At 48.7% G+C, this 142,144-nt stretch overlaps 5 protein-coding genes across 7 annotated transcripts in view; 3 read left to right on the forward strand and 2 right to left on the reverse strand.

The window, feature by feature from the left end:
• The window catches only part of KCNG1 (potassium voltage-gated channel modifier subfamily G member 1), a 15,668-nt gene extending 894 nt beyond the window's left edge, over positions 1–14,774 (forward strand). For both annotated transcript variants that reach the window (XM_045194923.3, XM_024559858.4), the window contains 2 exons: positions 8,433–9,232; positions 13,695–14,774. In XM_045194923.3, coding sequence (XP_045050858.1) covers positions 8,459–9,232; positions 13,695–14,465 — 1,545 coding nt within the window. In that variant the 5' untranslated portion in view covers positions 8,433–8,458 and the 3' untranslated portion in view covers positions 14,466–14,774. The remainder of the gene's footprint in view (positions 1–8,432; positions 9,233–13,694) is intronic.
• A 16,032-nt stretch (positions 14,775–30,806) lies between these two features.
• On the reverse strand, positions 30,807–34,901 carry MOCS3 (molybdenum cofactor synthesis 3). The gene has a single exon (XM_024559503.4). It carries the CDS (start codon positions 34,815–34,817, stop codon positions 33,450–33,452), a length of 1,368 nt encoding a protein of 455 aa, XP_024415271.1. The 5' UTR covers positions 34,818–34,901; the 3' UTR covers positions 30,807–33,449.
• Positions 34,902–35,122: 221 nt separating this feature from the next.
• Positions 35,123–55,363, forward strand: DPM1 (dolichyl-phosphate mannosyltransferase subunit 1, catalytic). The gene is made up of 9 exons (XM_024559579.4): positions 35,123–35,283; positions 37,840–37,939; positions 43,599–43,632; positions 45,095–45,171; positions 45,256–45,281; positions 47,711–47,806; positions 50,503–50,571; positions 53,602–53,716; positions 54,797–55,363. Exons 1-9 carry the CDS (start codon positions 35,123–35,125, stop codon positions 54,899–54,901), a joined length of 783 nt encoding a protein of 260 aa, XP_024415347.1. The 3' UTR covers positions 54,902–55,363.
• Positions 55,364–58,531: 3,168 nt separating this feature from the next.
• ADNP (activity dependent neuroprotector homeobox) lies at positions 58,532–90,651 on the forward strand. 2 transcript variants are annotated; one of them, XM_053926307.2, is made up of 4 exons: positions 58,532–59,113; positions 79,714–79,826; positions 81,565–81,657; positions 86,499–90,651. In XM_053926307.2, exons 2-4 carry the CDS (start codon positions 79,719–79,721, stop codon positions 89,607–89,609), a joined length of 3,312 nt encoding a protein of 1,103 aa, XP_053782282.1. In that variant the 5' UTR covers positions 58,532–59,113; positions 79,714–79,718; the 3' UTR covers positions 89,610–90,651. The 2 variants fall into 2 exon arrangements, with proteins under 2 accessions (XP_053782282.1, XP_071077836.1); XM_071221735.1 differs by lacking the exon at positions 58,532–59,113 and adding an exon at positions 61,227–61,312.
• A 9,879-nt stretch (positions 90,652–100,530) lies between these two features.
• BCAS4 (breast carcinoma amplified sequence 4) overlaps positions 100,531–142,144 on the reverse strand; it is a 47,730-nt gene continuing 6,116 nt past the window's right edge. The window contains exons 2-6 of the mRNA XM_045195014.2: positions 135,032–135,103; positions 125,627–125,728; positions 121,908–122,048; positions 100,917–101,035; positions 100,531–100,790 (exon numbers count right to left, since the gene is read on the reverse strand). Of these exons, the coding sequence (XP_045050949.2) occupies positions 100,712–100,790; positions 100,917–101,035; positions 121,908–122,048; positions 125,627–125,728; positions 135,032–135,103 (513 nt within the window). The 3' untranslated portion in view covers positions 100,531–100,711. The remainder of the gene's footprint in view (positions 100,791–100,916; positions 101,036–121,907; positions 122,049–125,626; positions 125,729–135,031; positions 135,104–142,144) is intronic.

Below are 142,144 nucleotides of genomic sequence, written 5' to 3' on the forward strand. Positions count from 1 at the left end.
AGCTCACCATGCCAAGAGCCTAATAGTCATTATTTCATTCATTTAACAAACAGTTATTGAGGCCTGTACTGGGGAGAGAACCTGGAAGGAGAGGGATGGGGTGGGGACTGGATAAGATGGAAGGCGGCCTGCAGCTTAAAGAGAAGTAAGAATTAAGACCCAGCCCCTCCCTGGGGGAGGCCTCAGCCTGTGGGGGTGGCTGCTCTAGCAGGCCCCACCCCGCTGTCTAATGCCTTCATTCTCTAGGGGAGAAGGGAGTCTGGGACATGTTGCTGGCTAGAAGGAAAGGGTCTTGAAAAGGCTGGGATGGCGGGGGGTAGCAAGGAGGGTTGAAAACACTGATCTAGCATTACAGATGAAGGCAGGCGCCCACCCATGGGGTCTATGAGTTAGTTGTCCATTTGGGAGGCATTTCCTTAAGCACTTGCTCTTCTTAAGCACTTACAGGGTGCCAGGCAGCAAAGTCCGCCAGGTGGATGAGACAGGCACAGATCCCCCTTCGCTGACACCTTGAGATAAGTGCAGGGGGAGGTGAGAGGAGGGAGCAGGAGCTGCTCTGATTCACTGGGGGAGGGGACACGGGGGAGGCTCCCGCCTCTGTGAATCTGAGCAAGGGCTGTCACTGGGGCATGTTTGGTACTGCGCGCATGACTGCATTCGGAGTCACTCTGGGGTATGGCTCATCGGAGCCTGTCTCCAAGGAAAGTTTGGCACTGCGGGAGACCAGCCCCGATGCCCGCCCGGGGATGGGCACGGGGCCAGGGCACGGACTTCTTAGGCTCTGCTGGGCCTGAGCTCCACCCCGCACCCTGGAGCTCTGCAGAGGCACCTGCTGAGTGGGGACAGTGTCTGCAAGATGGGCCGGGGTGGCCCCTGGGGACTGCCCTCAGCAGTTGTTCCACTCCCCGTCACAGCCCATTCCAGCAGAGAGATGTCTGCTGTGGGACACACTCCAAACCCATGGGGAGCCATGAATGTGCCGGAAACAAGAGAGCCTTCACTCCCGCGCTGAGGCTTGAGAACTCCGGCTGCCCTCCCCCGCCACCCCCGAGCTGCTTGGGGCAGTTCTGGGAGCCAGGCTCTGGTCCCACTGCCCCCTTAAATTCTCTGCACCAGACACACAGCCGGGCTCTGGCAAGAGGTGAGGCAGATGCCCCAGGGAACAGAAGAACGGAGAGAGGGAGAGACAGAGATGTGTCGTGAATGCAGGGCTGAGAGACCAGGAATTACCCCCCCCCCAAGCCCTGAAGGGCTGTCCTTTCTCCACATCCCTTTTCTTATAAGTGATGAAGAGTCAACATTTCCGGTTGCCAAACATATAGGGGGCTGGAAGCCACTCTTGGTTGACTCATTAAACCCAGAAATGGAGCCCCTGAGTGGGAAATGGCAGCTGGAAGAGCCACTCCAAATAGTATTAACAAAAAAGGAGAGGTGAGAAAGTCTAGCTGCAAGCACTCAATCACTGTGGGCCATTTTTATTACAGAGCAGGCTGGGCAGGGTGCTACCCATAGGATGTGAATTGTGCCTCCAAGATTCTCCCCTGCTCTGCAGGGGCCTCACCCCTGCACCTCCCCGGACAGGACACGCAGGCAGGCCCCATGCTGTCCCTGCTCCCTTCCTCACCTCCCTCCACCAGCTCACCCCAGAGACTGCAGCCCTAACTCTTCCTCAGGGGGAGGAATGGAGGGATTGTTTAAGCAGGTGTCTCTTTCCTATGTCCCGAGGTCCCCACTTCTCCCCCAAGCCTGCTCCTCCTTTGCTTATGTCTGTGTTCCCAAATTTTACCCTGCAAGGAGGCAAATTGAAAAGGGCTGTCTGGCTCCCACCCCAAAACACCTCCTGGTGGAAGGCAAATATGCATTTGGTGTTATTTTGCAGCAGCTGAGTAGGGAGGCCCCAGAGGCTGCCTCTGTCTTTTTTGGGGTGGAGGGAATGACTCTGACATGTTTACTCTTGTGACAGCAGGTGGGGGATGGAGGGAAGAGCCCAGCTCCCAGAAAATATACTACCCCCTGCCCAGAACTTGGGCCCCAGCTCCAAAGAAGCTGGACTGAGGTCCAGCCTGGTTGGATTATGATGAGGATGGATGATGGAAGGCAGGCAGCTAAGAAAGACTCTCCACATGGGTACAGCATCTCTCAGAGAGATTCAACATGCCAGGACCTGGGCCAGGCTAATGGCTGAATCCATTCTGATTAACATTTTAATTGGAGATTAATGCAGCATCACCCAAGTCTGAGTCATCCCAGTCAGGAGCCCTAACCGGGGACTGAACCGAGGAAGCCGCTCTGGCAGGGGCATGTCTCCAGTTTTTGGAGATCAGAAGTTCAAAATGGGTCTCATTGGGCTAAAATCAAAGGGTCAGCAGGGCTGTGGTCCTTCTGGAGGGAATCCATTTCTTTGCCTTTTGCAGCTCCTAGAAGCTGCCTGCATCCTTGGTTCCTGGCCCTGCATCACACTAACCTCTGCTTCCATCACCCCATCTCCTCTGACTCTGACCCTCCTCCCTCCCTCCCTCCCTCTTATGAAGACCCTTGTGATGACACAGGGCCGCCCACATAATCCCAAATCTCCTGGCTCTTCTCTCCATCGCAAGATCCTGCATTCAGTCACACCGGCAAAGTCACTTTGCCACGTAAGATAACGTATCCTCAGGGTCTGGGGATTAGGATGTGGACATCTTTGGGGGACCATTCCTCTGCCTACCATAGGGGTGTGGCTCATCAGTTTATGTTACAGATGGGGAAACTGAGGCTTGGCCACGGAAGGGACTTGACTTCAGGGCCAGGTGAGAGGGAGAGCCAGCCCTGAAGTCCAGTCCCTGGAAGGTGTCTTGTCCTTCTCATTCCTTTCGAAAACAGGAAATGCAAGGGGAGGATGGGGGAGCAGACTTGCTGCACAAAAGTCATTCAAGCAAACACATGTGTGGGGCACAGCTCCAAGCGCCTGCAAGGCTGGGACTATGATCGCCCCAGCTTACAGCTGAGATGCCCCGGCACGGAGAGGTGCTTAAGGGGGGACAGCTAGTAAATGGTGAGCCAGGGGCCCCACCCTCGCCCCTGGCTGGTGCCACAGGGGAGCTGTTCTGCCCAGAGGCCAAAAGGGCAACTCGGAATTTGACCAAGCCAAGCGTTTTGTTCACTTCTCACTCTGCGGCTGTGCAGATGCACACTAGGAATCAAGATGTTTCCCTGCCACGAGCAATTGTCTGCCTCTCCTCATTCCTCAAGCCCATCCCAAAGCTTGCCTGTAGAAAACAGAGACGAGAGACCCAGGGGGTGGAGATGCGCACCCCATAGAAAGGGACCGTCTGGCTCACACCCCCAGAAGACCTCCGGGGAGGCAGGGAAATGCAGAGTCAAATGCATGTGGTTTGGAGTCCCACAGACTTAGATTTTGGCTTCATCACTCATCACCAGAGCTATGAGTTTTCACTTCCCGAAGCCTCAATTTCCTCATCCGCAAAATGGGGGAGTTAACGGTAACGCTTGCCTCTTTGGGAAGGGCGTGGCTCACACACTTAAGGCTCTTCCGCAGCGCCTGGCACTCGGCAGGCAATTCCGGGAGGCTGTGATTGCCGCTCTTACAGTACTAGGACCATTCAGATCTCTGCAGCCTCCCTCCCACTTAGAAAAGGGACAGAGAGTTCCGCGTCCTAAGGATGGGCATAGGGTGCAGAGTCCCCTCCTCCTCCCCACTCCTACCCTCACTGAAGTCACACCCTGACCACAGAGCAGCCTCATGGTGAGGCTGCCACTCGGAACTCCTTACGGTTTAAATGATCATTTGTCTTTGGAAATGGATACTCAGCCCTCAGCCATTGCTTGTGGACATCGCCTTTCTCCCAAGAGGAAGGACAGGAGATTGCATGGGAGTGTCAGCAGATCTGCCGGCTCACAAAGGGGAACTTGATCGAGGTGTTCCCATGGCCGAAGGCTTCCACTTCTCCAGTGAAGCTCCCCAAACAGGGGACCCACAGAGCCTTCCAGAACCCCAAGGACATCGAGAGGTTGGGCAAGGGGCTCCCCTCCAAAGCCCAGAGCAGCTCTCGTGCACCCAGCTCCTGCGGGATCTCTGGATGTTCATGGCACCTTTTCTCTCTTAAGCATATGGGAGACTTTCTAAGGGAACCCGTCGAAATGCCCATTCCTGGGCCCCCTTCAAGCACTCTGGGTGAGAAGGTCTGGGGAGAGCCCGGAAATCTGTATCCGCAGAGCACTGGAGCAATTGGGAACCTGGCGGCTTGGTTGTTCTTGTGTTCATTTGTCTTTTGTTTACTTGGATTAAAGCCCAGACAGAGTTGTGTTAACCATGCTCCTTACTTCACTCTTCATCCTTGGCCTGTGCTGGGCCATATCATTCATTGGCCCCTTCATTCCAGTCCCCACTCCCCGTGCTTGTTCCCCTTTCCCTTCGCTCCCCAGCACCCTCCCTGTGGTTGATACAGATCCTAACGTGAACACGAGTCTCTGTAAAATATATAATGCTGTGTGTGGTCACCTACATCAAGAGCGCAGTGCTACAAACTTCTGCTTCTTCTTCCACTTGGCACCGTGGTTTTGAGACCGTAATGCATCGCTAAAGCTACATCTAGCGCGTGGCTTCTGATTCCTGCGCCATCGACAGGACTCTCTTGGCCGTCCCCCCACCCCACCCCAGTAGACCCTAGGGGACCTAGTATGACATGCAATTTGGGGTGCATGTCCTTGTACCTTGTTTCTCTCGTACATCTGTCTCCCCAGAAGCAGGTCCTGCATCGAGGGTTTGAGTGCAAAAGTTCACGGTCGACAGTGTCTGCCAAGACTTCTGTGAGTCCAGACCTGGGAGATGTACCCCGCAGTGGGGTTCCCAGGTCACAAGACACCAGCGCCCTCCATCTCCCTCAGCACCCTGGGGGCTGTCCCAGAGGCTGCACCAGGCCACACTCCCTCCAGCAGCGGGTCCCAGGGGCCAGACAAGGCTGGGTTCAAATCCCGCTGGACCAGGTCAAGAAAGGAGTCATCCTTGGCTGGTGGAGGAGGGATGACAGGCACCCCACCCCATAGCAAATAAGAATATAGCAGGTGTCTGTGGCGTGTCAGGCATTGGGCAATCACGTCACCGTGTCATTTGCTTTAGTCTTTACCACAACTCAAGAAGGTGGGAGCTATTCGTATTCCCACTTTACAGATGAGTCTCAGAGATAGGAATGACTTGCCCAGTCACAGTAACTGGCCTTGATCCCAGGTCTCCTGATTTCAGAGCCAGCGGGCTCCTCTGCTTCCCCAGCTTGGGACGCAAGTTGTCCCTCGCGCTGGCTTCTTCCCAACCATCCATAGACGCTCAGAGGTCGTTCACTCCGATCTACCACGCTCTCGAAGTGACAGACCTGACCCTGAAGAGAAACTTTAAAAGACAGATTTTTCATGAGGGTATCAGACTGGGTGAAAAGGGGCATTACTTTGCAGAAGCTGGACTTTGGGACATGTTTGATTTATGACCTTCGCTCGAGACTCTGGAGTCTAGAGCACGTGGAGCCGTACCCCTTCCCCGCCCCGCCGCCCGACCTACACACCAATCAGATTGGATGCCAGGAGAATCGTGCCCATTCTGTGTTTGGCAAATTCCGGTGTCTGGCCCTCCAGGTACACGCAGACTGAACAAAGTGTCCTTTTTCCCTCTCCATACTAAACCATCTGCTGAGAAGGAGGAATCCATCGCTCATTGCAGAAGCTTCCTGCTGGAGGGAAAGCGGGCAGGCTGGAAGAGATTCCTCAAGAGGAGAGGGGAGTAGGCTGTGGGGCTGTTACAAGAGCTGTCCATGGCTTGCAGGATGAGAGGAATGTCCCTTGGCTCCATCACTATTCTTGCCAAATAGGTGGCTGTTTTTTCCGCTTGTCTTTGGTGGCAAAGATAGAGCAGCAGAGCTGAAAACGATATCACTGACGTGAAGCTGCCTGAAAGGGACCCCTCTCGCTCCCGCAGGGGATCGTGGCGGCTTCACCTGAGGAGATGGGTTCCAATTTTAGGGCAAGTGAAAGACATTCCCAACACTCAAATCATTTCTCATTTCAAACACAGGTATACCCTAGTTCTCCAAAACCCAACCTGTGACACTAGTTTCCCCCAAAGATGAACGAGTGACAGTTTGCTTTTGTAGCAGGATCGCAGTTAGTTAGGAGAGATCCCCTTTCCAATGTGGAGCCCCCCTGGCTCCTCTTGTACACTTTCTCATCCAGACAGGTGTGTGTGTGTGTGTGTGTGTGTGTGTGTTTTCCCTGAACTCGTCCTGAGCACAGATGGACACTCAGGTACTGGAAATGGGTTTCCATGAGGAATTGACGGATTTTGCTGGTACCCCGTGATTCCACAGCGGGGACTGGGCTTGGGGGAAGGATGGTGCTTTTAAAAAGCAAGGTATCAGACTCTTACTGCTTTCCTATAGAGTGACTTGATTCTGGACAGCTCTGTGGCTATATAACAGGAGGGTCTCAAACTCAAATGCCTTCAGTGGCCGGGAAAGAAACACACATGAGTGAAGTGGAGTGGGTGTTAGGAAGAGGAGAGGTGGGGACTCTGGTGGGTGGCACATAGGCATGCCCTGCCTCAAGGGGACAGCCATTTCTCAGCTGGAATTTGAGCCAAATATTGCCAGATAGCCTGGTTTTCCAGAGAAACCAAGAATATGAATGCTTACATGAAAGTTCTCCTTTTTCAAAATCTTCTCCAAACCAGGCAAAATATTTGTGAACCAAATCTGGCCCATAGGCTACGAGTGAGTAAGCACGCTCCTTCTAGCCCTGAGGGCTGGGAAGGAAGGGGCCTACAAAAGCCGATATTTTGACCTCAGTTTCTCACAAGTGCCCTCCCCACGTCGGCCTCACCAGTAGGAAATGTACTTATTTAGCAGACACTTCTTTGAGCTCCCATGCAGCTGGGCACAGGGATTCAGAGAGGACTAAAGTATAGCTCTTCCTCTCAAGGAGCAAGCAGTCCAATAAAGGGGCCAGGCTTGCATACAGATAATGCTAAAACTGGGTGAGAAGTGCATTGAAGATAAATGCTCCATGAAGAGGGATGGAGGGAACTCGATTTAGCTGGAAAAGCCCAGGAAGGCTTCCTGGAGGAGCATGCATGCCTGTCCTTGTTCACTCCTGTACCCTCAAGATGATGTGTCCTGATCTGTGAACAAATATGGCGCTGTTGCCATAATTACACTTTTCTTTGGACACTCTTATGTATGGCAAATGATATGGGTATTCTGGCTATGGAAACAATACAAGGCATTCCTTTAAGATAAATGCAAATAGTAATCATAATTATTTCTGAGTACCTACTGGGTGCCAGGCACTGTATTAAGTGCTCTTATGTACATAATTCATTGAATTGTCTTGATAATTCTACGAAGTAGGTCATGTGGTTATACCCATTTCACAGATGAGGCAACTAAAACACATCAACGTTGAGTAGCCTGCCCAGGCTGGGGCTCCAAATTCTATGCTCTTACAACACCAGGGCTTTTCCTCCTGGGCACCGTGGACCTTGGGGACCAGATAATTCTCTGCTGTGGGGTCTGGCCTGTGCATTGCAGGAATTTTAGAAGCATTGTTGGCATCCACCAGACATGACCATCAAAAATGCCTCCCGAATTGCCACACGGCGCCTGGGGGACAAAATTGGCCCTGGTTGAGAACGGGTCATGATCTACTCTAAACTACCTTTCTCAGCTACATAAATACCGAAGAAAAAGTGGGGCCAACGCACAATAAAGTATGCGGTTAACGGCAGGACATCGGCTGCCCGGCGGCCCCGCCGGCTGCCATCTCTGCGGGGTCGGGGCCCATGTCTGGTTCTGGGCTCGGCTGTGAATCACTAGTGCCTAAAGCGTTCCTGGCACCCGGTAGCTCTCAGTATATTTATATAAATGAGGTGGATATGGAAGAACTGTAACATTTAGGGGATGCTGCAGGATGGTGTTGCTATTTTCACTCTCAAGTGAATGTTTTAGTCAGCTTGGGCTGCTATAACAAAACACTGAACGGGGGGGCTCACAAAGAGACTTTCATTGCCCACAGTTCTGGAGGGGGGACTTCTGCCATCAGGGCGCCAGCCTGGTGGGGCTCTGGGGAGGACCCTCTTCCCGGCCTGTAGATGGTGCCTCCTGACTATGCCCTCACAGGGTCTGGGGAGAGGGCTCCGGTCTCCCTTCCTGTCCCTACAGGGACACTAAGGCCATCATGGGGATCCCACCCCATATAAACCCAATCACCTCCCAAAGGCCCCACCACCCAATGGGGTCCAATGCGGGGGGCGGGGGGTGGAACAGTTAGGGCTTTTCCCTGTGAATGTGGCCGACACCCTCCGGTCCCTAACAGCAAATATCTGCCCAATTAGCATGGTCAGCTGAGACTCAGGACTCACTGAGCGTCTTTCCTCTCTTCTCCCCCTCCAGGCCCGAGAGGCATGTGAAGGCCCAAAATGACCCTCCTACCGGGAGACAACTCTGATTACGACTACAGCGCCCTGAGCTGCACATCGGACGCCTCCTCCCACCCGGCCTTCTTCCCGCAGAGCCAGTCGCTCAAGGGCGTCTTCTACCGCAGGGCCCAGCGGCTTCGGCCCCAGGACGATCCCCGCCAGGGGGGCCCTCCCGACGACCGCCGGCGGCGCATCATTATCAATGTGGGCGGCATCAAGTACTCGCTGCCCTGGACCACACTGGAGGAGTTCCCGATGACACGGCTGGGCCAGCTGAAGGCCTGCACCAACTTCGACGACATCCTCAATGTGTGCGATGACTACGATGTCACCTGCAACGAGTTCTTCTTCGACCGCAACCCAGGGGCCTTCGGCACCATCCTCACCTTCCTGCGGGCGGGCAAGCTGCGGCTGCTGCGTGAGATGTGCGCCCTGTCCTTCCAGGAGGAGCTGCTGTACTGGGGCATCGCTGAGGACAACCTGGACGGCTGCTGCAAGCGCCGCTACCTGCAGAAGATGGAGGAATTCGCCGAGATGGTGGAGCGGGAGGACGAGGAAGACCCGCTGGACAGCGACAGCCGCGACAGCGAGGGCCCCGTGGAGGGCGAGGGCCGCTTGGGCCGCTGCATGCGGAGGCTGCGTGACATGGTGGAGAGGCCGCACTCGGGGCTGCCCGGCAAGGTGTTCGCCTGCCTGTCAGTGCTCTTTGTCACTGTCACCGCCGTCAACCTCTCCATCAGCACCTTGCCCAGCTTGAGGGAGGAGGAGGAGCAGGTAAGAGCCCCTAACTGTGCAAGGAGGTGCGCTGCGGTGAGGGAAGGTCTCTCCGGACAGGAGACAAAGCTGCCTGCTAGACCACCTCCTCCCAGAAGTCTACATCCTTCCCAGGATGCACACTGTCACCTCCTCCAGGAGGCCTTCCCTGACTGCGCCGGCCGGGTAGCATCCCCAGTCCCTCTTGACATCACGTTTACATGTGGTTGTTCACCTCCACATTCAAATACAAGCTCCATGCCTGTCCTGGTCTAGACACTGGGCACAGTGTCTAGACAGTGCCCAGCACCACCAGGCACACCGCCACTCTTGAACAAATGAAGGAATGAGTGACTGAACGGATGACATGATTTATGATGTGCCTGGCCCTGAGCTAAGCGCATGACATAGATCAACATTTATCTCACTGACTTAAGTCCTTTCTCAGCCTTCCTAATTCCCTTGTATAAAAATACCCCAGAAGCACTTTCTGGGTTCTGAATGTAACTTTTTTGATAGGTGTGTGTGTGTGCACATGTCTTCAAACTGAGCGTTTCTTTGTGTTAAATAAGAGAAGGCATGGGACGTGTCTACTGAGGAGCCTGACACGGGGAGTGTGCTCAACTCTCAGGGCTGCCACTTGGCAGGCGGTTCACAGGAACCGGGGGCGGGGCTGCAGCCCCGCACACCTGCAGTCTTTTCGGCAAGTCTTCCAGCAACCCTGCATGGGAGGTGTTCTCTCACCCCCTTGACAGATGAGGACACTGAGGCAGAGCAGCTGGCCCCGACCCAGGTCTGACTGAGTCCAAACTCCTGACTGAGTCCAAACTCCGTGTTCTTCAACGTGGAACAATGGGTTCCACATGGCAGCCTGAGTGCTAATATATAGCCCCACAAAAGCAGGCTACTGGCTCCTACTGTACTCCCCAAAACTTTAATTTGGTCGCCAACATTTAAAAGTAAGGTATTTTTCATTTAAAAATTCAAACATCGCCCTGGCTGGTGTAGCTCAGTGGATTGAGTGCAGGCCTGTGAACCAAAGGGTTGCCAGTTCAGTTCCCAGTCAGGGCACGTGCCTGGGTTTCAGGCCAGGTCCCCAGTAGGGGGCGCATGAGAGGCAACCACACATTGATGTGTCTCTCCCTCTCTTCTCCTTCCCTTCCCCTCTCTACAAATAAATAAATAAATAAATAAATAATCTTTAAAAAAATCAAACTCCCAGCTTCTCCTAAAAATCTGTATGGCTGGGCCTCCTGGCCTGCCCCTCTACACGGCAACTCTCCGTGGGAGCTGAATCCACAGGACATTCACTCCCGGGCCAGCCTCCTTCTGTGTGAGACCCCTCCCCCACAGGGGGTTTCTGGGAGCAAGTTTGGAGACAGACTGAAAGGTTTAGACAGGTACACGTTGTATCGGCATTGGAGAAGTAGGTATGGCGGTACAAACTGAACCTGAATATCATGCCAGCCAGCACTTATTGAGCACTGACTGTGTACCCTGCATGGAACCTTAGAGCTACTGACCACATGGGAGGTTTTCCACACACAAACAGTATGGAAGAAGGAGCAATACTCTTGCATCTATAACCCACAGAGGCTTTCTGGCACTTTTTTATGTGCTGAATTTTAGAAACAAGTGTTAAGACAACAGCACTCAGCAGTAAAGTTAACTATCGGTAATCATAAAGGGTAGTGAGGCAGAGGGCTGGACTAGAGCCAGATGGCCTGAACGTAAATCTTATTTCCTCTACTCTGGCTGTGTGTCTGTAGGCAAGTTACTTTACCTCTCTGTGCCTCAGTTTCCTCACCTCCTCCCCAAAAAAGACTAAGAAAATGCTCATCATTTGAGACCTGTCTGTTAGTAACCAGACTTTGATTAGTATAGATTTCATTTCAGTTCCAGCCTACGCAATGCTGATGTCACCAGGAAAATACAAGTAAAGCCACTGTTTCATTCAACTTCTGATCCTTGCTTTTTAAAAATAACACTTGGCCTTTTTCAGGAGTCAGTGGCAATACTATTCTTTGACTCCATTTGGGGGACCAGTGGGGGTCCCTGTTTCCCCTCCTTCTTGAGCACACATTTGAGTGTCTACTATATTCAGGCACCACAGGGGAGGCAGGGTGACCAGGACAAGTTGTCGAGCCTCAAGGAGCTTCAAGTCCAGTGGGGGGAGGACAGTGACACCCCCTCCCCCATGACCATAAGCATGAGACACAAGCTGAGAAAGCTCTTGGGAGTTCCCGTCCCAGAGGTCTGAGACCTCAGGGCCCCACCAAGTAGTCATCCGTCCCTCCAGCCCCCAACACTTTTCTAGAGAGAGAGAGAGAGCTATCAGAGCAGGACTCAGGGAGGCCAGCTGTGCCCCGGAATCACAGGACGTCCCCGGCTGGCACCGTCAATGCCTTCCTCCCTGCTGAAGGCCCCTTCGAACTTGAGGCCCACAGCCATCCAGGTACGTTCCTCAGAGACCAGCCGGCGGTGCACCTGCCAAACACAGCGCACAGCTGTGTCTGAGAGGCCCATCCAGCGTTCACTCTGTACTGAATTATCACGGCGGTTAAAACCCAGGAGCTTTTACAGAAAACTCCAGATTTCCAGCCTCTCTCGAAAGCTTCACAGGGGCCATCTCAAGCCTGAATTAGTGATTCAGAGGCGGCAATCAAGGGGGTGTGAGTGATGGCCATGCCCTCCGGGGCCTCCACCCCCAGCAGTCCCCCTCCCCCATTCCCATTGCCCACCTGGCCCTGAGTGGCCAGCCCTGTCTGAACACCAGCCCAGTGCTCTTCCATCCATCCAGGTAGCAAATGTGAACCGATCACTCACAGCTCGCTGGACCTTTTCAGGTGAACAAACTGCCCCAACCTGTGGGGGCACAGTCTGCTGGGACAGGGAGCACGGGGGTGCGGGTGAGGGGCAGAGACAGACAATAAACATGTGCGATGCCCTGGCCGGTGGGCTCAGTTGGTTGGAGTGTCGCCCCATAACCCAAAAGTTGCGGGTTCGATGTCCAGTCAGGGCACATGCTTAGGTTAGGGGTTTGATCCCCAGTCTTGACACGTAGGGGAGGCAACCAGTCAATACTTCTCTCTCCCACATCAATGCTTCCTCTCTCCCTTCCTCTCTCTCTCAAAGCAATAAGAGAAAATGTCCTTGGGTGAGGGTAAAAAAAAAATTAAAGATGGTAAGCCCTATGAATCAGAGCAGGGTAAGGGGAACCAGGGTGCAGGACAAAAGGAGGGGTGATTTGACGCATGGGGGGGTCAGAAAGGCCCCCCTGGGGTGATATTGAAGCAAAGAGCAGTAGGCACAAGGGCAGAGCTGTGTGAGTGTGCGGGGAAGAGGGATCCAGGCAGGGGAGAGAAAGTCAAGGCCAGCTGAGGGGGGGTGAGCCTGGGCTGTAGGAGGGGCAGTGAGCAGGCACGCAAGGCTGGAACAGACAAGCAAGGTGGGCGAGGAAGGGGGACAGGTGGCAGCCAGCCACGTGTGGCATGGGAGACTTGTGCTGTCCCTTCGCGTTGTGGAGGTGCTGAGCAAGGGTGACCAGGACCTGACTCAGGTGCTCAGGGTCCCTCCGGCTTTGTGTGCAAAATGGATTGGATGGACAAAGGAGCCCAGGGAGGAGGTGCCCACACCCGTCCAGCTGAGAGAGGGTGGCGGCCAGACCAGGGTCGGGGCAGTGGACATAGTGAGAAGCGGCTTGCTTCTGGAATAGCTTTAAATAAAGAGCTAACAGGACTTCTGGAGGATTGCACGGGAGGTGTTGGGAGGAGGCCAAGTCTTCTGCCCTGAGCAGGAGGTGGGGTCGCTGCTTGCTAAGAAGGGGAGCCACAGGTGAGAGGGTAAAATCAGGAGCCTGAAGAAACTGGATCTTCTTGAATTTTTATTGAATTTATTGGGGTAACATTGGCTCATTAAAATTATACAGGTTTCAAGTGTACAACTCCATAGGGAAATTAGATCTTAATTGTTCCCACCACAAAAAAAGAGATGATAAGTATGTGGGGTGATGGAGGTGTCAGCTCCACGTCAGTGACCTTGCCACAATGTGTAGGTGTATCCAATCAGCATGCTGACCCCTTAAGCTTACACAATGTTATCTGCTAATTATACCTCAATAAAAATAATAAGTTTTAAAACAAATCAGGAGCTGGTTTGGTACATGAGGAGTTTGTGACTCCCATCAGATACCCGAGGGGTGACATCAAGAAGGCAGCCCAGCCTGTCTGGGGTGTGAAGTTCCGGGGCAAGGCCTGGGCTGGAGAGAGACGGTCAGCCTCAAGATGGCACTTTAAGCCCTAGCGATTGCCCAGAGCATGAGGGTAGCTAGAGTGAGGCCCCAGGGCCATACAGCACAGACAGGCAGGTTGGCCATGCCCAGGCCACCTCTCCTCCGGGTAGCACAGCACCCAGCCCCGGGGGGTGCTGGCCTCCTCGCTGGTAGGACCGCTGACCTCTCCGGTGACTCTCCCCTCTGCCCCAGGGCCAGTGCTCCCAGATGTGCCACAACGTCTTCATCGTGGAGTCGGTGTGTGTGGGCTGGTTCTCCCTTGAATTCCTCCTGCGGCTCATCCAGGCGCCCAGCAAGTTCGCCTTCCTGCGGAGCCCGCTGACCCTGATCGACCTGGTGGCCATCCTGCCCTACTACATCACCCTGCTGGTGGATGGCGCCGCCTCCGGCCGCCGCAAGTCAGGCGCGGGCAACAGCTACCTGGACAAGGTGGGGCTGGTGCTGCGGGTCCTGCGTGCGCTGCGCATCCTGTACGTCATGCGCCTGGCCCGCCACTCCCTGGGGCTGCAGACGCTGGGGCTCACGGCCCGCCGCTGCACCCGCGAGTTTGGGCTCCTGCTGCTCTTCCTGTGCGTGGCCATCGCCCTCTTTGCCCCCCTCCTGTATGTCATCGAGAATGAGATGGCCGACAGCCCTGAGTTCACCAGCATCCCCGCCTGCTACTGGTGGGCCGTCATCACCATGACAACTGTGGGCTATGGAGACATGGTACCCAGGAGCACGCCCGGCCAGGTGGTGGCCCTCAGCAGCATCCTTAGCGGCATCCTCCTCATGGCCTTCCCGGTGACCTCCATCTTCCACACCTTCTCCCGCTCCTACCTGGAGCTCAAGCAGGAGCAGGAGAGGGTGATGTTCCGAAGGGCCCAGTTCCTCATTAAAACCAAGTCGCAGCTGAGCGGCATGTCTCAGGACAGTGACATCTTGTTTGGAAGTGCCTCCTCAGACACCAGAGACAAGAACTGAGCCCTGAGGACACACCGCGCCGCCGCCACCGCCACCAGGACACCCCCAGCCCTGCCTGCCCTCTGTGGCTTGAAGCCATCACTGCAGAAGCCTTCAAAGGCGCGTGCTGATTCTGAATGTGTCCCTGGCAGAGGACCGACCCAATCCACACCCCAGGGTGTTCACGCCACCCACAGAGGCCATAAGCCCAGCACACAGCCGTGACGGTGCCCCCGCCCGCCCCAGCCCGCCAGCCTGTTTCCCTGTATAAGGAGAGGACTTATTCTCTCCACCATGTAAATACGCCCAGCAAAGACTTGCTTTATGGCTCTGCCTAGAGAAAAAAACGCAAGCGGCCTCAACAACGTGTGTCTTTACTGTGCATCGTATGCAGTTAAAGAAAACCAGTGACAAGGAGAGAAAAGCCTTTCGTGGGCTCTCTGAAGACAGGCAGCTGCATCTCCCAGCAGAGCCGGCCAATGTGGGAACCAGAAGTCAAAGAGCCTGTCCCCATGGGTCCCTCAGGCCTGGTGGGGCCCAGCAGGGTTGGCGGGGAAGGGAGGGAACAGACACCTTTGGGAAAATTGTCAGTAAATACCAAATTCCCGCTCTCTTGTTCCTCTTTGGCTCGTCCCACCTCCGTGCCACCCGCTCTCCCTTTGTCCTTCTCCCAATCCTCTCCTCCCCCATGTTGCACCCTCAGGCCTTATTCTCAACCTTTCCCCTCAAGGAACCCCTCACAGCCGAGTGCACACCAAGGGGCCCATCGGGACTGCTGACTGCAAAGGTGAAATTGCTTCATGATCTCTTTAAAACATACTGTGTGTTTTTAATTCTATTCCACATTTATTTGAATATTTTTTAAAAACTTTGAGTTATTACCCATATCTAAATCTAAACCTAGAGTGGGTTGAAGCTTCAGGAAGGTGGGTCGTGGTTCCCCGGGCAGCCTGAAAAGCCTAGTCTGAAGCCCCCAAAGGATTCCCCATGTCCCCCCAAAGACCTACAGGGTACCCACCACCAGGAATACCTCCTGACCTCACGGACTGTGGGTGACCCATGGCAGAGGGAACCCTAGGCCAGCCCACCAGATTAACTCAGCTCTCAGGGGTCTGAGCCCCTCGGTGCCAGATACAGCAAGAGAGCTTCACCCCCGGGTCACGGTCACAAGCCTATCTTATCTTCATTCTCACAGACACGGCAGCGCCCCTTCTTCACCCTTGGCCACAGCCCCTCCCCTCGCCCAGCAGGACAAAGCATGTTGCAAACCAAACCTGACCACCAGCTGTCCTGCCTAAATCTCCCAGGAGCTGTCCATCACAATGAGAACAAAACCCAAAGGCCCTGCGTGACCTGGGCCTGCCCTCCTCTCCAGCCCCAGCCCCAGCTCCCATCTCTATTTCGGTCACTCCACCCAGCCACACTGGCCTTTGTTCTGCTCTGTCCACGAACCTAGCCCATTCCCATTTCAGGGCCTTCACACTTGCGATCCCTCCACAGGGGCTGCCCTCCCTATAGAACACGGCATGGCTGGCTCCTTCCCACCGCCTCCCTGACCACCTCGTAGAGTCCACTCCAGCACCCCGGCCGCCACACTCTCTCCTTGATCTTCTTCATCCATTTATCAGCCTCTAATGTCACCTCATTCATTTCTCTGCCACTCAGTTATGGCCAGTGCTATGCTGGAAGGGACTCAGCCACATGGCTCACTGCTGACCTCCAGCACCCAGCACAGGACCTGGCACCTGGTAGGTACTCAGTAAACATTTATTGAAAAACGAATGAAAAATGAAGGGAAACTGGAAAGAGGCCCAGGAACTAGAAAGGCATCTGCTTTAACTTTGGGTGCTGGGCCTCTGAGCACCTGTCTTCTCTCTCTGCGGGGGCCGGGTGGGCGCCTCTCAGCACGATATCACAACACACATGTGCTGATGCAGAGTGGAAATATCACTCGAGTCACAAGGGCCTCGTTAAAAGCTCCCCTGACACCTGCTTCCGTGAGTCACGTCTGAAAAGTAAGTTTCCCGACTAATTAGCTCTACCTTCCCAGCCAGCGGCGGGCCGTCATAGCGACCTGCACTGCCGTCACAGTAACAATACCTTAGATTTATGGAACGACCTTTCTGTCCCCTGCAACGTGGCTATGAAAGGCAGGAGACCATTGAAAATGCTAAATAGAAAGAAATGTAATACAGAAAAAGGCATAAAATGGAGCCCTTTAAAATTCAAGCAAGTGGAAAGCAAATACTGTTTGGGGAGAAGGCGGAGCTCCAAATGGGGCAAATGGAGCAGCGCTAGGAGGGGACCCCTCACACACACTGAGGACAGAGGTCGTGGCTGTGCAGGGAGAAGCTGGGGTCACGGAAGGTCAAGATTTCCAGCATCTTGCAAAGATTCTGATCGGAGCTGGTGGCTGAGGCAGAGGTCCTGGACTTAGGCACTTCTCAAGGCCTCCCTTGAGGGACAAGGGGCTCTGGGGACTGACTTGCACAGCCAGAGGGGGGCTGAAGGGCCCTTGGCCCTGATGAAGGATCAGGGGGGCCTCAGGACACCTAACTGGCCACTTTCTAGGACTGTGGCCAGCTGGATGGTGATGGCTTTTCCACGTTTTTTCAACAATGTGAAGTCAGAGGCAGAAGGCCCAGCTATAAATCAGATCCAATGAGGGCTGCTCTGCTCGAAGTGTGGGCCGCAGTCCCTTGCCCTGCCTGTCTTCACGCCCTGGTACAGGTGGCTAACTCCACATAGCTGAGACTGTGTGAAAACCACTGCTCTGAGGAAAACAGCAATCTCCAGTTCGTTTTCTATTGGGCTGGCCAAAAAGTCCATTACATTTTCTCTGTACAACGGCTCCTGTAGCGCTGAGTCGTCTTAAACTTCATTCGAAGCAGTTTTGTTAGATTATATTGCGACAGCTGCCCTATCAGCATGCATTTAAAAAACACTTACCAAATCTGGTGAATTTTTGTGCAGCCATTTTAATTTACTTCCACTGAAGGTGGAAGTAAACACACAACATTTTTGGTGTATTGTGTTTTATATTTCAAGACAGGTAAAAACACAACTGGAACTCAAAGAAAAGATTCGTGCAGGGTGTGGAGAAGGTGCTGTGGCCGATCAAATGTGTCAAAAGTGGTTTGCGAAGTTTCTGGGTACTATTGACATTTTGGCCAAATAATTCTCTGCTGTGGGGCTGTCTTCTACATTGAAAGATGTTCAGCAGCACCCCTGGCCTCTCCCCACTAGAAGCCAATAGTGAGAGATAGCTGACATATTCAAAATATCCAAGTCAATAAAATTATTGGTGAAATGAAAAATTTGTCTTTTACTTTACGGAAAAAAACATAACGGCCTCTTTGGCCAACCCAATATTTTAGGTTACAGGGTTATCCTCCATCCCTGGTTTAGCCCATCACCTCTGTAAGACTCACAGAGGGGGCCTGGGCATACAGATTCCTGGACCCCACCTCTGAGCCAGGCTGAGACTTCTTGCCTTGGGCTCAGAATTTCAGGTGGAGGAAAAATAAATCCTCAGTGATCAAGATAAATCATATTTTAATGCAGTAATTTTTTAAAACATCAAAATTAGTGCCCAAAATCCATAATGAAAAAAATATCAAAATTTTATGTAAAGACAGGATCTGCCTTTGTCTTGCCACTTCCTAGCTCTGGTCCTGTCCCGACACCCCTGGCATATCTGCTGAGACAGGGCATCTGCCAGGAAGCACAGGTGGGGTTTGGCACCTGCCACCCACAGCTGCTGGGCAGGGGCACTCCCTCCTTCCACGGCAGGGGATCAGGACGGGTGCCAAAAGCACCTCCTCCTCCAGTGAGCGTTTCAGAACCAGGTCCCTGTTCTCATGGACCCACATCATGATGGGGAGAGAAACTAGTGAATTAAAGAAAGTAATTTCTGACAGTGAGCACAGGGTGACCTGGCAGAGACTGGTAGGCCAGGGGGAGGTGGAGAGCAGCCACTTAAGAGGGTCAGGGAAAGACTTCCTAAGAAGACGGCATCGAAAGGGGACCTGGAGGAGGGGGAGGGACAGTGACCCAAGCAGAGAGAACAGCCACGGCGAAGGCCCAGAGATGGGGGAAGACCCAGACATTTCCCCAGCTGCCAAGGGAGCGCATGTGCGCAGAAACACAACCCCCCAGGGAGAAAATCCAGATGCACCAAGTAGACATGCTTTCAATAAACATTTCCAGAGACCTTCCCCTGAAACTGGTGCTATCAACGCAGCTGGGGACAAAACAGACACAACGGAACTGGACTCAGTCCCTGCCCCAGAGGTGCTGGTAATTTGATGGAGAAGACACAGAATAAAATAGTTCTGCACATGTGAAACCACAGGGGGCGCACTTGCCTCCTCCACAGGTCCAGCCCCGTCCATTCCAACCTGCATTGTGGTCTGAGCCTACTCCCTGGTTTCCCTGCGCTCCTGCCTCCGTCTCCATCCATTCTTGCACAGCAACAGAGGGACCCTGTTAGAACCCAAGTCAGTTCATGCTCATCCTCTGCTCATAGCAGACGTCCCCCTCCAAAACTGGTGACATCCCATCCCATTTACAGTCACAGCCAGAGTCTTTCTCGGTCCCACCTCCCTGACATCCCCCTCCTCTCCCCTTTCAGCTATAGCAACCTCCTCTATTCGGGGAACAGACCAAGTACAGTACCACCACAGGGGGCCAAAATCACTGCTAAGTGGGTAGAAGGCTTATCTGACCTCCTCCCCGAAGCCCTGCATAAAAGATCATACCCCCAGCATCACTCCAATGTATCGATCAGCTCTCTTATTTTCTGTATTCTGATTCTTTGACATCTGGGGCCTTGCAGACCCCAAAGAGACTGCCCCTCCCAGGGTTGAAAAACACTCAGCAGTGACAGTCAACCAAGGTACCTAGGAATGGCTATGGGGAAGCGGGGGGAGCCTGTGGAGAAGAAGCAACCCCTTTCTTCTGCTGCGCTCTGCTAGCGGATCTTATTCCACCTGGGGCTGCTTGGCTGGCTCTGAATGAGAGGTCTGGGAGTGGCCCTGTGAACTTCAGCATCTGTCAGGACCCCTTCAACAGTAACAGTACAAGTGTCCGCAAGCTGTACTTAGCACTCTGGCCAACCAGCCACAGCTGGTCTTAAAAAGAGTCAGCCCACATCGTTTTCTTAATTGGAACCTCCCCAAATAGGCACATACTATTCTGTGAAAGTGACAACCTGGAGCAGCAGAAAGTGCTGCAAGTCTTGAACAAACAGAATGATCTTGGGCTGTGGGGCCAAAACATCTCAAGTTCAAGCCCCTGACAAGCCACTGCCTTGGTGGGCATCCCTGGGCAAGTTACCGAATCCATCCTCCATAAAAAAACAAAACAAAACACTAACACCCACCATACTGGGGGGACATGGAGATGAAATGAAATGAAGACTATAAAGCACCAAGAATTGGCCCATAGTAAGTGCTCGATAAATAGTGGCTATGGCTATTGGTGTTCATGACTCCCCCCACTCAAGGGTGCGACAAAAAGGGTTTGATAAATCGCATATGCGGGATGAGGGGGCAGGTCTCAGCCTGGGTTTTGTATAGCATTTCAAGGGCCAGTCACGCATTTCTCGTTGCCTGCACTTCGGCAGCTGCTGATAAGGTGTTTTCGCACGTCCTTACAACAGGCGTGGCAGAACCACGATTTGGAGATCTTTTTTATTAGCAGTCGGATAATGAGCGTGGGGGACCCACACCCTTGTGCAGGTACTCGGCGGCCGGGATTTCGCCCCTGCCCTCCCCTGCGGCCAGTACGTGCTCCTCTGCTGTGAGGCACAGCTCGGGCTACTTAAGAAGGCGGACCACTGCCTTCCACTCTGCTGAACAGAGTTTTCCTCCACGCGGGAGGTTGGGGGCGGGGGAGGGAGTGATGATAACGCCTTCTTCCACTGGCCGCGTGAGGACGGGAAGAGGATTAAAGGAGATAAGGCGGTAAAGTGCCTGGCAAAGAGGAAGATATTTAGTAATAGTTTCCTCCTAAAACCACTTTGTAAAAACCAAAATGGATATTGTGTCGGGCAGGATTATTATGTCTCCAAATAGCAGAAAACCCAACTCCAACTGTCTTGGGGTGGGGGTTGGGGGGAATGTGGCGGTGGAGCAAAGAGTGTGAAGAGAGGACGTTCATAGGCTCACATAACGGAAAAGCTCCAAGGCCAGGTGCAGCTCAGTGTCATGAGGAGTTAGCTTCCCTCCATCTTACATTCTCCACTTTGGTGGCTTCACTCTTGCGTTCCACCTGGCAGCTCAGGACTCTCCCTTCACGGTGACAACATGGCTCCAGCAGCCCAGCTTCTCACGGTCTCAAGTTCAAGTCCAACAGGAAAGCGCAAGATAGCTTTTGGTTAGCTCCCGCCAAAAGTTCTGAGATTCATTCTAACTGGAGTAACATAGACCATGTGCCCATCATTGAGTCTTAAGTGAGGCTATGAAGAGGCAATGGTCTGATTGGCCGGGCCTGGGACATGCTCTACCACGTGGTCTGAGAGATAAGGAAAACAAGCAGAGCCAGCAGTGTCACTCTAGCGCCCTCTACTGAGGAAGCTTAACATTGCACTCATGGCAAAGAAGACATGCTTAAAAAGGAACTCTGTCCACTATAAAAGGGCAGGCAGGTATCGGAGGGTGAACTGGGAGCTGAGCGGCAGTTAATTGGCAATCGGCATACATCCCCAGGCCTGGAGCCACAGAGGCATCTTCCTGGCAAGAGCTGTGGTCAGAGAGAAATGCACAGAGACAGCCCGGCGCAGGAAGGAAACAGGTTAATACATTTCCCAACCCCGTCGTGTGCCGGTGCCCCCTTTGCAAACCCAACCGGAAGCCAGGAGGCAGGACGCCCAGGTGATGCGGTCCCTAACAGTCAGCCTCCCTGGGCAGAGGTGGGTCCGGGGAACAAACGGGATGCTCAGCTCAGTAGGCACGGTTGCTACCCACACTATACAGACATGATAAGAGGTCACGCGTGACCCAGATCCACTGTGCTGAACCACCCGGCCCTGGAGCTATCCTACATAGGCAGCTGTGAGAGGGAGCAGAGGCAAAGGGGGCGCCGGGGGGGGGGGAGCGGTTAGCTAGAACAGAGACTCCTTTAAAAAAAAAATTATTCCTAGAAGCTCTAATGTCAATGTTGTCCCTTCTAGCAATTTCAAAAACCTGCTTCTACTTGCTCAGGAGGAGGAGAGAGAGAAAAATAACCATTTCAATCTCTCACCAACAGGAAGACCAGCAAGAGCCCTCATCTTTCTCAGCACTGTCTGTCATTTGCACGTTGACACAGGGTGCTGTGGGGTGGAAAGTGGGGGGAAAAGGAGGAAAGAGGAGAGAATAATGCAAAATGCAGTTACACTGCACCCAAGCAGGAGAGACTGAAAAGCTGGAAAATAAACCTAATAAACGGCGCCTGTGTTGGGTGCTATCTGCCAGTGGCGTGCATGGTTTTAGACAAATACATACTCAGCAGCTGATTTACACCGCAAACCTGGGCCCCAAACCACCCAGCAGAGAGGGGCCTGGGTTGTTTGCCACAGGAAATACAGATGTGCTTTTTGGGTGACAGTAGCCTCTCTCTCCTAGTCCTGGTAGATGGTTTAGAGTAGCTGGTTCAGTCTCCAGAGTGCGCACTCTAACCCTTGCTGCTCAGACCGTGGTCCGTGGACCAGCGGCACCCACGCCCCGTGGAAGCCCATTAGAAATGCAGACTCTGTGCAGAGAATTGCCATAGAAACGTATTATACTGAAATACAGTTATCAAAATATTTTTTAAAACAAATAACTGGTTCAATAATAAACAAGCTTCTTTATTAACCCAATTAATTAACAAGATATAGTAGTGGTTCTAATAATGACTGTAGTTTGGAGATATTGAACATAAACAATATTTTAAGGTATCTTTATGCGTAGCCCTGGTGGAGTGGCTCTGTTGGTTGGAGCATCATCCCTCACACCAAAAGGCTGTGGGTTCGATTCCCAGTCAGGGCATGTACCTAGGATGCAGGTTCAGTCCACAGTCGGGGCACATACAAGAGGCAACTGATCAATGCTTCTCTCTCTCTCTCTCTCTCTCTCTCTCTCTCTTCTCTCTCTAAAAATCAATTAAAAAACATATTCTTGGGTGAGGATTTTAAAAATCTTCATATATATTCAATAAGAGTAATGAAACATGAAAATATCTGGGATTATTTTGGTGATAAATGATAGTGTAGGGGAGAGAAATAATTTTTTCCTTCTACCCTCCTCACTTCTCAGCTGGAGTCTAACAAAAAATAGAGTAACAAGAGCACAACATAAAACTTATTTAGTAAAAATGGTATGTGACATAGGAGCCCTCCCAGGGAGAAGACCCAGAGCAGTGACTCTACCCAAGTGCTTATATTCTAGGTTGAACAAAGAATAGCGATTCTGGAAAAATAACTAAAATATATGGGAAAACTAAAAGAAGATGAATTATTTTCACAAGTCTGCTGGGACAGATTTTTCTTCGCCTCAAATCCATGTCTCTGGTTTATACAGAAGCAGGAAAGGGGTGGAGGAAGACGTTTGCATGCAAATAAGCTTTGAGGTTCCTTGGCCCCTAACAGGGGCTACATCAATGTTCACTGACCTCCCTCCTTTGGAGCTCACATGTACTCAGACCGACTAACGCACCAGAAGCTGGCGTTGGTAAACTTAAGGGTACTTCTGAGTTGCTAGTCGAGGCTGCCAAGAACTGCTCTGTCCTTGTCCTCCAGCCCCACCTACTGGTGTTTTCAAGAAGTACAACCTGGAGTCCAGTCAGCTCTCCCCACTGCCCTGCGAAGTAAACATCCAGGTTTGGAAAGTTCTGTAAGGGAGGTAAGAACACTAACATATCCATGTACCTGGAAGAAGCTCTCGCGAAGGGTCCCTTCTATTCCCCATGTTCTTCTGGACCTTTCCATGATCCACTGTCTCTAACATCTGTTCTATCTCATGGGTACGGGTTCGGTGGGCTCTCTTCACAATTGTCATATGGCTTCAATTTCAGGTTAGAGGTCAGTCCCAAATTTGGATAACGTACGCATGAGAAGAATACAAATCATTCCCACATCTTCACATGTCTAGCTACCTGTCGTTCTTCAGTCCTCAAATTTAAATATCGCAACCCCCCACCCTCCCCACCTCCACACTTGGTCCTTCTTATCACATTACCAGACCAATTTCCTTCACAGCTAATAATTATTATTTATCATTTCAGTATTTTCTACCTGTTCACCACATGCTGACTCTAATAGAAGGTAAGAGTCCTTCTATTTTGGTAGAATTTGCCCCTCACTACTACCCTTTGGGACTAATAGTATGGTTATAAGTACCCTTTTCTATGTTAAAACAGTGCTTTGTCATGGTATAAAACTAAGATCTTTGCCCCAGCAATTCCATGTCTACAAAGTTACCCTACATTAGTAAGTAGGGATATGTACCAGGACATTCATTACAGCATATACAAATTCACGTTTGTACAGTGGAAGCTCGGTTCTCCAACTTCATTCATTCCGGAAGGCTGTTTGAGAAGCAATTTGTTTGAAAACCGAATTTCCTTTGTTTGTCGCCTGGGAGATACATGACTGATCAGACAGGTATCATCACAAAAGGATTGTAGCGTTGAAAACTGAAGTTCTGCTCGACGACTGGGACATTTTTTCCATGAACAACTTGATGCAGAACTGAATTGTTCGAGATAGGAGACATTCAGGAACTGAGGTTTGACTGTAGCAGAAAACAGACTAGAAGCTAGATAGGGGTCCTTATCCCAGCAGCCACCAGAGTGTCTGTGGGTAGAACTGTATCTCCATATAATTGGTTTCCCTGTATGCCTATGTATTTTGCTTTATGCACATAAAAACCTATTCTTTTTTTTTCCTCAGAAGTCCATAGATTCCTCCAGACTGCCAAATGGGACTATGGGACCAAAAGGAAGAACTCTTTCATCAAAAGCGCCTTGTTAATTGGATCCTGGTATGTGTAAACAGTGGAATTGTAACTGAGCTGTGAGAAGGGGTTAGGTTTGTGTCCGTGTGCTGATCCAGAACAATCTCAGAAGTGTCCTGCTGAGGGAAAAACGCCGGGTAGGGGATGGTGTGGAGAGCCTGCGTGTGGTGTACGTAAGAGAAGGAGGTGCTGTCGCATCTCCGTGTGCCGCTCAGCCATTCTCAGGAAGGAGACACGGGACGCTGATAACCAGGGCAGCTCTGGGGCAGGGAGCCAGGGGGCTCAGGTTGGGGTGGGGAAGATCCTTACTTTTTACTCTTCTTGGATTATTTAGACACTTTAAAAGTATGTGTAAACATCTTGGTTCTAAGTTCAAGTGGGAAAGTTTAAATAAATCTGAAGCAGAATCCTCAAAGCCACAGCATTTAATAGGGTCTCATTACATTTGTTGCGGGAAAGATAGATAAATACATGATAAAGTGACTGTGTACTTACTTAAAAAAAATGAAAGATACACAAGATCAAGGTCCACCCTGCTCAGAATCCCCTCCCAGACCAGGGCCCTGGGCCACACCCGGACAACAGGGCGGTCCCTAGGCAGCCAGAGGCCCCCAGCCGCTGAGCTCTCCCTCGGACACCAGCCCGTGGAGCCCACCGCACATGCCTTTCCTCCTACCGTCCTTGAACCTTTATTTTGCCTTGGAGAATATGGAAATAGCAGAACCTCAAAAAAATAAAGAAGTTTACCTTTTAAAAAAATGAATTCTAGTAAAAAAAACATAACATTAAATTTGCTGTATGAACCACTTTTACGTGTATGGTTAATGTTAAGTACATTCACGTCACTGTGCCACAGGTTCCCAGAACTTCCTCACCTGGCAGAACTGGCAGGTTCCACCCATTTCCCCACCCCCACCGGTCCCTGGCAGCTTCCATTCGACCTTCTGTTTCTGTGGTTTTGACCACTCCAGACACCTCGTATCAACACGTTGGACACTTGCCACAGGGCGAGGCAGCCCACTTCTGCCTCCGGTTCGTTATCTTTAAAGGACTCATAATAATCATGCTCCCCTCATAATGTGTGAGAGTTAAATGAGGCCGTATTTGTAAAGCTGTTAGAACAATGCCTGGCTCACAGGAAGTGCTATATAAAAAATTATTATTGTGGTGGTGGTTGAGATGTATTTATTTCATGTATATTCAGGGAAAAATTGAACCAGTACAGAAAAAAATCTATGGTTTAATGGGGAGTATTGCTAAAAATAAGACTAAAGTGTGTTTTTAATTTTAAAAAGTTGATTTAAAGAATGTTACTTTTTTATTTCATAGGCCAGCAGTCAGTCCACTAAGCCACATCAGCCACCGCAGAATGTTACTTTTTTTAAAATGCAAGTTTGCATAACGACAAGCTTTTTAAAGGGATCTGGCGCCCCCTTCTGGTAGCAGAATGCAGCTGTCGGGCTGACCCTGTATTTCTGAAGCAGAAAATGAGAAAAGCTGATGAGGTCAGCTTTCTTCAGAGACTCAAGACAGGATGTTCCAAGGACCAGAGAAATGTGGCCTCACAGTGTTGAAGTGGCTTACCATGAGCCCACCCACCATGCCACTGTTGTTCAATGAGAACTCACGGCTCAAATGTGGCCCAGGTTGAAAGGTGACCGAGACTCAGCCAGCTGCCCTGCACCTTCTCCAGGATCCCCCTCTGGCCTCTCAGTATGGCACTGCCCTGGGCAGCCTGGTTTCCTCCTGGGAATGTCTGTAGGCTTGAGGAAGCCCATGGGAAAGCCCACCAGAAGGTCTTGGGGGGGGTGGTGAGGGGACATCTAGCCCCACCCCACCTCCAACCAAGACACACCAGAAGGAAGAATTCACCTTACTACAGTCACGCTCTCTATACACCATGATGTTTTGTCCATAATGGATCCATAGGACACATTACTCGCCATGCCCTGCCTCTGGCCACCGGCCCTACATCCTCTGACTCAGACCTTATTCGGTCCTGTCACCTCCACCCCTCCAACTCCAGCCACCCTGACCTCTGTCCTCAGATGTACTGAGCTTATCTCACACACACACACCTGCCTCAGAGCCTTTGCCCGTGCTGGCCCCTCCACCCAGATTTTCACACAGCTGGTCTGCCTGGTGCCATCTCCTCCCGATGGCCCTGCTAACATTGGTCCCCAGCCAACTGGCCCTTAACCTTCCATGCCACTGTTCTGTTTTATTCCCTTCCTGACATTCTCAATAGTACCATTAATGTCTCTCTTTTCTTACCTGCTTATCATCTATTTTTGCACCAGCTGTGAGCTCCAAGGAAACAGGTGCCTGTCTGCTTGGCTCACTCAACATTTCCAGCCCCTCTTCAGTGTTCAATAAATACTGATTGAATGAATGAATGAACATGAACACGAACATCATTCCCACTTTACACACAAGGAAACTCAGAGAAGTGGAGTGACTTGCCAGGCACTTAGAGGTCTCCCTGAAGGTCATACCTTTGCCCTACGCCACACTGCCCAGGTCTGGTGTGGCCACAGTCCGGGATGGTACAGGCATCTCCAGTGAAACTTTTTCCTCGTGTGTGTGTGGGGGGGGGGGGGGGACTCGGTCATCTCTGACTCTGGTGACATTACATGGGGGAGATTTAGTCATCGAGTTGGCTCATGGGCCAGCTCCATGGTGCAATCCCTTGGCCCATGACTCATCCCCACTGACATTTTCAAAGAATGTGTAGACACAGTATCAATGGAACTTCTCACTCACAAGGAAGAGTAATAGGTTACTCATTCCCTCGGCCACCAAATTAGCAAGTGAACTGCCTCCGAGAGATCTGGACAAAAGGGGACCCTTATGCATCTTCACAACTCAGACACATCACACAGATTTTTTTTAAATGGTCATCAACAGTTCCAAACCCTTATTCAGACCATAAGATGGTTGCCAGAGTGATTCGGTCCATCATTTGACAAATATTTATTGAGCATCTACTGTGTTCTAGGCACTAGGATACAACAGGGAGCCAAACAGACGCAAGTCCCCGCCCTCCTAGAGTGGATGTTCTAGTGACAGAGACAGACAGTAAACAAATAAACAAGGAAAAACGGTCTGCCAGACAGTGACGCCCCTTGGAGAAAAACAGAGCACGGAAACGTGGCAGGAGATGCAATTTTAGGACTTCTCTCAGTCCTGAAATTGCATTTAAAATTTTTTAATTGTTTAAATTAAGTACTTAGGAAAGGCCTTCCTGAGAAAGTGGCATTTGGGCAGAGCAGAAGGCATAGCCTATGCAAAGGCCCTGGGGCACATGTCTGGTGTGTGGGAGGATCAGCAATGAGGCCACATAGCTGGGGCGCAGTGAGCAGGAGGGAGCGTAGGAGACCAGGTGTAGAAGTTGGAGGACAGAAAGCAGTTCCCTGGTCAATTTGGTTGTTATTCTGAATGAGATGTGGGAGCCAGGGGAGGAGTTTGAGATGGGTGCGATAGAACACCCTGGATGCTGTGCGATAACAGATTGAGGTGGGCCAGGGAGGAGCAGGGAGAGCAGGATGTGAAGATGCATTCTAGAAGCAGGGTGCTTGGCCCAGAGGAGGGGGTGAGAAATGGGTAGATTCAGGTATATTTTGAAGGCAGGGCCCACAGCGTTTGGTGCCAGATGGGATGTGGAAACAGGAGGCAGGGAGGAGGCAAGGATGATTCCAAGGTTGTGGCCTCAGCACCAGGAAGGATGGTGGCGCTACTTCAGAGCCAAGGACTACTGGAGGAAGGGCAGGTTTGGGAAGGAGGGTTTGGGAGCAGATCGGTGTCACAAAGCAAACTTCTTTGGGTTCATATAGGTCAAGATGATCCCCAAACGATCCCTGCCAAAACCTGAACCTGATCGAGAGCTGCAAGCAGCAGTGAAAACAGCTGCATGGATGTGCAAAACTCCCCCCAGAATAAGATGGCAGGAAAAAACAGGCTGCTGAAGAAAAGAGAAGGCTGAGAGCTGAGCACAGAAGCCTCCAGCTCGAGGAAGAGGGCCCCAGCCCTCTCTCCCCTCACAGAATCCAGGACCCATGCTCAAGTTCACGGTCCATTCATCAGTCCCCTCTTCTGGGATTCAATCACAAAACCACAAAGGAGGCGCCTTCTAATCCACGGCTTCTAATGAACGTCCTGCTCCCTGGGGAGGGATCTCAGTGAATACGGAGGGGAGGACGAAAAGGGCAAAGCCCCTAAGCAGCCCAAAGTGTCTCGAAACCTGACAGTCTTCTCTCAGCCCTGATGGCAGCTGTCCTGATGGCGTCTCTCACTTTGCCCAGCGCTGTGCCCTGGAGGTGACTACCAAGCCTCTGAGCAGTGCCTGAGGGCAAACATACCCAATCGCTCCGATTGTGCCCTGTGCCTGGCGACAGCAGGCACAGTTTCTGGGCAGTTTTTAATAAAACAAGTGGGCCTGGTGCCAGGGGAAGTGAGAACCACAGCCATTGTCAACTGTCAGCTTTTCCCGGCAGTGATCAGAATGAATGGCAGTGGCAGATGCGCCCTGTGGACCCGGTGACATGGGACCGAGATGTCTGGAGAAGTCTGGACATACAGTCAGAGACCCCGGGATGGGACTGACCAGGAGGCCTGTGGGTGCAGTAAATGCCAGCGACAAAGAAAGATGGTCCACCTGGGAGAGGGAGGGTGACAACTGACCGAGCAAGAGCCCAAATTTGGGGCCCCAAGCGGCTGGACTTATGTTCGGGTAGCAGGTAACTTTCGTTTCTGGCTGCCCAGCATCTGTCTCCACTCCTGGCCACAGAAAGTGGATTTGCATTTGGAGAACTGTATTCATCATGTCATTTTATTATGTTTTCAATGCTTTGACATCTGGGGGCCCTGCTGACCCTGGAGGGACTGCCCCTCCCCGAATGAGCCAATTCCTAGAGATGGTAAACAAACCCTGGCAGGCACTTTTCATCTGCAAACCAACCAATCCAGAGCCCATGGCCCAGCCTCCTCCTTTTCTGGCTCTCATAAGTCGGGCCCCTATCCACCTGCCCTAATCACCCTGGGCCAGGTACTAGGCAACTAGAGTCAGCCCCAGGCCCCTGAGCCTCCTGGGTCATTTATCCAGCCGGTCCTAGGCCCGCTTTCCCTGCTTTCCCGGCGTAAAACCATCTTTTCGATAGCAGTGATCTCCTGTCCCTTGGCCTCACCATTCCTGAGTTATAATAAAACCTGCCTTTTAAAACCAGAACAACCGATCCCTCACTTATAGTCCGTGGGATCCCGCAGAGTCGTACCCGGCCCAGGTCCAGGGGTGGCCATGTGACCAGACCTGGCCAATCAGAGAGTCCCATCCCTGCTCGCCACAGTTAACTGCACGGTGACTCCACTTTTGAATAATAAAGCCTTTATTATATTCTCTGGGACAAATAAATGTCCAGAGTTCTCGTAAAGTCCAAAAGAATTCAAGGCTGAGCTCACACCCATTCGCCCTTATGAGTTGTGAGATCAAAGCAGTTGGGGTCCCTTTTATCCCGGGAGTGGATGGAATCTCACGACCTAACCCCTGCTGTGCCATACAGGGTAACAAGGCTGGCCCTAGTCGGAGATGCGAGAAGAAACAGGGAATTTACTTTCAGTGAGGAGTACTGGGTGGGCTTTCCGTTGATTTTGAGTGAGTGTTTCCCAGCCCTGATGAGCCAGTCAGTCTAGAAAGATCCACAAGGAGTCCTGGCTGATACTGGGGTTCAAGAAGGCAGACCCAGGACTGGCCTGAAGGATGGCTGTTCCCTGTGGGGACAACCCACTCCTGTTGTCCACAGGCTTAAGGGTTCTGCTTTAGGGGCAAGGGGACCAAAGGTGGGAGGACGTGGGAGGAAGACACCTATTTCCCACTTTTCCTGTTTCGTTGGCTCAGTGCTTCTCAACCTTGGCCGCAGGTGGGAGTCACCTGGGATCCCAGGGCTGCTAGATTTAGCAACTAAAAATACAAGACTCCCTTTAGTTTGGCATTTCAAATACATAACGAATATAAGCATGCCCCATGCAATTGTTCATACTTGGACTAAAAACGTTATTTGTTTTTCTGAAATACAAAGTTAACGGGACGTCTTTGTAGTTTATCTGAAAACCCTGGGAGGGAGGAGCTTTAAAAAATAACAAACAAAACAATGCATGGCCCCTGAAATTCTGCCTTCGTTGGGGCTGCAGTGCTGCCTGGGGACAGGGCTTTTCCAAGTCCCCCAAGGTGGCTTCCCCAGCAGCCAGTGGAGACCACTGCACTGGGGTGGGTGTTTGTCCTCTGACCCCCGCTCGCCCTCTCACCCTCTCCAGGGAGGATGACCGAGTTGGGGAGAAGGAACTGGGATATAAACTATGACCCCTTCCTGTCTCCTCTTTTTGAGATTGGTGGGGGGTACTCTGATGAGTAGCAGGCTAGAGCCTGCAGGCTGGGGTGCTAAGTTCATGGGGGTAGAGACAGCATATTAGCAAATTGGCTGTACCTAAGCACAGTCCCAAGTAGCTTCCTTAGTTACAAAGGTGGAATTTTCACTTGTCTACCTAAGTCCTGTGTCTCTTTCTCACTTGGTTTTGAACCTCCTCAGAGAACAAAGGGGTGTTAAGAAATGACCCCCTAAGGCCCCAACATCTGGCACCTCCTCTCCTCCTCCTGGGCTTGGCTCATTCATACTCACTCTTCATGTCTCAGCTCAAAGGGCCTTTCCTCCAGGAAGCCTTCCCCAGACCAAGGCAGGTCCCCTGGCTGTGTGTTTTCATAAAACTCTGATACGTTTTTCTTTCTGGCCCATATAAAAATTGTCATTGACTGAAACAGGATTTTGCAACCTCGACACAACTGAAACTCAGGGTCGGATAAATCTTTGTTGTGGGTCTGTCCTGCGCATTGCAGGATGTTCAGCATGACCCTGGTCTCTACCCAAGAGATGCCAGTACCGCACTCCCCCGCCCATCCCAGCTGTGGCAACCACGAGGTCTCAGACATCATCAACTATCCCACACACTGCCAGTGTTCAGGGCCCCACGCGGTACAAGGGGGTGGTACAAATTACCTGGCTGATTCTGGTTGATATCGACATGAAAAAGAAAACATCAACATATGCGCCCTAATCAGGGGTCCAACCTGCAAGCTAGGTATGTGCCCTGACTGGGGACTGAACCCGCCACTTTTGGTACACAGGATGCTCCAACGAACAGAGCCACTCAGCCAGGGCGTGTATTTCCTTCTCTTAATGATTCTTTCCCACTACGTACATAGGCTTTGGGAGCAAAGGGAGTACTTACCCTACTCACTGCTGCACCCCCCAGTGATGACAAAGTACTAAAAAAATATTTGAAGACAACAGGAAGCAAGGGGGAGGCCGGAGCCCTGCAGCTCCCCAAGCTGAGAACAGAAAGGAAGTATAACCTCTGCTGACCTGTGTGAGCCGCTCTATTCAATAGCCTTCCTTTCAGAGGCTGAACATTCTTCCCCGTGCCTCAAGTGCACGGAGGGGCAAGTGCACCCTGTGTGGTCTGCGTGTCTTCTTTCACATGGCCCTCCATATGCAGTGTCAGCTGGACTGAGCCTTAATCCCCAGATGTAAGAGGATAAGGCCCCAGGGGAGAGTTTTATCGCTTAATTTCTGAGCTGTGTCCGTTCAGGGCAGGCCTTCACTTTGCATTAATTCTGGCCAGTTTAGCTCACGCTCCCATCCAAAAACCTGAGTCCACTAGGCTGCAATTCTTAAGAGCCAAATGAGCTGAGGACCACGGGCCCTAGCTAGGCAAATACAACCAGCACTAGGAAAAGGCTGTTCATGGTGAATCTACTTAAAATGGCCAGGGTGGCTCAGCTAGTTGGGTGTCCTCCCGCAAAGAACTGGCAAAGGTCTCTAGTTCAATTCCCAGGCCAGGCACACGGCTAAGTTGGGGGCACATACAAGAAGGTACAAAAAGAAACCGATTGATGTTTCCCTCCCTTTCTCCATCCCGTCTCTCTCTAAAGATAAATAAACTCTTTTTTAAAAAAATAATAAAAAATAAAATGGAGACCCAAACTTCAGAGTGAATAGTGGAGAGGAAAAATGTTTGCAAACTGGTAAGTAAATCTGACATGCAGAGGGTTTTGTCTGGCCCACAATGCTTTTTAACTTTCTTTAAACATGTGTAGCCACAGATACAAAGATTTCCCATTTACGTCTGCGGTTTCTGGCTGTCGGTAAGCCTGCATACAAGTCAGCTGCAGAGTGGAGGTGCCCTCTGACAAGGCATTTCCTCTTCAATTAACCACTGCTACATACATACTAAATTTCTACTTTTGATTTTGTTGTAGATACTGGAAATTGGGCAGAGTACCTGCCATTTCATGGAAATGCTGATTATAACAGATTGGATAGGGGAGGGCAGAGGAGGGCAGAAGGTAGCCAAACCATAATACACAGTTTAGAAAATGTTATGAATACAACATAAGGTGGACCCTGAAGCCAACTTTAAGAAAAAAAATCAGAAATTTATAGGAGAAACTGACATACTATGCAAGTGGCTTCCTTTATCTTGCTAACCTGTAAATACTTCACTTTGGATATGAATTCACAATATTTAATATATAGAATAACCACCTTCCAGATCATTAAAACAATGTACCTCTTAACACTTACTTCTCTAGTATATATTCTATCACTAAAATCCAAAGAATATCTTTAGTAAACAATAAATTGATCTCAAGTATATCATCTGTGATCAATTCAGTAAGACTAAGTTTACAACAACTTAATTCCAGGCATAAAATACACCATTTAGGGAGCTTTTGGATGGGGGAAGAGGGGGAAAAAAAAGCAGGACCGGTAAATGATCGGCAGATTAAAACACAAAATCCCGACCCTTACAATATAGCTCACAAGTTCAAGGCACCCTCCTAGTGCTGAAAACACAAGGCAATTCGCAGAGACAGAGTTATAATCCATTAACAACTCTATCATCCAATAAATTGCCACGATCTTTACGGTAATGTGACAACCCACAACCTTCTCAGGTCAGACTACGTCTACCAGCCACCTCAGTACTGCGGGAATGTCGCGTCGATTTTGGCGGCCCAGGCCATGAGCCCCCCCACCACATCCTGAACTGTTAGGGAGCCTAACTCTTGGACTGCCTGCAGGATCTTCACCGCTTTCTGGGATTCGTTGCCCAGCTTGCAAATCACGTAAATGGGGAGCGCTGCTCCTTCCTGCGTGCCTTGCTTCCCTTTCTGGATTGCTTCCCCTAAGAGCCTCAGGCTCTCCGCATCCCTCCGTTCCAAATGTTTCAAAGGGATGTGAAGAGCATGAGGCAAACGACAGATGTCCACTTCTACTTGAGGCCTGACGTCCAGTAACACGTGGGGTGACCCAGAATCCAGAAGCCGCTTATAGTCAGTGACAGAAACTCGCTCCCTTGGGCTCAGCAACTGCAGGGAGCGGCACTTATCGGTGGCCGAGGAGCCACAGAAGGCTTCATAGTCCTGCAGGTCAGTCACAGTGGGGTGGTCCCCGCAGGCTGCACAGTCGGGCCTGCGGCCTCGCAGCTGAATACAACGGAAACGTCCTCTGAGAGCATCGAAGAGCATCAATCGACCACTGTACGAGGGACCCAGGCCTGCGGCGATCTTCAACACTTCCAGCGCCTGCAGGCAGCCCAGGACCCCAGTGACGACACCCAGCACCCCGCCATCCGCGCAGTTGGTCACCGTGTCCGCTGGAGGTGGCTGGGGGAACACGCAGCGATAGCAAGGCCCGCCGTCGTAGTGGTAGACTGTGATTTGGCCCTCGAAGCGCAGGGCGCTGGCGGATACGAGAGGCCGGCCGGCCAGCACGCAGGCATCGTTAACGAGGTACCGAGTGGGCGCGTTGTCGGAGCAGTCAGCCACTACGTCATAACGGCGGACCAGGTCTAGAGCCGTGGCTGGCGTCAGAGCCTGAGCGTACGGCACGCACTCCACGGCCGAATTGAGACTGCGCAGCGAGGCGGCAGCCGAAAAGACCTTGGCCTGGCCGGCCAGTGCCTCCCCATGCAGCACCTGGCGGGGTAGGTTGCTCATTTCCACCACGTCGTAGTCCACAAGGCCAAGGCGGCCCACGCCGGCCGCTGCCAGGTACTGCGCCAACGGGCAGCCGAGCCCGCCGCAGCCGACGACTAGTACGGACGCGGTGGTCAGGCGCAGCTGCCCCTGCACGCCGAGCTCGGGCAGCACGAGCTGCCGGCTGTAGCGCAGAATCTCATCCCGGGTCAGGGCGGCCTTGGGCGGCAGGGGCGACACCGGAGCCGGCCGCTCTGGCTCTTCCTCCGCCAGAAGAGCCGCTGCCAGTCTCTGCTTCAGAGAACTCAGTTCCTTCTCCCGTCGGGCAACTTCAGCCTGCAAGGCCAGGACCTCCGCTTTCGCAGCCATGGCGTCCCCCTTCCTGAGAGATCTTGAAAGGCACTTCCGTTTCCGGTTTACCGTCTCCTAGCGACTGCAGTAAACTAAAAATTTTCACGCCGCTTTGGAAAAGGTGATGAAATAGCTACCTATTTCCAGAAACATCCTGTAGGTTCAACTTTAAAGATTCATAAGCTCCGAAGACCTCCGATGGAACTATACAGGGGGCCTTAGGAGAGCGAGCACTCAACCCTACTGGCCCGCCCGCGACCCCCGATTTGGCACAGTGCGACTCGTCGCGTCATTCCGCTTCCGACGTCTGGCGCAGTTCCGCCATGGCCTCCAAGGAAGCCCGGCGCACCCCGCCGAAGTCTCGGCGGCGGCCGGAGGGGCGCGACCCGCGACAGGACAAGTACTCGGTGCTACTGCCCACCTACAACGAGCGCGAGAACCTGCCGCTCATCGTGTGGCTGCTGGTGAAAAGCTTCTCGGAGAGGTAGCACGCCCGGCCGCCCTGCCCGAGGAAGGAGATGAGCTGGCTTCCCGGCCTGGTGGCCTGTCACCGGCTGACTGCGCCAGGCGGCCCCGCCGGGCCGGTCTGCGGCTGCCGGGGGGAGTCTTGTGGAGGGGGCCACCCTGCGGGGAACGCCGAGGCGGATACTTCAGGGGTTCAATCCCTGTCTCGGTCCTCCTTCCTGCCCTTGGGTTTTGGGAGACAGTCCTTTATCTTTACCGTACACCGCCCGCCCCCATCCGTCACCGCCTTTTTTTCTCTTCAAAAGGGCTGGTCCCTATCACTGGGGGCGAGGCTGTAAGCCTGACCTCACTCCGCTGTTTAGGTGGGCGGGAGCCGGGAGTCTAAGCGAGCACACGCACTCCCAACCCGGTGCCAGTGCTTATGTAAGCGTGAGGTTTGGTGTCTGCTGCTGGCAGAAGGGCAGCTTCGTTGATCACTGGGGATGTTCGTTGTGGTCGTTAGAATCTGGGGCTTGGAGTTTGAATTTGAAAGTGTTTGTACAATTAAAAAAAAAAGAACTGGTAAATTTGGTGTCAGTGCAAAGTAACTTGTTTTTATGATTACAATGGTGGGACTGTGTTGTAGAAATCTTGAAAATCTTTCCATGTCATCAGCACCTACAAACTTAGCAAATTATTTTGAAAACTAAGTAATAATTCCATACAGCTGTGTTATATTTTATCTAACTGGGTCATGTCAACGAACACATTATTCAAAGACTTTTTTTTTTTTTTTACTTTTGCTTCACTAACGAGAATGGGGACTTTGTTCACACCACAGTTTCCAGCATTTTGAAAAGTGCTTGACACATAGCGAGTGCCCCTCTATTAGGTGAATGTTGCAACAAGCACTCATACTGATGCTGGTACCTCGGGATAAAGCCTTCGCGGTGGTATTGCTGGATCCACAGAGGTGTGCTGGAAGCTGATAATTATTGCCAAATTGTTCTCAAAAACGATTGTACCGGCTTACGACTCCCCAGCATTCTTCACAGAGTGCCTGTTCCCCCACAGCCAGTCAACTTGAGTATCCGTAAACTTACATGGTTGGAAATAAAAAATGCTTGTTGGTGAAAAATATTGCTGGGTGGTTCTTTTTTTTTTTTTCCAGCTGCACCACTTTATTATTTTACTTTATTTTTCATTTATAGTTTATACTCATTATTTTTTGTATTAGTTTCAGGTTTATATCATAGTGGTTAAGCAATCATAAACATTGCTGTTTTGGGTGGTTTTTTTAATAACTTTACATACAAAGCTCTTCAAATTTTTTATTCATCTCTTTTTACATTATCTTTTTATTTTGATTTCTACCAGTTCTTTCCAACTTAGAGAAATTGTCACGTAGCTGGTCTTGTTCCTGTTTGTCTTCTGATTCTACAATATTTTTGCTTCATTTTAATATTTTTTATGTAGTACAATTTATCTTTTAATAGTCGGGTGGATTTTTGAAATCAAAATGAGGTTTAATGCAACTATTTTCTTGTGAGATGCAATCAGATTAACTTATTGATGTCTGATCACCTTGATTCCTTTAAGCTACCTCACGCTCAGGTGGTATGGGTGTTTTAAAGTGGGGGAGAGAAGTGATTTTGCTTAGAAGTATAGCTCTTTCAGCACATCAGCTAGAATCAGCATCTTGCATGTTTTGGCATGTAAAGCACATGCCCAAATTTAACGCACAGCTGGGAAGCGGAAGTCATCATATCTTCTGGTAGAGAACAGATAAGCTGTGTTCCTTTCTGACAAGTTTGCTGGGGCTGACTCTCTTAAACCTTTAGCAGAGTGTGTTTTCTGGTTGCAACTTCCTTGCATGTTTCCTGAACTAGGACCAAGAAGAAGCAGAATGTTGTGTGTGAGAGTTTGGCTGTGCCTCACTGTCTTCCTGCTGAAGTTTCCCAATAAAGTTAACAAAAAGAATGTTTTTTTAGGGGAGCAGGGGCAGACATGCTAGTGCTCTCATGGACATCCAAGTATTGGCTTGTTTGTAGGATAGACACTGTCTGGTAAAGACAAAGGAGAACAGCAGAGAGACGCTAATTTGGAAGCACATTTGAAATCTTTTGTGATTCTGTGCTGCTACTTTTTATTTGATAGTGTTGATAATGGGTACAACTATTTGAAATAGTGGTGTCAAAGGTTATGGTACTCTTCTAACATGGGGTTTTTCAAAGGTGAAATTAAGTTGGATTTATTCCTGATGATGTTCTTTAAATCATTTGGGAATTAAAAAGAATAATCACTCAGAGCTGCTCAGTCATTTTGAGTTGTCTTTTAAATATACTTTTGAAATAGTTAATATAACTAAGGTTAATATTAAGGTTTCACAGTTCTATTTCCAAAGTAAGTAAAACTTCATATGATGTCCTATCACATATATTACATATATAAATCACTGGATTTTTTTTTTTAATTTTCCTTAGTGATTAATACGGAAATACATTTCCACTACTGGTTAAGAATTAGTAGTTTTAACATTAATGTTTTGACAGTACTGTATTCAAACAATACAAATTCCATTTGTTTTTTATTTTAGTGAAATCAACTATGAAATTATAATCATAGATGATGGAAGCCCAGATGGAACAAGGGACGTTGCTGAACAGTTGGAGAAGATCTATGGTTCAGACAAAATTGTAAGTCATGTGAATCTTTATCGTCTTGCCAGTTGCATTTTTGTAGGGGAAAGATGAGAGATGGACAGTGCTTAAGTTCAGTCTGTCTGCCCAGAAACTGCAGAGACAAAGAGCAACTTGGACACTTGGGATTTAGATGCATTTCCGTTGTGCTTGAGGTTTTACATCTTTCTGATATGTTGGGTCAGTAGTTTTATAGCAAAATAGTCTTGGGATGAACTGCTTTTATGACGGATTCTGCAGATAAATCTTCTGGAGGGACCAAACGGAAGCATGATACTGAGTTGACCAGGGATGTGGTAGAACGCGGCTGCGGTTGGTGGTGTGTGTCTTGGCCTCTCTTCCTCCCTTTCCCGAGGTGGCCTCGTATTTCGGGAGCGAAGACTGCCCACGTGTGAAAGCTTGTACCTGAGGGTGGCAGCTGTTTCCATGGGGAATAGGAATGGCTTTTTGGAGGACTTGGAATTTTTATGTTTATTTTTACTTGTAGAATAGTCTTGTGGGCGTAGGTTGACTTTCTGAGTCTTAAACTTTAGATTTTTCCACTGTACCTTGAAGCCTGTTCTCCTTTGGGAGTAAGTTATGCAGATGTAGTGTTCATTTTATAATGGTTTTATATATATATATATATGAAACTATATATATGAAACTAGAGAGAGAGAGAGAGAGAGAGAGAGAGAGAGAGCGCCATTATACCATATATATCTATATATATGGTTTCATATATGCATGGCTTCTTATATATATGAATACCTATATATATATATGTATTTTTAATCCCTGGTTTGGATTTCAGTATGTTTGAGAACACTAGTGAGCTTCACTTTGGATAGTTCTTGGGCCAAAGCATACAATCAAGTCCATGTTTAATTAGAAAACACATTCGAGGCTTTGGGCGTTGTAACTTATGTAGAGCAGAGTTTCTCAGCCTGGGCACCATTGACAGTTGGGCCCGGTGTTCCTTGCTCTGAGAGGCTGTTCTGTGTGTTGTAGGATGTTTGGCATCGGCCCTGGTCTCTAGCCACTAGATGCCAGAACTACCCTCCTTCCCGGTGCGGCAATCAAAAATGTCTCAGGACTTTGTCAGATGTCCCCTTATGGGCAAAATTGTCCCCTCCTCCCAACAAAGAACCATGGGTGTAGACATAAAGAAGTCTCTTGGAGAAACTTTACTGATATTTGCATTTCAAGAAATGCACTTAGCATCATAAAACATAGTCACTGGGCCCCAATATTCTTGATTAGTCTAAATTAATTTGTTTCACGGGAGGAGATCTCCGTTGGTGGGAAGAGTTAAGGGAGATGTGTTACTCTTACGCACGTGGGAAACCTGTCCTGCAGTAGAGATTCTTTCGGTCTCTCACACGGAGCAGCGACCCACTCACAGATCGGTTACTCCCCCATCCTCTCCGGTACCCCCTGCTGAATGGGAGTACAAAGCGGGGTGGGGAGCTGGCAGGTTTTCAGCCTTCTAGCGGTGACTTCCAGCGGTGGTTCATGGTTTTGGCAACAGTTCCCCGGTTTCTCCTTTAGAGCATGTGGGCCATGGCCGGTGGTGCACGTTAGTTACCCGTGGAATGCTCTGAAGCCACGTGCTGGCATTTAATCTGGGAGTGTCAGCCTGACGACATTTTGAATATTTGTGTCATAGAAGCTTAGCCTTGAGGTATAATTGATTGATGGATTAGTAGGGACTGCCCACTAAATTGACCTTCACAAATTCCTAAACAACGTTGTTCCTTAAAGGGTTTCATTTTCCCCATCAACCCAATAAAATTCAAATGAGTAAGAAAAAAAGTAGCATTTACTATGGTGATTTCCCTATAGTACCCAGGAAATTCCCTATTAATTCATTATTTTATGACCTTTGGATCATTTTCTAAAGATTTTTATTTATTTATTTTTAGAAAGGGGAAGGGAGGGAGAAAGCGAGAGAAACATCTATGTGTGGTTGCCTCTTGTGTGCCCCCTACTGGGGACCTGGCCCACAACCCAGGCATGTGCCCTGAGTGAGCATTGAACTGGCAACTCAATCCCCTGAGCCACATCAACCGGGGCTGAGCTTTAAATCATTTAAACTAGAAACAGTTTTTTCAGTGTGAGGCCTTGCCAGAGCTGGCACTTACTTGCTTTTAAGTGACATATGTATGTTTATTGAGGGGAAAGGTAGATAAAAATGATTATTTTTCTCAGATAAAGTGGTTCAGCCCAGATGCTTTGTCAGCTCACCTGTCAAACTAATTGAAGTGAATGTTTCAGGAAAAAGCCAAGGAAGATTTTTTAAAAATTAAACAAACAAAACTCTGCAGTGAGGAAACAGACAAGAGGGTTAATTCACTTCCGAAGCTCTCAGGGCTACCTCTCAAAGGGCGGAGGTGGCACTATAGAAAAATCGGGAATACGTGGTCTGAACTGTTAACAACATGCAGTTACAAGGTGGGGAGACCGTGGAGGGCTTCAACCTTTCCGTGTCGAAGGCCTCTCGTGTGGGGTTCACTTCGTCCCCCGACCTGAAGCCAGATTCGGCCATCAGTTCTGTGCAGATTATTCTCTGCTGGTGCAGCTCAGGCACTAGTGACTGAAAAGACAAAGGGACGAGGAATGCAGTAGCACCAGGGGCCGGAACCTTCTGGTGGTCAGTACGGTCGCGGTTTGAAGCTCTTGTTGGTTGTCATCCTGGCCGTCACCACCAAAAGTAAGGAACAGAGGTGTCACTGGCTAGAAGGCTGTGCTGTGCTTAAGGGCTGTGAGGTTAGTTACAGGCCATAGCAAGAAGGAGCAGAGAGATGGACGTGGTTTTTGCTCACATCTCCATCGGTACAGTAAGATGTGTTCATTACTTTTGAAACATAGCTATAGGATTGAGAGGTCTAATCTATTATAATAAAATGTTTTGGTCATCCCCAGGTACCAAATTTTCTCTAACAAAAATATCAAGTGTACAAAAACAGATAATTCATGAAACAAGAAGTACACATAGCCAAAAAATCGGTGGGGGGCGGAGGGGTCAGTGATACGTAAAGAATTGCAAAGGAGGAGGAGTGTACAGTTGGGCTTATGGAAGGGCCCAGTGCCTGGCAGGGGAGAAAACTGGGAAACCAAGGACCTCCCCTCCAGGGTAGCCTCTCCTCCCCTGGCCTTTCCTCTCGGGAGTTAACATCTAGGCCTCAGTTTTTTCAGCTCTAGGCCCAGAAAAGCAGCAAAACCAGGTGGGCCATGCCAGGACCAGCTGCAGGGACTAAAGACCTCTGCCCTGTGACTGACCAATCAGTGGAGACCATGACCCTGAAAAGGCACACCTGGAGAACTGATGCATATGCTGCCGAGACCCTCCTGAGACCTCCCCTAAGATTCCCACCTGCATGAGAGAGATAAAAGCCTCGAGACAAAGGACCCAGTGCCCAGTGCGAGCCTTCTCCCTCAGGGGAGCAGCCCGCGCCATTTTCTTTCCTCCTCCTTCCCCCACAGGCAGGCAGCCCCTAAACTCTAATGCACAGAGAGCAAACACAAGGCCTGTGGGCCAAATCCAGCCCTCCACCTTTGTTTTATCCCGCCCAGCACCTTGTTTCTTTCTATCCAGCAGCAGCGCTGAGCTCCTTGGCCCTAGTTCAGGACTAGTTACATTTATACAGTCCTAAAATTACATTTGGCCCTTTGAAGGCAACCGTGAGGCTGATGTGGCCCCCAGTGAAAAAGAGTTTGACACCCCTGCTCTAAGGCAATGGGCAACTGGCAGCTTGTCCCAGGCTAGTCCCCTGAACCCGTCCCCAAAGCCCCCTTTTCTCTGACTTCCAAGTGCGCTAAGGCAGCCCAGCCTTATGCTGCTCCCTTTATGTGAAGCCCCTCTGTTTCACTGTCCCCAGCTTTAATGAACGCATCCTCGGATTCACCCAGACTCGCGTTGTGAAATCTTTCCTACACGGAGTTGAGGGCCCACACACGACAGCTGGCCCGAGGCAGACCACCTCAGGGCCAGGCCCTGTCCTGTAACAATCGCTGCTTGTTCTCACGACAGCCGGGCCAGGCGAGGCCAGACGAGCTGTGTGTGTCCTTCACTGCCCAGACCACACGGCACATTAGCAGGGTGGCTGCAGGGGGCGGCGCCCCAGAAGGGGGAGAGGAATCAAGGGGCTGAAGGTGAAGCACACTAAATGAAGCAATTTGAACTTGTCTCTATGTGAGAAATAAACAGTGCATTCTTGGTGTAAAATGTAAATGTCACCGATAAAAGTGAAGTTGACTTTGAGCAGCTCCCCTGAGCTGCGTCCCAGTGCCTTCCCCAGGGTGAAACCCGGGCAGTGTTCGTTGTGTGGCACCTTTCTGCGTAGATGTGTTTGTGTCCACATCTTAGAACTAGGTATTGTGCTCGTGGTTATGTTTTATGTATAAACGTAGCCTTTCTGTACCATTGTTACTGTCTGATATCTTGGAGATTTTTGTCACCAAACGGCCTCATTCCTTTAGCTGCTCCATACTACTCTGTCGTATGCGACCTACTTTATAGTTTGTAAACTTTTGAACACTCTAAACCTTATAAATAATAAAATTATTTGTTATTGAAGCACAAATTTTCCCAGCTGAAACATAGGGTTATAGGAAACCTAAGGTGAACTTTAAAAGATTGGCTTTTTCAGGGCAGAGATCAGATGGGCTCAGTATTTTGTCAGTAACTGTCACAAAATCAAATAAAATCTGACATAGCTTGTTTGATTTTGTTCAGTGAATTGTAATGACAGGTGATTGACTGTCTTGTTCTCCGGCAGGAATATATTTTATCTATATTTGTTCCTTCCCTCCCCCAAGACCTAGAGCAGCATACATGTAGTAAAAAAAATTATCCTGGGTGACTGGAACTGAGAAGACTCTGTTTAGACATCTGCAGGCTGAGGCACCCTGCTTAGACGCTAGCAAGTACGGGGGGCAGGGGTGGGGGCGGCGCACAAGATACACTTGGGTAGGGAGTCTGCTTGAGCCCTGTGTCTCAGAAACTTACAACAGAGTCCAAAACTTGGCATTCTACTTTTTCAAAAGTTTTCAGATAAAAAGAAAAGTCAACTAATTTAGGGTTTATGTATAAAGTAAAAAGTGTAGGAAGACTAAGTAATTGACAGAACTGTAAGAAAAGAGAATCTATAACCTCGCCATTGGGCCAGTAGAGAATGAGATGGGGTCACCCAAGCATAAAGTCAAGATAAGTTGTTGGAGGAAGAACGATAGCAACGTTTAAAATCACAAAGGGAATTGAAAAAACAAATCTGGCCACCAAATACTCCAAAAACGGGTAGAAGACGGGAGACCCGCAGTTTTCCCCGGAGGGCGTTAATAAACGTTCAAAAGGATCGATCAAGCGGCATGTAAAAACATTGTGTCCAGAGTTTCCTGGATCGTGCCAAAAACATTTCTGTGTGTAAATTTGGCTTTTATTATGAGGTTGGGGTGAAAAAAAATGTTGCTTTCCCTTAAAAGCTGTTCAGCTGTTTGATTTATTACTAAATGCTTTTTTTTAGTTCGGCAAAAAAAGGTTATACGTACTCTGCTCTAAGGTCTAGGAAATGCAGCTATACTTCTGTTAAAATGAACAGCACTTACATGAATAAAAATATAATTTTTAATAGACTTTTTATTATTTGTATCAAAGTGTTGTTTCTTATTCTTACAGCTTCTGAGGCCACGGGAGAAAAAGTTGGGACTAGGTGAGTAGAACCTCTCACCCCTTACACCTGCTTTTTGCCTAGGTAAAATTGTTCAGTGTTTTCCTAGTTTGGAGCAGGACGGAAATAATAGTAACCTCCTGTGGTGGTTCTTAATAATCTTAATGACATTTTAGTGTCTTGAGTTGCCCGTGTCAGTCAAGGCCCACTCGGGAAAACAGCAGCCACTGTGACCCTTGCAGTTATAGAGAACTTAACGCAGAGAATCTGGGTATACAGGTGAAGGGATTGCAAGAAGCCAGACAGAGCAGTGAGGCTACTCAGAGATTACCCCAAGGTGGAACAACAGTAGGAGATGTTGGTTTTAGAGTCCAGGAATAACCCAGGCTGCCCAGAGGGAGCTAGAATTGATGGTGTTGGACTACCTGGCAGGAGTTGGAACCTTTGAAGAGATGCAGTCAGCACTGGGAGGCAGAATAAGAGAGGGAGGCCACCCAGACGTTCCCCTCCTCCCTCCCCTGCCTCCCATAGCTATTGGGAGGCCAGCTGACTAGAGAGCCTGGGAAGGAAATTCCCTGCAGTGCTGGGGAATGCCCGAGAAGGGATCTCAGGGCAACCATCTTGGACCAGCACACCGCCTTGGAGCATTTCTTTAAGTTATAAGTCTTAAAAGGGTATTCTTTATTTTTTTTTAAAAAAAGCTTTCCCAACTTTTAAACATAAAGAAAATCTCAAATGAGCTCAGCCATTTAGATTTGAGCATAGATCTGAGATGATCTAAATGCCCTTATTTCTGGGGTTAGTCACAGTTGCTTATGTTGAGAATTTATATAATTTTACTGAAAAACGGGGATCATGGGAGAAGCACAGTTCTGAAAATGTGAATATCTGGTATGCCAACGTCTGTTAGTTAGCTGGCATCATCAAGTGCTCTGAATACCTGAGTCCAGAAGGTTGTTGGGGATTGAAGGAATCTGGACACAGCCATGGAAGTGACCAAGGATTACTGCTAACCCCGTGGTATACCCAGAAAGCGGCTTCAGTCACTTCTGAACGCAACAAGGCAGAAGATGTCAGTCTTGCTAATGAGACACTGCGAGGTTGGGGTCAGAGAGTGCAGAAATAAATAATTGGTAGCTGTGCCTTTGGCCCCCGGCACCGGAGCAGGGCTCTAGTGCTCCAGGCTGCCCACCGTGTAGAAGACACTGATGGGGTGGGTAGCTTCTATGGACATGGGCAGGGAGATGGGGAGAGCGGAAGTAGGGACACTTCGTAGGGAGAGGTCATCAGGAGACAGTGCCTGGGACTAAGGGAGAGGTGGAGACCGAGAATGGAATTGAGAGATGTGTTTGATCGAGAATAAAAAATACTGAATTATAGTTCAGGATCACCTTTAGAGGACTAACTATACTTCTCAGTGCTTAACAATTTCTTCTCTGTTCAAATGTGTATGTAAGCATTTCCGGTGATTTTCTTTAATGTAGATGAATATTTTCATTTTTAGGAACTGCATATATTCATGGAATGAAGCATGCCACCGGAAATTACATAATTATTATGGATGCTGATCTCTCACACCATGTAAGTGGTACATTTCTTTATTAGTGATTTATGGTTGTCTTAGTCTATTTTACTGACTTACTGTTTATTCTTTCTAAATTTCAGCCAAAATTTATTCCTGAATTCATTAGGTAGGTAATTTTAATATTTGGAAAAAATATCTGATTCAAATCATTTATCTTATATTGATTTTGGACTTATTTTCATTCTTTATTCTTCACTAATTAAAAACAAACATGCTATTTTATTTGCTATCAGAAATAAAACATATAGACTTTGAATCTCAAACTCATGAGTATTTAAGATGTGGGACTAAGTGATGTGTTTTCGGAGCCCCGGGGGACAGGTGATTCCTTTGTTATCTAGATTATTCCAGACATAAAAAGAAGGTGACTTCCTGTTAAACGGAATTAAGTCCTGCATCATAAGGGCAAAGCCCCTCGACCAAACAGGGTTTATTCCAGGAATGCCAGAGTTGTTCATCTTCAGGAACTCATCTACATAATTTATCACATTAACAAAGAAAGCAGTGTGATCAAGTCCGTAGATGCCAAAAGGTATTTGATCAAATTCACTAGCCATTTCCAACAAAAACTTTAAAGTAGAAATAGAGGAAACCATTTCAACATGATAAGATAACCCGGTCCTAATGCAAACATTTTGGTAAATGGTGAACATGGAATCATTTCTAATAAAGTCATCAAGATAGGCACACCAGCTACCATAAAACATGGCGATTTTAAGTAGTGTCGTAAGACAATCTAGTACAAATATTGATAAGGGTACAAAATTATATTTACTTGCAGATGCTATAATCATACTCTTAGGAAACCAAGAGACCACAAAACCTCTCAGAATAAGAATTTGGGAACTGATCTGAGTATAAGCTAAATATACAAAAACAAAGTCAAATTATGTCACTCTGCTGTTTAGAGTAGTTCATTAACACGTGGAGGAAGAAATCTACACTGCTTTTCTTTGCCCCTGAAACTGCTGTGTGATCTGGCCCCTGCCTCCCTTTCTGAACTTGCCTGTGCCTCTCCCCTTGGGTCTCTCCGCTGCAGGCCCACTCCTCCCATTTCTGGTTCACACAGAGCGCTGTGTTCCCTTTGCCTGCTCCCTAGTGGCCAAGAATTTCTCATCTTTTGATCTGTGCATAAAGTTACTTCAAAGATATCACCTCTGCTTATATTTCCAGTACACAAAGCCTCTCTGACCTGATAAGGAAAGAGCACCAGTAGAGTAGAAAATGGGAAAGATACGAACAGGCTATCTGTAGAAGAAATCCAAATGGCTAATAAATCTAAGAGAAGATAGTCACCATGGGATGTAGTCAGGGCGATGCAAATTAAATATAATTGCACGTTATTACGACCCATTAGTTTATCAAAATTAAAAGCATCCAGCACCCTGGCCGGGTGTCCCAGTGGTTGGAACATCACCCTGTATACCAAAAGGTTGTGGGCTTGATTCTTTTTCAGGGCACTTACCTAGGTTGCGGGTTCAGTCCCCTGTAAGGGTGTATACTAGAGGCAACTGAGGGATGTTTCTCATATTGATGTCTCTCTCCCCCCCTACCCCCTCTAAAAATCAACAAACGTATCCTCAGGTGAGGAATTAAAAAAAAAAAAAAAATCCAGCAGCACATCCAGCACCAGTAAGTTTGTAGAAAATGAGCACACTCAAATATCGGGAGGGAGGGAGTTGCTAAAACCTTCTTAGAAGGTAATTTCTGATGAGACCTGTTAGAACTATTTTATGTCCCTCTATGTTCTTCTACGGATAGTCTGAGCACCCGGATGCACATTTTTGAGAGTTGCAGCGCGATTCACTGTGGTGGTGTTCCCGGAAGTGGGGGTCCCCGTGGAAACAACCATAGGAGAACGCGGGTCCAATATTCTACAGAGTATCTTCGCAGCTTTTGAGAAAAGAATAGGGGAATTCTCTGTTGTCCTGTAGGGCAGGCGTGTCAAACTCATCTTCACGGGGGGCCACATCAGCCTCGCGGTTGCCTTCGAAGGGCTGAATGTAATTTCAACTCCTTAACAGTTAAGGAGTAGTTACATTTACACAGTCCTAAAATTATTTCGGCCCTTTGAAGGCAACCAGGAGGCTGGTGTGGCCCCCGGTGAAAATGCGTTTGACAGCCCTGCTAGGGATATCCATGATCCCATGAGGTGTATTGTTTACTGACAGAAAGCAAGTTAAAAGTGTACTATTTTTGGGTTCCAATTTTGTAAAAGCAACCTAAAACCCGTTTTAGCATTGTTTACTTCAAGGGGCCAGAACGGAATGCATGGGGATTGGGAAATTGAATTTCAGTACTACGTTTTAGGACGGTTTCACGTGGTGCAGTTAGCAAATGTACTGTTCTAAATACTAATAAAGGAAAACAATCAGGTCTGAGCTTTACTCTGAAAGATCTTCCAGTACACCTGTTTTCTTGGCATTTTTATTTTCTAGATGTAAGTCTTTCTGTCCTGTTTGTGTGGCTCTTGAAAATAACTGTTGAAAGCTCAATAGCTTTCTCTGATTAACAGCTCATTTATTTGTTCTACAGGAAGCAAAAGGAAGGTAATTTTGACATTGTCTCTGGAACTCGCTACAAGGGAAATGGTGGTGTTTATGGCTGGGATTTGAAAAGAAAATTAATCAGGTATACCATGTGCTATGATTTCTCTCTTTTTTAGTGTAACTACTATAGTTAAATGTGTTTAAAACTGGTATTTAGTTAAATTACCATGCTGCCTTGGGATCTGTGGGGTCAGAGTATAACATCCAATAAATATTTCCGCATAGCTTCTTACCTACAATTTTTCCTATGATTACACTATTTTATTTTGGATATTTTTCATTAAGGAAAAATCAGCATAAACCTTTGAACCTGTGGTAAAATGGTATGACTCAGCACAAATTTATTCCCTTGGACCTTCAGCTTTGATTTTAAGTGAGCTATTCATCTATATTTTGGCACTATATACGTAGTTTTTTCCATATATATTTTTTATTATTTTTAAGTAATAAGACACTTTATGATTTCAACTTTTTTCTAAGCACCATAAAGTAGTGAGGCTTTGGAGTCAGAAGGTTAAAAACCTGATTGTTTCATTTAATTACCTGTGTCACCTCGCATGTTTTACCTTTTCTAAGCTTTACTTTCCTTGTCATAAAATAGAAATGAAATCTGCTGTTTCAGTTTTCTGCTGCTGTATAACACACCACCCCAAGACTTAGTGACTTAAATAAAACAACTACTCACTACCGCTCCTGGCTCTGGGGAGTAGCTGGTGGTTTTGCTGGCCCCCCGGGCTCATTCATGCAGCCCCTCGCCTGGAAAGCCGGCTGTGCTGGAAGGCCCAGGATGTCCTTGTTCATCCCGGAGTCGGTGCTGCTTGGCGGCTGGGGCCTCTCAGTTCTGCATGTGGCTCCTCACCTGGAAAGCGAGGCCAGCTTCTTTAGGTGGCGTCCCAAGGGTGCAGCCCCGGGCTCCTTGAGTCCCGGATTCTGGGTCTAACGGTGTTCTTTCCGAGTCAGAGCAACCGCCCGCCAGGGGGCGGAGAAACAGAGTGGAAGACCTGCAGTGAATTCTTGGCCATTCGTGTTTTTTATCACACTCCATTCCTGTTGAAGATTCTGTTAATCTCAGTTTTTCCTCTTAACTGCGAACCTTGGGCAAGTCATTGAAAACATCCAAGTGCCTCAGCCTTTAGAGAAATGAAGGCGTTGGGCACAACAGTGGCTTTCAGTCCTGCTGAACATCGGGATCACGTGGGGAGAACATTACACACAACTGCTCCCCCCTCACCTCCCTTTCTCACGCACACTCACAGTGCGGACGGTTTGAGCGGCTCTGTGGAGGCGGGCCGAAGCATTGCCGTTTTCCACAGGCTTCCCGGGCGATCCTGTCCAAGGCTGAGAGGACAGTGGTCTCTCGGGCCTCTCTGCATTTGGTCATTACCACTGTTACTGAAAATTAGGGAGTTCCAGTCACAGACAGTTTACAACCTTTAGGTGGGTCATTTAGTTGGAGCTGTCATTCGTCATTAGTGTCTGAGCTGACTCAATGTATAAACTCCTGAGAAAGATTATGTTACCACTTGCGCAAGTTCTCATTTATTTGTCCCAGAATCAGAATTTGAACCCAAGTCTGCCTGACTCTTCCTGCATTTTATTTAAGAGACCCTGGTTTAAAAATACATTAAATAGCCCTGGCTGGTGTGGCTTAGTGGGTTGAGTGCTGGCCTGTGAACCAAGGGGTCATGGGTTTGATTCCCAGGCAGGGCCCATGCCTGGGTTGTGGGCTGGGCCCCCATTTGGGGGCCTGCGGGAGGCAGCCACACATTGATACTTCTCTCCCTCTCTCCCATCCTTCCCCTCTCTCTAAAAATAAATATTAAAAAAAATAAAAGTGCATGAAATAGATGTACAAATACATACATTGTGTATTCACACATACACATATACTCATCATATACACATGCACTCACATTCCTTTGATTACACACATTTTAGGGGTTAACCAATGCCCTGGCTTTTGTTGTTGTTTTTAGTGGCTTTTAGGAACAAATTGAAGGGGAAAAAGTTTTTTTAGCCATTATCCCAGCTATATCCCTAACGATGTTGTTTATATAAACATATTCCAAGAAGGCCTTGGCGGTTACCTTGGCTTTGGAAACTTTCTCCCCATATTGAGGGAACTTTTCTGAATCTGAGCACAATGAAATGGCTGCAATGCGAAAGTCACTTTTCCAAGAGCAGGTCACATCTTTTTGAAATGTTAATAATAGCTATTAGTCAGTAGTAGCTTGTAATTGGTTGATACTTAGTTGGGGTTACAAGCCCTAAGCCAGTGTTAGGGACCGGATGCCTCTGCTAAAAGTTCCTGTTAGAGCGCCTTACCCTACCCTAAGAGTGGTGGTGTCCAGAGGCGGGGCCTCTGGGGGCAATTTGCTGTGGATGAGGTCCTGAGAGTAGGGCCCTGCTGGCAGCGTTAGTGCCCTTTGAAGAAGAGGCGAGAGCTGAGTCTCTTCTTCACCCCTTCCCCTCCCCCCCAGGAGCACACGGCTAGAAGGCAGCCATCAGTGAGCAAGAAGACTTTCAGTTCCTTGGCCTTCCCAGCCTCCAGAAATGTGAGAAATAAGTATTCTGTTGTCGCAGCCCAAGCAGACTAAGACAGATCTCTTTTCACTGACTAAAGATTTCTTTGTTCTATAAAATTAATGTTTCTGTAAACTAATGTTGCATTTATTTATTTTTGAAACTGGTGTAGCATTTTTAGTACTTTGCTCTTGGATGCGTTTCTCTTGCTTAGAAACCATTTTATAAAGAAAATCTGATTGTTTTATTTGACAGCCGTGGGGCCAATTTTATCACTCAGATTTTGCTGAGACCCGGAGCGTCTGATTTAACAGGAAGTTTCAGGTACAGTAGCTTTATATTTCTACTATTTATAACTGCTTGCCTAAATTTCTTGCTTTACAATGGCTTATTTTAAAATGCTTTTCGTTTTTACCCTGTTTTTTTTTCTGGAACACTAAAAAGGCTGAAGTTCCTTAGAAGCTGCTAATAAAGTCTAAGCATCTTAACAAAAATATCGTGCTTTTTTATTTTAAAGAGTAGCGGAGGCGGGGCTCAGGTTAGTGTGCTTGTTCATGTCAGTATGAATGTTCAGCCCCTAAGGGGCCCGCAGTGCCTACTCACTGCTCACTCTGAACACTTTGGTCGCTCTGCTGTGCTCCAGAGACCTCTGCCTCTTCCAGAGGTTTCTGCCGGTCAGGTGGATGTTTACGGCACGGGTCCCAGAAAAGTTGACCACCTGTGCTGTTTGTGCAGGGCCTTTTGGTCGCCTTGTTCTCCTTATGTGTTTTATAAAGAGTCTTGTGTGACGGGTGCAAAGCCGCCTGCTAGGTCCCTCGCGTGTTTTGTTTTTGTTTATTCTTGGGGGGCGGGGTGCACCAGGGTGTGTGTGTGTTTGATTTTAGACGTGCTGCGGTAGAGGGACCGTTTTATATGACCAAGCCAAAAGATTAAAGCCTGCCGGATTTTCTTTAAATCTCTGAAACTATAAGATGCCTGTTTATTTTCTTTAAGGCCCAAACCCCATGCATTAGTTATTAATTTGTATTACTTGAGATTTATTTTTTCCATTAAATAATGTTGATTTTCGATCCTGCGTTAGAATTCACACACACAAGCTGGGAGCTGGCTGTTGAAGGTAACTGGTACCCGTAGCATAACTGCAGCTCTAGAGTATCAGTTCGGAGATAGTCAGACCGAGAGGGTCGAAAGTGAACCTTTCTTTGTGTCCTTACTTGGTAAAATAAAAGTGGTTATGAGCCAAGGACAACTGGCCCCTCTTCCCCACCCCCCCAAAAAATGAAGAGAGGAGCCATTGCAAATTAGAGGTCAAATAATGAAAATGAAGCCTCTCTAGAATTAAAATGTAAATTGGTTAGAAAGCAGAATTTGGTTTATAAAAGGCAGATGGGGCCCAAAAATGTATCCCTTTTGTTCCACACTTCAAGGCAGAGGAGTAATGTGTTGTCTGACTAAGGTCACCGATTGCTGTGCAGCCACAGTGCACGGAGTAGCGGCACTTACAGAGTCTCTGTGCGGACAGAACGGCCCACGTGCACTCCACAGGCGTGATGGCTGTGAAGGAAGACCCAGGGTGGCTCCACGGGTTGTGGTGATAGGGGCTTTGTGTTTCAGCCTAGTTCCCCTATTGAAAGCTCTGCAGGTGCTTTCAAAAAAGCTAAAAGGTGATTCATGTTAGAGCCGGCCAATATGTGTTGCATGCCCAGCACTGGACAAGAGTCAGAGTCCCTGTCCTCACGGAGTTCACACATTCTGATGAGACGAGACGCACAACTACATAAAATAGGTGTAGCGGCAACACACAGCCACTCTGCTGTTGAGGAAAACACAGCAGAGGGAATGGGTGGTGGCGCTGCATTGCCGCCAGATCCATGTCGGGGTTAGAGGTAGGGGGGAGGACGAGGGGTGGCCTGGAGCTCCGGAGGTCTTTCAGAGAGAGCAGTGATGGGGTGTATTCTCTGCAAATACCAGAGCAGACACATGTATACACGCAAGTGAGCCCGTCAATTTCACTACTTTTAAATAGTTCATTGTTTCTTCCTAAGAGTAGTGACTTATTAAATACATGCTTTATTAAAGTTCAACTTCTCATTAAAGTTTGTTGTCATTAGATTCTTAGTATTTAGGAGTCCTGTACCTTTTACAAAATAAGTGGAAACTCAAAAAGACTGCAGCTCGAGGTTAACACTGCCCCCCTGCCCACCAGCACCCCCGCTTGGGCATTGCAAATCCAGGTGGCCTTTAACTGGGAAGAGAACGTGGTTAGGCCACACTGCCTCTCCTAACTTGCTCCAAAAAGACCAAGAGAAATTGCTGCCTGCCTTCTCGCTGAGACTGTTTAGGGAGTAGGGAGAAGTATATGTTCATTCACCTCAGTGACTGCAAACAGGGAGCTCCTCAAGAAAGCGATTGGGTTTGCTCTCTGTGCTACCAGTTCCAGTCTTACTTTGTAAATCCGATGAGCTTTGTGTTGGCCTATGGTCTGTCTGAAGTTAGACTGCACGTCCATTCCCCCGTTACAAGTGCCTAACTGTGACATCAGTTGGTGATCGCTGTGTCCCAGCAGGACTGCCTGAATCCTGTGATGCCTCGTTCCTGTCTTCACCTCGCTTACCCAAGCTCATCCTGTGGGGGCTAGTGTATCCCAGAGAATTTATTTAGTGGATCCACAGGAAAAGATGCTTGTCATGAATATTTATGAGGAAATGCTTGGTAATTACTAGGTTCTTCTTGTCATCTAGTTCATCTTGTTGTTTCATTGTCTATCAACTCTATTGTTCCGATATTTGGAACCATCTCTACTCTTTCAACTTTAAAAATAAATTTAAAAAAAATTTAAAGAGTAAAAACAGTAGGTGCTTCTGCTTTGAATGATTCACATTACTATATTTTTATAATTTCTGATAGTACGTAGGGGAAAAGTTCTGTAAAAAATACTAAGAATTTGCCCCCGCTGGTGTGGCTCAGTGGACAGAGAGCGCAGCCTGCAAATGAAAGGGTCACCGTTCAATTCCCAGTCAGGGCACGTGCCTGTGTTGCTGGCCATGTCCCCAGTAGGGGGCGCGCAAGAGGCAACCACACGTGGATATCTATCCCTTTCTCCTTCCTCTCCCCCTCTCTAAAAATAAATATTTTTTAAAAATACTAAGAATTCATTTTCTAATTATTTACAAACTATTTCATGACCTTTCTGGTTCAAGACAAATACAAAATCAACTGTAAGAACTTTTCTATATACTGATGGCTAGTGAAAGTTTTAGGTTTTAGAAATTCCAGTGAACTTTTTGAAAGGTCAGGATACATGCAGGCAGGTTTATTTATCCAGGTGTTTATATATTTTTTAATTTTATACAGGTTATACCGAAAAGAAGTTCTACAGAAATTAATAGAAAAATGTGTTTCTAAAGGCTACGTCTTCCAGATGGAAATGATTGTTCGGGCAAGACAGTTGAATTATACTATTGGCGAGGTATGCAGCTGATGGTAAATAGTATGTGTATTCCTCGTAAAGAAATAAGGTTTAGATTTTTTATAATAACTTTAATTTTGATAATTACCAAATAAATGTGAAAGGCGTCCAGCTTTTTAGGATGCCCATGCACTAACGGGTGAAAATTCACATCCCTTTCACATTAATACATTTGACCTACCGAGATTTAAAACATTAGCCCTGGCTGGTGCAGCTCAGTGGACTGAGCACCGGCCTGCAAAACAAAGGGTCGGTTCGATTCCCGGTCAGGGCACACGCCTGGGTTGCAGGCCAGGTCCCCAGTAGGAGGCATTCAAGGGGCCGCCACACATTGATGTTTCTCTCCCTCCCTGCTCCTCTCTCTAATAAGTAAATAAAATCTTTAAAAAAAACCAAACAAACATTAACTGAAGGCAGCATTCCCTTTTAAATACTTAAAAGTTACTGGTATGTTCTCCATCCTTGCCCTTTCTTCTGACCACTCAGCATTCTGGGATGAGTCTATTTCCTGCTTTTTCTCTCGCCATAGCCCGCAGCCACCCAACTTTAAAATGAATGATGAGTCCCATTGCCCATATCCTATGAGTAGATGAAAAGCCAGGAATTATGGGCGGGGGTGCGGTCTGTAATATTTACAGCCAGCTAGTGAACTCTCGGGAAGACTCTTCCTTGTTTAACACTAAGACTCTTATTCATAACAAGAAATAGCTAAATTTGACCGACTGGTGAAAAAAATTAAGTGAAAGGTCTTTTTACTTTTGGAGTATAATTTTTCCTTGAAATGCAGTCTGAAACTTGAGTAAACCAACTTAATATGCAGGATCAATGCTTTTCAAACAGTTGTCGATTTGTTTATACATATAGCCTACTTTTAGACAATGAAGTGCTTGTTTAATTGTAAAGACTTGGAGGTACACACAGACGCTGTAAGAAGTGAAGGAATTGCTTCAATCTGAAGGAATTGCTATCATAGAACTCATCTTGTTTCTATGATATTAGTAATTTTTGTATGCCTGCTATGCTTCCTTTTTAATGTTTTTGAAGACTGACTTAACATGTATTTTTTTTAACTATTAATAGGTTCCAATATCATTTGTGGATCGTGTTTACGGTGAATCCAAGTTGGGAGGAAATGAAATAGTCTCTTTCTTGAAAGGGTTATTGACTCTCTTTGCTACTACGTAAAAGAAAGTTAATTCATTTATATTTACCATGTTCATTTCAAGTTAAACATAAAAGAAGCCTGGTTGTTGATTTTTATGAAATGTACTCTTAGAGCATAAATCATAGGTAAGGTAAATTTCATGCAAATCTTTTTTTCTGAAGAAATTCCATTTTGTATGTCAAATTAAATTAGAGAAATGAGCAGTGTTCTCAGTTTTCTTTAACATTTTGCTGTATTAAGACCTATAAATAAATTCATATGGGGGTTTTGCATAAAATATTGCTGCTTTTTCATTAGAGTATTTGAATGCAGAATTTCTTACATGAGGAAGACTTTGAAATATTCTCTATAAAAACTGAATTTATAGCTCTTTGTACCTGATAGATGTCAGAAGAGGAATGCTAAATATAATCATGAACTACATATGACTGTTCCTATATGAAGTGAAAAAGAAATACACACCTTTGCCCTTTCTTTAAAAATGTATCTCATATTTCTTAAGTCAGATAAAACAATACATTTAAAACACAGTTTGAGAGTTTGGCTCTGTGTAGCTCTTGAACTGGTGAAGCAGTTCCGTCAAAGCGAGTCTACTTAAAACACTGGCTTGGGGACACCTGGCCAGCAGTTGACAACACAGCTGCTTTTCCCCTTCTGAGCCGTGGCTGCTGTCAATGAAGAAAAGTGCCGACACGGAAGCCAAATTTAGCTGTTAGGGCAGTTCTTAACCATCTTACAAACTACATAAATATTTTTTCCTCAGTATTTCTTTTCATATTATTTCAGGATCCTGAACAATTCATATATCTTTACTAATAAAATAAAAATTCCTTTCCGATAGCTTTTCTCTCTGTTCAGAAAAGTGTTCTTGATAGTTAAAATGCAAGTTAAGTTGTTCGCTCAAGCCAGTGCAAACATTCTGTTTACTTTTGCTAAAGTAGGTATTTCAAAAAAAAAAAAAAAAGATCAGTTTTTAATTGTAACAAAGCTTTTGGATCATGCAGCATCTTTAAAAGTTTGGGGTTAGGCATATGAGCATATAAGCTTAAGACCAAGTTAACTTTTCCTTCACAAGTAAAAGGAAGAGGTGTCTTTAAGTTACTTACTAACCATTTAGTGAACAGTGTTCCTGATTATTACATTTTCCTGGCTTGATTTGGTTGCTAAAGTCAGGAAAACTTCAAGTCTGATTTTTCCGTTCCTATTTCTAGCAGATCCTGCCAGAAATGATGCCAGAGTATTAAACCTTTGGTGGCATTTTGAACATTGCCTATTCCCATAGTTGAGTCCATAGGACACATTACAGAAAGGGCCTCTGCCATTGTACTTCCCTTCCACACAGAGCTGTGCAGTGGCCCACCGGGGACCCACCTTCCTCGGGGAAGGGACCTCTCATCTTCAGTAACCATGAAATTCATCACTGTGTGATGTCAAATTAGTCTTAAGCTAACATAATAGCAATATAACACGCTTTTTAAAAAGTGTTTAGAATCTATTCTTTTTCATGCAAACCTGCAGTTTTCAGTCAAGTATATGGAGCAGAGATGAAGTAACTACCTCAGAGAACCCACTAGTATTGCCTTCTCAGACCTCGACTGGAGCAGATACCTTTTGCCTTTTTAATCTTTTCAGTTATTTCCACAATCATTACAACACTGTAACTGTTGGAGTTTACAGTAAAGAAAGTATTTAAGCAGTGAAGAATTTCACCATTTGGAAGTTATTTAGAAAAGAATCTAGACTATTTAGATGCATTTTTGTAGTAAATGCAGTGACTTAAACACTAAAATCATTTACATGTGAATCCAGCATCCCTTTTTACTTTGTAAATGAGGCCAAGGATGAAATCCAGATGTTCTCCCTTTGTATTATCGCTGTGTGAAATCTAAGTATATCTAAGGAAATCTACACTTAAGATAAAATTATTTTGTTTACTTCATATTAGCTCTTGCCTGTCTTCTGCAACATGTAATTGAGTCATCTTTGTCTCTCCAAACCAGTGATTTTCAACCTTTTTTCATCTCGTGGTACACATAAACTAATTACTGAATTTCTGTGGCACACCAAAAAATATATATTTTTGCCACTCTTACCAAAAAAAAAAAAGGTATAATTTTGATTCATTCACACCAGGCAGCTGTTGTTGTTTTGGCTGTTGTCATTTTTTTATTTGACAATCTAAGGGGAAAGCGTGCCCCTGACTAAATAGTCAGATATCGCATGTTTTTAAAATTCTTGCACCACGCTGGTTGATAATCGCTGGTCTAAACCAAATGCTTTGTCCCCTCACACCGCTTTTTGTTTTATTTTACAACTTTTTCCAGCTATTTTCCTTTGAAATACTGATTTGGTTTTTAAGGGTGTACTTTCACAAATTCTGAAATTAATGAAATACTCTGTTGGATGAAACACCTTGTTAAATCTACTAACTGAAGGTTACATTAGCAACATGTAACCACAATTTGTACTATTTTCAATTAAGGTAAGATTCTTTGGGGGTGTTAAGTATAGTTTGAAACTGTTACCTTGAAATTTACAGTAACAGCAAAAGACAGTGTATTTATAGAACAATACTTAAAACAAGCTTGGTTAATTCTTCACAATTGGCATGTACTTTTCACTGTGTTGAGCCAATGGTATACTCTCAGATGCTATTAATTTTACAAAGGCGGTCTGCCCATGTGCTGCCTTATGCAGTCAGATCGTGGGAGCACTAAACGTGTCCCTGGAACTACAAGCAAGTGTAGTTTTTAAGGATCTTGAGGTCCTTTGGCAACATCATTTCTCATCCTTAGGCTTCACCAGTCCAGTGGCTTCAAAACCCTAGGGATCCCATTTGTTTTCTCCAGGCCAAACAGAGGAGGCCATCACTGCCTTGGAAGAATGTCAAGTCCAGGGGCACCAACCTGCCTTCTATAAAACACAGCCCCTGTCTACTGAATAACCCACCCCATTAGGAAGGCATCATCCTTGGGGTTGTGTCTCACCTCAAGTCGGTGTGTGAAGCACGAGGCCCTCACACCTCACTAAAAACTAGAGGCGTCAGGCAAGATCGGCCAGGTATCCCTGCCCTTCCGGCTGCTGCCCAGCCAGTGAGCGCACGGCCCTCTCGGCACGTGGAGCCGCGGGGCGGCCCACACGCCCCCTCCCGCCAGATGTAGTCCAGGCCCAGCTGGGCCCGCGCAGGGATCCCCAGCACCGCCACCTGAGTGCAGGGGGTGCTACGGCCCTCTGCATGTGCCTCCGCCGCCGGCGCTGTGGCCAGTGGAAGGCGCCCTCCGCGCACACGGGCCCTGGAAGCGCACTGCGGCCATTATTCGCGGCGCCTCCTAGTGGGTCAATGGCAAATCGTGCTTCTCGCGAGAGCTCCCCCTCAGTGGGGATTATATAATTTCCCCTAGGCGGGGTCGGGGGTTCTGGTGCCACCTCCCTAAGAAAAAGTTAAGGTGCAAGCACAAGTGGGAATAACAAGAGTTGTCCCTGGGGGACATATGGGGAAGGGGTATTTGCCCCCCCCCTCCACTTAGCTGGACAATGAGTCCTCTTATGCTAATGAGTTCTTACGTCACTTCCGCTCTTTCTCAGCCGCCATTTTGGCTAGGGCAGGTTCAGGGACTCGCTCTGAGGCGCTTGTATTGTCTGCTGAGGGGAGACGCGGGATCAGCCCCCTCCCCCGCCCGTTGCCGCCGCAGCCTCCGCCGGCCCGGTCTCCCCTCCGCCGCCCGCCGAGATCCATGAGCTGAACTCCCGCCCCCCACTGGCCGCCGCCATCTTGTGCCCCCTCCCCCGCCCGCGGGCAGCGCTAAGGGGGATTTTGGCGTCTCAGGCACAGCTCCCTCTCTCGGTCCCCGCAGCTGAAGAGCGAGAGGAGCGCGGCCGCCGCCGCCCGCCTGCCCGCGCCGGTGAAGCGGCCTCTCCCACACCCTCCGTCTCCTCCCTCCGCCCCTCCTTTGTCTGCACCGCTCGACGACGCTGCCGCCGCCGCCTGCGCGGGTACTGGAGGGAGCTGCTCGCGCCGCCGCCGCCGCCCGCCGCTCTGTTGCGCCCGCCGCGCCCCCCGGCAGCAGCCGCGGCCGCGGCGCGAGCCGGAGCCCGCCGAGGCCACCGAGCCAGAGCGCGACGAGGCCCCGGGCGCGCCCTCGCCACCGCCGTGCCGCCGCCACCCGCCCGCCGCTGCTACCGCCCGGCCCCCGAGCACGCCGGCCCCGCGCTCGCCTGGAGGCCGAGTCAAGGTAAGCCGCGCGCGGCCCCGCGGCCCGGCGGCCCGACCCTGCTCCCGATCCTCCGTCCGCGCGGCTCCCGCCGAGCCGACCCCGCGGGCGCATTGTTGTTTAAATTGCCAGCCCTCCAACCACACATGCTCCTTTGCATACTCCGGGTCTGACGGACCGCCCGCCCCGTTCGGACCGCTCCCCGGCTTTGCTCCGGGGGCTAGGCGCCTCCTCCTGCAGCCCGACCGCTGTTCCCAGCCTCGTGAGCCCGCGGAGGCCAGCAGCCAGCCTGGCCCCGGAGCTCTAGGCGCTGATGGCAGCTCCCTCCACCCCGCCCCCAGCAATAACCTAGCTTCTCCCATCCCTGGAGCTCATTCCTTCCTCCCGCCCCGCACTCCCAACGAGCCCCCACCCACACCCCTAAAGCCTGGGACGAGCCTTCTGCCAGGTCTACCCACCCTTAGCTAGGGGAAGGGGGACAGATTGGGGGGCGGGGAGCATGCACAGCACGGAGTGAAAGTCTGCCTCTCCTGTGCGATCCTTCCTCCCCAACATGCTAGCTCCCCTCCTATCCTGGCCACGGGGTCCACCACCACCCTCTTTACTCAGTCGCAGTGCCTGGTTAGCACGACCTCTTAGACGAGCATTGTGAGCCCCAACTTTGCAATGAGATGGTAGAAAATGGAAACCCAGAAAGCTGCGAAAAGATTTTTTTTTGTTTTTAATGCAATGAATGGGAGTAGTTCTTTGAGTACCCTTTTATTCACCTCTTCTTTCCTCTGCTCTGGGCTGCCTGCCTGCCTGACTTCCCCTCCCCCCCGCCCCAACCTGGATGCCTGTCTGCTGGAAAAGGCGCGATTGCTTCTCTTCCTCTTCTGCCCAATATCGGGCACGAAGATCTAATATCCTTTTTAGCCACACACGCCCACATTAAGTGTTCTTGATGTTCTTTCATTCACCAATTCTTCTAGACAGTTCTTGCCATAACCCCATTTCTCAGACAAAGGCTTAGGAGGGAAAGAGAACCAAACTGTTTCTCGTGTTTGCCATTTTAATGCTGTCCATCCCCACACATCCAATTCCTATTCCTGATGCTTCTCGTGCAAGTGCCTTGACCCTTCAAAATGAAAAAAGAAAAGAATCTCCTGGGGACCTTGATACAGTTTCTTTATAAATCTGCATTGTTGCTTCTGGTTTATGGCCATGAAGAAAATACCAGCCCCCACCCAAAATGCACCGCAGCCAAGTCGGCTAAAGGCAATGAGCGTTGGAGTCAGTAGGGGGCGCATTCTCTGCACTGGGTAAGGCTGCAGAGCGGGGGAAGGGCCCCAGAGCTAGAACAGGATGTGCTTTACAGCGCCTTCTACAGACCAAGGGAAAACGGGCTCAGCAAGACACACTGCACTCCTAGTTGGTGAGCTGACAGCAACATGGCGAAGGACTAAGTGAGTCAAGAGCAGTGATTTTCTGTCTTATTAAAGAATCCACCTTGCCTTACAGAAGTTCTTTCTACTTTTCAAAAGTGTTGACCCACAATCTACTTTTGTTCTTGATGAATCACCTTGACACATCCTTGGTACACAGATTCCCCCTTCTCTGGAATTCTTCCGCCTTAAGCTTTGCATGTGTCACCATGTCTTTCCAAGGTCGGGTGGTAAAGGGAAAAGCTTCAAGCCTGAGAATAACTGGTTTGGGGTATTGCTGATTACCTCCCTTCTTCATGGCCCAAATCTTCCCAACTCTTTGCTAGTTAATCATTCTTGAGGGGTAGTAGACGTTAGTGAGCAGGAGTTCTCGTGAGCATGTAGCAGGGTGTCGTGATTTGCAAAGCCTTGTTGGTAAACATCAAGCCCATGTTGAGTTCTTCATTGTCAAACTCAACAGTTGATTGTAAAATTTTCTTTGCAACTTTAGAATTGTAACTGCCATTCATTATCTTAGCAGCCAGCCACCTTTGCAAAAGCGTTGACACCAGTCTTCTGTGAACACCCATCTTCTTGGGGTGTGTTGATTTCTGTAGATTTTACTCCTCTTGTTATTTCCTAGGTGTGAGGTGCACAATGCGAAACCTAGGCCCCAGCTTTTGCACCATGATGCACAGGGTTGTACTTTTTGTTCTGAACTGATAGGTGGCCTAGTGGTTACGCCCTGTACTACCATTTTGAGGATCTGGACTCCGTTCCTGCTTTGCTCTTTGGACCACATTATCAGTTCACACCGGTGGGTATATTCATTTTGGTGGGTGAGAACTGCAGCAACAGGGAAGCCAGAGACTTTTCCTCCTTGGTCTCCACCAAAGCCAACACTTCCAAAATTTCAGCCTAGCCACATTCCTCAAGGAACCGGTTAGAGCTGGTTGCAGTTGCAGTCTCGAGTTATGAATGGAGAAATGACTTACAACTTAGGAAAATTTTAAGTTGCTGATATTGTTTAATCATTTGCATTCTGCACTCTTTTACATAAAGTATGTTAAGTTCTCAGTTATGCTATTTTAGTGACCCAATCTCAAGTTGTTAAGCTTCTAAAAACCTTAAAGATTCTCTGATCAGAACAGGCTTTTTCATGAATATTCACTTGCTACCAAAGATTAACAGTGGTTGATACCCAAGGGTACTTTGAAGACTTTGTTACAGGTATTTTATATAGATACACCAAGGCAAATTTATGGGGAAATGAATGGGTGTATTGTTTGATACATAGTTAACCACTTGGTGCTTAAGGGAGACTTTTCATTGGACATTTGCTGCCAAGTAAAATTTTGGTGAGTGAGAAGGAGGCAGTTTGGTTGAGATATTCCATTAGAGTCTTAATTATCTTGCTTTTTATAATTATTTAGTAATTACAAGGATGAGATACTTAATCTAAATGGGTATTTGTAAGTTTTAAATATCGTTTAGTGTTTGTTAGATAGAGTTTTGACCTGTATTTGATCTTTGATACATAGTTACATGAGTTTTAAATGAATAATTTGAAGACAGTTTCATATTTGAGGATATGTTTGAGATGAAGTTGTTGAAGATCCTTTTGTTTGATTTAGCAAATTATACATAAGATACAGTGTTAACTGATGTCCTTAGTGGTAATAGCCATTTTCCCTCTACAGGAAAAGTTGCTGTGAGCTCTTAGAAAAACGTGTATTCTGTGGTTTCAAAGGTTTCCTGGTTTTGACACTCGAAAATAAAAAGGTGAAACAATTGGGCTTGAAGGTTGGGATTTAGGTTAATTGTGAGGGTTCATTAAAGTATGTAATAAAAAACCTCAATTAACTATAGGTTAGGGGATGGGTATCCTGAAGTCTTTGATATGGTTTCTTCATTGGGCTGTGAATCTCTGAAGACCCCTGCCTGCCCTACCTATCTGGGAGTTACTGGTTTTAAACATACCGACTGTTAATTTGTTTTGCTTAAGTTTCTAATTTTTTCCTTAAGCCGAAGTGCAAGAAAAGTTCTTATACTATTTATATTAAAATGTCACCATATTGAACAGACTGTGTCAAGTAATTTCTCGGTTACTCATATTTGGATGACCCAATCTCAAGAGTTGCTGAGCCTCTAACAACTTCAAAGATTCTCTAATTACAATAGACCTTTCCATGAATGTGTACTTGCTACCAAATAACCAACCAATAAATAGGTTTTATCAAGTAAAATGGCTTTTGGTTTTCATTATAACATGCATGCATACATGTATTATATTTGATTACTAAAAGCATAATTACAGAAGGTACACTATGAGTTGTTGCTTTCCTTATAAATTTTGAAAAATATATTAAAAATACTGATATTTTGAAAATTTTAGTAAGTAACTGTTGGTTGCTACTGTTATGATGTACATATTCTGGCTATACATTTCATTGAAATTATGGTTTAATAAGGAAGGTCGAGCTGTTATAAAAAGCAAGTAAGGAATCAATAGAGGAAATAAAATCCTCAGAATTCAAGTGTATTTTTTTTTCTTTTGAGAAACATATAAAGAACAGAATTGCACGTGTTGTAATAGACCTTAGCAGGTTAGTTCCATTATTGCATGTGTGCACACATACATAAAATACAATCCACTGTTTCAGAGCTGGCAATGTAAGTACAGAGAAAAACATGTGAGAATGAAACATTGTAGATATTTTTAAATAACCTAGCAGAATCTTAGTGAAACAAACTTTTTAAAAATGATATGAAAGTACAAAAGAAAATTTTTATAAGATTAGAAGTTAATTTGTAGTCTACATCAGAATGCCCAACAGTTTTGTAATAAAGCTACTTCAACTTCAACTTCAACAGACTTTCACTTTAAAAGAATGTCATAAACCCTGTTATGTCTTCCAGGAGGTAAAATACTTTCCATGAGAGTTGAAATTTAATTTACTTGCCTAAAAAGGCATGAAGACTAAGAAAAATGTTGCTCCCCTATGTAAATAATTTAATTATAGTTGATATGTTGTTAGCATCACATAAACTTACACAGTTTTCCCTCCTATAGTTTGGTAAGAGCTTGTGGTATTAAATCTGGAGTAAAGGCCATGTTTTGCTGAGGTGCACCACTGTCCGTACACCTTTTACTTGTTTGTTTGGAAACTTGGCATTTGAAACTTACAAACCAAAGCCCCACACTAACTGAATTGGTACTTTGAATGTAAAAGATGTTTGTTTATACATTGGTACTTTCCACCTTGATTGTTGAGATACTTTATAAAAGAAGTCATCCATGTTTTTGCCCAACATGAATGGCCATGGTTCCATCATGATTTCGTGGTTTTGTATTGTTTGTGTTCCTGACCCTGTTAATGAGAAAGTGATAGGCAGGGTGATAGTGCTCCCTCAGTCTCTTAGGTAAGGTGTTCCTTACACCTGTGTGTTGGTCAAGATCTACCTTTGACACCTGTCAGGTTAGGGGTCAGCTTAAATGGAATCCATATTCCCTTCACATGTTAATCAGGCTTTTCAAATCGGGATGCATATATATCAAACTGGTTATGTTGGAGGTGTATAAAGTCACAGATAAAATGGGAGCAAACTATTTAAAGTGCCAGTTTTGATTGAGAGTGTACATTTTTATTCTAATCAGTGTAAAATGCAAAATTCTTAACACTATTTCTGTTCTGGATTCCCTCGCCTGCATTTATGTATTCACTGTCCTGTCTTCAGGAGTTCTTTGAGGTGCACTCACAAGCTTCCTTGGTTTTATTGATTCCTAGTATAGTTCTAAGACAGCAGCTAAAGGCATTCTAAAACCTTAAGACTTTCAGCGGTGTTCCAGAAATAAAGGGGAGCATAAAAGATTTTTGGTAAGAGTTTGCTAAGGGAAGACTGCCCTGAACATACACTGCAGTTTAAGATGTAACTCAGAAACATGCATGTCATCCATATGAGACTCGTGCAGTGTTTGATCAGCCTATAGAGTTGAAAATCAATCCATATACATCTGAATTCCCTCTCCAGTGAAGATAGGTAATTTGTAGTTGAGTTGCTCAACTTTAGGTGGTTTTTGTTTATGTGACATTTCTCATGTGACTTGGTTGATGCCTTTAATAAGGATGAGCTGTTAAAGTGTAAAGGCCCCCTTGCTGGCCTTTGTGGTATTATGAAATAATATTGATGGCTTGCCTGTTTATTTTCCAAGTACTTTTATAAATTACACTCAATTCTCCCAGAACTGTCCTTGTTTCACAAGTAGGGAAATTACGGCACTACCACGTGCAGTGATGAAGTGAGCCCCAGAATATGTCTGGGCTAGTTCCCAGGCCTATGTTCAGAACACAGGCTTTTATAATGCTCCTGTGAGCTGTTTGGTTAATGAGGGCTCAAATGAATGCCTCATAACTTCATAGTGATATTCTGTGCTTATATGTCAGCTAACACCCAAGGATCCCAAATGGGCTCCACAATTAAAGAAGTTAGCCACGCCCCCATCAGGAACAGTACAGATGGAAATTGTGGTGGTGTGGTGAGTTGAAGTAGCATGTGTCTGGTTTGAAGTTACCTGAATAAGGATCTGGGGGGGAAAGTTTGATTATGGTCCTGTTGCTTTTCCCAATATTTTGGTTTAGGACAGTCTTGTTCCTTCTCCCCTGTGAGTAGTTATTTTTGCTTAGACAGGTAATTGCTGGCTTTGGCCATTCTGCCATTTCTGTCTTTTTCTGAACCCATTATACTCCGTTTAAAAGCTTGCAGAAACTGTGCTTCCCTCGAAAATCTGTAAATCTTTCCTTTTCTGGCAAAAGCTGCCAACAATTCAGAACTTTTATGAGTAGTGTCTTTTGAAACCTGGTATATCTGAAGAAACTTCTGTGTAGTGTAAATACAGCAAAATGTATTAGGATTTTAAGTCGGAATTATCTATTTAAGTCAACAATTAGATTGCTTGCTTTTGTGAAAGGTGAATTAAGATTGGAGTGTCCTAATGTAGTGAGTGCTCAGAATCCTGTTTCAAGATCAAGTTAGATTAAAAAACAAAAAAATAAAACTTCTCTGCAGAAAATACAAGGATTGACCATTAAGTGTCAAAACCTGCTGTAAGAATAAAAATGTTTTGGCTAAGCCTTGATTCTAGTAGATGGATTATAAAAACTTGGTAAAGTGATTTCAGTGTATTGTTTTATTTTTTAGGAATGGTAAGAAAAGTACATTTCCTGTTACTATGGGAAAATTATTTGAGTAGTTTTGATAGAGCGTGAAAAATTTTCTAAGGGGTTGAAAATATTCTACTTTTGTCTTATGCCATTTAGATGCAAAGACTAGCCACATGCCTCTGGAATGATTCCAGAGACATATCTCAGTGTTCTCTTAGGCCCACTTGTAAGTCGGTTTCCTTTTTTCACGTTTCTCTTAGGCCAGGTTTTCCACCTATATTGACAGCAAGCAGCTCTGAGCCTATGGAATTCTTATGTAGTACATTCTTAAGTAGTATATTGGGAAATGCTCCTCATCTCTTACTCCCTAAAGCTGGATTGGGATGTTAGAGATACTCTCAATCTTTTTTTATTAAGCAGTGAGGCATCTTTCCCCCTTTCAAACAAATTTTATGTAAACCAGTATATAAAACGTTGTGTTAGGGAGCCACACCTCCGGCTGCAGTTGCTTGGCTTTCATCTTGTACCTCAGGCACTGTCTTCCCCTCCATCCACATTCATTCCTTAAGTAGTCTCTCAGCAGGCTCTCAGAAGTACACCCTGAAAACTATTGGTTCCATTGGCGTTCCAGAAATTCTGGTGGACGTAGCTAGAGTTCTTGTCTGAAATCTGAAAGTAATGGGATAAGCAGTAACATAATAGCATTTTCACTAGTCTTTTAGCGTGAAAGTCTTAAAAAGGGAGTGACTCACATTTTTTAATAAATATACAAAATCTAAATTTCATTCTATATTTCTACACAACTGTAAGTCACATAGGTTTATTTTGGGTATTTGCAGATGTTCAGTTGCATAAGCATTTTAAGTGCTACACAGCTTGTAAAGTTAAGAATATGCTTACTCTGCCCCAGTTGGTGTGGCTCAGTTATTGGGGTGCTGTCCCATAAATGAAAGGTTGAGGGTTCAATCCCTGGCCTGGGCATGTACAGGAGGTAACCAGTCGATGTTTCTCTCTCACATTAATGTTGCTCTCCCTTCCTCTCACTCTCTAAAAGCAATAAAAAAATGTACTTGGGTGAGGGTTTAAAAAAAAAAAAAAAGCTTACTCTGACATGAGTGGTTCACACACATGTATAAAAGTACTACTCTATGCATATGTTTAAGTTTGAATGCACATCATACATGTACCAGAACAGATGTATGGTGAACACATCTGATTACCAGGAATAATAATAATTCATGCTTTTTAAAAGAGTATACTCTGGTGTGGACTCATAATATTCAAAGTGATATTCCAGTATCTGATCTGGTTTAAAGTAATAATAGTAATAACTGCTTTTAAGCGTTAACTGGCATCATCTCATTTAATCCTGGCATTTCAACAATAGTGTCCTAGTTATACCATAAAGAGACAAACCTCCGGGGGTTAAATGACATTTTTAGGGTCACAAAGATAGTAAGTAGCAGAGGTAGGTATTTAAACACTGTCCAACTCTAGCACTGTATTCTTAGTCACTATAATCTTTGTTTTCTGGCAGGAAAGCTTTACTGTGCTTGTCACCTTGTTAAAGAAATTGGAAGTTTTGAGATAAAAATTTTCACATGTGGCAGATAGGTCAGCTAAATTTTTGTCCGTGAAAATAATAGTCTTACTGGAAAGCACAAATTTTGGTGTAGACTATAGACTTTACCCTTGAACCTTTTTTTTCCCTTCCTTTTGTTATCATATCAGTATCTTACTATCTCATACCTGAGGCTCCATGATTCTGCAGACCTTTCAGATCCAGTAGGTCTGGAATGAGTGTGGTCTTTTTCTGCTGCTATATATTCTAGAATCATTTCAGTTTTGCAAAACTAAAAAATAGTTGAGCTTCTCATTAAAGTAACCCCAGCTGGATTGAATCTATTAAGTTAAGACAGAATTAATTGAAGCCTTTGACATTGACAAAGTAATATATAGCAGGTCCTCAAATAATATCATCTTAACATGGTTTCTGATGGGATGTCAGCATTGCAGGAACTTAATTCTTGTCCATATCAGTTAGCCTTTGGTAAAGTTGGTTTTCTTGTATGTCACGTTACTGCATTCCACTGTTCCTGGCCTCTTGGAGTGGAGCAGATTTGCTGGGAAAGTGAACTTTCTACTAGGATTTTTTTTGTTAAGTACTTGACAGTTTGAGGACTATTAATGTATTACCATACGGTCTCTCATTTAATATTGTCCAAAATGGTCTCGAAATTTGTAAAGGCCTTCAAAGTTTCTGTACTGCATTCAGGACTTGCTCTTGAGTATCTGCCCTGTTCAAAGGAATCTAAACAGATACTTGAAATTTGTAGTTTTGGCAAAGAGACCCAGGCTACCCTGATGATAAAATCGCAAGCAAATCTTAATCTGGTTCCAAAATCACTACTGTTGCCTTAAATTTTCCAGTAGCTACATTTTTTTTAATTTATCTATTTTTAATTATAAAATGTATATAACATCATTTTAACCAATTTAAGTGTGCAGTTCTGTGACATTAAGTACACTCATATTGTAGTATAGCCACTACCATCATCCATCTCCAGAACTTTTTTCGCTTGTAAAACTAAAACTATACCAATTAAACAATAATCCCCATTCTCCCTTCCCCCAGCTTTTGGCAGCTACCCTTCTACTTTCTGTCTTTATAAATTTCACTATTCTTAATGTCTCGTACGAGTGGAATCATACAGTATTTGTCCTTTTGTGACTAGCTGCTTTTATTTAGCATGTTTTGGGGGTTGATCTATATTGCCAGTAGCCACATTTTAAAAAATTAATGTTAATAATATTTTAACCTAGTATACACAAAAATATTGTCATTTTAATATCAGTATTTTTGTAAAGGTATTTATGAGATACTTGATATATTTTATACTAAATCTTGGAAATCCTAAGTATGTTTTATACTCACAAGTATATCTCAAATGGGCAAAGTACTCAAATACATATTTCTGCAAAGAAGATAGACAGAACTGGCCAGTAAAGCATATGAAAAGACACTCCACATCAGTAGTAATTAAAGCAATATAAATCAAAACTACAGTGAAACTCACCACCATTAAGATGGCCATTATCAAAAAAACGACGAGGGTTGATGAGGATGTAGAGAAATTGGAATCCTTGTGTACTGCAGGTGGGAAGTAAAGGTAGCACTGCTATGGAAGCATAGAATTACGTGATACGACAACAGGACCTGGAAGAGATACTGACTCGTACAGCCATGTTTGTGGCAGCATTATTCTCACAATAGCTTAAAGGTGGAAGTAATCTAGGCGTCCATTAACAGATGAATGGATAAGCAAAATGTGTATGTGTTGTGGGAAATATTATTCAGCCTTAAAAAGGAAGGAAATTCTGATACATGCTATAATATGAATTAAACTTGGGGACATTATGCCAAGTAAAATAAGCCAGTCACAAAAAGACAAATACTTTGATTCCACTTACATGAATGTACTTATAGTAGTCAAAATCAGAAACAAAGTAGAATGGGAATGGTTGCTGCCAGATGTAGAGGGGGAGAGAATGGGGAGCTAGCGTTTAATGGGTATAGAGTTTCAGTGCAGAAGATGAAAAGAGTTCTGGCAATGGATGGTGGTGAGGATAGCACAATATTGTGACTATTTAATACCACTGAGCTGTACACTATAAAATTTACTGTCTTAACCATTTTTGTTGTATATTTTACCACAGTGTAAACAAACAAAATAATTTTAAAGCACATCTCAATTCATTCCAGACTAACCTCATTTTAAGCTCAATAGCCATTTGAGGCTAGTATTTAGCTTGTTGGAAAAAAACCAGTTCTTAGAATAAAAATTTACAAAATTTCTAAGCAACATTAGTTTTCCTGCTGCATGTATAAATGCTGAAATACAAAGATTTTGTTTCTTTTAAAAGAAAAACATTCTGTGTGCATAAAAATCTGCAAGGATAAATATTATCTCAGTGTTAACTATTGTTGTCTTTATGTAAAATTTTAGGTTACTTTGTGTTCTTTGCCTTTTCCATATTTTGTAATCTTGTACTAGGCCTAATTGCCTTTTTCTTTTTAACAGTTTTGTTGAGATACAGTTCATATACCTTAATAATTCACCTACTTGAAGTGTACAATTAAATGTTTTTTAGTATATTCATAGTTGTGTAACTAGCACCAGAATTGCCTACAGAATATTTTTTATCACCCCCTAAAGAACCCAGTAGTAGGCACCCTCTATTTTCTCCTCTAACTCCCGAAGCCCTAGGCAACTTTAATCTCCTTTCCATCTCTGTAGATAGGCCTTTTCTGGACATTTCACGTAACTGGAATCAAACAAAGTAGACTTTTGTGACTGACTTAGCATAATGTTTACAGGGTTCATCCATGTGGAGCATGTATCAGCACATCATTCCATTCTGTGACCGAAGTATCCCATTGTGTGGATAATACCACATTTTGTTTATTCATTTATCAGCTGAAGGTTTGGGTTGTTTCCCCTTGGGTATCAAGAATACTACTGAGAACATTAGTGTGCAGATTGTGTATGTGTGTGTGTGTGTGTTTTCATTTCCCAGTTGCTTTTGTAACAAAAACAAATGGAACTTGATTTGGGAAAGGGAGCTGAAGAGGCAGTTAAAGAGCTGACTAGCCTCCTGCCAACCCCTGCCTTCCAGGAAAAAAGATCACCAGGGCCTCTGCTTTCCCGAGCAGTTTTGGGAAGAACATGTCTTGGGTATTAATAATGGGAAAATGATAAAGGAAAGACAGGCCATGTCTTTGTTTAGTGAAAAGTTGTTTTATTTAAGAATTCCAAGGTTGTGGTTTTCCTTTTACAAGGATTACCATTACAAATTGGGTAGAAAGATACCTTTCAGATGTGACTATCAGTGACTGCTGGCATCCAAGGTGCTGGTAAAGAGCACTTTAGGGCAAGTGGTCTCACAGCTGAGTTCTTGGTTCACTTCTCTGGATGTGATGGGACTGTCTGACCTGAGAGGAGTGTATATTCTTAATCTCTCTTTCACCACTTGAGCTGTTACAGTGTGGCTGAACTTTTTCAAGGTCATTTCTTCCTGGGGATTGAAGTTCTGGTATTTTGGGTTTATGTATATAACATGCTGTTGTTTACATTTTTTTAAAGATTTTATTTATTTATTTTTCGAGAGAGGGGAAGGGAATGAGAAAGACAGGAAGATAAACATTGATTGGGGACCTGGCCCACAACCCAGGAATGTGCCCTGACTGGGAATCAAACCATTGACCTTTCAGTTCTCAGGCCAGCACTCAATCCACTGAGCCACAGCAGCCAGGGCCGTCGTTTACTTTTAATTAATGTCAGAGATCAGAGCTTCGTCTGTGTGGGTAATGGGGAGGAGGGGAGAGTGCTTCATCCTAGATCTGGAAATAACCTTGAGACCCTGCCTTCTCTGTCACTGACCAGCTGATCATCCCTAGGCCAGTTGCTTCACCTTAGTTGCTAATCTGTAAAATGAGAAGAGTTTAGATTAGGCATCCCATAGGTACTTTCAGTGGTTCAAAGGGCTGCTTTTCTATAACATTGCAGTTGATGTTGTGATTTGGAATATGAATCTCGGTCTCTCATCTTTCCTAAGGCCTGTACTGGACATTTGTTCCTTTTCATTTTGGGATCAGAATGCTGCTCCTGCCCCTTCAATTGAGAAGATACTTAAAAACAGCTGATGTTACTGCCCTTCTAACCAGACATGGATTCAGTATAGAATCTTTTTTCCACCAGCTGAACCAGCTAATGCTGAAAAGGGCAGCACATGTGCAAAAAAGAAAAAGATTTGGGTTGATCATACATGTGAAGTGGCTGCCACCAACACAAATGCACCTTTCAGGAGATTAATTTAAAAATAATGGCCAGCTCTGGCCAGTGTGACTTGTTGGTTGGGCATCATCCCACAAACGGGGAAATCCCAGTTTAGTTCCTGGTCAGGGCACATGCCTGGGTTGCAGGTTTGGCTGCCAGTTGGGGTACATATAAGGGGCAACCAGTCAATGTTTCTCTCCCTTTCTCCCTTCCTTCCCCTTTCTATAGAATCAATAAAAGAAAAAAAAAGTTTAAAAAGAAAAACTTAAATAATTACAATATCCAGAGTTACAGAAGTGTTGTCCCACTTGACCTTCTGATTATGTCACATCTAGAATAAGTTTATTCAGGGCATCAAAGAGATTGACAAGCTAGAACCCATCCATTGGTGGTTGGCTTATGCAGTATCAGAAGGAATGGTAAAAGAAATGAGAATGGTTAACTTGGAGAGGGGGCAAAACTTGGGAGGGAAGGAGGAAGTGTCTTAAACACTTAAAAGACTGTTATGTGACCAAGCAATTCGCGACTTCTGTAGCTGAGCTGAGTTGCAAGCAGGTCACAAAACCTTGTAGAGTAAACTTGTGAGCAGAGCTGTCCATTGTGAAATGAGCTGCCTGGTGGGGTTTGTGCCCCCCTCATTGGAGGTGATCAGGCAGAGAAATAGTCTCTTAGAGCAGGGCTGGTTGTAGAAGGGATTCACACACTGACAAGAAGTGAGCAAAAGTGTTTGTATGACCAAATGGTTTCAGATGTACAAAATACTATATTTAGGTAAACATACTCACTTTACCTTCATAAATATAGTCTACCTACCAAAGAAATAGTTAGGAAAACTTAAATATACAGGGTTTAGAAATTGATTTGCTTAAAAACTAAAGAAAATCAAAGTTTTTGGGTTTTTTCCCTGAAGTGGAGGCAATTTTGTATTTGACGTTTTACTCAATTGAGGGTTGGGTGGTTCATTTCATTGTCAAACAGACTAGTAAATGTCAATGCAGTTAAGTAAAGAATAAAAGAAAACATAAATTGGGTACATTTCCTGCCTGCTGCTTGTCTTTATTAACAGTGTTCCAATATTATCATCCTGGGAAACATAAGTAATGTTCATTCAGATTTAGCTTTTGGTACAAGTGTGTCTTCATTTGCAAAGTAATTTTTCTTTGATTCTCCTGGGCTTCTCAGAACCCTTTTTTTAGCCTCAACACTACTGCACATTGAGAGAGGAGACTAAACTTTCTTTTCTTACGTCTGTCATGCTGCACAGTTTTATCTGCTAATCCAGAAAAGCATTCTGCCCTGGATAGTCAGATAGTCACTTGTTCTGTGGTATTTGGGACTTGAAATCAAGAGAGGAGACAGAGCTGCCTTTCTATGAAGAACTTCTGGCATCTGGAAGGTTTTTTGCCCAAGTTTATAGGAAATTGAAAGATCAGCTGCTTCTGTTCAGGACCATGTTTTAGAAAAAGACTGAGTGGTGATTGCTTCCAGACTGAATGCAGTCTGGGTGTGCTCACTTGCTGGAGGGTTGTGCCATTATGGCTGTACAAGGTTCATTTTTAAAAATACAAATATCAATATATAGACCTTTTTACAACGGGTTTAATTTAAATGTAGGACTTAGCGATACCCTTAAAAGCAAATGAGGTGTCTGTTCTCTTCATATCTCTTCATAGTCAGGAAAGGTAAGCGTATATTGCTTATAAAAAGAAAGTGTTTTATGATGACCAGTTTTACTCAATGAATGGTGTTGACAGATATTAGTTTGTTGCTGAGGGGGAGGAAGAAGGAAAAGAGGGTGCATGAATATGGGAATGATCTTTTCTTTCTGCCTAAATATTACTTATCTTAACCAGGTCCTAAATGTTTCCATAGAGACATTATAAAATTTGTTTAAGTGTCATGGGTAGCAGTGAAGTAACTGATACTTTGATTCTCTTCATGAGAATCTTTAAATGCCTAGCTTCTTAGAAAATAGCATGACTTAACAATTTTTAGTTGCTTAAAGACACTTTGAATATCTTAAGCCCCAGTGTGGGTTATAAGGTTGTTATATATGGAGTACAGTTGACTGTGTGGGCCCACACTTATATGCAGATATTTTTCAATAAATATGTATAGTACTGTAAATATCTTTTCTTTTTAATATTTTTCTTTAGCTTATTTTATTGTAAGAATATAGTATATGGTACCTATTAACATACAAAATATGTGCTAATCAACTATTTGTTACCAATAAGCTTTCTAGTCAACAGTAGTAAAGTTTTGGGGGAGTCAAAAGTTATTCTCTGGTTTTCAACTGCACAGAGGGTCAGGTGCCCCTAACCCCACGTTGTGCAAGAGTCAACTAACTGTACTTGGTTTTGAGTTAAGTATCAAGGGTCTGGATTTCTTAATTGTCAATTTGGGTTGATGATGTTATTACCAAAACTGAAATTGTTTATATTAAGTAGCTTGAATGTCTTCCTAATTTTTATTAACTTAGCAAATATACAGCAGTCCTTTTCTTTACTAGTAATGACATCATTCCTGGTCTTTGTTATTTTTCCCCCCTCCAGGTAAAAGATATTCCCAGAGAAACTGTATTTATCTTTACAGCTTTACTGTAAAAATGTTTAAAAGGCAGCATCAAAGTAAACTATGTTCTAATCCTTAGGCTTACTCTGGGCTTCCTATAACCATGTTTTGATCAGACTAATTTTGTTTATGGGATATTTTTACTAAACTACAGGAGTTCTGTTACAGCCATCAAACTTCCTGCTTTGGTTGATTGCCCAGTTAGGTCCAGATTTTATGTTTCAGTAGACAGCCACCTTGGCATACGTTTGCATTATGAGCTTAGTTTAGACAAGTAACTATTTCAAGGAGCTATTTGGAGACGGAGAACTGTTTCTCCTTTCTTCATTTCAAGCCCAGCCCCTCTACTTTTGTGTTTTTTGTGTTTCAACTAAGATCTCTTTAGAAACAAGGGTTTCACCCCTTTGGAGGGTGGGGTAGGGTTAAAAACCACTGGTTTATACTAAACAGCTTATGTTTAGGTGTTACCTGAATGAAATGTAACCATCTTGTCTGGCTCTCAGTGTAGTGTTAGAAATGTTTTCCTTATGATAATTGTTGAGTTTCATTTGCTAGTATAACTGACGCGTTAGTCACTCGGATAAAACATTCAGTTTTCATTTCCCAGGTGCAGGAATGGGCAAAATAGGTTTATAGTTGTAAGTATGCAAAACAAACTTTTTTCTCTTATTATTGTAAGACTACTTTTGACTTTTGCCCATCAAAGTAGAGTTGTACCAGCAGGTGATGGAAACTAGGACACACAATCATACTTACTTCTATTTTCTGGCATATTAAATTAATACAGATTCTTATTAGAGATTTGGGAAGCATCATATAAGAATGAATAAAAAATATGAAGAATTATATACTGGAAAATGCCATGCTAGACCCACACTGTAGTAGCTTAAAAATACAGCCTGGAGAGGTTTAATTTGGAAGGGGGTTTTCCTTCTGGCTCGATTATTTATCTGTGCCTGGTCAAAGGTTTATAGTTAGGTTTTATTTTTTTTTTTTATTTTGTCTTACTTTCTAATGGCACAGCTATATGTGCTTTTCTCCTCCCCCACCCCCACCCCTAAAAACAGGGACTAAAGTATGCTGTCTTTGAGCCAGTGGCTTTGCAGAGGGACTACCATACAGAGAGCAGCCCCACTGAGTCTTCGTGCGCCGGGTCCTTCAGGCCTTGCCTTGAGCCTGCTAAACTAGTGTACGGTCGTGTGTGGGGTTTCCCTTCATCTTCCTGACCTAGGAGCTCCTGATGCACCTGCCTAGATACAAGCCTTTTGGCAGAGCTATGTTTTCATAAGTGATTATAATTATGCTCCCCAGTTAATGACCTCTTTGCTTCAGTAAAGTCCACAATCACTGATGTATCATCATCCTTCTGCCAAGAACCAGCCTATAAATATTTCCTCATGAGACAGGCTCTGCCTGCCCTTATTTACCTTCTTGGTAGTTGGAGTAAAGGGGTATTCGAGTGGGACTCAGTTATTCATTCAACAATAAATTCAAGTCTTTCTGAAAACATAAATTTAAGTCTCGTTCATCGGGTGTTATATGTTTACCCAAAAGCTTCTTACCTTCAGTTGTCTATAAAACAATTGTAAATGTTATCTCTGCTATTAATAGGTCATTGAGCATTCCCCAAATTCTTAGAATTTAGAAAATGTTTTCCTGTGTAGTGTTTTTGATTAATGAAACCAGCGGTCAAAGCATCTTTCAGAATAACTACATCTTGGCAAACTCCTATTCTGCCTTTAGACCAGTTCACAAGTATAATTATTTTGCGCAAAATTCCCCATCTTCCCTCTTTTACTCACTTTCTATTCTGCGTCCCACTTTGGGGCTACCAAGACTTTTGGTTACAAATGATACGAACCAAAGCTTAAGCGAAAATTATAATGTGTTTGCTTATTTCGAAAAGTTGGGATGGTAGGACTGGCTTTCAGGCACCAGGTAGATTGAGGACCTTAAGCAGTGCCAGCAGGAATCTTTCCCTCCCTCTTCTTCCTCTGTGTAGTGGCAGGTCCTGACTCTTGCTTTTCAGCACCACTGTCCGTCCTCTTTGAGGCACATGTCCGACTCTGTACTAATCAGTGTCTACAGAGATAGACTACCCTAACTGGTCAACCTGAGTCATGTACCATCTGCTCTCCACAAAGGGCCTCCTAAGTGCCTATACATCAGAAGTGGCGGGAGTGGTACCAAGAGGAAGTTGGGCAGGTGAAACAAGTATCTTCTTTACTCCAATGACCTTATGACCACTGTGTGCTCTCAATTCCTCCCATAGAATTGGTAAGAACTGTGTCCTATTACTCTCTCTATTCCTAGTTACATTGACTGGCAAAGTGTAGGTGCCCCAAAAATGATGAACAATGGTATCGTTCCATTAGATAGTTTTCCTTTTTTATGCCATGAGCCGAGAGATTTATGGTTTGGCTAAAGGGAGTGCTTATTGGTATTGGGATAGAGGTGCTGACTTTGCGAAAACGGCCATTCTGATAGTCGAGGTGGCTCAAGAGAAAGGATTATCAAGCTACTGGGCACGAGTCTGGAGGGAATATAAGCCTATCTCTCTGTTTCTTTCAAAACCCACCTGTACACAAATTTTTGACAATATTGTAAGACATCTTCCTCCCTTAGAGTGCTGACTGTAAAATTGTTTTTAGCTTTCTATTCAAAAGAGAAGAAACCTCCCTTAATCTCAGGCAATGAATTTCCTATTTACTCTGTTCCTACCCTTCAATCACCAAGGTATGGGCACCTTGTTTAGATTTCTAATTCAAAGGGCTTTTGAGGGGTGGGGAGGAGGCCGGGGATAATCCTTATAAAAGTATTTAAATAAGAAATCAAATAGATGACATTAACAAACCTGGGAGCCAGCTGTTGATTTGAAGATGTCTCTTAACAGCAAGCAGGAGGCTGGGAAAATATATACTGGGCCCTTAAGTCCTTATCACCCATAGCAATTGACATTAACTGATAGAGTTCATTGGAGGCTTTCTTTCAAGGACCCTTTGGCTTTTATAGACATAGAAAAAACTCAGGGCATATACACAAGAAATAGTAATGGTGGCCCCCTTCTGGGAAGGGGACCTGCATAGCCGGAGGAGTAGGGGAAAGCCTTCTAATTGCTTATATTCCTGTACTGTGCCTGTTCTGTATATTGAGGAAGGTGTTCAATTTTAAATTTTTTTCTTTCAGTGGTTGGGGAGGGGCCAGGGAGGGGGAGAGAAACATCAATCAGTTGCCCCCTGCATGTACCCTGACTGGGGACAAGACCCGTGACCTCCAGTCTGCAGGACAACGCCCAAGCAACTGCACACTAGCCAGGGCAAAAAGTGTTTAATTTAAAGCAAAAAGAAAAAAAACAGAAGAATCATTGTAAATGCTTTTGAGGATGCTAGCATATGAATGTGCTATTCTACCTCCAAATGAACAAAATCTTGGAAAATGGCCTCTGTGAGCAAATACATAGAGGACACATCCATCTAGGGAAAGGGGCAGAGGATAGAATTCCCAGGATTATTAGAAATATCATGAAGACAACTATAATCTTAACTCAGAATATTCTACATCTTTCAGTGTAAACTTTTAACTTGGGTTCCTCCTAGTTACTAATCATAGACCAAAAGACCATTTTTTGTGCAGCATTTTCCAATACACAGTGTCACTATTTTATTTATAAGCCTATTTAATTCAGCCTAAGTAAGTAAACTTGAGACTTACTCTATGTAGATATGTCACTTTTTATAGGTTTTTGTAACAGAGCATCCTTATGAACATAACACTTTCTCTATAACAAAGGTGGGTGGATAAGTTGGATACCTACCATACAGTGAGGTGCTTCTTTTGGATGTCTTCAAACTTCTTTGTTAGCTGTGGGTGGGCACTTAGAATGCCTAGTGTTAACCATTGGAGAGTGGGTTTTCCTTTATCCTGAGCTACAATATGATATCCCTTGCGTGTTTTCTGTATAGACTTGTGGCTTCAGTTGTGGCAACATTTCCAAATCTTTGTGTATTTGTTTTGCTGAGATGTTGAGTTGCTTATCCAGGAAGCAGAAGAAACCAGTAATGGCTGCCTGCTGGGCATGTCTCTGCCCCAAAGTGAAGTAGAATTAATTTGGGAAGTTCTAAAAGAACTGCTGGCTTTTGGCCCACAGAGTTTATGAAATGACTAGAGAAAAAAGATCTCTCTTTAGCAATCAGATTTCCATAAGGTATAGATTTGGCCTTGAATGCACATTAAATTTTATCAGAAGTGACTTCTAAGTCTGCTCTTAGCTATACAAATTATTGGATGGCAGAGAGTGCCGACAATACCACAGTCATGCTCATAAGGAGTAGGAGTCCCATCTTGAAGGTGAGATAGCTGATAAGTTTTTCTCAGTGAAATAACATTTCTCTTTTGAACTCAATTTTGGTTCTTCATAGAGAATATTTTGAGACTTCTAAGTTCTGGTAACTTAGAAGGTTCAGAATTTCTAGAAGTTACTGTTTTGGTAGGCTTCACCCTTTTTTTTTTTTTTGTTCCATTTTTCATAGTTAACATTGACTTTTGGGTTAGAATAATAAATGAGGTAACATGATACGACATTTGGATTAGTTGACTTTATGATTGTGGTTTACAAATGGTAGTGTTGTTATAGAGTAACCACCTATATTAATTAGAAAAGTAGGTTTGCATGTATGGTTTTATTTTTTCATGCTTTTGTTTTTTGCCTTTGTTTTTGGTTTTTAGAACTACTTTGTCCTACAAAATCGATTCAGATTATTAAATTGGTGATAAATTGTTACTGTATTTTATAAAGAAACATTTATGATCTCATTGGAAGACATTCTCAACCACCCAAGTTATGCTGATTTTATTATCTTAACCTTTGTTTTTAAGGAACTTGGGAAAGTGGATCTAAATTTTCTTTTGATGTTATGTCATTTAAATAATTTTTCAATTCCCTCACACACATGTGGGCTTTTAATTTTTCAAAAGAATCCCCTAAAGTCACACAACAGTTAACCATTATTTGCTCTGACGCTGAGTGCCCAACTTTTCCCCATCTCGGCTTTCATTCTGTGACCATAAGTGAGTGCTTTTGTCCAGGTACAGACAGTCGGCTGGCTGAGGGAGAAGTTACACACAATTATTAGTGTCTTTTGTTCAAGTAGTATACAGAAACTTCTACGAATGTTTCAAGAATACCATAGCAATGTGTAGGACAATTCCCAGACGACAAAAGCTTTTTTCCCCAGCACTCAAAATTATGTGGTTAATGATGCTGAAATGGTGAGCATTTTCTATTTTCAGAGATTCAATATCACAAGGGGAAAAGGCACTCACACTTGATTTTAAAATAATCCATTGGTATTATTAACCTAATTCTCACCTTTGGAAGTCCATCACCAAAAGTTTAATCAGAATTGTGATAGGTTAGATTCATAGTCAATCTATAACAAAAAAAAAATGTCGTTAAAAATAGGGAAGATCAGAGCACTTACTTTGCCTGCCTGCCCTAAGTGTTCAGAACATGCTAGATGAGGCTATATCTACTCACCTTTTTTTGCCAGACTGGGCCAGGGTTTTTGATCCTACCATCAGTGGAATTAGTAAATATTACAAGTTGTACATGTTTTTGACTTGACTTAAATTTTTTTTTCCAATAGAAACTATGTTCCAACTTCCTGTCAACAATCTTGGCAGTTTAAGAAAAGCCCGGAAAACTGTGAAAAAAATACTTAGTGACATTGGGTTGGAATACTGTAAAGAACACATAGAAGTAAGTAGCATGCCATTTTTAATTTTAACATAACTCAGCTTCTGATCCATTACTTTGTGTCAGCAGCCGGATGGTGAACTCTTAGGTATGACTCGGATTTTGAACCTCAGCATTAGCTTCACCAGAGCTTTCTCAATTAGCCTTACTCCCTTCTCGCTAAAAAGGGCTTTTCATCTTTGCATCCTGAGGCAAAAGCAGTTACCATTGAGGACATATGTATGTCAGACATTTCACTAGGTGCTTTAAAATTGTCTCTAAATTCAAATCCTTAAAACAACCCCTAGCGGGATGTAGAAATCTTACCTCCAATTTACAAATGAAGAAGCTGTAAGGAAATAGGTCCACCTCACAGTTAAGCCTGTAGCAGGGTCTGTCTTTGGGACTCCAGAGCCTGTCCCCATCCTGACAACACCTGAGTGTTCTGGTTGGCCTTCTGATTGCTGAGGCACGGTGGTTTGGGTGCTCGTCGTCTCTCTCTGTAGGGTTTGAGCATTTGTTGGCCCCTTTGACCCATCATAGACTATTGTCTTCCCCTTGTGTAGCAGTTTGGACTTTACAAACTGTTTTTCTAGCCTTTTATTCTATGAGCTTTATGTATAACAGCCCTGTGAAATAGCCAGTGCATTGGTTCCTCCTTTTCCAGATCTCATTGCTGCGGGTCTTACACTTAGTTGGTCAACAAAGCCTCTGATTGAAAAGAAATGTTTAAAGACATTTTTCCCACTAGACTTTAAGTTCCAGCTGGTCAGGGACCAGGACTACCTTGTCCATCCATATATCCCCAGCAGTGCTAGGCACAAAATAGGCACTCAGCAAATGTTTGGATGGAATTGAAAATAAAAAAGCAATTTCCTTTATTCAACAGGTGGTCTTCTCCTGATTCCCACCAATAGTCTAGGGATTTGTCATGTAGACTGAAGCTTCTCTAATTATGTTGTCCCCAGCACGGAAGGTCACTCCACTCCCCTTCCAACCCCTCCGAGTTCAGGTAGATCTGCCTGATGAAACAGTCCATTTATATCACATTCAGGGGGCCATCTTCCTAAGAATAAATAATGAAAATAATAAGGTACCTTTTCTATACTGCATTTGACTTTTTTTCCCTCCCATGATTAACACCAATTACATGTCCTGGAATTGATATGCACTTGATTTTCCCACACTGTGAACCTCTTAGGGGAAAGGGGAATTATACCCTAATACTTTTTATCTTCCTAGCCTGGGGGAAGCAGGCCATTAAGTTTTTACATAAGAGTATAAAATATAATAATATTTCCTTTGAAAAGCTTCCTTTCTTCCTTTTAGTGTTCAGAAATCTTGAGTTTTCTTCCTCGTCCAATCTTCCCTACCCCGCCCCCAATACCAGGATATCATATCTGTAGTGCTATAAGCAAACATTACACTCCATTCTAATACTGCCACTGAGAAGTTACAACACCCCAATGAAGGGTGCTTTGGTATTAAAATGTGGCTAAATTTTTTTTAATGAGAACTTCCACATTTTCCTTGGAAACCTGTCAAGACCATTAGGGGAATGTTTTGGTGATAAAATTTTCAATACAACTTCCACGTGCCTTTTTGTATTTCCTAAGAGCTTTGTGACTCCTGGTTTAGTTCTTGATGGGGTTGATTTCCCAGTATATCACTCCAGCCCCAGTTAAGGGAAAGGATGTATAAGTAAGATAGAGGTAGAGTTGATACCACTATGTTTTTGTAAACTTCTTTCACTGTTTTCTAGGATTTTAAACAGTTTGAACCTAATGACTTTTATTTGAAAAACACTACATGGGAGGATGTAGGACTGTGGGACCCTTCTCTTACAAAAAATCAGGTAAGTGGCACAGGTACTCATCTTTCAGCTCGAGACCTTTCATAGTAATGAATTGTTTGTAGGGGACCTAAAGTGGGAGATGTTGAAATGATTCCAGTCATGCGCCACATAATGGCGTTTTTGTCAATAATGGACTGAACAGTGGTGATCCCGAAAGGTGATGGCAGGACTGAGAAACACCTGTTACAGCCTAGTGACGTTGCAGCGGTAAGACAGTGGTGCGACGTGTTGCTCTGTGTTAGTGCTGATGCTGGTGTAAACAGACCGCTGCTGGTCGTACGGAAGTGTAACACATGCAGTTACGTACAGTGCATAGTATTTGATAATGGTAATAAACTGTTACTGGCTTATGTTTACTCTTACACTTTTCATGTTATTTGAGAATATATTCTTTCTACTTAACTTTTTTTTTTTAATTTTAACTTTGTATTGTTATTCAATTACAGTTGTGTGCCTTTTCTCCCCCTCCCTCCCCCACCTCCACCCTCCCCCTGGATTTTGTCCATGTGTCCTTTATAGTAGTTCCTGTAAACCCCTCTCCTCACTGTCCCCTCCCCACTCCCCCCTGCCCAACTTTTTTTTTTTTAAGTTTGCCATAAAACATCGTTTTGTTATGCCAGAAACGGCTTCATGCATCTATTTACCGCATCTCTTGATTGCATCATTATTGTGCTTGATTTAATCTTGTTTGTTTAGTTCATCATGCCCCCTGAGCATACCCAATCCACTGCTAGTGTTGACAGTGAGAGGCCATGTCGAGATATTAACCTGGAAATAAAAGAGTGATTAAGGACTACAAAGGTGGAAAACCAGTGGTGGTTATTGCTCGGCAGTCAGGCACGTCCCATTCTACCATAGCTACAGTCTTGAAGAATAAGAACAAAGTGACAGAAGTTGTTGAAGAAACTGTTTCATTAAAGGCAACGAGATTAACAAAGATTTCATGAAGGCCCTGTATCAGGCATGGAGAAACTTAATGACCAGACACAGAAGCATATACCTCTCAACACCTTGACAGTCATGGCCAAAGCAAAATGTTTGTGATGGTGAAAGAAAACGCTAGACCCAACTATGATGTTGCATATACTGCTAGCTCTGGGTGGTTTAAAGGATTCAAGAATGAATCATTATTCGTTACAGAATGTGAAAGTGAGTGAGTGGTAAGTCTGGTAGTGCTGATGTGAGGGCAGCTGGAAAATTTTTGGAGACTCTAGGTAAGCTGATTGTAGAGGAAAATTACTTGCCAGAGCAAATAATCTATATGAATGAAACCTCCCCACTCTAGAAAAGGATTACTGAAAGGACTTTAACCCATAAGAAGGCCAAATCAGTGTCCGGTTTCAAGGCTTTTAAGGACGGGATAACAGTCTTGCTTGGGGGCAGTGCTGCAGGCTGCAGATGGAAACCTTTGTGATGGCACAGTGAGAACCCCAGGGCCTTCACCCATATCAGTAAGCACATAGTACCAGTGCACTGCAGGAAAATGGAAGTCACAGATGACGCAGCTCCTCTTCCAAGATGCCCTCCTGAATGGCTACAGTAGCAAAATGGAGAAGTACAATTTGGAGAATAACATGTCTTTTCAACATTTTGCTTATTGTTGGTAATGCTCCTGGACATCCTCCTTTTATTGGTGATCTTCACCCCAATATCATAGTAGTATTTCTCCATGCAAACACCACCACCTCTTTGATCCAGCCAGTGAATGAAGGAGTTACAGCAGCTTTTAAAGCCATGAACCTTTGCCCGGGCTATTGTTGCAACAAGAAAAACTCTGGGAAGACACTAATGAAATTCTAGAAGGATTATAATATCTATGACTATGGTGATGTCACCTAGGAATGCATGTAAGGCATCTGGAAGAAGACACTCAAGAGGTTTGTCCATGACTTCAAAGGATTTGCCAAGGACGAAGAGGTTGCAAAAATCAATCAGGCTTTGGTTAAGATGGCAACCAACTGTCACCTGGGTCTGGATAAGGGTGACATGGAGGAGCTCCTACAGGTGGTTCCTGGGGAACTGACTAATGGGGAGTCGTTAGGACTGAAACAGGACCACATGGCTGAAGCAAAGGCAAGAGAAAATGAAACTGCAGAAGAAAAACAACCCTCAATAAGCTCCTTAAAAAGTTTGAAGACATGGACCCCAACACAGAAAGGTTCTCATAGTAGAGAGGAATGTTCACGGTGCAGTATCTGCTAACAAGCAAGTCTGTAATGAAAAAAAACAATCCAAGGAAAACCACCATGGACATTTCTGAAAAGAGTGAAACCTTCTGGAGAAGAAAGAATTGTTACCTCAGAGATGACAAGACAGCCCCAGGCATTGGAAGACCAGACCTTCCAATGCACAAGATTTGGAGGTTTTAAAGATTTTTTTAATGGCAAAAAGCTTATAGAATAAGGATATAAATAAAAAAATAACTTTTAATACAGCTATTATCTGAAGTAAAAGTTATAGTAAGCTAAGATTAAATTATTTAAAGATGCTCTGGCTGGTGTGGCTTGGTGGATTGAGTGCTGACCCGCAAATCAAAAGGGTCACAGGTTCGATCCCCAGTCTAAGGCACGTGCCTGGGTTGCGGGCCAGGTCCCCAGTAAGGGGTGTGCGGGAGGCAACCACACGATGTTTCTCTCTTTCTCCCTCCCTCCTTTCACCTCTCTAAAAAATAAAACCCTTTTTTTTTTTTTTTTTAAGTTTTCCCCCCCCATGAGTTTAGTGTAGGCAGCATGCATAGTGATTTTAAGGTCTACAGTAGTAGATAGGAATGTCCTAGGCCTTCACATTTACTCATCACTCACTCACTCACTGAGTTATCCAGAGCAACTTCCAGTCCTTGCTCTCCATTCACAGTAAGTGCTCTCTCTGTATAGGTGTGCCATTTTTCTATCTTTTATAGCATATTTTTATTGTACCTTTTGTAGGTTTAGATACACAGTACTTAACCATTCTGTTACGATTGTCTATAGTATTCATTACAATAACTTGTGAAGATTTTTGTAGCCAAGGAGCAACAGGCTATACCACATAGCTCAGGTGTGTAGTAGGCTGTATGTACCATCTAGGTTTGGGATGTTCGCACGACGAAATGACTTAATGATGTATTTCTCAGGACATGTATCTGTTCTTAAAGTGACACATGACTGTATTTCACATTTTCTTAAGTGGTAGGGAAAAGAAGAACTCTGTGTCTTTTTGTCATTGAACTAAAACTTCAAGTTTAAAAGTTAGAAATTTTGTTACTTAAAAATTCTGAAGCTCATTGTATGCTAGCACTCCCCTGCTCCCCCCAAAGGACTACTTCTGTTTCTAAAATTCCTCCAACATTCTGGTCATCTAGGTTATCCATCATTTTTCTGTGTTGCAAGCCTTGGTTTTTTTTTTAGAAGGGAGAACCAGGCTCATTCTTCCATTTAAGTTTTCTTATTTATGTTGATGTCACCTACCTCTGTGGGAGGCAGGGGTTGGTGGCTTAATAAGATAGCAGTGACAGAGAGGTATGACTTAAAATTTTTACAAATTGGAGTTAAAAACTGAGTGCAAGGCAGTAGCGTTACCAAGTATTGTTAGGTGAAGCTATGACAAACATAGAGGAAGTTAATGGGTAGCATTTCCTATTCCGTAGGGAGAAGTGACTGTCATTTCAAACTTTACCATTACCTATTTCAGTAGCGATTATAATTCTGGATTATTGATCTGTTTATCTATTGGAACACACTTGTCGGGGAATTAGTACTTTTAAATTTTTCCTCAGAAATTTGATAGTATTTGATAGAACCAAATTTGTTTGGTTCTGTTTTATTAATTCCCCAGAAAAGGGTATTAACCAACAGGATTAGTATAAAAAAGCCTCCAAGTGGGACACATTGCTCAGTTTTATGAATCCCAGATCTTCATATTCTAACACTAAAGGTTGAGATTTAAGGAAAAGCAAAGTATTTCATTTTGATTGAAACCAGTATCTAAAAGTAGGTTTCCAGGGAGAAAAGATCATCTCTGGCCGACCTTGTGTTTCACCTGTCCTCATCGAAGGACCAACTACACGAATGTTGATAATGAGCAGAGTTCTGGAAGTTGCTCTTTGATACCAGTGCTTCTGGCTTTTTGCAGCACCATGGGCTCCTCTCAGTCTGTAAGGTATTTTTTATTTAAATTCTTAATTTGAGTCAAAGAAGCTGTCAGCTTCGTTACTTCTTTGAAAAGGTTAGAGCTGCTCTTGGTTAGGAAGGAACAGCGCGGCTTGCAGAAGAAAGCCTGCTTTTCAAATCAGTGTTTGGATCGGCACTGAAATCTGAATACTACCCTGGACTTCCGTCACAGGGAAAATGGTTGAGAGTTTTGAAGATGGGCCTTTTCTGTGTGAGAACATTTCCATGATGGGAAGAATCAAAGCTGTATCTTCATATTCTGTTGCCTGATTGTCCTGCAACACTCTGGGCTTTGAATTCTACTGTATATTAAATCTGAAGCTATACTGACTCACAGAGGGAAAGTGATTGCACATAGTTTGTTCTCGTCATTTCTAACTGTCGAATGTTTATCTTGAAGCCATTTGTCTTTGGTGTGTCTGAAACCGGTCAGCAGATGTGACTCTGGTCTTTTCTAAGCTCTGAGGAAGAACTTAGAATTGAGTTTTTTATTTACACTGTGGGACTCAAAAGCACTTAGTTTAAAACAGCTTTCTCACTTGAGTATATTTCATGAATTTATTTGCAAAAGAAAAAATCAATGCTTTAGAGAGCTTCGGTTCTAAAAATAAGTATCTATTAGGAATAGGGAATGTCTGAATGCTACTGCCTATCTGAATGGCATTCTGATTCCAGTTCTTGTCTTTTCTTTAGGACTATCGGACAAAACCTTTTTGCTGCAGCGCTTGTCCATTTTCTTCGAAATTCTTCTCTGCCTACAAAAGTCATTTTCGGAATGTCCACAGTGAAGACTTTGAAAATAGGATTCTCCTTAATTGCCCCTACTGTACCTTCAATGCAGACAAAAAGACTTTGGAAACACACATTAAAATATTCCATGCTCCAAACGTCAGCGCACCGAGTAGCAGCCTCAGCACTTTCAAAGATAAAAGCAAAAATGATGGCCTTAAACCTAAGCAGGCTGACAGTGTAGAGCAAGCTGTTTATTACTGTAAGAAGTGCACTTACCGAGATCCTCTTTATGAAATAGTTAGGAAGCACATTTACAGGGAACATTTTCAGCATGTGGCAGCACCTTACATAGCAAAGGCAGGTGAAAAATCGCTCAATGGTGCTGTCCCCTTAGGCTCAAATGCCCGGGAAGAGGGTAGTATTCACTGCAAGCGATGCCTTTTCATGCCAAAGTCCTACGAAGCTTTGGTACAACATGTCATCGAAGACCATGAACGCATAGGCTACCAGGTCACTGCCATGATTGGGCACACAAATGTGGTAGTTCCCAGATCCAAACCTCTGATGCTAATTGCTCCAAAACCTCAAGATAAGAAGGGCGTGGGACTCCAGTCAAGAATTGGTCCCCTTGCTTCTGGAAATGTCCGGTCTTTGCCTTCACAGCAGATGGTGAATCGACTCTCAATACCAAAGCCTAACTTAAATTCTACAGGAGTCAACATAATGTCCAATGTTCACCTGCAGCAGAACAATTACAGCGTCAAATCTGTAGGCCAGGGCTACGGCGTCGGTCAGTCGATGAGACTGGGTCTGGGTGGCAGTGCCCCCGTTTCTATCCCTCAGCAGTCTCAGTCTGTGAAGCAGTTACTCCCAAGTGGAAATGGAAGGGCTTACGGGCTTGGGTCGGAGCAGAGGTCCCAGGCACCGGCACGATACTCCCTGCAGTCTGCTAATGCCTCTTCTCTCTCGTCAGGCCAACTGAAGTCGCCTTCCCTCCCCCAGCCACAGGCATCCAGAGTATTAGGTCAGTCCACTTCCAAACCTACTGCTGCTGCCACGGGCCCGCCCCCCGCCAATACTTCCTCGACCCAAAAGTGGAAAATATGTACAATCTGCAATGAGCTTTTTCCTGAAAACGTCTATAGTGTGCACTTCGAAAAAGAACATAAAGCTGAGAAAGTCCCGGCAGTAGCCAACTACATTATGAAAATACACAATTTTACCAGCAAATGCCTCTACTGTAATCGCTACTTGCCCACAGATACTCTTCTCAACCATATGTTAATCCACGGTCTGTCTTGTCCGTACTGCCGGTCAACATTCAATGACGTGGAGAAGATGGCAGCGCACATGAGGATGGTTCACATTGATGAGGAGATGGGACCTAAAACAGATTCTACCTTGAGTTTTGATTTGACATTGCAGCAGGGTAGTCACACTAACATTCATCTCCTTGTAACCACGTACAACCTGAGGGATGCCCCAGCTGAATCTGTTGCTTATCATGCCCAAAACAACCCTCCAATCCCTCCAAAGCCACAGCCAAAAGTTCAGGAAAAAGCAGATATCCCTGTTAAAAGTTCACCTCAAGCTGCGGTGCCCTATAAAAAAGATGTCGGGAAAACCCTTTGCCCTCTTTGCTTTTCAATCCTAAAAGGACCCATATCTGACGCACTTGCACATCACTTACGAGAGAGGCACCAAGTTATTCAGACAGTTCATCCAGTGGAGAAAAAGCTCACCTACAAATGCATCCATTGCCTTGGTGTGTATACCAGCAACATGACCGCCTCCACTATCACTCTGCATCTGGTTCACTGCAGGGGCGTGGGAAAGACCCAGAATGGCCAGGACAAGACAAATGCACCATCTCGGCTCAATCAGTCACCAGGACTGGCACCTGTGAAGCGCACTTACGAACAAATGGAATTTCCCTTGCTGAAAAAGCGAAAGTTAGAAGATGATAGCGACTCACCTGGCTTCTTTGAAGAGAAGCCCGAGGAACCTGTTGTTTTAGCTTTAGACCCCAAGGGTCATGAAGATGATTCCTATGAAGCCAGGAAAAGCTTCCTAACAAAGTATTTCAACAAGCAGCCCTATCCCACCAGGAGAGAGATTGAGAAACTGGCAGCCAGTTTATGGTTGTGGAAAAGTGACATTGCTTCCCATTTCAGTAACAAGAGGAAGAAGTGTGTCCGAGACTGTGAGAAGTACAAGCCTGGTGTGTTACTGGGCTTCAACATGAAAGAATTAAACAAAGTTAAGCACGAGATGGATTTTGATGCTGAGTGGCTATTCGAAAATCACGATGAGAAGGATTCCAGAGTCAATGCTAGTAAAACTGCTGACAAGAAGCTCAACCTTGGGAAAGAAGATGACAGTTCCTCAGACAGTTTTGAAAATTTGGAAGAAGAATCCAATGGAAGTGGTAGCCCTTTTGACCCTGTTTTTGAAGTTGAGCCTAAAATCTCTAATGATAATCCAGAGGAGCACATACCGAAGGTAATTTCTGAGGATGCTTTCGAATCTGAGGAGAAGCTAAACCAAAAAGAGGGAGATGGTTCCAAGTACGAAACTCTTCACTTGACTGAGGAACCAGCCAAACTAATGCATGAAGCTTCTGATAGTGAGGTTGACCAAGATGATGTTGTGGAGTGGAAAGACGGTGCTTCTCCATCTGAGAGTGGCCCTGGTTCCCAGCAGGTGTCAGACTTTGAAGACAACACATGTGAAGTGAAACCAGGAACCTGGTCCGATGAGTCTTCCCAGAGTGAAGATGCAAGGAGCAGTAAGCCAGCTGCCAAAAAAAAGGCTACCATGCAAGGTGACAGAGAGCAGTTGAAATGGAAGAATAGTTCCTATGGAAAAGTTGAAGGATTTTGGTCCAAGGACCAGTCACAGTGGAAGAATGCATCTGAAAATGATGAGCGCTTATCCAACCCACAGATTGAGTGGCAGAATAGCACAATTGATAGTGAGGACGGGGAGCAGTTTGAGAACATGGCGGATGGCGTGGCTGAGCCGATGCACGGCAGCTTAACTGGAGTTAAACTGAGCAGCCAGCAGGCCTAAGTGTCAGGTCCTCTGGCATCAGAGACATGCTGCAGCCTGGAGCTCAGTTCTCCGAGTATGACTGACTGCAAAACTACTCCAACTGGTACTGCCTTCTGAGTGCTGGGTCATCAGGCTGTACGGACCTGTGGCCACTGCAGCCAGTGGCAATTTCTGTGCCACGTGATCTTGCTTCAGAACTTGCTGTGACACAGTAACTTAATGTGAAAAACCAATAAGCTGGTGGCTCACATATGCACACGAGGAAAAGCAAAAGGTTTATTTTATCTGCCTTCTCAACATTTCTTGCCCTCTGTAAAACGGTTGGATGTCCTTAAGACGTGTTCTCCTGATTCACATGGTAGCGTAGGGCCAACATACAAGCTACCAGTCCGATGTGTATAGTAGACTTCGGGGAAATTTGGTTTTTTTCATGTATTCATTCTGAATAGTTGAAATGTATATTTGTACAGTCTTTTAGACCTATTCAAGTGATGCTTATGATATTGTTATTGTGTACCCATCATAGGTTTTTTTTTAGTGTTGCCCTTGCTGTGTAATAAACGCTGTATCTAGTTTACCTAGCAAAGCCTGAAATGACGCTAGTATGGACTTTTGAACAGACTTAGTTTTTGCACATAACCTTGTACAATCTTGCAACAGAGGCCAGCCACGTAAGATATATATCTGGACTCTCTTGTATTATAGATTTTTTCTTGTTCTGAATATTCTTGACATTACAGCTGACAAACAAAAACCGGTATTTCAGGATGTTTTCTGAAATCTTTTAAGCTAAAATCACATGCAAGAATTGACTTTGCAGCTACTAATTTTGACACCTTTTAGATCTGTATGAGAAAGTGTGTTGTGTTGAAGCAGCAAGCCAATGTGTGCTGCATTTTGGGTATTTAGTTTTCTCTTTAGTTAAACACCGCCTGGTGTATTCATTTATACCATCTAATATATGGCACACTGTTGTAGTATGTATAATTTTGTGATCTTTATTTCCCTTTGTATTCATTTTAAGCATCTAAATAAATTGCTGTATTGTGCTTAATGTAAATATTCGCTTTATTACACATTACAGTTCTGTGTCCATGGTTCTGTCTTGTGCCCAGCCATCGAGGACACCTATGGAAGACATGGTCTGCCATTGGCATAAAGAATGCTTTCGTGGCACCTGTTAACATTCTTTTGGTTTTGTCTTTTTTCCTTTTTAACTGCTAAAATAAACATCCTTGGGTTTTTAGTTCCCCTTTTGTTAAGGAGCAGGAACCTGCTTATGTTTGTAAATGTCTCGATGATAAAGGGATGAGGACAGAAGTTGACATTAGTTTGCAAGCAGAATCTTAATGCCCTGGTGTCCTTTCTTCTAAATGAAGTGAATGTTATTTTTCACCTTACGGGAACAATTGTACTAAAACAGGTAAACTACTGTTACACAAACTCTCTTGACCATCTTGCTATGAAGAAAAAGGCTTTGGAGATCACACTTTTGGAGGGCTTTCAAGATGGAAGGAGCTGGTGTATTTACTATGCAAGGATTCCCAAGAGCAACTAATACTAAAGAACAGTAAGTTACAAGGAGGCAGTATTAGCCAACACTTTCAGCAATTGTAACAGTGATGGGACCCTCCGATCCATGCGGGGACACTGGCCTAAACTGAGAGTTCTGACGTGGATGGTTTCCATAATGTCTAAGACTCCAAAAGATTCATCATCTTGTGAATGCTTTTGTTGCCTGAGTAGAAATTCAAGCAACCTCTTCCTAAAACGTCATGCTACTCGGTACAGGAGAAAGCATGAGGGAATCTTAAGGCTGTTCGGGGTTGGCATGAGGCTAAAGTCCTTTACCGTTAGGTTGTAAGTTGTGTGGACACCAGCTAATATTTAGGACAGATTGTCCCCAAATGCCAAATCAAAACAGCATTGGGAAGGATAGTGGCACCAGCTGAATTTAAGCCATCTCACATTTGTTTTGAAATTGCTCTGCCTAATAAACAGGTGGGAAGAATTGGGCCTGGGCTTTTTAGTCTTACAAGGAGTACTAATGAGGGGTGTGCAAAATAGCCGGGGGTGGGGGGCAGAAACCTGTGAATGCTTCCTTGCTGAGGTGGTGGGAGTGGACCTTGTCAACATTCAGAAAAGTTTAGCCACCTGAGAAGTGGACCTAATGGAAATGTTGCAGAAGCCCTAAAAGTGTCTCAATAAAAGCCATTTTATTAAAAGAAAGCTGTTGCTACTGTTTGCTTTTGGAATGATCTGAAAATAAAAGCTGTGGCAAGCTGCTACCTGCTGGGTAATTAGAGAATATAACTGGAATTTGAGCAATTCTGTAGATGTTCTTTTTAACGAGGAAAAACAATTCCGGGGAACTTGTTGCCCTTCAAATTTCTTGTGGCTGTGACTGCAGAGTCCGACTGGCGCACTTGATTTCTCTCCCTTCCCAGCACACCAGAGCACTGTCTTTGTCCCTCTCTGAGATCCAAGCTGCAGAGTATCTGCCTCTTTCCGCCCTGTGGTTGTGTGTGGTCCACACGCCTGCCTGTTTGTAAAACTGCACTACTTCAGAAGGGAACAGATGGTGCCAGGTCTGAGAATGGTCAAGCAAAGACAGGCGAGTGCCCCATCTGAAACACTTCACTACAAGCCATTAAAATGGCCCTTGCCAAGTGAGCATTGCCCCATGGGTGCTTCCTCTACCTCCATTGTAGGCTGCCAGCACCAGACCCTCCAGGTGGGGCCCCAAATCATCTCTAGGTGATCCTGCCACTAAAGCTTGAGAACCACTTAGGCTGAGTAATGGGAAGTCCATTCTTTACTAAGGAAGTTTAACAGGACATTAAGTATACTGGGCATCAGGTGAGCCTTCTGCCCCTCCCCTCAGCAGTGGACTTTTCTGCCCATTGTGACCCTCGTTTCTTACCCACCCTGTCTGCTCATCGGGTTGGCACCGGCTGCAGGCATGTTTCACCAATGTGTCATGTAAAAACATAAACCCCCAGAAGACTGGCAATAAAAGGCGGCAGCAGCTCCCACTACTGTGAAATGCTATTGCAACTATCAGTTGGCCACCATACGGTGTTCTAGAAAAGGACTATTTCAGCTGCGATAAACTCAACAGTCAAATTAGAAAGTAAAAACAAGGCCATCTACCAGCCACCACTGGAAGATTAGCTTGAAAACATCCAAACTTGCACCAAAAGAGGGTCACCCTTTGGTAGCTGTTTGCATCCTGCTGCTTCCCATTAGCTGACCCCACTCGCACTCACTATAACTTGAATCTCGTGGGGACTGGGTGCAAAGCAAGCACACAAGGCGAGGACTGCGGGTCCTGAACCCTTCATTCGTGGTTTCACAGTGCTCCCCCCAAGGGCCCAGGAAGGGAGGTCCATAGTCATTTCTAGGACAGATGCCCTAGGAACAGTAAAGGGCAGAATCCTTGGTTCTATTTAAATGAGTTGTGGCAGATGTGCGTGTGTTCAGAACACAGTGTTTGTGCATCTGAGATACAAACCAACCCCTCCCCCGGCTCCCCAGTACACCATCAGGTCTTAGATGTACAGCCATTTTGACCCAAAGTGGTTTTTGCAACAAAAATATTGTGCCTTTATTGTCCCATTGCTAAATGAAGCAAAACAGATATCCTAATAAGCAAATTGTTCACCTTTTCGAAATTGATCAAGCAAGCGGCTGGAAGAAAAGGCTTTTCTGACATCCCTAATGGCAGCTCTGTCTCAGCTCCATCTAGCCTGAGGCAGAGTGTGTGCCACTTGTAAGGCAAGCAGACACCTGGGCGTCTAGAAATTCAAAGACCCTGCCTTGGAGACCGCAGCATAACCTGCTGGTGGCTGCGTATATCAGCACAACTCTGTGGGCTTCTCTGGGAAGACAGAGCCCAGAGGCTCGAACTTGGAGCCCTGTCCTCCAAGGACAGGACAGCCAGGCCAGCAGCGTGACTACACCTTCCCTGGGAATGCAACATTGTTCCTAAAGACACCTGAAGCTCCAGACACATCCTGAGTACATATTTACTCACGTCCTCCCTGAACATCACGGAAGTGTTCTGGAACTAGCCACGGGGCACTAGATTCCAAGGTAATTTGAGTTCTCAAAACAGTGCAGCCCCGCCCTGCCCCGCCCCAGAGAAAAGTCCTGTAAAGGGAGCATTAGCGCCAGGTGTCTGGACACGAAGGTGCAGAGCGGCTCACTGGGACCCAGGCTCTCCGAGTCCAGGCACCAGGACTCCCAGCCACACCACGCAGCCCTGGTCCTGGCTGAAGACTAGCCTCGAAAGAAGGGCTGTCAGCTGTGAATGCAAAGACACACGAGCCCCCATCTCTAAACCAACACATACTTTCCCTGACAGCATTTCCAAAGGACACTTGTTCGTGGTGCCGTCTTCATCATTTTGGCCCTGTCTGTCTAGGAACTGCTTTATGTACTTAGTACAGTTCAACTCACCTTTTTGAAAAGGAAACTGTCTCTACAAAAAAAGGGGCAGGGGGCAACAACCAGTATAATTTGGCATGTAGCAAAAGCCCTTGTCCATAAAAAGAAATACTGGGGAAGCCAAACATTGATACTAAATTTTTGCCACCTCTAATTGCTTGCTGAGGTCTGTGAGCCTGAGTCTTGCTCTGTTTGTTAAAAAGGAAAATGAGCCCTGGCCGGTGTGGCTCAGTTGGGCGTTGTCCCGAAAAGTGAAAGGTCACCACATGCACCTGGGTTGTGAGTTTGGTCCCAGGTTGGGGCACATACAAGAGGCAACCCATCTATGTGTCTCACATCGATGTTTCTCTCCCTTTCTCCCTCCTGTCCCCTCTCTCTAAAAATAAATAAAATCTTTAAAATATATATATGAAATGTTTCTAAACATGTTTCCTATTTTTTTTAAAAAAGGAAAATCAGAGGGGTTCAGAACACACTAATCAAAATGAGACCTTCTCCGTGGCCCATGAGCCTCAGGTCCGTCTCAGTGTGGCTTGTGTTGTTACCTAAAGCAAGCCAGTGGTACCCAACTCTGAGTCACAGGTGGCAAACACAAGGCCCGCGAGCCAAATCCAGCCTTCCACCTTGTTTTATCTGGCCCAATACCTTGCTTCTACCCAGCAGCAGCACTGAGCTCTCGCTTAACTGTTAAGCAGTAGTTACATTTATACAGCCCTAAAATTACATTGGGCCCTTCGAAGGCAACGGCCAGGCTGATGTGGCCCCCGGGGAAAATGAGTTTGACCCCCTGCTGTAAGTCCAGGGGTGGCTCTGGCCCAGCCTGCTTCCCAGGGAAGTCTGCGATTACCTAATTCTCCTGCTTTCGACCCCTTTTTTATGAAATGAGATTCTCACTGGCAGATAACAGGAATTCCAACTAAGACTGGGCTTCATGAAGGGGGTGCGCAGGTAACCCGCTGTGGCTGAGTGGAAGCAGGCTGCTCAGTGACATCAGCGAGGGCTCAGGTCCTCTGTCCTTTCATCCTGACACCTACGTGGTCACCTGCATCCCGGACAGGCACCCTGGTGGTCACTGGGCACTACGTTCACCTTCCCTGCAAGGGTTTCCGGTCCCTCGCTATTGAAAAAGACTCTTAAACTCAGAGCCAATCAGACCATTCCAGAACAAATTTCTGTGGCCGATAGTTCAGGCCAGAGCTCCCTTGGTGAGTTGCTGAGCTAGGATTACCTTGATTGGTTTATCTCAGTCGGCACATTATCTCTGGACCTGGGGTGGAATCAATTCAACCTGAGAGAAACCAGCTCAAAGCCAGTCCACCAAACTCAGGAAGGTGTGAGAGAGACATTGAGGCCACTACCCTTTTCAAACGAAACCTCACCAAGCATGGAAAACAGAAGGGAAGTGCTGTTGTTACAACTGGGAAAGAGGTAGCAAAGCCTCCTTTAAAGATCTGACTGCCCTGGCCAGGTAGCTCAGTTGATGAGAGCATTGTCCCAACCCGCCAAGGTTGTGGGTTCAATCTCCAGTCAGGGCACAAGCAAGAATCAACCAATGACTGCATCGATAAGTGGAACAACAAATCGATATTTCTCTCTCTTCCCCTTCCCCTCTCTCTCTCTAAAATCAATTCTTTTTAAATTTAAAATCTCTTTTGACTGCTGTTCTTTAAGAGCACTGACCCCCAGCCCCGGCGCACACCGAAGTCACAAAACCTAGCCGTGCTGAGGCCTCTCCCCAGGGACTCTGATGTAGCTGGTCCGGGGCTGGCCCAGCTGATTCCAATGTGCAGCCTCGCCTGACGTTTTAAAGACACACAAGTGAACCTGGGCTACAGCACGAGACTTCCCCCGATTCATACTGTAGATTTGCTGCCAGTGGTTTCCCACGTGAGACCGTTTTTTTCTATTTCCCACTACTCAACAAACACCAGTTGACAGCCTTCAAAAAACCCACCTCCACACTCGAGACGCCAACAACTGTGCGTGTGCAAGCTAATGCCCTCATGTCTGCACGGTTCACCACGACAATGACACCACACAGCCCACCAACAGAAGAGAAGCACGTACCTGGTTCTCGGGGTGCCCCTCCAGGCCTCCGCCCTCGTCCGCGCCTCGGGCCTGGCTCGCCCAGAAGAGTGATGACGCTGTTGAACCGCTGACTGTTCCCTTTATAACGGAGCAGCTCCTTGGCAGGCCCAATGAGAAAGTGCTTCCAGGTGAAGGGGTGGGCCTCCAGCATTCAGGCTGGGTTGTTGCTTTGGTTCTTCAAGGGAACCCTGCCTTTATCCCGACCCAGTACATTTGTCCGCGGCAGTGTGCTCTGAACCCCTTCCTCCAGCTCGCATCATGGGCAGCCAGCAAAGCAGACTGGCCAGGTGACCCAGTAAAGAGGACAAAGGCCAGTGTCCGGCCCCCCACCCCTTCACAGTGGCTCAGAGTCAGGAGGGCTTTGAACCCTTCCAAACCCCCCACATGGTTGTGCTCTTGACTGTAAGACAAAGTGGAATTTTGCTTTAAGATGGGGAGGAAAATGCCGGCTGCCTGGGTCAACAAGCCACCTGACGCTCCCCTCTGAATACCCGCCTTTCCACCTCAGGAAGAAGAGCTTTTACCACAAAGGGATGCTGGATTTTGTTCGAAGCTTTTTCTGCATCTATTGAGGTGACCACATCGTTTTTGACCTTCATTAACACAGTGGGTTACATTGATTGTCAGCTGTTAAACCGACCTTGCATTTCTAAGAGATCCCTCTTGGTCACGGTGTACAATCCTTTCCCTAGGTCGCCGGATTCGGTCTGTTCATATTTTGTTGAGGACTTCTGCATCTCTGGGCAAAACTACGAGGCATGGCAGCCTGTAGTTTTCCTACAACATCGTCGTCTGACTTCATATCCGTTACTCCCAAAAGGAGAGCTGTGGAAAGCACACATTTCTATACGGAGACCCCCCCACTCTCTGTCCCTGTGGAATCTGAAATCGGGGCTAGCCTGCCAGTTGCTTGAATTGCAATGAACATACCCCGCATCCTGGAAGTAAATTGTCCCTGGTTCTAAAGCTCGCAAATGCCGGGCAGGTAAAATCAATTAGCGGATCATTTGGATACAAGAGAACCCAGAGCGCCTGTGCCTTCCAAAGAGACTCAGCTGTAGCTCGTGGTTGCCTTGCAAGAATGTGAGCCCAGAATCGCCAGGTAGTTACAGTTTTTGAAGAGAAACTGGAAATCCAGTTCTTTGCCTGGACCATTCAAGTTTTTAATTGCTGACAACCAATTTTAATTGAATTTTTGGAATAGGGAAACACCAAAATATCAAAAAGTATATGAAAGAGCAAAGTCCACTTCTTACCCAAAACACACTCACCACGCTCAAGTTTCTGTTTATCCTCCCAGAGAACTTCCAGGCCTTTCTTCCACACAAAGGTGGTGGCATATCATCTACACTGTTACGCACTTTGGCTTTCTCGTCTTGGTGATATTTGTATACTGATTTGTAAAGAATTCCTGATCTATTCTTACAACCTCAGGGGGTTCTGTCTATCCATTCACGCATGAGCGTGCTATAACTGAACCGACCCCACGGTGCCGGACACTTAGGTTCTCTCCAATCTCTTCCTATTTCCACACGCGGTGAATAGCCCTTTGCATTTACTGACCCTCTTGCGTGTATATTGGGAGGCTGGATCCCTACGGGTGGAGTTACTAGGTTCCAGGGTATACACATGTATGATGTTCCTAGGTATACCCGTGAAAATGGTTCCCCCAACAATGTAGAGGAATGAACCTTTCCTTCGAAATTTCACCAGTGCTGGCTACAAAAGACATTTCATCTTTGCCAGCCTGCTAAGTGAAAACTGAGTAACTTTAAGCTTCTTTCACACTTACTGGCATAGACTGTGGTTGGCTAGCTTTTCAAATGTTTAGAAGCCATCTGAATTTTCCATGAAATGCCTGTTCATATCCTTTATCCATTTTGCTATTTTTTTCTCTAATTTATCTGTAGGGGCTGTTTATATATTAGAGAGATTATCCCTCTGTAATAGGGGCTGCAACTATATTCTCTCTGTTGGCCTTTTTGGTCATTTGTCTTCTGAATTTGCTGAGGATTTTGTTTTGTTTGGGGGATTTCTCTCTCTTTCACCACGCAGAGGATTAATTGTATATATATGCATGTGTGCGCATGTATACTCAATTTTATGTAGCTTCTATGGCATCTGGATTTTGTATGATTCTGTACTGTTTCTGCCTCCTCATAAATTAGTTTTTACACATTTAACTCCTCTTTAATCCATTTGGAATTTTGGAACTGTTCCTGGTGTGCAGAGTGAGGTATGGAACTTACTTTTTTCCCAGATGGTTTCCCAGTTGTCTCAACATGAAAACAATTTAAATACTGTCCAGGGCAAACCACACATTTCTGTCAGCCCAGGGGCCTCTGTCTTGAAACCTCTGGCTTTGACAGACACGAAGTTCATACCCACTGGAGAAGTGGGGAGGTGGCTGATGGAAGCGCTTTGCTTATGGAAATTTGCGACGGCCCTTCTGCTGGTGTCCCGGCCCAACACCCAGCACAGAAGACAGAAAAAGACGGACCACCCTTCCCTGGGCTGCGACGTGACCCTTGCAACGGGCTCGGGACCTGCTCAGGTCAGTAGTCACAGTTTTCATTTACTTGACAGGAACAAGTCAGGCACTTGCTTTAAAGGGGACACCTACCAGGTCACCTGGAACAAGGACAGGACTTCCAGAATGCCAGCAGCTCAAAGGACAGAGGTCAGGAAGTCCTGGCAGGCTCTGTGCCTGGCCTTCCCTCCCCCAGGTGTCTCCAAGTGTCCCTGAAAGTTCACTGGGCACTGCAGCCCCCAAGGAACTTGCAGTGGCCGATCCTGGTTCACAAGCGCCATTTCCCCAAAGATGTTCTTATGCAACCTCACTGACTTGGGAGGAAGAGCTAGTTGGACTTTTGGTAGCTCTCATTCCTGACTTGTCCTTACTCTGCAGTTCAAGGGCGGTTCCTAAGTCACTGATTTTGAGGGTCTTAAATGCCCCTGGTCAACCGAGAAAAGCAGCACACAGCCCTCTCCCCACCCAGCCACCCATTACCGAGTGCGCACCGCTGGGCCCGCGCCGAGTGTTCATGCAGGTCGTCTTGTTTCATCCTCACCGCCACCCGACAGGCAAGAGCCATTGTTCTCTGCATTTTTACAGAGGGGGACGCTGGGCTCAGAGAGGGCAAGCAACTAGTCCAGGGTCACACAGCTGAGGCACCCAGGAGATGAAGCCCCCAAGACAGGCTGACCTCAGAGCCTATAAGCTCACAGCGTCTGTCCGGTGGGTCTCCATTTAAGGACACTTAGGTTGCTGCGGCTTGATCACACTTGATCACATGACATTGTCTTTCAACCCCCTCCCCCACACACCCCTCCCCTCCCCTGCCCCGAACCTGGTTCAGGCTCTGGAAGGACGGCGGTCTCGGCCTTCTGCAAACTGCTGTCCTCGCCACGTCACTGAAAAATTAACTTTCCAGCGAATCCGTGCTCCCGCCGAGCACATTGGGGCACAGCGAGTATCTAAGCGCCCTCCCTGAAGACAATCCGGATCAATATGATACAGCCGAGAGGATTAACGATCACACCTACACAGGGACGCCTCCCGCGGGCACAGCGTCAGCCCGCCAGCCAGACGCAAAGACGTACTGTGTAGACATCCTTCCGCCACCTCCAGCCTATAGAGGGCTGGAGCCTATGACGGGATCGGCACTGTTAGATGTCAGGGTGGGATTGGCCCGGGGAGGGGGCAGGGCTTCTGGGCGCTGACCTTATTGGTTGTTTTGTTTCTCCGCCTGGGGCGGGGTCAACAGATGTGTTGGGTTTGTGAAAACTCATTGGACCATATACCGAGGCACACCTTTCTGTATGCGAATTAGACTTCCGTGATTTAAAATAATTTATACAAAATTTTAATTATAAAAGTTTACAAAGGTCATCGCCACATAAAATTGTCGGCTTTTCTTGAAACACGGGGTCCACAGTTATCTTTTAATTCCAAAAATGATCCTAAGATTGGTAAGACTTGATTTTCCTTTCCTGTTATCTCGCCTGATTCATTAAGTTAGTTTTCCTTGAAATTCTAGTGCAGGTCTGCAGTTGGGTGTGTGTAGGGGTGTGTGTGTGGAGGGGGGGTCTTGGCTCTATGAGGAATTCCAGAAAAACTAGAAATATCCATTGCTGACGTGTGGAATCTGGACTTTCGGGATAATAGCAGGAACCTCATCTGCATGAGAAATGAAAGCAAGCACAGCTTTGAAGCTAGGCAAGCCTAACCGCCCTCCACGCCCCTGCTGGGACCTGAAGGGTGGCAGGCGCGGGCCAGGAGCAGGAGATTTCAGGGCAGGTTTGCCCAGGTGGTGGGAGCACCCTCAGAGGAAACACACAAGAGTAAAAAGAGACGCGTCACCCCCCAGCCCTGTCCCCACACCCAGACCACACGTGAGCTCTTGACACCTTTATTGACGTGATTCACATGCCACTGGCCACTGGGGTTCGTGACAAGCCAACCGACAGTGAGAGACCTGGAGCCACACAGCCTGGTGGCACCGAGGGGTGAGTCCCCCGTGGCTCCCGCACAAAGCCCTTCAGAGAGAGAGTTCCCACTGTCCCTCCGGCACGGTGGCTCCTCAGACCTGACCGCCAAATGCTGGTGGACAACGAGGTGCTTCCACGCGCAGGTTCCAACGCTGCTCCAAACCCCGCGGCCTCGATGAAGCAAGGGATGAACCACAGCAAAGAAATCAGTAACAATGACAACAGCAGAAGAAACCCAAGCTGCCCGCACAGGGGCTCACTTCCCAACATCCCCCAGGGCCGGATGGTGGTGCTCACAGATGGTGACGGCAGCTGGCGGTCAGGGGCACTGCCTCCCGGGCGTCCGCCGGAAAGTAGTCCTCGGTCCTGTACAACGTGGGCAGCTCGAACGTTCGGGACGTCGGCGTAGGCAGCTTCTGGAACGACAAAACGGGGTGCCCCATCAGCCATATGACCCCCACCTGCTTTGTGACTCAAGAATGCCAGTTGGAGGGGGCTCGTCCTGCAGGGAGTCAGACTTGTGCCCAGAGACTCTGTGATGCTCGGGCGACTGTGCCTGTCAAAGGCCAAGCCCGCGCCCCACGGGCAGCTGGGTCGTCCTGTGGGTCCCTGTCCCCCGTGGAGCATGGCGGGGCTCAGCAGGAACAGACAGGGCCGGCTCTCACAGGGCCTAGCTGAGAAAGCTGGCGCCACGTGAGGGCTCAGACGGCTGGGCAGGGTCCCCAGGAGCCGCTGGGGGACCAGGGGACAGGCTGACTGCTCTTTCCCCTAGGAGCCCTCTGTGCTGCCTGCAGCATGTGCCATATGCACGTCTTAGTTCTGGTTTTGGTTTTGGTTTTTAATCGAACCATTTTAAGAAGTGCTTACTTATTTCCAGTGTGGATTTTGTTGCAAGGAGCCTGGGAAGGGGGGCGATCCTCCTTCAGGCACCCCGTCTAGTGGGCGGGGCCCTCCGGGCTACACATGCACCTGGAGGAAAAGCCAGTTTTACAGAGGACCACCTCAAACCTGGCCACACACGGGGGTCCCCTGGGAGAGTCCCCAATGACTACACTCAGGCCCCATCCTGAGTCTGATGTCACTGGCCAGTGGTGCAGGTACCTACAAAGCTCCCAGGTGGTTCCCATGAAGAGCCAGGGCTGACCCCAATGGCTGGTACAGCTCCAAGGACAGAGGTTCTGCCAAGCTGTGGAGTTGCGGCTCCCACTAGGGAGATGGGCAGCGGGGTGGACAGGGCTTAGGGCGGGGATGGGCGGATTCTAATTAATGTCTGAGCCCTGGGGCCCTGAACTCTGCCCACACCGAGACCTCTCAATTGCAGAAGGAAAGCATCGGAGGACTCCCAATAAGGCAGGATGCGGTCAGGTGTCCAGGGAGCACATGTGGTCGCCCCACTTCTAGAAAACCAGGACCAGCTATTCACCTCGGCCAAGGGCCAGCCTCACACAAGGACAAAGAATACTCCATCCACTCAGTCCCGGTCAGCCCACCTTGGCCCAGCCCACTTGGAGGATACCTGGGACACAGGCCTTTGCCACCTGTCCCTTCTCCCAGCACCCTCCTGGGCTGCATCCCACCCCCGCAGAGCGGATGCAAGTCTTCCAAGAGCACTGCAGCTAGAATGCAACTGGGAAACAGCCACAACGCTCATCTCGCCGTGGGGGATGCGACGTGGGGGTGACCCGGAGCTTTAGACTGTCCTCACCGGGTCCTCCTGAGACCTGCCCTGTGGGCCAGTGTCATCTAGAAACACATCAGTTAAGTGAACAATGGCAGTTCAAAGACAAGCTCCCTCATCCTGACACATGGCTTGGGGGCCGAAGAGCATTTTGTGGTCCTGAAAAGACAGGCTTCAGGTCCAGGCAAAGGGAGGGGCCCATGAGGGTCCCCCAAGGCCACCGACCAGGCCAGGCCACAGAGACGGGGCTTCAGCCTCCTCCATCAAGGGGACAGACTTCCATAAAAGGAGGGAAATCAATCTAACGATGAAGGAACTGAGAAGAAGGGGTCAGAAGAGACTTATTAGAGCAGCTTTAGGTGTAATGGAGTCCAGATCCAGCGAGATCTGATGCAAGAAATGGTGACCTCTTTGCTCGTGCTGGGCGGAAACATCGCTCCTGCATTCAGAAAGGAGAAGGTGGTGCAGGGAGGTGGGCCCAGCCAGAGGGTCCCAGGGGCTATTAGGGAGGGCTGAGTGCCAGGAAAACTTCATTTACAAAGATGGTGGCCAGCCGGCTTTGGCCTCAGGCCATAGTGTGCCCCGGAATTAACTCTGCCTTCCAAACAGAACAAGAAGAGCAAACCCATCCCTGTATCTCCCCCACAAGCGGGCACTGAGTAACAGGTCAGCAGACACAGGCTGCCGGATTCAGGGCCAGGCCCGCCTGGCTGACTGTCCCCAGGCCTGAGGGTTACTCGGCCATCGCTGCAGCTCTGGCCTGTGCTCGCTCCACCAGCCTCCTCCACCCCCAAAGAAAGCTGTCCCACTCGTGGGCCAGTTCTGAGGTCCCACAGGGTCAGCTCCAGGGGCTCTGAGTCCCCAGACTGACCACAGGAAGGAGCTCCAGCACCCAGAGGCCCACCCTCATCCCCCAGGTCACCAGGCCCCTCCCACTGAGGAAACAACAGCTACACCTACTGCACCCCAAGTTCCCTACTAGTCTCAGCCCTCACAGCACGCACTCCCTTAAGAGAGGAGTTTCTCATCCTCTTGAGCCTCACTTCCCTCTCTGTAAAAGGGGGATAATACCATCAGTTTCATGGAATCCTGCCTGGAACACAGCAGTGATGCTGGAGGTACTGCAGCCACTTTGGGGCCATGAGAATAAGGGCCACATGCTGAGAATGGCCGAGCAGCAGCCAGGAGAAGCCTGAGTCCCTGACCACTTTCTGGAGAAGATCTTCTGGCCACCTCAGGACTTCTTGTCACGTGAGGAAAAAACACAAAGCCTATTTGGTTAAACTACTTTAGTCTTTGTCACCCAGATAGAGACAGACTGACTGACACATGCCGTTAGTGTTTCCACCATCACTGCGAGTTCGGTCACACAGACAGCAAGTGCGTAGAGCCCGGACTCAAACTCAGGTTGTTTAGATAAGGAGAGGGAATGGTCTCCCAAATAAAAACTGCAAGATGTAAGAGCAAGCAGGAGAAGATACAAATCTCAAAGCAATCCCAAATGATGTATGTGTGTACCACCCCTTCCAGGAGCTGCAGCTTAACTGCTCCCCCCTGCCCTTGAGTGGCGGCTGCGCTTGGCAACTTGCTTCCAAAGTGTAGAGAACGGAAGGGCGGTCAGGGGAGTCTCTGGCCGGCAACCCCCTCCGCCAGGTGGTCAGGGCTTCACCCAGGCAACGTCCTGGTGACAGCATGTCCCCTGCATGTAATGTAGTGAGAGGGGCACTCCACCTCAGCGGTGTTTCTCCCCCAAAACCTCCAGCTCCAGGCTAACCGTGAGAGAAACATCAGACCGGCCCCCACGGAGGGCTACCGCACCAAACACCCGACCAGTACCCCTCAAAGCTGCCGAGAGCATCAAGGACAAGGGGGGTCGAGAAGCTGCCACACGCCAGAGGTGCCAGGAGACCCAATGGCCAAATACATAATATGGTTGGTATCCTGATGCAATCCTGAAACAGGAAGGGATATTAGGGAAGCGCTAGTGACGTATGAATAAACTGGAGTTCATTAATAGCCACGTACAGTGTTTACAACGCACGGTGAAAAGAGACACTGACAACAGAGAAGCAGGGTGAGGGGTATGTGGGAACCCTCTGCATTATCACAACTACCTGTTTCTAATTCTGAAATAAAACCATTTGCTTGGAGGGGAGCGGAGCAAACCAAAGCAGCACTCTGGCTGTGTGCACAGTCCAAGCTCCGGGCCTCTCTCAGTTCAACCCCAGTGACAGTGAACAGTGAGCACCTCCTGAGCGCCCAGGCCATGACAGACCCACCCTCACAACCACGGAGCGATGAGGGTGGCACAATCCCATTTTGCAGAAGAAGAAACTGAGGCTGAGAGAGGCACTTGCCCAATGTCACCCAGCTGATAACTGGCAGAGCTGAATTCGAACCCAGGCCCACCCTGCTCCAGGCTCTGCCTCCGCACCGAGCCAGGACCTGGGACGTCCCTTCATCATCTGCTTTCCAACAGAGGACCCTCAGGGGTCCCCGCTTCCAGCGTCCTCAGAGACCACAGACTGGTGGACTTTGGTTAACCTCTGGCCCACAGACACGGGGCTTCGGCTCATGCAAATTTAAAAATGAGTTAGCTGCCAGCATGGAAGAGCTGGGATGGTTCAAATACACATTGAGTTCCTATTTCTCCTGAACAACAGCGCTGCCTGGCCACACTGGGCCCACACCCCTGCAGGGCGCGGGGCGCTGGCCCCTCCAGACAGGGCATGTGTGGTCCAGTTTGCCACTGTCCCGCCCGGCCTGACTCACTCGTCCACACGACCTGCACGCATCTGAGCTGGCAGCGGATCCAGGCTCACATCACATGGCTCAGACACATCTCTATGGGCTGCTGAGGAGCTGGACGGAGAAGGCTTTGCTCCCAGTCCCGTGCCCTGGGCCTCACGGGGTAGGCACTGGGGTCACTGCCAAGACCGGTGGCTGCTGCCTTTCACCCACAGACAGTCCCCTCTGGTGCTCACAAAAGCCTGAGAGGCAGGTTCCGCGACGGTGCCTGTTTTATGGAGGAGAAAGCAGGCTCAGAGAGGCCAGGGTAGGTTGTGCCCAGGGCCACACAGCTGGTAAAATCCTGGGCTGGGAGTCAAAAACCAGCTCTTCGGAGCCCCTGGCACGACCTTCCCCCTTTGTCCCCACCTCCCTTCTCAGTCCTGCCTCTGGGCTTTCAGCCCCTCAGGCCATTCGGGACTGTCCTGCCTGTGTCTGCTAGGGTGGGTGGGGGGAGGGAGCCAGTCTTCCAGAATGCTCAGACAGCTGTGAGCAGAGCCCCTCCCATTTCTGTAAGCAGCCCTTGCAGGTCCTGTCCTGCCCGCAGGACTGGCCGGCCAGCCAGCCTCCCTGCGTCTGCACAAGTCACACAGATAAAAAACCCCTTCGCCCAGAGCCCTCCTGCCCAGCCTGCAACCCCCCCACCCCAGCCCAGCCTCCAGCAGCCTGGTGACCACAGCAGCTGGTGGCCATGGGAGGCTGGGCCCTGGTGACCGGGGAGCAGGGCTGCCCAGAGGACCCCAGCAGCAGGGACAAATAGGTGCAATTTCATTAGAGGCGATGCTGACCCTGGGAGCAGCTCTAGAAGGTTGCTGGGTCCTCATGGATTCTGCTTTTAGCCAGAAACACAGTGTTAACAAGGACGTGAGCAGAGGAGGAGCCCTCAGACGTTCTGCCAGGACAGTGGCTACTATGTCCAAAGAGACACGCTGTCGAGGGGGGAGAGACAGGACCACCAGGTGGGGGGGTCCAGTCACACGACCCCCCCCAACTAGGCCTCCCTGGGGCCCCAGCCCCTGACCCACAGCCTCCAGCGGCTGCCCTCCCAGCCCCTCCTCAGGGAGGGGATCTGACTTTCTGCCTCCAGCAACTCCAGAGCCCCCTGTTTGACTACCAAGGCCTCGGCTTTGCATCTCAGCACATGGCCAGTGGTTGCAACTGTCTGATTACAGACAAGACATAAACATACTTATGAAATATTTTCATCAAGCACCTACTACATTCCAGAGACGCACATCCACACCGGTATCGCAAGTGCTTTCGCACATGAGGCAACTTGAGGCTTCCGAGAGTGAAGTGGCCCATGGCAAGCCCACCCGCTCGCCAGAGCCTATTCCACCCGGGCAGTCCAAATCAGACTCCCCACTGCAACCCCCACCCATCCTCGGTCCCCTCTGGGCCTTCTTCCCAAACCCCTGCCCACAGCCACCCTGGCCTGTCCTGTCGGCCGCCCCGCTCCCAGCCTCTGCTCTCACCCCCAACTCACACTCCACATGGCTCCTTCAGGGACTGTCCCGAAAACCAAATCGATGCTCTGCGAAGTGCCTCACTGCAATGAGACGCAAACCCCGGTCCCGGCCGTCAGGCCCTGTCCTCACGGCCACCGACGGGCAGGCCGGAGACAGAAAGAACACAGGCGTGTCCCACGTGGCCTCCACTGGCCTGAATTTCTTTGCTAGTTTTGTTGCTTTTGTTTGTTTGGTTGTTTCTGTTTTCACATTTTTTTTTTAATGAAATGTCATTTCTTCATGAAAAATGGATTTCAAGCTTCTCTTTAAAAATCTGTGGTGGGGGAAATGGACACAACTGTAGCTGAACAACAACAAAAATAATTGGAAGCCCTGGCACACTGGCGGAGGTGATGAGCTGACATTGAGACGCGGACGTCCCTGTACAGGGGACGTGTGCTCTCACCTGCGTGGTCCCCTAGCTGTGTGACTTGTTTCTGCCCCCTGCCTGGCCCCTCAGAGCTGGGGGTTTTCAACCCCAGATGCACATGACCCGACCTGACCTCTACACTCAGTCCCTCCCCTCTGGTCGCTCACACGCTCCAGCGGGGGGCCTGGACCTCACAGGGTCCGTCAAGACTGGGGACCTTGTACCTGCTGTCCCCACTCAAGGTATTTCTGCCAGGTCTTATGCTGATTCCTTCCTTCCTTCAGATCCTCCCAAGGGTCCCCCAATCACGTGTCACCTTCCCTGCTTCACTGCAACTCTGTGGAGTGTATTCTGTTAACCTTTCTCCTTGGTGCCTCCCAGTCTCCCCACCAGGCTGAGCCCTATGGGGACAGGGGCCACGTCAGTCTTCAGGGCCGCAGCTGCAGCCGCAGCAGGAGCCCAAGCCCGATGCACAGGACACACTCAGGTCACAAGAGTCGATGGACTGGAATCTGTCAACCCCCGAGGCAGACAGGAGGGGCTGGGCCACTGGCCTCAGGCCAAGGGAGGCTCAGGAGCCGGACAAACAATAATCGTGTATCCAGACGCAGACACCTGCAGGGGCTCTGTTCTGGCGTCCCTGCCCTGTCCAGTTCTGCGACCCACTCCTGGAGATATGAGGTCACACTGAGAATAAAGCTCTCGCTACAAGCAACGCTCTGCCCTGGACAGGAGCCTGGGCCAGCATAGGGGCGGGAAACAGAACTCTGGTGCGGTCCAAACAGCGTCTGGAGCGACTGACTCCACTGGATCGATGCGGGCGTCTGGGCTTTGGTGACTGTGCACGGTGACGTGAGAGGACAACCCTGTGGGAAACTGAGTACGGGGTGTACGGGGACTCTGTGTATTGTCCTCACAAATTTTCTGCAAATCTAAAATGATCTGAAGCAAAGAGATCATTTGAAAATGAATAAAACATATCCACACAGCGCAGGCAGAGCACCAAGGGGGCAACGCAGATAACGAGCTACTAAGTAATAATGTTGATGTCGCCAATGACAATAGCAGCAGCGGAATGTCACGTGCTGCCCATCACTGCCCACGACAACCCTATGAGGAAGATATGACTGTAAATCCCGTTTGACAGATGTGGCCACGGAGGCATGGGAACTCACTCAAAGCATGACCCTAACAAGTGACAGACAGGGCTGGCCCCTGGGCGTGCGACCTGCATAGCATACAGGCCCCGTGCGTGGTCTAACTCTCTGCCATAACTGTCTTGAAATTCTGTATAAGCTTTGAAAGGGGCCCCACTCGTCTGGGGACCGAGCCGCATCTCCACTTGGGCCCCGTCTAGTCCCATGGTGGGCGCCCCATGAGGTGCCTCAGAAAGGGCACTGGTGGAAGCTCTGTGGACAGAATGGGGTGAGCGCTCCTGGTGAGGCAGGGGTGGAGTTTGGAGGGGACATCAGTGGGTGGGTGTGGCTGCAGCAGACACTCTGGGCACAGAGCAGGGAGGGGACAATCCCTTCCCAGCAGAGGCAGCAAACCAGCCACCCCGCCCAGCGGCCTGCTCGGCTCAGTGACCTGCTGGTCAAACTGGGGTTCTCCAGCTCCCCTGCTGCCAGCATCCACCTCCAGATGGGGGCACGGCCTGCACCAGCAGCAGGCTGAGGTCCAGCAGCGTGCCGCTGCCACGTCAGAGCTGCACGTTCCTCACCCCGAAGCTGGTTCTCTGTGGACTCCTCGGAGCTGTGGCCGGCTCCACACCAGGATGTTGAGACCGGCACCAATTAGCTCTGGGAAGCAGAAGGCACACACAGACGCAATCGGCCGTGTTGTTGGGGTCCCTGACATGCGTGGCTGTCCCATACATAAGCCATTAGGGCAAAAACAGAGGCACGCACCAGAACCCACAGGTTAGAAGGAACTGCCTACAGGCCCAGCCTGTGGCCCCGCCAAGCCTGGGGGGACTCTTCCCCAGGGCTGAGCAGCCACCTCCCAGCAGCTGAAGGAACCTGCCCCGGAGGTAAGGCCCAGCTATCGCCTGAGCCCCTTCGGCCCCCATCCAGGTATCCAGGCAGCCTCTGGGAGCCTCTTCTCAATTGACCCTTTCCTCATACAGGTGAGCTCAGGGCTCCAGTCGGCCCACGAATCCGCCAGGTCTGTGCTTCACCACGTGACCTGCATGCCAGCCTGAGAGCCTTGGACAGTCACTGTCCCCACACTGATTCCATCCCCACAGCCTCATCCTTCACCAGAGGCCCGGTGCTCAGCTGGGAAGCCCTTGCCCATGAAACTCCTGTGCTGCCCAGTATGACTGGGACACTTTGTCCTCCGGCCCCGGTGCAGGAGCAGGGGTGGTTTTCAAGGTCTGGGAAGCAAGGCTGAGAGGGAGAGAAAGGCTGAGAGGGAGAGGGGCACAGAGCTCAGTGGGAAGAGGTGGAGCTGTAAGAGCTGGGAGTAAGAGCTGGGAGAGGAGACAGGGGAGGTGAGAAAGAAAACAAAACCAGGAGAGAAAGTGCAAGAGGAAGGGAGAGAGGCAGAAAAGGCTGGATTTAGAAAGAGAGGAAACGGAGGGAAATAAGAAGGGGGGAGAGGGAAGAGAGAGGGAAAATGGGAATGGAGTGATGAAGAAGGAAAAGAAATGGGCAAATGAGTGAGAAAAGGAGGTGGGAGGGCTGAGGCACCTGATAGAAAAGTGAGGTTGGCCACACAGGGGTGTCAGGGAATAATGGGGGAGTGGCGGTGTGGCACAGGTTGGGGACAAGGAGACAGAGGTGAGGAGACTGTGATGGGCACAGGGCGAGTCAGCCCAGGGGTTCGAGGCCTGTCCAAACCCCAGTCAAGTCACTGTGCCTGGCAAGGACATGAGAAAAACACCATATGCCAACCACATCCCTTTGTCAAGAACTAATATTCCCCAGGGACAAAGGCCATCTGAGAAGCCAGGTCAGTCTTTGTGGAATGGACTCCATCTGGCCTTAGGGGTAACCCTTTGCTCTGTCCTCACTGACTCCGGCCTCCTGGAAATCTCTGGCCTAACCCTTCCCCCAGGGCCTGGCCGCTGCCTTCACAGGCGCCAAGACCTGTCTGGCTACAAAGAGAGAAAAGAGGAGGAAGACAGGTGCTATCTCTGGGCCTCCAGCCCCAAGGGCAGGGACCCCGTCCATACCGCACATACCTGCTGCCCCTAGGCCTCAGACAGCACCTGGTATACAGCAGGCGTTTAATCAACGCCAATAGAGCCAGGTCATCGACCTGGGCCCCCCGCCCCCCGAGGTGATCTCATTCAGCCTCAGGGCTGAAGCCACTGGCTCCAAGTCGGATGCCTCCCCCCTGCCCCCAAACCCCACTCTGCAACCTCCAACTGGGGCCCCACCTGCAAACGCACTGTTATGGACTCTCTGCATCCGCACAGCAGCCGGGGTGAATCCCCAGGGAATAATGCTGCACGAGGAAAACCAGTCCCGAAAGGTTACACACTGTATGATTCCATTTATAGAGCATTTATGAAACAGCCCAATTTTAGAAGACGGAGGGCAGATGAGCGTTTGCCAGAGGTTGGGCGAAAGAGGAGACACCACCTAAATACAATGAAATTGTAGAGGACCGATACAATTGTATAGAACTTAAGCCCCCACACAAATGAGAGCCAGTGAAAGTGGGGAGATGAGGGTGAGAACAATGGATTGTATCCCTATCAACATCCTGGGCGTAAGCCGGTCCTACAGTTTTGTAGAATGTAACCACCCGGAGGAACTGGGCAAAGTACACAAGGAACCTCTTTGTGTTATTTCTTATAACTGCATGTGAATCTACAATTATCTCAGTAAAGAATTTCAAGTGAATACACACAGAACAGACCATGTTTCCCGGCCTCCACCCTGGACACCCTGGTCCGGGCCACCTGCTCTCTCCCTCGGCCCTCCCAGCAGCTCTAATCTCCTAACCTCCACCCTCACACACCCAGCACCTCCCTCCTCTCTCCAAACCCTCCACAGGCCAAATCCTTGCCTGCTCCAATCGCTCCCCCCGCCCTGACCTCAGGCTCCAACATACCACGGCTCAGGACCCCAGATACCTGCATTCTTTCCTCCTTCCTTGGCGCCAGCCATGCATGCTCCAGCTTCTGGCCTTCCCTAAATTGCTCCCCCCACCCTACCCCTCCCTGCCCTTCCTCACTTTTCTGACTCCCCTGGGGCACATTACATGTTACACTGGCATGTGCTGCTGCCAGAGGGCAGGGACATTCTCTGTGTTCCCCGGTTTCCAGATAAGCAGCTCCAGCTCATACAGATGAGTGGCTAAGTGCTGAATGAATGAACACATGCGGGAATGAAAGGAAAAAGTGAGGTGGATGGCTCTGTGGCATCAAAGGAGTTAACCCAGCCCAGGGGCAGGGGAAGGAAGAGGTAAAGGGCTGGGGTCACACAAGTGGCAGCTACTGGAATAGCCAAAGAGAACTTAAAGGAGAATGTGGGGGGAGGTAGAGGTGGGGGGGGGTGTGCACTGAGGGGGGGGGCAGGGTTGTCTCCAGACTCAAGGTCCCAAGGTTTCCAGGAGAAAAAGCCCAAAGGTGCAAAGGGAAAGAAACCCAGGACAGTACCCTACAGGCCAAGCCATGCTTCCCCTCCCCACCCCACCGCCGCCCCCTCCCCATCCCCGACCATACTCCCAAAGAACCAGACACAGCGTGGGATGGAAACTGAGCTCACTTTCTGGGGCCTCCCAGGGGCCCAGGGGCCAAGCCTTGGGGGCTTCCCAAGCTGCATGTGGCTCATGCAGCTTTAGGGAATGAGGGTAGGAGGCGCAGTGCGAGTGGCTGAGGTCCTGGGATTTGAACTTGTGACCTCCCCACCCCCAAGGCCCCCCATGGAGCTACTAGCACAGACAGCAGGGTCCCTTCATCCAGCACAGTAAATTGTGTCCCATTTCCAAATCCCTCAGATGGCAGCGGAACCCCTCTCTGGCCGTGTGACCTTGACCAGCTTCAGCCCTCCCTCCATGCCTTGGCTTTGTCAGGTGGGAGCAGGGCCGGGGTGTTAGCCCCACGGAACAGCAGTGTGCTTAGAAGACAGTAAGTGCTCAGCGAGTGCTGGCTGATTTCATTATTATTACAGCCCCCTGAATTCATATTCCTTTCAAACGCCATCATTAGCTTGCAAATGGCCCAAGTGTACAATATCACAACATTGAGTATTTAGTATTAAATGCATTCAGTTCCAAACCAGGAGCATTTAAACTAAATCCCAATTGTGGGAGCCAATTCTAAGCACTGCTCTCATTTTTAATTACAAGGAGCCTTAAAAATTAAGTGCCAGGATGTTTCTCAGCAGCCAAGAGGCGGGGCTCATCTACCAATGAGGGTGCCTGGCTCACAGTAGGTGCTCAGTAAGTGCCTGCCGGCCAGACAGTGACAGATTACTGGAGGCTTCACTGAGCAGCCCACCCCTGGAGCAGCCTGTGGTCCCCCATTTCTCTCCCAGTGATGACTGCTGTCACCTGAGCCCCTCCGGGTCACCCCCCTCTCACACACACATGCACACACAGTCGGGCCACTGTTCAAGGCCTCTGGAGCCAGGCCCAGACCAGGGAAGAGCTGCCAGACTCGAGAAAGGAAGAGGCGGACCCAGGGCCACAGTGCTGAGACCCTCAACCCAGGCCACCGTGGGCACCTGCGCTCAGCAAAGTCCAGTCCTGAAGCGGCCCGTCCCCACCCCAGCTCCTCACTCCCCCAAAGAGCCCGAAGTTTCCCTCTCCAGCCTCCTTCCCAGGTTAATTATTAGGACTCCCCAAGTAACGGGAACTTTGGCCCTGACTTAGGTCTGGCAAGGTGACAAGGCACCTGGACGAATTTACTGCTTAATGAGTCGTGGTTTATTTTCCCGGCAGAAAGTGGACCATGGATGGCACCAAGGGCTTTCCAGGCTCCATGGGCATCGAGAGGACCCCACTGTCTCCGGGCTCCCCCAGCCCGGCTGCAGGCCTCACAAGGGCCCACCTCTGCGCATCGCATCCCCACGGCGCCTGCGGTGGTGGGTGGAGACTGCCTGTCCTCTGCCCAGCCCGCCTTTGCTCTTGCTCAGCAACGCCGTGTGACCCAGTGTTGAGCAGGCGCCACACATTGGCCGAGCTGGGCCTTCCCACGGTCCTTTCCTCGCCTGTGTCAGCCACGTCCCCTGACCTCTCTCCTGTTTCACCGTGCACAGAAGTCAGCAGCATGCATCTGCTAACCGCACCTGCCTGTGAGTTACCTCCTGCGAGCCACAGGCAGGGACGCGGTGCCATCGCTTCTTCATCCTCTGGTGCGAATCCACAGCCCCCACACACCGACACTCACTGCACACTGGGCATGTCACTGTGGGACCCCCCTCAGGGTGCGCTATGTCTGTCAAGGACACCAGGGCTCTGAGAAGGGCCAGGGGAGCCCACAGAGCCCCCCACCAGTGGACACAGACCGTGCACTCAGGCTGGATCGTCCCTCCATGTCACATAGGTGTGTGGCCCACGGGGCCCACAGCCTTTCTCTTTCCCTCTGAGGAGGGAAGGGGCCTGGTGAGACCCCCAAGGGGAACGGAAGAGATGCAGGGGGAGGGATGGGAGGGGGTGCGGGCAGACCATGAGGCGTTGTGACTGTGTGAGACACAAGGAGAAACTCAGGGAGACAGAGAGAGACGTGGATTGAGACCTGGAGACATAGGGGCAGAAACAGAGACAGGCAGACGGATGATTCGGAAACAGGGACCCAGACAAACAGACACACACCATGACAGAGGCAGACACGGGAAGGGGCGGGCCGCAGCCCTGAGTAGCCCTCAGTGTGTCAAATGACACACACAGTCCATGTGAGGGAGAGGACTTGGAAGCAGGACCCTTGGAGAGGGACCTGTCCCTGAAGACCCAGCATCACCCGGGATGTGTCCTTGGGCAGGGCCTCTGCTGAGGGCTCCCCCTCTGAGCGACCACCTCTGCCAGGCTGGCTGTGGTCCTGAGCAGCGGCACAGGCTCAGGGAGGAGTGTGCTGCCTCTTTTGGGTCCCACTGGTGGGATGGGTGGTGCACAAGCCCATGGGGGCAGGGGTGGATCACCAGCTTCTCCAAAGGGAGCTTTCTATGAAGTGATGCCAGCCGCAGACACTCACTGAGCACCTGCTGGGGGCCCTGGGCTGCTCCTCTTCCCTCCTCCCCCAACTGTGGGCAAGTGACTCCCCCTCTGTCTGCCTCAAGTTGGTCTTGTGCAAAATGGGGCCAGTGATGGCAGAACCTCACTACTGAGTAAATGAGGACAGAGGTCACACCCGTGGCCACCATACCAGCACTGGGACCCATCTGGCCAGAGTGAGCTCATCGAGCTGCTTGGGGTCACGGGTCCCACTTCCCAACCTCCCCCAGTGGGCCCAGAGCAGCTGTGGAGATGCTGGGGGGACGGGGGTGCAGCCTGGGTGGGTACTCAGGCACACAGCCATGAACGGGACTGGGCGGCCCAGGTCCACAGTTCGGAGTCCAGCCCTGCCTGCTCAGCACGACCCCCAACTCGAGTCATCAAGGCCGGTCCCCACTGCCATGCTATCCGCTCCCTCCCTCCCTCCCCTCCTTCTCTCCCACCCTCAGCAAATAGGCACTGGACCCACGCCCAGGCCAGGTACCACACTAGGCACTAATTCATCACAGATCTTCGCCAAGGCAGAGATGGAAGCTGTGAGCCAAGAGGCCCCCTGAGATTTCTATGAGCCTCAGATTTGTCTTCAGAGTCAACTGCTTTCACATAATAATCTACATCCTCAACCTGTTTCTTATAAAAAAGGGCAAGCACAGGCCTTTCTGAGCCTTTATTCTTGGCTAGAGTAGAGGGCACCTGCCTCTTTTGTTGGCCGCAGTCCCCACCCAGCCCCTCTGCCTCTCTCAGGGCCCTGCGTGCCCCTGGTGAGCACTTAGATTTCCACCCTGGGGACGCGACGTGTGTGGGGCTGTGGAGCCAAGTACGGCAATGGCCGGCTGGCTCAGTTAAAGTGTCTGACTTCTGTGCGCCTCAGTTTCCCATCTGTGGGGGGAGAGGGTGACAGTGAGCACCTGCGTACTCAGTGGGCATGAAAACAAACAAACCTAGGGCAGGGAAAGTGCCAGAAAACCAGGCTGCCTGCATCATCATAACCACCAAGTCACCGATTAGAGAATCCCTGTATCTACTCCTGAGAAACTCTCCTCTGGGGGAAACACAGGTGAAAACACAGTGACTCCCAGAGGTGCTGTGTCAACAGGGGAACGAACAGGCTTTGGGAGGCCAGAGGGATGGGTGCCTGGTGAATCCAGGTGCCTTCCCGGAGGTGGTAACATTCCTTGGCCTTGGCCTTGAACAGTGAATAAACTCTACCAGGGGACCTGCCTATTCGAAGGCCACTGACAGCGTCCACCAGCCCCAGGGAAGGCAGAGCCTGGTCTGAGGACCCTGCTGTCACAGCGACACCCCCAGTGGCGACGGTGTTTGAAAAGGGTCCATTGACTGTGTCCCTCCAACCAGGGAGAGGCTGGCAAGCTTCTGCATAGGCCTCAACAAGCAGCGCCCCCAAATAAAAATGCTTCCTTGTCAAAAGGAACTTCCTCTCCACACACCCTCAAAACCTCAACAAGAATGCCATGTTTAAAAAAAGAAATCTGGTTCCCAAACCAGCCCACTGGGGATCCCTCTGTCCCTGCCAACGTGTGTAACATCAAACACCCAGTCGAACAGATCTGTTCCAGTGTGAGTGCTGAGTAACTCACTGGGAGCCAGTTGGGGGGTGGGGGGCAGGAGCTCCTGAGGGGGTGCTGGGGGCCAGCGCCACTCCATTGTCGCCTTAATATTTGCCATCTGCTTATGTTGCATTTTTGCCGCAAGGGATGACGGGGCAGAAGGAGAAGGAGAAGGAGAAGGAGAGGCCGGTTCGGGGACGGGAGAAGGCGCCATGGAACCTCCGAGGCCTTCTTTGTGTTGGTGCCTTGCTGGCCTCCACCACCAGATAAAGCCCCGGCCAAGCCTGCCTCCTTCCGGGACTCTCCCCCCAGGGGGACTGGGCAGAGGGAGGGGGAGGCAGCCCTGCTGGGCTGAGCCTGCCTCCTTCCCTCTCCTCAGGGTGGGGAGGGCCCTGGGGGGAGGCACTGAGGGAGAGGGGAGGAGACACCAAACCTGGCGCTGAGGACTCCTGCAGGCCGCCCAGGGCATGGCAGCTCCGCCCACAGCCTCCATTACCTCCCAGCCCAAGAGGCAGCCCCAAGCCGCTGGGAGAGAGGAAGGCGTGGACACTCTATCCCAGCCCTCATCTGCCCGGAAGAGGCCTGGGGAGAAATCTGGGGAGGCCATCCAGGGCCAAGGAAGCTATAAGAGCTTCCACTGATTCCGATTTATTGCACACCTACTATGTGCTCAACCTGGGCAGGAAACAAATGCCCACAGGCAGGAACTGGAGTGGGTGACTTGGGCCAGATGGTGGCTGGGAAGAGGTGCTGCTTGGGGGTCCGGACCTCTGTTTTTTCAAGAGATGCCAGATGTACAAATTCTTAAATAAAACTTCTTTTAAACGCTGGAAACGAATTCCAATTAAATGCATACATATTCCAAGCTGGCCCACGAATACATGTTCACGGGGTAGACTAGGCCCAAGGATCTCCAGTTGGCGGCCTTGGCCACCGAGGCTGCCGCTCCTGCCTTTGGGAAGATCGCAGAGGGAGGGGAGAGACGCACTGAACAAAGTCACAGCTGGATCAAAGCCTGGATCTGCCACTTAGGCTGTGTGACCCTGGGCAAGTGACCAGCCCTCTCTGAGCCTCAGGTCACTTCCTCGGCACCTGGAAGAACCACATCTCTCTCCGGGGTTGCTACGGGAAGCTGACACGAGGCACAGACAACAGCAGATGCTCAATAAACTGTGGGCTGTCAGTCATGCTGTGCAGAGAAAGGAAGGAGCTGTCTCTCTACCCTCTCCTGGCCCGAGATGCCCCTGAGGTGGGGTGCCCAGGGGGTGCAGACCGTCAGCCTAAAATCCAGAACTGAGGAGGGCGCTGGGAGTGACGCACAGGTGCAACAGATGTCTCCCACTGTTTACTTAACATTTGGGCAAAACAAAACAGATGTACAGCTTCTTCCCCCAAATAGGGAAATCTGGCTCTTCCCCCATTTCTCTAAGGCTGCTGTGGGCCACATCCACCCCTGTAGAGGAAGCCTGGGCTCTGTGACTTGCCCTGGTCCCCACCACTCCTGACTGTGTCACACCTGGCAGACACACTCATTTTCGTTACCAGGTTTCCCTGTGCGGGGATCAGGGGGACCCTGGGCAGGCCCAAGTCCAGGCCAGGCCACCAGGCCCCAAGCAGCCTGGCACCGCACGAGTGTCGGAATCTGGCCCAGAGCGGTTTTACTATTACTCAAAGAGCCTTCCTTGGAAAGCACCACACTCTCATCCATCGGAAAATTAATCAAAATGACACCTCTTGTGAATAAGATGTTTTGGCTCAGCAGAAAACAAACAGTGCTTTACAACAAATTATCGAGGCCACACTGAGCCCCGGGGGCCCACGAGCCCAGTGGAAGGCCAGGGGCAGTTAGCATAGAGTACACCTGCGGAGGCCACCGGGCCACGACTGGGCCTGGGCTCAGGGGACGCAGTGACACCTGACATGGTCTCCCCTGCCCTTCTGAGCTCCATCCTACACTGTCACTTCTGCAAACAATCTCCAGATGCCATGGGACCTCTGTGTGCGGGGTCTTGGGACCCAGCCTCCCGTCCAGGAGACCTAGGGCCCTCGCCTGGAGCCTCTTTTCTCTCTTCCTCTCACACAAGGGCCCCGAGACCCCATGATGCGCGGACTGCGGGGAGCTCAGGGCAGGGTGCGTTTCCAGGCTGAGGAACTGAACTCTGGAACCGGAAGGGTGCCCCGCGCCCTGCTCCGACCTCGTATCCCAGTCTCAGCCTGACGTTGCTGCCCCTGAATGCAGGAGCTCAGGGCAGAGAACGAGGCCTGGAAATTTCTGCAGGCGAGTCACCCCCTCCTACGAACCCTTCCATGGCTTCCCATCACTCTTAGAATACTCTCAAACACCTCTGTGTGGCCCGAGGCCCTGCTCACTCTGCCACCCACCCGGACTTTGACTTCCCGATCCTCCTCAAGCCGCATGCACACGGAGGTCGCACTTCAGAGCCTTGTGCTGCGGTCCCCTTGGCTGGGAGCGTCGTCTGTTCTGACCTCAGACTGACTTCACTCATGATGCAGGTCTCAGCCCACAGGGCCCTTCCTCCAAGGCCACTCCTGACCACGCCCCGCCCAGAGCACGTCACAGCCCCCTTTAGAAACAACGACCTTCTGAATTTGCTTAGGACTTGGTCCCCGTCTGCACTCACCCACTAGACACAAGCTCTCTGAGGGCAGAGATCACAGCTCACTCCCCAGGAAGTCTGGGATACAGTGAAGAATGTGGGCTCACGCACTCAGGCCCAGCTGTGTGACCTCGGGTAGCCTCTCTGTGCCTCCCTCTCCCCACCTGTAAAGTGGGGAGAGTAGCAGCGCCTGCCCCGTGGGGGCTGAGTTAACAGTGCCTGCTTCTGCAGGGCTGGCTCTGCATCCCCACCCCATGACCCCTGCTCCCGCCAGGCAACAAAGGGGTCTGCCCGGCACCCGGACCTTATTTCCGAGCAGCGCTGGCTTCCCAGGCTTCCCAGCACTCAGAGTCAGCCTTTGGAGACTCCCGGAGTCCTTCTCTTCCTCTTTATTCCCACTGCTTTGGTGGAGGCCGCATCACTTTGCGCCGAATCCAAACCACGTCACAGGATTGTGCCGGTGTCTGCTAACTGACAGTTAAGCTCCGTGAGGCTTACAGTGGCTCTGCCATCTGCTCCCCTCCACACAGCTAAAAAATGCCACGGAGAGCGCGAGGTACAATTCTTAGTTGAAACCTTGGAGTGTTTTAAGGGTCAACGTAAAAGTATAATCCAAGACCTTCCCTTTCTGCAGCGCATGGAAACAAGGGCTTTTGTACCATGAACGCACACCATAGCAGGAACACGTGCACATTTCTGGGCCTGGATGCCGAAGGCCCAGGGTGCCAGGCTGGCCCTGGGTCTGTGGACTGACTGCTGGCCTCTCGGGCAGCTCAACTCAAGGTCCAAGGCCTGGGCTTCAGGGGGAGCTTGTTAGGAGGTGGCATTCTCGCCTTCCCGGGTCTCCCCCTCCAAGGCACCTGAGGCCAACCCAGATTACAGCCAGCACCCAGTCACACAGGTCCCTGGGGCTGGGTCAGAGGGGTAGGGACATAGCTGCCCAGCCCAGCTGCCCCGAACCCTCCCCGCAGAGTGAGGAAGAAGAGGGAGGAAGGAGGCAAGGAAGGGAGGTGGGGCCAGCAAAGTTAGAAAAGGCAATGACCATTCCCCCCCACCCCTGTCCCCTTCATAAGACCCCTGCCCAGCTCCAGGGTCCAGGCTGAGTGCCCTCGATCCTGGGCACCATGAGGGGGTCCCTGCTCCTTCTGACTCTGGAAAGGCCATGGGGACAGCAATGGGTGCCACCCCATGGGGACAGGACCCCTCACCAGCATTCCCACAGCACAGGCAGGGCCCCAGAGTCTCTGTCCCATGCCAGCCTCTGCTCCACAGGACCCCTGGAGGGCGGATGGGGGCGGGAGGTGGAGTCCCAGGTAGTGAGGAGCAGCTCTCACTGTGGCAGGGTGAGGGGCCGGTGTGGGCTCCGAGGGGACGACAGTGGTCAAGGAAGGGCAGTGCATACCACGTGCAGACACCAAAGGGGCTGAGTCCAGACAGCATGGAGTCCTGGCCTGGGGGACTCCCGATGGGAGAAAGGGAGGTCATCTCAGGGACATCCTGTGAGGATCCCCCCTCCCCAGCAGTGGTTCTGGTGGTCATATCCGGGCCCAGAAAGACCTGGCAGAGCCAAGCAGTGCACAGAGCGCTGGCCTGGGTCCGGGTCTCACAGGTTCCCAGCTCCACCGCTTCTGGGTGGGCAAGCCATTTGACCCTCTGCGCCTCGGTTTTCCCATCTGTAAACTAGGACAATGACCAGACCTGCCTCACAAGGTGGATGTGAGGTCCCCGCAGAGTCAGGGCGCCCAACACAAGTCGTGATGACCATTATTCTAGAAGGCCCCTCAATCTGCACCCCAGAAACCCTTGGGCGTGCGTGCGTGTGTATATGTGTGTGTGTGTGTGTGTGTGTGAGTGTGCCACTCACTGGCACTGCCTGCCCCAGACAAAGCCCTCCTGGGGCCAAGATCAACATGCTGGGGGTGCGGAATGACTCACCACCCCCGGGCTGCGACAAGTTTCCTGGAACAAGTCACCACAGGGAGGCCTGGGGGACCCCGCGTCTGGCAGAGATGAGAAGGTACAGGTCCCAGCATGCCCAGCCACACCCCAGTGGGACCCTACTGCAGGAGTGCGTGGGGAAAGCCGCCCCCCCTATTTCAGAGCCACAGGGGCCTGAGTTCTAACCCTACCACCAACCACGTGCCTCTCCCTCTCCAGGCCTTGGTCTCTGCCTCTAAATGGGGACACCAGTGCCAACCACACAGGGACAATTGTACGGATGACAGAAAAAGACTAAAATACAGAGACCAAGGGCCCAGCAAGCCATGAGCAGCCAAGGTCCTGACGCCATTGAGGGGCAGAGTACTGTGTGACTGGGTGTTCCTGGGCACCCAGGAAGTTACCATCACTCCAGGAGAGGAGGAAAAAGGGAGCAGCGTATGAGTTCATTGTCATTGAAAGGCACAAAAAGGTGGTGGTTGTCTGGACAGAGGGAAATCCCAGAGGGCTTCTCAAAAGAGGTGGCATTAACTTGGGTTTTGAAGGATTAATAGGAGTTCCTAGACTGTGAGATCTGTGAGGCCACTATCTGGCTGTTACTGGCCTTGGGCAAGTCATTCACCTGGAGGTGGCAGGTGAGCACCCCAGGCCTCAGGCAGGTGGAAGACAGGATGGAGCAGTGGGGGCCTGCCAGGGACTAGAGACCGAATGCCTAGTCAGGCATCCCACGTTACAGTATTTAGGCAACGTTGCCTGGCCAAACAGAATGAGTTCACGTGGGCCAAATTCTGTCCACGGGCTGCAAGACTGCAGCCCCTGAAACTCTCCACACTTCCAGTTTCTCATCTATCAAATGAGGGTAACGTTAATCAATGCCCAGCGTGCGAGACGATCGGGAAAGGTAAACGAGTCAACACACGTGAAGCGCCCAACGCAGTGCCCGGGACACTGCACACACTCACTGCACAAGCCTTCACAGTAACACAGAGTGGACACGTGGGGGCAGGCAGGAGGGACAGGGGAACCGAGGAGCGGAGGGGAGACCCACAGCAGACCCCAAAGAACAGGGTAGCTAGCTGGCAAGACACCTTGTCACACCAGGCTGTCCCTTCGCTTCCCTGAGCTTCAGTCTCCTCGTCTAAAAGGGGGGTGATGATAAAGGCACCTTCTTCCAAAGACTGGTGTACGAACTGGATCCCATGTAACACCTCACATAAAGCACTTAGACCCGGCACGAGCCGTTATTATAACGATCGGATCCAGCCAAGGGCTAGGCTCCTCATCCTCAGCATCGCGCGCATTGAGAGCTAGAGAATTCTCTGTTGTGGGGAACACGGCTGAGTGTTTAATAGCATCCCTGGTTTCTACCCATTAGCACCCTGCCCACATGGACCGCCATGCTCTGCAAACAGCAGGCACTCAATAAATGGTGGATGAATAAGCAAGAGGTCACAGCAACAAAGCCCAAAGCTCAAAGCAAGAAGAGGGACCTGAGGGAGCAACTGAGACACCCAGCCACCTGGGCCAGCCTTCCACCAGGCCAGCCAGACATGGTTTCCTGTCTACAGAAACAAGACATGCCCTCTGACCTCCCACTTCCTGAGCCCATCCCCCGCTCCAGGGTCTGGGAGGAGGAGGGCAGGGGGGTGATACTCACGTTCCTGAAGGAGGGGAGCCCCCTGGAGCCCAGCCACCTCCACCGCGGCAGGGCCTGGGGGAAGGCCCCGTAGTCCCGCTCGGCCTGGAGCACGTGGTCTTCCAGGAAGGAGACGTGGTGGCCCACCATCTTGACAAAGGCCTGGGGGGAGAGGGGAGAGCGGGGATGTCACACCTGCCCAGTTCATTCCTGGCTGCTCTCCTTCGGCCCCAGAGAGGCCAGACCCTTGATCATGGCCACCAGCACGTTCCTGGAAAGGTCAGGCCTGTGTGGCGGGGAGGCCTCCCTCAGGGACGCTGACAAGGACAGTAACAGCTCCACTGCTAGCCAGGCGTGGCCAACCCCTCCGTCTGTCCTCCCATATTCTCCCCATGGGGACCCTATTTTTAGCCTCTATTTTACAGGGGAGGGAAACCAAGGCTCAGAGAGGTTGGGTCACCTGCCCAAAGTCACACAGCTGTCTCCAGGCCTCACTCTCCCCAGAGCCTTTGCACCAGCTCTCTCCATGCCGCAGGGCCCTTCTCTCTGCTCTGGATGGGATGCATTGCTGCTCATCTGTCTAGCCCTGGACTGTCCCCTCCACAGCAAGGCCTTCCCTGACCCCCTGCTGTAACACAGCCCCCGAGTCACTGTGCAGCCACCCATGTTCTCAGCCCGCCTCGCCCCCTGAACTTCTTGTCCACTCACATACCAGCTTCCTCCAGAACGCGAGTCCTGAAAGAGCAGGTGCTGAGTTGGTGTTGTGCACAGGCCAAGACCGAGCCTGGTCAGCTGGAAGGGGCGCAGCTGGAGGGCAAAGGCATGAAGGCTTGCACGTGTGAATGAATGAACCAGTGCATCCTCAGCAGAAAGACACTGGATGAGCCCAGGATGGTGCTGCTGCCCGGCCTGGGGGTCTGGCAGGGGCAGAGCTGAAAGGCTGAATAAGCTGCATGAGGTGTGTGTGTGCGTGCACATGTATGTGTACATGCAGTGTGGGGGACAAGGGGCCACAGGCCAGAAGCTTCCCGACCAGGGCTCCAGCCCTCGAACTTGGAGGCCTCTCCTGGACAGCACATCTGGTTGTGAAACAGAAGAAAGTCCCATAGGCCCTTCCTCCAGCCGATTCCAATTTTACGCTCCTTGCCCTAATACCAGGCTGGCGGGGAGTGAGGCCGCGCTGAGGAATGTGGGCTCAGGAGGTCGGACCCGCCTCCCGAATGCCTGCCAGTGAGGGCAGCCCAGCTCAGCCGGGCCAGGGGGAGACCAAACCTGGGCCGCCCCAGCCTGCAGACAACTGAGAGGCACATGCACCCACACAGTCAGGGGCTGGGGGACAGAAAGAGGGTGACAGCTGATCACAGCCACCCTGTGGCTGGTTATGGAGTATGGGTGACTTCTATGTATTTTTTTTCTATACAATGAAAATGTGTAACTTTTACTATCAAGGGGGAGGTAGGAAGGCAGGAAAGGAGGGAAGGAAAGAGGGAGGGAGGGAAGGAAGGAAGGAAAGAAGGAAGGAAGGAAGAGAAGGAGGGAGGGAGGGAGAGAGGAAGGGAGGGGAGAGAAAGCCCCATTGTTTTAAAGTGTACTTGTGAGTTCTAATGTTTTTGGCAAAGGCCCCAGCTTCAGAGCAAGTCCCTGCCCTTTAAGTGCCACCCCTCAGCACTGAGGAGCAGTCAGGAGCTCAGACCTTTGTGATACCAGCTCCACCCTTTCCTAGCTGTGTGACCTTGGCCAAAGCACTTCACCTCTCTGTGCTGCAGCTGCTTTTCTATAAAATGGGACTGATAACGGGACCTTCCTCCCGGGGCTGCTTAGTTCTTACTGAGAAAGCGCAATGAGTCCCTGGCTCAGAGCAGGGACTCAATAAACATTTGTTTTCATGATTAAAACTGTTAAAGGGCCAAGTTCTGGCCTGAGAGGTCACCTCGTGCTTCCCAAGCTCCTCCCACCCAGTGCGTCACACTGATCTGAGAACTGGGTGGTCTTGGGCTCCCGGGAAGCCCCGGGGGCCCGTGGCCGGCCGGGCAGAGTGGCAAGCGTGCATCCCACACGGATTCGGCCTCTCTCGGCCTGTGGGTGACAACCACTGTGACAGCTTGTCCTCACTGAGCACCTAGACGTGCCAAGGGCTGGCCTAACAAGGACCCTGTGAGGGACAAACGGCACCGTCCTGATTTACAGAGGAGGAATCTGACCCTAAGAGGAGGAGAGAGCTGAGGCCCAGGCGGTGCCTCCGAGTCACGCTTGGTAACTGTGGCCAGCAGAACTGTGGCCCCCAAAAGATGTCCCTGCCCAGATTCCCGGACCTGGGAACATGTTACCTTACATGGTAAAAGGGACTTTGCAGGTGTGACCAGGGATCCTACACAACAGCAACGACCTGGCTTACCCAGGTGGGCTGGGGTGATCCCAGGGGCCTGCGGAGAGGGAAGCAGGGGGGCCCGAGTAAGACAGAGACTGGAGATGCTAGGCTGTGGGCTCCGCACACCAAGGGAGGGGCCGTGAGCCGAGAAATGCAGGCGGCTTTTAGAAGCTGGACATGGCAAAGACATGATTCACCCCCAGGGCCTCCGAAGGAAGCCTGTTGACACCCCCACAGTAGCCTGTGAGACACATTTTGGACTTCTGGAGCTGTAAGATAACGAACTCACGTTTTAAGCCACAATTTGTGGCAGTGGCAACAGGAAACTGCCAAGGTAATGCTTTGTTGTCCTGTCTCTCCTGCTAGAATATGGCTGGGACTGTATCTGTCTTTCTCGCTACAAGTGGTGCATAGTAGGCCCGCAATAAATGTCAGTGAACCAGATACTAAGGAAAGAATCGGGCTTGACAGCTGGGCCGACCCAGACAAGGCAAGAACCAGGGCTGCAAATCTTCGCTTTTTTTCCCCTTTCTCCAATGTGTGGAATAAAATTCAAATGAATCAGCTATTCCAAGGGCAAAGTTTTAATTATATTCCTGCCTTCTCTGCTGACAAGAATGTTAATTCTCCACTAGCTCCAGTGGTGACTGCCATGCTCCCTCCCTCTGCAGCTCAGAGGGGCCCACGTCCCCTCTGTCCAGGTGACCACCACTCAACTGCAGGCTCCTTCGCAGCCTCTCGGTCCTTCTCTGTGCAAGAAGCCAAGAGCCCAAGCTGAGGCCACAGTTCAATGAAGAGCTTAGGCCCCAGTGGTCAGAAGTTGAGCGTCAGCTTCACGGAATTAGCTGTGTGACTCGGGGTAAGTGGCTTACCTCTCGGAGCTTTTGCCCTCCTCTGGGAGATGGGACAGGGAGGGTACTGACTCGCCCGGGCAGCAAAGAGGAAAATGAGATGCTGTGCAGCTCAGCCCATACAAGCAGCAGACGGGGAGAGAGGCAGCAGTGAGGCCAACAGGGCACGGTGGGGACTGCGGTGAGCTAGTGAGCACATGCCTCATCTGAGGGGCAGCTGCTACCAGCCCTACAAGATAGCCCAGGCGCTGGAGATGCCCCATTTCTCAATTTGGATCATGTGGGAGCTTACAACCTAACGTTCAGATTTTTATATAAAGTACCCACGTTTTTTAACTAGGATACTGTCTCTAAATTCACGTATGTCATGTTTTTTAAATGCCAGGTGAGTGCAGGCCCCCATTCCCTGCACTGGGTCTAATGCCTGGCCCTCAAGGCCAGGTCGGTATCTTGGAAGACAGGACGGAAGAGCCAGAACAAGTCCCCGGATCCCACCAAGCAGCTCATTTTCCTGGACACACCTCCAGCTGGTCCACTTTGGTGTAGATGCCACGAACTTCCGTCACCTTGGCCTTAAGGAGAGGGATGTCTTCCTCCAAGATCTGCGAAGTGTCGCTCCTGATCTGCAAGGAACAAAACAGCTCCTCAGGCCCCCTGCCCTGTCATTGCGTCCCCCCGCCAGCCTCTGGGATCAGCTGGGGACCACAGAGCCCGAGCGTATGGCTGAGACGCTGAGTGGCACCTGCCCAGGGTCCCAGGTGGGGACCAACCCTGCCACCTCCACCAGACCCAGCCACGTATTATTCATGGAACCACAGATTAATTGTTTTCCGCCACCAAACAACCACCACCACCAGCCCCAAACAAAATTCCTTCATTTCCTAACCCACCAGATCTCTAAACTGAAGTCGAGGTGAGTTGAGTTTTCACTGCCCTGGAATTAATAATGCTAATGAGTTGATCATTAACACTAATGATGTTAAAGGAAAACACAACTTAGGCCAGGTGCCTTGTATGTGCAGACACGGTGCTGAGCGGTTGCCATGTACCATGCATCTCATTTAATGTTCGGTTTCTTCACTTAGAAGGACCCCAAACGTGACTGTGAACTTCGCGAAGCCACCGCCTTCCCTTGCTCACTGAAATCGGACACTTAAGCTTCCATTTTTCTTCAGAGCCGGGAGGACCAAGCCCAACCCTTCGGGGGGATGTGCAAGAGAAATTCCACGTCCACATCACCGTGTCCTCAGCACGCAGACAGGCAGGGTGCACCTGGCTCTCAGGTTCTGCAGAACATCCGAATCCCTGGAGGGAAGCCAGTCGAACGCTGATTCCCTCCGAGTCTGGTCTGGTCTGTCTGTGTTTTCAGCCAGGCTCCAAGGCTATGCTGGCGCGCGTGTCTGGGGACAGTGGGAGAAATACCCGCAGGCACTCTGGGAGCTGGACTTGGGACTCAGATTGGAGTTTGAATTTAGCTCTACCCAGCATGAGCTGTGTGACCCTGGGGACGTCACTGCACCTCTCTGAGCCTTCCTTTGCTTTTCTGCAATGATGATGGTCCTTGCTCCTTGGAATGCTGTGAGAATGTTTAGCAGAGTGTTTGGCATGGAGTGTGCTGGCAGCTTCTGACATGGTCCTCAAGGGCCCCCGCCTCCTGGTGTGATCCCCTCCCCTTGTCGGTGGGCTGGACTTAGAGACTCACTTCTAACGAAGAGGAGTTGGTGAAAATGAGAAATGTCTCCCCTGAGAGTAGTTTACAGAAGACCGTCACTCCACCTTGCTGGCGGTCTCTCTCTGTTGCTGGCTTGTTCGTTCACGATCTCTCTCTCTCCCTCTTCTTTCTCACTTGTCCTTCAGTTGCTGGCTTGGGTGAAGAGGCCCACGTTGGCTAGCAACTGGGGGCTCCAGCCAACCACCAGGGAGGAACTGAATCCAGAACCACTGACTTCGCCTGGATGCAGTCCTGCCCCACAGGAGCCCTGAGCAGACCACAGCCCTGGCCAACGCCTTGACCGCAGCCTCGGGGACTCTGAGCCACAGAGCCCAGCGAGGCTGCACCCAGGCTCCTGACCCTCGGATGCTGTCAAACCGAAAAGAATCATTGAAGTCACTGAGTGTGGGAGAATCTGTTATGTGACAACAGGTAAGTAACACGAAGGGACAACTCAGGACAAAATTGTAATTTTAAAAATGTTTTTAGAAACCATACCTGTGTTTCCTCCTCTTTCTGCCTAAGTATGGGAGGCTTCTGGGGTTCTCCTGAAATTCTGTCCCCACCACCGTCAGGACACCATCTCCCTCCGCGCCCAGGGTTTCTTGGAAGCCAGCCCATGGCCCCGCAGGTCCAGAAGGGCTCCCCTCCTCTGCTCACAGCACGGCCTCCTCCCCGGGCCCCTGGCTCCAAGCCCACTGCCCCAGGTCCTGACCCCACAAGGCTGAGGATTGTCCTGAGAGGGTGGCACCTGGCTCAGGCTGCCTGGTCCCAGTCTCTGCCCTGACCCCAAGCCTCAGTTTCCACATCTGTAAAGTGGGGATGGCATTGGTGCTTCTCTCGAAAGAATGCTTTGGAGAATAAAGATCTTCTGTGTCTGAACGTGACCCGCAGACATACCTGATTGGGCTCACAAAGTGTTTTAGTTTTTAAATTCGATTTAATGTCCAACTTAAAAATTCAAATGAGGCTCCTAGCAGAAATGGCCACTTCTATGGCTGGGGCAGGGAAAAGTTAAGAGTTTGGAGCATCCTGCAGTATGAGAAAGTAAGGAACTGTTTTTAAAAATTGAAGGGTGGGAGTGTGTCCAACGGAACCCAGGAGCCAAGCTGCGAGTGAGCCCAGGGGCGGGAGCTGGAAGAGTCTGAACAACGAAATTAATAATGTTAACAGCAGACGAGAGCCCGAAGTGTGAAACGAAGATGCACGAGTCTCGGGAGCAAAGGATGCGTGGGGAGCGTGGGAACGTGTCTGCGGAGAAACCGGACCAAGACTAACGTCCCAGTGATGTCCTGTGGGGGTCACTTGCCCTGAGATGATGTGACAAGAAGGCACCCCACCTCTGCGGCATTCTCTCCAGAAACGCACGACCCCGTGTGACCACAGGAACAGCAGCAGACAAACCCAGCCTGAGGGTCTTCTACAAAATATCGGGCAGGTACTCCTCCAAACTGCCAAAACCACAAGAGGCAGGGAGAGCGCGACACCGTCAGAGACGGCCAGCCAGAGACCAAAGAGACGTGAGAATGGAAGGTGAGGCTGTCTCTCAGACGGGGTGGGGGGTTGGCCCTAGAACAGGAGCAGGACATCAGGGGAAACTGGTGAAATCAAAACCAAGTGTGGAGTTTTGTGAGTGGCAACGGACTACCAAATGGTTTTACTTTTTAAAAAAGATTTTATTTATTTATTTTTAGATAGAGTGGAAGGGAGAGAGGGAGAGAAACATTGATGTGAGAGAGAAACATCAACTGGCTGCCTCTTGTATACACCCTGACCAGGCACCGAACCTGCAACCCAGGCATGTGCCCTCACCAGGAATCGAACCAGCAATCTTTCGCTTTGCAGGACGATGCACAATCCACTGAGCCACACTGGTCAGGGCAGGACGAGTGTTGGTTTTTTAGTTTCAACAAAGGTACGTGGTGATGTGCGATGTTAACAAAGAGAGGAGACTCTACGTATTGCCTCTGCAACTTCTCCGTAAATCTAAAACTATTCCGCAATAAAGCACATATATATGACCTAAAACTATTGAAGTGGTTAAGTTTGGATGAACAAGCTCTCTTAAGAGTCAGCAGCTTTAGCCACACAAGGCCTACGTCCCCCTAGGCATGGAAGGCTGCTTTCCCCAGGTGGGACATCAGCTCCGGCTTCCAGAGTCACCACCCTTCCCCGATGCCTCATCCCCTGTGCTCAGGTCCACAGGTGGCCCAGCTCGTGCAGGCAGTGATAGGGGAAAGTCCTAGATACACCCTAGTTTCCCCAAGGCCAAATCTGTAGACAGAAGCCCAGAGCAGATAGCTCACGGCAAGGTCAGAACGCAGTGGATCAAATGCAATCTGTTCTTTTCATTAATTTGTAAAGGAACATATTGGGGGCACATATGAGAATCAGGAGGAATTGGTCGTGGCAACCTACAGGAGAGAGGGGACCGTCGGGGAGCGGAGAATCATGGAGCACCCGCTGCCTCCTCTGAATGCCAAGGAACCAGAGAACAGAAGGTCTGCGGCCAGGCCCTAGGCCCCTCCCTGAGGACACTTCTCCAAGAAACTGCAGGTGTTAGGGGACTATCCACACCTGCCTGGGGTGGGGGGCAGGCTGCGCCCTTGGGGGAAAAGTAGAGGGTAATCTTCTGGAGAAACAGACCTTGTGAAGAGGAACTATTTGATCTTCAACATCATTTTATAGGGGATGAAACTGAGAAAAACTCGGGAAAGCTCAAGGAGCCGGCCCAAGGCCACAAAGCTACAAAGTAGGCAATGGGAGACTCCAATCCAGGTTGGTCTGCAGCCACCCCAACACAAGAGATCCACCAACATGTTCTACCCGTGTAGTATCCATGTAGAGCCAGCCCGCATCATATCTCAAAAAAGCAAACAACAAAAAGAAAAGCACAACCAAGTTAGGTGCGAAAATGTAAAATTAAGACTTTTCCCTCAGAAACCCAGACTTCTGGCTGCCGAAGACTGGGTCACACTGAGGCCAAGTTCCACATGGCAACAAGCAGCTAGAGCTGGATGACAGCTGCCCCCTTTGGTTAACCACAATCCCCACCATTCCCTAATGTCTCCCCAACATGGTGTCCACAGGTACACCGTGCACTTTTCCTCTTATAGGGGAGTCAAAGGAAAGAGACCCATTTCTTTTTGCACGCCCAGCCCACTACACATCTTCACGTCACAGGTGTCTGAGTTTACATGTTTTGCACGTTGCTTAGAAGAGCAAAGCGGTGTCAGCGAGAACTCAAAGCTTTTCAAGCCCCTGCCAGGACAAACCCCCCAGCCAGGTTTATTGGGCTGGGGGCCTGGCAGGCCCTTGCCTTCCCTTCCCCAGCCTGTTCTCCCCCTCTCCCATAGCTGGCCCCCCGAGCCCCGAAGTCTGGGCAGTGGAGGTGGGGTTATCACAGAGCAGGGACGGCTGTCCAGGATGATTCAGGGCCCCCAGGAAGGAGAGCCAAATGCACTTGACCCAGGAACACACACCAACGCCAAATGCAACTGCTGGGCTGAGGCCAACAGGAAATTTTCTCCATTTATGTGAGCAAAGGAAGAGTCTGCCGCCTGCCAGGAGGTGGGCCCAAGGCCGCCGTGGTTTCAGAGGGCCTGGACGAGCTGCCCACGCCCCCGAGGGCACTAAGCCGGAAGACTGTGCAAACCCCAGTCTGTATATAACCTCGGCAGTGTCACCGCCCTCTGGGGCTCCGATAGGGGTGACGATAACCTCGGTAGCTGCTGTGTGTGGGTCACTTAGTACATGGCAGGCAGCGTGCTAAGCAATTATTTTTAACTGAGTGCAAATGACCCACAGTACAGTGCCCAGGCCTGATTGGACAGCTCGATCTATCTGCATGTGTGTGACCTCCACCCACAGCAGCGCACACGCCACGCCGTCACCCCAGAAGGCTCCGTCAGGCCACTCCCCAGGCACGGCACCCTCCCAGTGCTCACCACTCTCTGACTCCCGTCACCGTTAGTTAGGTTTGCCTTTTATTTTTTAAATCCTCACCCGAGGAAATGTTTATTGATTTTAGAGGGAGAGGAAGGAAGAGAGAGGAACATCGATCAGTTGCCTTTCCTACGTGCCCTGACTGTTGCAGGGGATTGAACCTGCAACCTTCTGGTGTATGGGATGATGCTCCAACCAACTGAGCCACCCGGCCAGGGCAGTTTTGCCTGTTTTTGAACTTCACATTAAAGGAACCTCACAGAATGGACTCTCGTGTGTGGCTTCATTCACTCAGCATCACGTCTGAGAGTCATCACGCTGTTGTGCGCAGTTCACTCCTTCCCGTGGCGGTATGTGAACAAATGGCCATTTATTCTCCCGCTCCTACTGCCGAGGGGCATTTGGGTGGTTTCCAGTGAAGGGCGCCGTGGACCTAGCCGCTAGGAACCCTCGTGTTCAAGTCTTTGTGGACACTCGTCTTCGTCCCTCTTGGGCGATTATCTAGGATGAGAACTGCTGGGATACAGGGTAAGTGTAGGTTTGACTTTATAAGAACCCCCCGAACTATTTCCCAAAGGGGCTGTGCTTGTTTGCATTTCCACCAGCAAATGAGCGAGAGTTCCCGCCAGTCCACACCCTCGTCCACACTTGCGAGTGCCTGTCCTTTTCACTCTGGCCACTCTGGTGGATGGGAAGCGTACATCCCGCCTCGGGTAGTCCTCGCACTAACTCTTCGGACACGGATACCACTCGTACAGGGTTAAAGACGACCGCCAGTTCTTGACATTCCTTCCAGGAAGGGGGCAGGACGGGCAAGCCTATGTCCTCTCCCCTTGGATAGGGGTGAGGTATGTGACTGCTTTGACCAAAAAAAGAAAAAAAAACAACAACACAAAAAAACAATAGAAGTGACACTGTGTTCGTTTCCATACACAAGCCTCCAGAGACTGGCATTTCTGCTTCCTGTTGGTTGGAATGCCCACTCTGGGGGCCAGGCCGCCATGCTGTGAGGCAGCCACCTGGAGAGGCTGCACGAAGAACAGGTGGGCCAACCAGCCCCCAGCTACGCCAGCCTCCCAGCCCCGACATCTGACAAGTGAGGGAAGGCGCCATCTTGGGCCCCCCTGGTCCAGCAGGTGCCATGGGGCTCAGACCCACACCCTAAACAGGTTACTGCTTCACACCACTAAGTTCCGGGGTAGCTCAATGTAGCAATAGATTGTCAGAACCATTATCTCTATGTTACAGAGGAGGAAATAAAGGTACAGAGAGGTGACGCGCTGTGTCCCAGGCCCCACTGTGGGAAGACTCAGAGCTTGAAGTGGCAGCAACTGGCACTATATCTAAGGTCAAAACAGGTCACAGGCACAGGATGGCAAATTCCGGTCTCAGCGAGTGATCGAGGACAGGCCAGCAAAGGAGTCGATGCACCAGACAGGAAGCTGGCCTCTCACTTTGAACAGCCTGATTTTTATCAAAAATGTCGTGGCTGCTCTCTGGACCAGGTACCAGGGAGCCTGGCATCGCTCAGGCCTCTAACTTGATCAGTTTCCAACGCCAAGGCAGGGATCTAGACAGTGGTCCACAGGGTGACGTCACCTGCCCCCAGAAGTCCCCACTCTCCCCTGGCTTAGACCAAGAGAGAAACGGAGTCCGAGCCAGGGTTGAGAGCTGGACACCTCTCCCAGGGCCACGGAGCCCACGACACCGGGATGCAGACCCCCAGGCATCAGCTGCTGGGGCCCAGAGAACCCCTAATCTAAACTGCATCAGCTCAGAGCATCGATGTGGGGGTGCAGGTTCCAAACGCTTCCAGGGGCCACAGAAGTGCACACTACGTACATCCTATTAATGCAGACATGCTCCTTTGCACATAAACACACTGAAATCATTCTCACGTCCATGGGAAGCTCACTCTCTTCCATTTCTTGAAACATGGGGCCCTCTTGCTCAGGTTTTATTTGCTCCCTTTCAGTAGGGCCCAAGCAGAGAAACGTCCTTGACCTTAAAACACACCGGCAGATGATGGACGTACCTAGCAGGGGGCTGTGGAGTCAGGGAGGCTCCCATGGCGGTCAACGGGGATAGGGGCAAGCTGCCACAGGGGACAGCCACTATGCAGCTCTAGCTGATGCTGGCCAGGTAGGAGGGGCAGGCAGACCTTTGTTTTCGTAAGAAAAGCCAGAAATCCAGATTTTTTGCATGACATTCCATAAACGTCAGCAGCGAATTCCTTTTTTTTTTTTTTCTTCCCCTAGGAACAACCGATATCTCTGCAGGCAGGGTGGGGCCTGTGGGTCACCTTTTTTTTCTTCCCAGAAACATCCCGTATCTCTGCAGGCAGGTGTGTGGCCTCATATGGAAATCTCCGCGTAAGTGCGTCTCCAAGCTCTGGGTTTGGAGAGGAGCTCCCCCAGGTAGCCTGTGGTCTTGGGCCTCCCGGTGACCCAAACACTGACTTCCCAGCATAAGCAGCCTGGGTGGTTTTCAAGGCAAGTGTGGCCTGGGCCCCTCTCCACCTACCAAGCTGAGTCCCACCCCCAAATGTCCTCCAGAAGGGCCAGTGGGCCTCCTTTCACAGGAGGGGGATGGGCTAGGCCTTGTCAACAAAAATGTCTCTGGGTCACCAGTCCACACCCACACCATCTTCCAAATTCACCCCCTCCCTGTCCACGCACACCATACCCACAGGCCAGTCCTTCTGCCCCACACCCACTCTCCCCAGTGGCCCATTCTTTCTGTTGCTACTTCAATCCCCCAAATTAATCACCGCCTGTTCTGTGAAGCCTTCCCCATTTCCCAGGCAGAATTCATGCCTCTGCTCTTTATTTTTGTAAAGCAAACTAAGTCTTAGGATTCCATGCCCAGTTCCTCCTAGACCCTCTTTTTCTTTCCAAAACCTCTGCAGTCGCCCTCTGCCCCTGAGCACCCTATTGTGACAGTGTTTCTGCCCTCGATGGCAGTGGCTGTGACAGAACCCAGGTCCCCCCGACAGACTGGGGGCTCGCGGGGGACATGACCGGATCAGACTCTTTGCACCCTCAGACTCACGCGGGACCCAGGCAGAGAAGCTGTGTGGTACCTGGTGACGAAGAAAGGGCTGTCCAGGCCGTTCAAAGACCGCTCGTTGCCCAGCCCCCAGCTGAACCCTTGCCTGAACTAAGAAATTGGCTCTCAAGAGAGAAACACACACAGGTCCTTAGGGGAACACTTCTGTCCACTGCTGTGCCCCGGGCTGGCACCAGGTGGGCCTGTTGAATAAATGGGGACAGCATGGTGCCCGTCACGCTGGGTTGTTTCTAGGGGAGATGAGATGACACAGGTGCCAGGCACAAAGTAGATGCTGAGTCAAGGTCTGGGGCTGCTGTCACTGTCACTACCTCGGGCTCCCACAGACCTGGCTTCTTGGGGGCGCAGATCTGCGCCACCCCCCCCCACCCCCCTGCCGGGCCCGACGGGCTTCACCAGCTCCAGAGACAGGCAGGGAACACAGAACTCCAGCCTTTGGGCTTCCCGGCAGAAGCCTCCACCTCTGGGTGCTGGTTTGCCTTTAATAAGCTTGGGAACTTCCAGAAGATTCTATCATTGCTGCTTAGGGCCTCCCACCTGCTGTCAGCAGTCCTGGGGACACTAGGATCTAGAGGAGATTTCTACAAAATGTGGAGGGGAGAGCTCCTCTTCTGGGCCCGAGTTACCACGTCCGTGTTCTGCCCCACCCAGCCAAGGGGACTGGATCCAAAAAGACCCAAAAAACCAAAAATCGAAAAAAGAACAGGGTAAGAGGCGAAAGTGGAGAGAGCAAAAGGATTCAGGGAAAAACCCGACGCCCACCCCGCCACGGGCCGCGGCCTGGGCAGCTGGCCCCTCCTAGGCCTCACAGGCCTGAAGCCATTTCCTGGCCGGCTCCATGTTTGCCTGGCCGACTGCGCAGAGCCGAGGAAAGTTAAATATAGTCTTAGCATCCCCGCTGAATGGCTCCCTGCATCGGTGTCCGAGAGTGCCACCTGGTGGCCCGCGCCTGGCTCCTCCGTGGAATAAAAACCATCTGGGGGGAAGGATGTGGTCAAGATGGCTGCCTGAGAACGCCTTGGGGTTGGGAGTGGGAGAAAGTGGGAGACGCAGTGTGTGAGTGGCTTTCCTCTCACTGACTCACTGACCTCCCTCTCCTTCGGGTCACTAAATCCCCACCGGAGTGACTTCCCCAGAAAACCTCCAGGAAGGGCAGGCGCGGGCCCTGGGTCTCAACCCACACCTCCAGGCAGACACTCACCACGTCAGTCAAAGCGCAGAACTCCTCCAGCCGCAGGAGCAGCCCCTCGATGGTCTCCTCCACCTCCTTCGCCTGAAAGGAGACCATATCCTGGAGATTAGCAAGTGGTTTCCAGGGAGACAAACGCCCTTCAATTAAAAAATAAAAAAAGCAACGAAATCTTAGAATATCTGCCCAGTTCCCTCCAGACCTCCCTTCCCTTTTCAAAGGCTCTCATAGCCTCACTTTGAAACAGTGATAAGCTGGCAGCGACCTTGACACCTGAGGACTGCTTAAAGCCCGTGGACCATCCCCTCCATGCGGCTTTCCAAAGACATGATAGAAACACCAACAGGTGACCACACATTCTATGCCATAAGTGACTGTTGTTTGCTTTTGAACTTCCTATTATATAAGAGCACAGTTACACCTCGTGTATTCTGCTCGAAATTTTATTTGGGAGATTCACTCACAGTGTTGTATGTAGTTGTTATTCATTGTCACCGTAACACAGTCATACATGTCATGAATATCCCACATGTTTTTATCTGTTCTACTTTTGATACATTTGGGTTTGTTCCTCTTTGGGGTATGAATAGTATTACTATAAATATTCTCAAGTATGTCTTTTGGTAAATACACACACAGTTTGATGTATATACCTGGAGATTGAATTGCTGGGTCATAGTAGTACAATCAGTTTTCCAAAGAGGTTGTACCAGTTTAGACTCTTGTGAACAATGTAGGAGGCTTTTCAACACTTGGTATTTTCCATCTTGTTCATTATTGACATTTTAATGATGGGGTGTAGTAGCAAAAAAGAAAGAAAAAATAAACACCAACAGGAAGTAACAATGCTACTCTTATCATCCCCATTGTTCAGATGGGCAAACTGAGGCTCAGAGAGGTGAGGCAGCCTGCTGAAGGTTGCCCAGCTAGCCCATGGTGGGGCCAGGATTCCCACGGAGGTTTGAGTCCACAGCCTCAAAGTCTGCTCTTATAAACCCCGAGAAAGGCCTTCTGAGAAACACCCTGGAGAGCCCTGGCCAGGTAGCTCAGTTGCTTAGACTACAGCACCATTCTGATTCACCAAGGTTGCGGGTTCAATCCTCGGTGAGGGCGCATACAAGAAGCAACCAATGACTGCATAAATAAGTGGAACAACAAATTGATATTTCTCTGTCATTCTCTCCCTTCCTCTCCCTCCCTCTCCTTCTCTCTCTCTTTCTCTCTCTCTCTCTCTCTCTCAAATCAGTAAGTAAAATTTGAGCCCTGGCTGGTGTGGCTCAGTGGATTGAGTGTGGCTGCGAACCAAAGGGTTGCCGGTTTGATCCCCAGTCAGGCACACGCCTGGGTTGTAGGCCAGGTTCCCGGTGGGGGATGCATGAGAAGCAACCACACATTGATGTTTCTCTCCCTCTCTTTCTCCCTCCCTTCTACTCCCTAAAATAAATAAATAAAATCTTTAAAAATAAATAAAGTTTAAGAAAGAAAGAAAGACCCCAGGGAGGAAACATGAGTTGCAGCAGATGCAGGAGGCAAACCTAACCCCGCAAGCGCACCCTGACACTCGTTGGTCAGCAGACGAAGGCCTGCCGTGGGTGCCGACCTGTGGATAGTTAGGGGCTATACTTACACTAAATTTGTTGTTTACCAGAAAATCAGATTTTCACTGGGACTCCTGTCGTTTCTTCGCAAACCCGATTCATATTGCTTCCTCATCCCTGGAGAGTGGGGCCTGGAGGGTCTGACCAGGGAGACTTGAAGGTTTTATTTTTTGAAGGGCCCCAAACTCAAGCCATCAGGACGCGAGAGTGTAGAGCGGGCTGCTGGTCACTCAGCGATTTCAAAGTGCCCAAGCGGCCGGCCACCCGCCGCCATCAGGAAACAGGTCCAGGGGTGCCAGAGCCTCCCATTTTCCAAGAGACCGGAAATTCTCATTTTATGGGAAATGTCCCAATTTTTAAACAGTGGCACAAATTCAAAATAAGTAATTTTTCAACACTCCATGGGCCAACCTCAGCACGAGGGAGAAAGGGTTTGCTTGTTCACAACCCCTGCTTTCTTCACCTGGGTAAAAATCGGTTTGAATGCTTTCCCCCCGGTAAATGTACAACTTTCATGGCTTGTAAAATACCTGGTATTTTTTTCTTTCTTTCTTTCTTTTTTAATTACCAGGCATCTAGGAAGAACCTTCACCTAGACCATGAACCTCTTTCTCTGGCTTCCCAGGTCCCATCATTCTGTCCCAGGGCGGCGACACCAGACCTTTCTGGGCAGGCCTGGTACCGCCCCCCCACACCTGAAGGCTCCCTCACCACCCACTTGTCCCCGAGAAATGTTTATACAGTGCCAGAGCCGGCGGCTTGCAGTGCGAGCTGTCGCCACCACAACAAAGTAAAACGGCTGTGCAAAGAGGCATCTTTCCGGCTGCAGTATAAATAGCCCCTAGTTGCAATTTTAAGCTCTGGAACCTTCATCTCACAGCTGGGACTATTTCTGTGCCTGAACGGGGGAGGCTTCACAGGGGGAGGTGACCTCAGTGGAGGGAGGAGACACACAGGAAGTTCTCCCTCAAAATCGTGGTTAAAAAATAAAGCTTTAGCTGAGGAAGAAAGCAGATGGGAGAGGGTTTGGTTGTTCCTTCTGATGGACAGGGAAACAAGATAGATGGAGGGGGGTGGTGGAAGACCCCCTGCGGAGCATGGGTGTAGACCTGCCCCAGCTGCACCAGCAGCCTAAAGCTCTTTGCTCACAGGAAACACATTGCAACCTACCCTGGCATGTGCAGAAAGGAAGTTAGTAGGTCCTGGGTTCAAATCCCATCTTTTCTCTCTTGCCAGACATGTGACCCTACCCCAAGGGCGTAACATCTGCATATTGGTGATACCCCGGTGACAGGAACTGCCACCAGGCAAGGCTGTTAGGAGGTAAACCTGAAAGAATAAGTGTGGCTGAATCCTTTAACGGGAGGGCTGCCGCCAGCGGGTGCTTTCTGTGGCTCTCTCAGAAAGACAAGGGCCAGTCGCCAGATGGATCGCCTCCTTTGAGCCTCAGAGCTCCATACAGCAGGTGCGGGAATCTCCCCCTTTTATGGACTGAGAAACGAAGGGCCAGAAAGCTCAAGGTCACACAGCTCGTAGTAAATATGGAAGCCAGATTGGACCCTGAGCACTCTGACTGCGGAGCTGAAGTCTGTAACCACCACGGCGCTCTCGGGGAAGGGGGAAGCGTGCCCCCTGGACTGCTACCTGTCAGCTATAGTCTCAGGGCCGTGCCTGCGGCAGGAGGGAGCCCTGAGGCCCCTGCTCGCCGTCTGGTGGGCTCCAAGGGAGGAACGAGCCCCAAGACATTCCCAGCCCGCACAAAGGAGCTCAGGATTGGCCACCCCGCCACGCCCACACATCATTCACGGGACAATTTTCTCTCCAGACCATCCCCTCAGGCGCCTCAGACACCAGAGTCCTGCAGCTGCAGCCCACACGCCCTTGTAACCAGCCCCTAGTCGGAATGAATGCCCCCGCCGTCCTTTGCAACTCCCCGGGCACAAACTGTCCAGTTCCGAGGGAAGGACGCAAACGGCTCGCTTTAAGTAACGGCCAGGGACATTTTTTTAACACATGTGAATCATGGCGTTTGCTTTCTTCTTCCACATCCCTCCCCTCTACCAAAGTGCCAATCAAAACTTCCCAGCTGGTGAAAAGAAAAAAAGGAAAAAAAAGGAAAAGAAAAGTGACTGGCACAAGAAAACATGGACACACCCTCCACGTGCGGCCTTCTCCAACTCAACAAATGGCCACACCGTTGTCCAGTCGCTCCAGCCAGACACCTGGAGGCATCTTTGACTCATCCTTCCTTCTCACCCCTCCTTCTCACCCCTCATCCCATGCAATCTGCACATAAATCCTCTCAGTTCTGCCTTAAAAATGCACCCCAAATCCATCCACTTCTCCCAGCCCCCTCACCACCACCCGGGCACCTGGTACCGTCCTCTCTCGCTGGGATGCTGGGATGCTGGGATGAGTGCAGTAGCCTGCTCACTGGTCCCCTGCTTCCTCTTTTGCTCCCTTTCAATCCACTCCCCCGCAAGGTTCTGTTAAACCGACACCCTCCACAGCTCCAAATGTTCCACTATAGTGCTTCCCAGCCACCAGCATGGCCGCACTGACAAAAATGGAAAATGACAAGTGCTGGTGAGGATGTCGGGCAACTGACACTGTCATCCACGGCCGGTGGGGACTGAAACTGCAGTGGCTTTGGAAACTCGTCCGACAGCTCTTCCAACGGCTAAACACAGTTACCCTGGAACCCAGCAATACGTGCAGAAGGATATCCAAACACACCCAAAACATACATTGTTACAAAAACTTGTACACAGTTCACCATGGCGAAGAAATAGAAGTAACTCCTGTCCATGTGGGAATGGACAGGCAAAATGTGGTCCAGCTGCACAGTGGAACACTACTCAGCCAGAGAGAGGAGTGATGTTCCTGTACATGCCACACCGTGGGTGAACCTTGAAGACACGCTGAGTGGAAGACGCCAGACACAGAAGTCATGTGTTACATGACCCCTTCGATGTGTCTGCACGAGGCAGACCCACAGAGACAGTCAGGACTACAGTGGTTGTGTCCCCCTGGGAAACGAGAGGACAGGGGTACAGGGAAGGACTGCTAGTGGTTCTGGGGTTTCTTTTTGGGGGGGTGATGGAAATGTTCTGGAATTAGGTCACAGCGGTGTTTGTACAACATAGGGAATATACTAAAAGACACTGAATTGTATACTTTAAAATGGTCAATTTTATGTTATGTGAATTATCTTAATTTTTAAAAATTCTTTCCTGTTCTCCACCTCACTCAGTCATGCCAAATACAGCCTCCCACCACACCCATACCATCTGCACCCTCTGCAACACCCCCCCACTACTTCTCACTCCCCACCCACCACATCAGCCATGTCCTCACCCCAGGGCCTTTGCACCTGCTGTTCCCCTTACTGGCAAAGCTCACCCTGTGCTTCCTTTGCTCACGTCTCCCCTCGGTGAGGCTTCTGGGGACCTTGCCACTCCCCCACCACTCCGTCCTGCCCCGACTGACTTCTCATTAGTTTTACCACCGTGCTGTGTATTTTACATGTTTCTTGTCATTACCCCTCCCTGGAGTAAAAGCTCCTGGTGGGCTGGGGTATTGGTCTCTTTTATTCCCCTTTGTATTCCCAGAGCTTAGATCAATGCCTGGCACACAGTAGGGGCTTGTGTTTCTAAAGCTGGCCCTCCATCTACCCCCACCCTATGCACCCTTGTGCAGTACGGCTTTGCCCATGAAGAGGTGGCATCCACTCCTGCCCACCCCTGAAGCTGGCCTGGCCTGTGGCTGGCTTTGACTGGTGGAATGTGGTAGAAGTGATGCTCTGTGACTTCTGGGTCTAGGCCTCAAGGGACTTTGCAGCATCTGAGTCACCCTCTTGGAAGACAATGGCCATGTAAGGAAGCCCAGGCACTCCGCTGGGGAGGCCACGTGGGGGGTTGGGAACTGGGATGTCCCAGCTGACACCGCCTGTGCCCAACACGTAACTGAGGCCCTGCTGGCCCTTCCGGTGTGTGGCCAAGCCGCCAGCTGGATTCGGCCCCGTGAGCAGGCTCAGCCAGCACCATGGGAGCAGAAGAACCGTTCAGGTGGGCCCTGCCAGCCTGTGAAATCTTGTGCCATAACATGGTAGTTGCTTTCAGCCACTAAGGTTTCAGGTAGCTCAGTACCTGACACTTAGTCACCTGTGCAGGGCTCCATGAACAGGCATTATAAGCAAGGGAGACAGGAGGAGGAAGGAAAAATGAGCAAGGGGAGGGGGGAGGGAGAAGTGCACTCTGCTGGTGGGGGCCCCTCCTGTGGACAGCAGCCTAGACTGCTGTCTGGTCTTAACATCTCTGACCGTCTCTGTGCCTCAGTTTCCCCATTTGGAAACAGCAGGAAACAACCCTCAGACTCTCATCTCGACATGGAAGCTGAAGAGGGTCAAAAAAGTACTTTTTCTGGGTTACTCTCAGCATGATGCTCTTCCTATAGAAGAGATGACTGTCACTTGGACCTGACGAGGGTGCCCCAACTCAGAGGGCCCCAGAAACCAGGCAGGACACGAATGCAAGGGAAGCGGGCCGTGCTCAAGAATCGTTTTCAGCACACTGCTTGATCTCCATTTCCTGCTTTTGACGGGGACCTTTTACTTTTCTCTAAGAAACACCACAACACAAGCGGGATAAGTGACAGGTGACACTCTGGGCAGGGAGACACTGGGGGCGGTAGGGACGGAGGTAAACGGAGACTCGTTGCCCCATCCAAAGGGGGTGGCTGCTGCTTGGCTCCAGCGGACTGCTCCAGGTGGGAAGGGGCCAAACCTGCTTTGTTCAAGACAAACGGAGGTCCAGACATTCATGCAAACTCTCCCAACTCAAAAATGTTCAAAACCAACCCAAACATTTGAAAACACTGACGGCCACACCAACCTGTCTACAGGCTAAATGGGGCCTTCAAACCTCTGGTCTACCGGTGTCTTTAAAACACAAACATGTATGGAATGTCCAGAAAAGATGCATCTGTAGAGACAGAAAGCGGATTACTGGGGGCTGGGGGCTGGGAGAATGAGAGCTAAGGGGAAAGAGGGTTCTTTGGGGGGTAATGAAAATGTTCTAAAATCGATTGTGGTTGATGGTTGTGTGACTCTGTGAATACACACAAAGCCACTGAATTGTACACTTCAAGCAGGTGGACTATATGGTATGTGAATTATATGACAGTAATGCTGTAAACACTCACACACTCTCACTTACACACATACACACACACACACACACACACACAGGAGGCTCCTCCTAGAAACTACAGGGTCCATTCAGCCCCGGCCGGGAACAAGGCCACTCAGCTGGAGTCCCGCACCTTTTACTGCAACAGTTTTGGAGACGCCAGACACTTTGATTTTTATGTGAAACTCCCACTTTTTGGAAATTGGCATGTATTTAGAATTTTTAAAATCACATCACTGTGCCTGCCCCAAAGGGCTCCCATCTGCAGCCTTGTGGAATTCCAGGTAGGTTTCAGCTTCTGCTCAGCACCAAGCTCTGTGGCCACCCGGGCTTCCTCC

Source organism: Desmodus rotundus, chromosome 6, assembly GCF_022682495.2.
Source record: "Desmodus rotundus isolate HL8 chromosome 6, HLdesRot8A.1, whole genome shotgun sequence".
NCBI classification, from domain to species: domain Eukaryota; kingdom Metazoa; phylum Chordata; class Mammalia; order Chiroptera; family Phyllostomidae; genus Desmodus; species Desmodus rotundus.

Excerpts from the sequence above, each read along its gene's own strand:
- MOCS3 (XM_024559503.4), bottom strand. The coding sequence starts at position 34,817 with ATGGCTGCGAAAGCGGAGGTCCTGGCCTTGCAGGCTGAAGTTGCCCGA.
- DPM1 (XM_024559579.4), top strand. The coding sequence starts at position 35,123 with ATGGCCTCCAAGGAAGCCCGGCGCACCCCGCCGAAGTCTCGGCGGCGG. Across the intron at positions 37,940-43,598 it reads TCTATGGTTCAGACAAAATT|CTTCTGAGGCCACGGGAGAA; the intron begins GTAAGTCATGTG and ends TTATTCTTACAG. Across the intron at positions 45,172-45,255 it reads ATGCTGATCTCTCACACCAT|CCAAAATTTATTCCTGAATT; the intron begins GTAAGTGGTACA and ends TCTAAATTTCAG.
- ADNP (XM_053926307.2), top strand. The coding sequence starts at position 79,719 with ATGTTCCAACTTCCTGTCAACAATCTTGGCAGTTTAAGAAAAGCCCGG. Across the intron at positions 79,827-81,564 it reads ACTGTAAAGAACACATAGAA|GATTTTAAACAGTTTGAACC; the intron begins GTAAGTAGCATG and ends ACTGTTTTCTAG. Across the intron at positions 81,658-86,498 it reads CTTCTCTTACAAAAAATCAG|GACTATCGGACAAAACCTTT; the intron begins GTAAGTGGCACA and ends TCTTTTCTTTAG.